This window comes from Oncorhynchus clarkii, chromosome 20 (genome assembly GCF_045791955.1).
Source record: "Oncorhynchus clarkii lewisi isolate Uvic-CL-2024 chromosome 20, UVic_Ocla_1.0, whole genome shotgun sequence".
Lineage (NCBI taxonomy): Eukaryota > Metazoa > Chordata > Actinopteri > Salmoniformes > Salmonidae > Oncorhynchus > Oncorhynchus clarkii.
The window spans coordinates 53,362,409-53,491,361 of NC_092166.1; the positions used below are offsets into that span (position 1 = coordinate 53,362,409).

Below are 128,953 nucleotides of genomic sequence, written 5' to 3' on the forward strand. Positions count from 1 at the left end.
TTCTGATCCTCAGAATTCCCACGGGAGTTAGCAACATGCCAGAGGGGGTGTCATGATAAAGCACAGACTACCCATGAGACATTTTCTCTGGCAACATCTGAACGGAAACAAACCAATGAAGAGGCGCTCGGGAGGAGCACACATAAACAGGTCAACGAGTTTCATCCGTGTACTGTTCGAGTGCCCTGGGATCTGTCTATGTACTTGCAAAAGGCTTTGTTTACACTTGGAAAATGTCCGTTATCAGAAGTCCATCTCCGTGGCAGTCAAATTAATTAATGTTTCTAGCCATTCAGGATAAGGTTGTACAGTTGTACTTCTCTCATTAAGGTACAAAATGTATCAATCATATTTTTCACTTTAAAAATCATGAATTGAAATGGCTGGAAACCTTAGACTGTGGCTTTTTACAATGGTGCCATGTGGCAGAATACAACAGAGGGTTGTAAAAGTCAAAGGGCCCATGGGCCAGAGAATTACAGTGCTGACGTGCCTCATTGTTAAAACCCCTAGAGTCGATGTCCGCTCCCTGTAGAAATCTAATTAGCATAATACAAAAAGAGCAACTGCCTTTAAAAAGCAACGAATCCGTTCGATAACGGCCTATGCCGGGATCGATATGAGTCAGAAACAGTTATTCTAGTGTCAAAATGTACTACAAAGTGTCAATAGGATGATTTTGGTCATAAAGTCAGTCTCGTCTAAAACGAAGTTTGGAACATCCGAGCGTCACAAAGGGTTGGGTTTTTATCTGAGGATGTACAGTGCCTTCAGAAAGTATTCAGACCCCTTTACTTTTCCCACATTGTTACATTACAGCTTTATTCTAAAATTGATAAAATACATACAAATCCTTAGCAATCTACACACAATACCCCATAATCACAAAATGAAAACAGGTTTAGACATTTTTGCAAATGTTTAAAAATAGAAAAATACCTCAAGCATTCAGACCCTTTGCTATGAGACTCTAAATTGAGCTCAGGTGCATCCTTTTTCCATTGATCATCCTTGCGATGTTTCTACAACTTCAATTGAGTCCACCTGTGGTAAAGTCAATTGATTGGACATGATTATATGTCTATATAAGGTCCCACAGTTGACAGTGCATGTCAGAGCAAAACAAAGCCATGAGGTCGAAGGAATTGTCCGTAGAGCTCCGAGACAGGATTGTGTTGAGGCGCAGATCTGGGGAAGGGTACCAACAAATGTCTGCAGTATTGAAGTTCCCCAAGAACATAGTACCCTCCATCACTCTTAAATGGAAGAAGTTTGGAACCATCAAGACTCTTCCTAGAGCTGGCTGCCCAGCCAAACTGAGCAATCGGGGGAGAAGGACCTTTGTCAGGGAGGTGACCAAGAACCCGATGGTCACTCTGACAGAGCTCTAGAGTTCCTCTGTAGAGATGGGAGAACCTTCCAGAAAGACAACCATCTCTGCAGCACTCCACCAATCAGGCCTTTATGGTAGTGGCCAGACGGAAGCTAATGCTCAGTAAAATGGACATGAAAGCCCATTTTGGAGTTTGCCAAAAGGCACCTAAAGACTCTCAGACCATGAGAAACAAGATTCTCTGGTCTGATGAAACCAAGATTTAACTTTCTTTGTGTCATGTCTGGAGGAAACTTGTCACCGTCCCTATGGTGGTGGCAGCATCATGCTGTCGGGATGTTTTTCAGCGGCAGGGACTGGGAGACTCGTCAGCATTGAGGCAAAGATGAAAACCTGCTCCAGAGCGCTCAGGACCTCAGACTGGGGCGACGCTTCACCTTCCAACAGGACAACGACCCTAAGCACACAGCCAAGACAATGCAGGAGTAGCTTCGGGACAAGTCTGAATATCCTTGAGTGGCCCAGCCAGAGCCCAGACTTGAACCCGATTGAACATCTCTGGCGAGACCTGAAAATAGCGGTGCAGCGACGCTTCCCATCCAACCTGACAGAGCTTGAGAGGATCTGCAGAGAAAGGAAGAAACTCCCCAAATACAGGTGTGCCAAGCTTGTAACGTCATAGCCTTGAGTCTTCTTGGGTGTAATTGCTGCCAAAGGTACCACAACAAAGTACTGAGTAAAGGGTGTGAATACTTATGTAAATGTATTTTTATAAATTAGCAAAAATACACTTTTTGCTTTGTCATTATGGGGTATTATCTGTATATTGAGGAAAATAAACATTTTACTCCATTTTAGAACAAGGCTGTAACCTAACATAATGTGGAAAAAGTCAATGGCTTTGAATACTTTGAGGGCACTGTACATATCCCCAATAATATGGGGTGAACAGCTGCAGTGATTGCTCTCTATCCAATAGCATAGACTGATAGACCTGGCCAGCAGCCTGTTTACATAAAACACGTTGCACATTTTTCACTTGCGAAATACTGCACCAAACCTGAGATTTAAAGATGTTATTAGCAAAAGAAACGCATGCCAATTGGCGGGTTCAGTGGCTCTTTAATAAGCTAGATGGTTTTTTGTTGTTGCATGGGCTGCGGCTCAATCCGCCGCACCTGCCGATTTTGGCCATCCTAATTTGCGTTGAAGGATTGCAGAGCTAAAAGTGGTGTTTGGCAGACCAAAACATCCCAAAAATCTGCCAACTTATGTCTGTAGCATCCAAACAGTTTGGGATACACACTAATATTTTAACTAGGCAAGTCAGTTAAGAACAAATTCTTATTTACAATGACGGCCTACCCCGGCCAAACCCTAACTATGCTGGGCCAATTGTGAGCCGCCCTATGGGACTCCCAATCACGTCCGGTTGTGATACAGCCTGGAATCGAGGGGGGGCAGAAGTGCATAGAAAGTTCAGCATCCTCCCCTAGGGTATATCCATAAACCATAGCCGCCCAGAGTCAGACAAAAACATGACTCATCCATTGTTTATTATTGTACTATAGTGCAGCTCAACACAAAATGGTTTTCCCTACCGAAGAACGAAAACTGAAATATTTGAAACAATTTTATTTCACCTCAGTGACACAACTCCCCTTCATAAGATAAAATATTTGATAAGGAAACTATAATTAACCAAAAAACATGTCCTTCATTTAACATGACATTCATGTAAAAAAAAACAAATCCAAAACTAGAGTACAGATACAAATTTGGGACGTTAGTCGGGAATGGGATGAGAGTTATGTGCTAACTGGTATTGTTTGCATTGACTTTCAAAGTATTACTACTGGTTACCATTACTATGGCTGGTAGAACAGAGTGCTTAGTATCAATTTTGATATCAACTAACATTGGTTAGTACAATCTTACAATTCCTATGTACTGGATTCACTTCCCCATCACCTGTTCAAGCACCACAATTCCTATACTGAAAATCAAGATGATCAACAATGGGTATTATGACATCAAGAAAAAAAATGGCTTTGACTTAAGGGGTTTGAGTGACAGTATTTTTATTTTAATGACAGAAAACTGTCAGAGGCTGGACCATTTTGATGTTCACAGAAAGTGATGAACCCAGGCCAGAGGGCAAAACATACATAAAAATCGAGCAAAAATGTCTATCAAAGTAACACTCAGTCGGCTGATCAATGGCTCTGTAGTGCTTCGAGAAAGAACGATATACTAACGCTCACTTACTAATGCCAGGTTGTGCCTGCAGCAATGAAACATGATAATAAGCTTTATTATACTATGTAGCTGTGTTCTTGAAAGAGTTTGTAATATACCACATTTTTGATACATCTTAAAGCAGGTTTATTCTGGAGAATAATAATTCTTGTTCCAAGAGACTATAATACATTCATGTTCCTCATTTGCATAGAGAAAATGGCATATGGGCAGTAGTAACTAAGCGTAAAGACATTGAGACAAACCTACAAGCTAGCTGCTTAAAAAAAACAAAAAAACTTTGTAATGGCCATTGGGTGGAGATGCTGAATTCTCTACTTCCAACCATTTCTATTTCCTGTTCTACCCCAATTGAACCAAATTAAATCACTTACAACAACAAAAAAAACATACAAAATAAATCTCCTGTCCCTTGTCCAGTTTCCATTAGGTTGTTTGTTCCTCTTATGGAATGTGCTGCAGGTTAGGTTGTGTGCTGGAGTGAGGAACATCAGATCAGTGCTGCATCCTGATTGGCTCAGAGTCCAAATCAGTGCTTCCCGATTTTAGCTCAAAGTCAAAAGGGAACAAAGTCCCTCTTTTTGTCGTGGCTGTAGAACATGTCCCAGGTCAACTCAGCCTGCTGGGAGCAGCCTCCCCGCTCCAGGTCACATGTGTATCCCACGGGGCAGCAGTGCCTGGTGTCCGCGCAGCATATGGCCTGTGAAGAGAAAGCGAGTTTAAAGGATTAGTTCAGGATTTTACAAATTGATGGATCAGTAGAAAATAATCCATGGTTATGTTCTTTAAAACAGCCACCACAAACTTCAACTAACTTTAGCCACCCCAACCTAACAATCAATGGAAGTGATGGGGTCATTTGAATATATATATATATATATATATATATATATATATATATATATATATATATATATATATATATATATATATATATATATATATATAAATACAGCATCACCAGACTGACGTCTCTTTCTGATGGCTAAACAACCTTCCGTGCATTTGCTACTTTATGCACAATTATTTTACATAGCTGCCGCTTCCCCCTCCTTTCCTGTTCTCACTAACCCCACCGTGATGATTGGACGTCTTTGTCTTGTCTAAGCAATGACTGCATACATGAATGGATAAAGCCATCGATCAAGTGACATCAGCCATTCCTATGTGAAGATTCAATAGCGTATTAAAGCCAAATAAAGTTGGTTAAGATGATGTCTCATGGAAACCTAGCATGCGCAGTTTGAGCTACTCCAGGAAGAGAAGTTGCAGGCTAGCTCAGTCCTGCCCCCTCATTGAGTAACTTAAGTTGAAGGCAGACTAGAGTACTGCAGGATGCCATGAGCAACTCAATTATCGGTATAACACCCTTGTATTCAAAGTCGGGGGAACTGCAGTGGGATCACCCAAAAAATACAACAAATGTTTTTTAACCCAAAAATTGAGTACAGATTGTATGGGAAAAATGTTGTTTGAAAAATAATAAGAGAAATACGTTAGAGTAAATGTATTTATTGGTTTCTTTTCATTTGGATAAGAGATGTAATGAATTGAAGTATTTGTTGACGTAACAATAGAAATGTAGTGATTTTAAGATTGTCATATTTGGTGTGGGGTGATGAAAAACAAATTGGGTTCTGAGCAATTCTGATGGGAAAGAAAGTATCCCTGCTGAAAAAGTTTGAATACCAAATGGTATAACACCTTTTCTGTGTGTGATTTTAAAATAATCCGTTCATGCATCTGGTGGATATTTTTTATTCATACAATTGACCACGAAGATTGACGTTTTTCCATTCACTATAACGGGGATCCTTTTTTCTGCTAACAATGTCTGCAGTACCGCAGTTGGCCTTGAACTTGTGTCTTAGGCGGGCGGGGGAGAATGACTGTTGAAACCACGTTGTACAAACTTCGTCTGTTGTAACTATAAACCACACACACATCTAATTTACTGCCCACACACAATGTACTCTGTGCGGCAGACTGATCACTTAAATTGACGGGCATGTTGTCAAACTCCGCCTACTTGCGCGGAAAGGTTCGCCCAAAGGCTAATCTGGTGAATTTCAAATGATGTGCTGACCATCAAATCGTGCAGTGTTGCATGATCATTGAGAAGCGCAGTAAGTTGAATGTTAGTTATGGTTGAAATGCCGATGGCTTTGCCTCAATGCATCGTGTAGACAGTGTAGGCTACACCTTACATGTAGACTACGTATGTTGACATATAGGCAGGAGTGTAGTGCAGCTGGAGTGTACGGAACGACGCCATGCCACTTCTCAGAATGTTACTGGTTTCAATAACTCGGAGCAAAGTTTCAATAAATTGGGAGAAAAGTTGAATCAATGTCTCACGAGATCACTTGATGACTAATTAATATCAAATACCAATATAACAGCATAGCATAACGCTTATGTTAGACAGACATCAGGCAATTCCTTATGCGATTTTAGGAGGACTGTGGTCATGTGCCGATTTCTCTTTCATGCAGCCAAAACTCAGTGCACACCACTATGTGGTTTGATTGAAACAAAGTACAGATTTGCTAGCTTATTCACACCATCGGCTCTAAGTCACTCACGAAATAGTACTTCTACATCATGAAGGGGGGGAAGCAGCTGCTATGTTAAACAAAATAATAAAAAGTGGGTAAAGTAACAAATGTACAGAACGTTTTAAGGTTGTTTATATATGGGGAAGAGGTGTCCTGGGGGACAGGGCAGTTCGATCTGGTCGCGCATCCTTACAAAAAAATAAAAGGCTACATTTCCTTTATGTACCAAATATGGAGTTGATTAAAGAACATCTCAACTTGTCAAATGTACACACATTTCTCATCTACATCGAAAGTCAAAGTTCATTATTTCAAGTTAGGATTTTCATTCCAAGTAGCCGTTTCACTACCTTTGGTGCAGGGCAGCAGGACCATTCCGTGGGTGAAGTCTTGCAGCAGGTTTCCAGTTTGGGACAGCTGTACTCTCCAGTGCTGTCACAAGTCACATCTATACTCATCTCTGCTGCCCTCTGCTGGGACTCTGCTACCTTTGTCAGGGGCACCGTACGGAGGAGTATAGCCTCTACCAGTTTCTCACAGGTCCCAGTCTGCATGTTGCAGCTGTAGCCTTGGGGGCAGCAGTGCTCATGGTCTGTACAGCAAACAGCCTGCAGATTGGGGACGATAAGGAGAGAGTCAACAAGATGTATCTGTGAGGCGAAACGGGGAAGTAGTCAGACCCCTTCCCTTTTTCCACATTTTGTTACATTACAGCCTTACTCCAAAATGGATTCCATTTTTCTTCATCAATCTACGGTACACACAATACCCCATAATGACGACAGGTTTAGATTTTTTTGCAAAAATATATATTTTTAAAACTGATAACTTATTTACGGTAAGTATTGCCTTTGCTATGAGACTCGAAATTGATCTCAGGTGCATCCGGTTTCCATTAACCATTCTTAAGATGTTTCTACAACTTCATTAGAGTCCACATGTGGTAAATTCAATTGATTGGACTGTTGTTGGGTATGTTTTTCAGCGGCAGGGACTGCGAGACTAGTCTTGATCGAGGCAAAGATGAACAGGGAGCAAAGTACAGAGAGATCCTTGATGAAAATCTGGTTCAGAGCGCTCAGGACCTCAGACTGGGGCGAAGGTTCACCTTCCAACAGGACAATGACCCTAAGCACACAGCCTAGACAACGCAGGAGTGCCTTCGGGACAAATCTATGAATGTCCTTGAGTGGCCCAGCCAGAGCCTGGACTTGAACCTGATCTAACATCTCTGGAGAGGCCGGAAAATAGCTGTGCAGCGAAACTCCCCATCCAACCTGACAGAGCTTGAAAAGATCTGCAGGGAAGAATGGGAGAAACTCTCCAAATACAGGTGTGCCAAGCTTGTAGCGTCACAACCAAAAAGACTCAAGGATTTAATCGCTGCTTCAACAAAGTACTGAGTAAAGGGTCTGAATACTTATGTAAATGTGATAAACATATTTTTTATACATTTGCTAAAAGTTCAATTTAAAAAAATAAACTTTTTGCTTTGTCACTACAGACAATAATAATAATAATAATAATAATAATAATAATAATAATAATGTCTGTAGATTGAGAGGGGGAAAAAACAATTGAATCCATTTTAGAATAAGGCTAACGTAACAATGTGGAAAAACTCAAGGGGTCCGAATACTGAACGAATGCACTGTATATAAATCCAATCCATTCTCAATGGAGACACACCTTGACCAGGGGACAGCAGCCCCATTCGCCTGTGGGCAGCTTGCAGCAGGTGGCCCCCGAGGCACAGCTGCTCTTGTCGTCACACTTTACGTCTTTCAACATGGCTCCCTCAGTCAGGGCCTTCACTTTGCGGTACCAGGGAATGGTCAGGGGGCCCTTAGTGCAGGAGGTCTTGTGGCCATCACAGCTGTAGCCGCTGGGGCAGCAGTGGTCTCCGTTGGCACAGCACACCGCCTGGGGAGGAGCAGACCATTTACATAGAGGTCATACAGAGATGACTAGTGTATAATCACTATCATTTCAGCTGCAAATTCAGTTACATTAACACTGCTTTGTTCATCATCATCATAATAATAATATCTTAAAAAGTTGCCACGGCCAAAGTCCCCAGAGTAGCCTACTTACCTTTGGCAGGGGGCAGCATCCCCACTTGCCAGCCTTGTTCATGAAGCAGCAGGTGGTATATTTGGGACAGCTGGTGTGGGGGTCACACATGTTCTTGGCTAGGGGGAAGGAGGGGGCAATGGCCTGAGGAAGCACTCTGTGCAGGAGCAGGGCTGGCACCCTGGGGATCCAGGGCAAGCTGAGGGTCCCGGCTTTGTCACAGGTCTGCTCGGCCACGTTACACGTGTAGCCTTTAGGGCAGCAGTGCTCATGGTCGTCGCAGCACACCGCCTAAGGGGCAACAATAACATTATTTCAAATCCTGAGTTAAGAGCCCTTGTTTTGCGGTCACCAAAAATCGAGGCTGGTATTCACAAAGAGGCCTGCTGAGCCCACAGGAGGTTTGTGGCACCTTAATTGGGGAGGACGGGCTCGTGGTAATGGCTGGAGCGGAATAGAATGGTATCAAATACAGCAAACACATGGAAACCATGCGTTTGATGGCATTCCATTCACTCCGGCCATTATTAGGAGCCGTCCTCCACTCAGCAGCCTCCTGAGACGGTTTATGAATATGGGCCCTTATCTACAGTATATGGTGTCTTAAATTGCAAAAACATAAGTTATGTTTCTGTAATACACACCCAGAGCCAAGTCGTAAAACAAAAGTTCCTTCAGAATTATACATAACTCTTCAATTAATCTCAGTCTACGAATAGAGTCCTTAACCAGGTTTCCAGCCAACCTTTTTGAGAGTAAAGCACATAAATGTCATGACAGGCCTGGTGGATAATGAATTTTTCAATAAACGTGTGCAAATATTGATATAATAAACATCATATCAGAGTAAACTTGGAGTCAGGAGATGACATGTGTGGTCCTCCCACTACGGCTCGTCGGGAAAGCATGCAGTTTATTAGGCTACAGATTAAGTTATGGTGAACTTCACAGGGTGGTGAAAGTGCAAGGTGATGAGCTTGATGTTCCTTTCCAATAAATATTGAGGGTGTTATTCTGGTAACATGATCGTCGATGCTTGGCTGCAGTTTGGCAAACAAAAATTATTGCGCTCTTTCGTCCATAATAAATCTCATGTGGGCTATACGTGTATCTGTGCGCTGTTGACTGGAACGGACGTGCCATTACCAGAGTGGGCACACTCGCTATATAAAACACTTTTTGTGAGAGAACCAAAATAGTTAAATGCAATGGAAACCCATTTAATACATACATACATACATACATACATACAAAGTCTGAAGTTCACATTAACTTAGGTTGGAGTCATTAAAACTCATTTTCCAACCACTCCACAAATGTCTTGTTGACAAACTATAGTTTTGGCAAGTCGGTTAGGACATCTACTTAGTGCATTTTTGCAAATAGTTTACAGACAGATTATTTCACTTATAATTCACTGTATCACAATTCCAGTGGGTCAGAAGTTTATATGCACTAAGTTGACTGTGCCTTTAAACACCCAGAAAATTCCAGAAAATGATGTCATGGCTTTAGAAGCTTCTGATGGGCTAATTGACATCATTTGAGTCAATTGGAGGTGTACCTGTGGATGTATTTCAAGGCCTACCTTCAAACTCAGGGACTCTTTGCTTGACATCATGGGAAAATCAAAAGAAATCAGCCAAGACCTCAGAAAAAAAATTGGAGACCTCCACAAGTCTGGTTCATCCTTGGGAGCAATTTCCAAACGCCTGAAGGTACCACGTTCATCTGTACAAACAATAGTACGCAAGTATAAACACCATGGGACCACGCAGCCGTCTTACCGCTCAGGAAGGAGACGCGTTCTGTCTCCTAGAGATGAACGTACTTAGGTGCGAAAAGTGCAGATCAATCCCAGAACAACAACAAAGGACCTTGTGAAGATGCTGGAGGAAACAGGTGCAAAAGTATCTATATCCAGAGTAAAACGAGTCCTATATTGACATAACCTGAAAGGCCGCTTAGCAAGGAAGAAGCCACTGCTCCAAAACCAACATAAAAAGCCAGACTACGGTTTGCAACTGCACATGGCGACAAAGATCGTACTTTTTAGAGAAATGTCCTCTGGTCTGATGAAAAAAAAACAGAACCGTTTGGCCATAATGACCATCGTTATGTTTGGAGGAAAATAGGGAGGCTTGCAAGCCAAAGAACACCATCCCAACTGTGAAGCACTGGGGTGGCAGCATCATGTTGTGGGGGTACTTTGCTGCAAGAGGTACTGGTGCACTTCACAAAATAGATGGCATCATGAGGTAGGAAAAATATGTGGATATATTGAAGCAACATCTCAAGACATCAGTCAGGAAGATTAAAGCTTGGTCGCAAATGGGTCTTCCAAATGGACCACGGCTCCAAGCATACTTCCAAAGTTGTGGCAAAATGGCTTAAGGACAACAAGGTCAAGGTATTGGAGTGGCCATCACAAAGCCCTGACCTCAACCTATAGAACATTTGTGGGCAGAACTGAAAAAGCGTGTGCGAGCAAGGAGGCCTACAAACCTGACTCAGTTACACCAGCTCTGTCAGGAGGAATGGGCCAAAATTCACCCAACTTATTGTGGGAAGCTTGTGGAAGGCTACCCGAAACATTTGACCCAAGTTAAACATTTAAAGGCAATGCTACCAAATACTAATTGAGTGTGTGTAAAACTTCTGACCCACTGGGAATGTGATGAAAGAAATAAAGCTGAAAGAAATCTCTACTATTATTCTGACATTTCACATTCTTAAAATAGTGGTGATCCTAACTGACCTAAGACAGGGAATTTTTACTAGGATTAAATGTCAGGAATGGTGAAAAACTGAGGTGTAAGGTGGCTAAGGTGTATGTAAACTTCCGACTTCAACTGTACATACATACTTTTTTATGCGGATTTGAGAATATTCGCATAAAAATCTGTCGCCAATTGAATGGTAAGATCGTTATTTAAACCACCAGATGGGGGAAAAAAATTAACTCACATGAGGTAGAGGACAGCATGCCCACTGTCCTGAGTTCTGTCTGCAGCAGGTGGTGCCCCCGGGGCACATGGTCTGTTCGTCACACTTCTCAGTGGCCAGTTGTGCCTGCGTGGTGAGTGCTGCCACCTTGGTGACCCACGGCATGTTGAAGCCTGAGGGGTCATCGCAAGTACTGGCCTCCAGGTTACACACAGTGCCGTGGGGGCAGCAGTGGAGGTGGTCATCGCAACACACAGCCTGAGGGCCACAGAGAATGCATGGAGTTGTTATTACTGATACAACAGCTAGGCTACCTTTAGGCTATAAACGTGATGCTTATTTGACTCGGATTTAATTAAAATGACTTGCCGAGATGATTGGAAACAAGGACTATTCATAAGTGTATCAAATTAGCACCACTTGGAGTGACTGTACCAGGGACAGTAGCGGTTTCCCAATTAGTCAATTCAAATCCAGTCACTTCAGGAATGTAATTTAACATGGACGTAATTTAATCAAATACAACCGGAGGTAAAGTTACCTAAAGTGAACTAAAAGGTTAGACCCTTAACAAGGACTGGACTTGGCAAATAAGTCAGTGGGGGAGAGGGGGGTAAATGTGGAAATGTTCATACATTGGGCAGGGGGCAGCATGCCCAGTTTCCTGTGGTGGTCTTGCAGCACGTGGATTTGCCCGGGCACGACGTGGATTTGTCACATATGCTGTTGGGCAGCGGCTCCTCCTGCGACACATAGCTAAAGGCGGGCACCTTGTCCAGCATGGGTACCAGGGCAGAGCCCGAAGTGGGGTCATCACACGTACTCTCTGCCAGGTTACAGATGGTCCCGTGGGGGCAGCAGTGGAGGTGGTCATCACAACACACAGCCTAGAGGGAAGTCAAGGAATTAGTGAGGGCGTAATGCTTGTAATGCTACAAGACAGATGTAACACCACTGACTGTGAAAAAAAGAGCAGCACTCACTTTCAACATTGATAAATGAACCTAATAAATCAGGTCAGGGTCTCAAGGGCTGAGCACTACTGTCAAGTGTGGCAGGAATTATGGCTGACACACACATACACAAATTGTTTACAGTACCTTGGGTAAGGGGCAGCAGGCCCAATCTCCATTTAGTAATTTACAGCACGTGGTTCCATCAGCGCAGGCCACAGAGTCGTTGCAGGGCACAGCATTGACTGAAGGGCATAGAGCGCACACATTCACATGTTAAATGTATGGACATTACACTTCTGTCGCTATGCAACTTTTCATCTTGAATATATCCCCACTGAGTCTGTTGCAAATCGATGTTAACGTCATGTGCCAATGTTTGATGTGTAACTTTGTCTCTGACCGGTGCTTTGTAGGGATGTCGTGGTCAATGTGGCGGGGAATTTGACAGCCATGGAGGTTTGGCCGTGTTTAGACACACAGGTGCTCCGTTCCAGGTCACAGGTGGTTCCCCCAGGACAGCAGTGGAGGTGGTCCGGACAACACACAGCCTGAGGAGAGGAAGAGGGGTCTTGATACAGCTGAATCCTGCAGGAGCTGATATTTCCTGGCAGCTGAATATGGATGTGTGGTGAGTTATTGGGTTGAGAACAGATGACTCACACTTGGCATAGGGCAGCAGCCATAGCTCCTATCCCCCAACAGGCAGCAAGTGGTCTCATCAGGACACGATGACACCTTGTCTGGGCAATCCACTAAAAAGAGATGCACATTAAAAATGATAAATAAATAAACAGAATTCTTATTCTTTCTTTAGAGGACTACAAGACTGCATAACCACCGATTCAGCTGGAAAATTACGGGTTTACACTACAAAATCAATTAGTAACATTCAGTAGCCAGGGATTAGGGGGAGAAGCGGTTGTTGTTAAGTTCATGTTTTAAAATGGTAAATTGGAATTATTTCACCTCCATGGCCTATTTATTGCCTTACCTCCCTACATTTGCACACACTGTACATAGATTTTTCTATTGTGTTATTGACTGTACATTTGTTAATGTGTAACTGTTGTTTTTGTCACACTGCTTTGCTTTATCTTGGCCAGGTCACAGTTGTAAATGAGAACTTGTTCTCAACTGGCCTACCTGGTTAAATAAAAGGTGAAATATATCTTTTTTAATTATCCATATATTTATGTTATCCCGGTGCTACAATGTGACACCTCGCTTCGACAAGAAGAGGTCGTATGAAAGTGTATGAACAATGTAATTGGAATCTGGACACGGGTAACTAACCTGGACGACAAAAAGAGAGTACTTGCAGTGGTATTATCGCTCGAGGGAAGAGCGAGAGACACAGAACTGGAAATATCCCTGGAGGATTTGAACAAGGATGACAGTGTGTGAACTTTGATCAGAGCACTGGGCCTGTGTTTCTTAAAGAGAAAGACAGTGCCTACATAGAATATTAAAAACTGGCAGTGTTAGAGACATTTCAGTTGCAATGACAGACTACATAATTGCTTACAATAGGATGCGCAAGACAGACATGGTTCTCTCGGAGGCAGTGTTCATTTTCAAGTTGCTAGATACTACCTGGATGTTAGGGAGAAAGAGTTGGCGCCATTGCCCGGCACAAATCCACTGGACAGACATGGAAGGAGCTCAACATTTTCTATTTGTCAAAGCACTTACCATTGGGTTAAAGACTGTCCTCATAAAAATGAAGTTAAACTAACAGAGGAAAATGTAAACAGAGAGCAGTGTAACATTACACTGTTTTCAAACAAATCTGCTTCTAATACAGAGCTCTTCATAGTTGAATCCTTAGGATCTGCTGTGATTGATACTGCATATACAAGCACAGTGTGTGGTGCAAAATGCCTTGCTAGCTATGTCAAAGAACTAAATATATAAATATATAAAGGAGTACAAAATATGATTGACACACCAAGCAACAGAGCGTTCAAGTGTGGATATGGGAGAATCGTCCATTCTACCAACAGAGTCAAGATACCAGCAAAAATGGGTCTGACCAAGAGTCACATTGAAACATAGGTGGTCCCTGCAGATATCCCCTTACTATTGCATCACTGCCTGGTATGGCAATTGCTCGGCCTGTGACCGCAAGGCACTACAGAGGGTAGTGCGTACGGCCCAGCATATCGCTGGGGATAAGCTGCCTGCCATCCAGGACCTCTACACCAGACGGTGTCAGAGAAAGGCCCTAAAAATGGTCAAAGACCCCAGCCACCCCAGTCATAGACTGTTCTCTCTACTACCGCATGGCAAGCGGTACAAAAAGGCTTCTCAACAGTTTTTACCCCCAAGCCATAAGACACTCCTGAAGAGGTAATCAAATGGCTACCCGGACTATTTGCATTGTGTGCCCCCCCAACCCCTCTTTTACACTGACGCTACTCTCTGTTTATCATACATGCATAGTGCCTTTACTATAAATTCATGTACATACTACCTCAATTGGCCCGCCAACACATTGGCTAACCGGGCTATCTGCATTGTGTTCTCGGTCACCCACCAACCCCTCTTTTACGCTACTGCTACTCTCTGTTTATCATATATGCATAGTCACTTTAACCATATCTACATGTACATACTACCTCAATCAGCCCGACTAACCAGTGCCTGTATATAACCTTGTTACTGTTATTTTTTTTTTTTTTTTTTACCCTTGTTTTTATTTCTTTACTTACCTATTGTTCATATAATACCTTGTTTTGCACTGTTGGTTAGAGCCTGTAAGTAAGCATTTCACTGTAAGGTCTACACCGGTTGCATTCGGCGCACGTGACAAACTTTGAATTGATTTAATTTATTCAGCAAAGCTTCCCTCAAGAAGGCAGGGGCTGCACTAGACATAAAAAAATGACAAGGAAGTGATGTTTAAACAACCAGTGACGCTTGAACTTACTACCTCTGCTAAAATGTTTACACAATAGTAGCCTAAGACATCACACAGAGTCCATGTAAAAATGAGATTCTGACAGACACAGAGCACATGGAGATTGACAGTCCCAGAGAACATGAACACACTGGAAAAACAAAGTATTAAAACTTCAAAACAGTTTTGACATGCTACAGTTGAGACTTCAGAAACGACTCAGCAGTTCTGGGAATAATGAGTGTATTTACATTCTACGGCAGATAGTTAAGTTGTGAGACATGTCAGAAATATACAGCAAACCTAAACTGTTAGTTTGCCACTGGCTTCCAAATACAATGAAATGGTGGCTGTAGATCTATATGAGCTTGGACCAAGTGTGTGGCACCTTCACATTGTCGACCACTTCACACACTTCAGCGTTGGAAGCATTGTGAATACAAAGAAACCCAGTGAAATCATCCAGCATTTCATTCATTCCTGGATAAGTGTGCCTGGCCCTTCCCATAAATTGTACAGTGACAATGGAGGAGAATTCAATAATAAGGAACTAAGAGAAATGGCTGAGAAATTCAACATGGAAGTAAAGACAACTGCTGCATACAGTCTATGGAGCAATGGACTTCTGGAAAGACAATCAAAACACTCACAGATATCATGTTGAAAGTGCATGGGTGGGACAACACCTTTCAGTACCACATGCAACGAGAAACGCGTTCACTGAAGCAGAGTGTTCAGAGAGAATTCGCAAAGCTCTGCGTAAACAGCTTCGACCAACCGATGAGAAGTACGACACTGGAAACAAAGTGTACTACAAACGAGTTGACTGTCATGAGTGGAAAGGACCGGGAGTAGTCATTGGCCAAGATGGTGTGGTGATATTTGTGAGACACGGAGGCACCATTGTCCGGGTGCATCACTCAAGACTGCAGAAAGTAAAGATGGTCAACAAGATGGAGGGGCTGTTGCTGAGAATCAGCCTCCTACTGAAAATGAGGACACATTAAAAAAAGACACAAACCTACCTGATATCGCATCCAATGATATGGACGCAAACTGACACAGGAAATGGAGCACAGACCTTCAACTATGACAAAGGTAATACTGTTGAGGGTTCAGAATTAGGAAAATATTCAACAGCCACATGTGTTAAGGCAACATGGTTATTCCAATCTGAAATGGCCAGAGAAAGTGGTATTCCACACAAAGCAACCGTCATTGGACAAGCAGGAAAAGCCAAAGGAAAACACCAGAACTGGTACGACCTGTAGTACTCTGAATCTGGAGGGAGTTTCAATGCACTGGCAGAACAGTGATGCTACAGAGAAGCTACGCCTGGTAAGACGAGGGGTGGGGGTGTGTGTCTTTTTGTCAATAACAGCTGGTGCCCGATGTCTAATATTAAAGAAGTCTTGAGGTTTTGCTCGACTGAGGTAGAGTATCTTATGATAAGCTGTAGACCACACTATCTACCAAGAGAGTGCTCATCTGTACTATTCATAGCCGTCTATTTACCACCACAGACTGATGCTGGCACTAAGACCGCACTCAACCAACTCTATAAAGGCTATAACAGAAAAGAAGAAAATGCTCATCCAGAAGCAGCGCTTCTAGTGGCTGGGGACTTTAATGCAGGCAAACAAATCAGTTTTACCTCATTTTTACCAGCATGTCAAATGTAACCACTGACCATAATTATATCCTCCTGATTCCTGCTTACAAGCAAAAACTAAAGCAGGAAGTACCAGTGACTTGCTCAATACGGAAGAGGTCATATGGCGTGGATGCTACGCTACAGTACTGTATTGCTAGCACAGACTGGAATATGTTCCGGGATTCATCCAATGGCATTGGAGTATACCACCTTATTGATGAAGCCAATGACTAAGTGCATCGACGACATCGTCCCCACAGAGGCCGTACGTACATATCCCAACCAGAAGCCATGGATTACAGGCAACATCCGCATCGAGCTAAAGGCTAGAGCTGCCACTTTCAAAGAGCGGGACACTAATCCAGACACCTATAAAAATAAAAAAAATAATGCTATGCACTCAGACGAACCATTAACCTGTTGAGTGTAGGGGGCAGTATTTTGATGTTTGGATGAAAAAAATACCCAAAAGAAAATGCCTATTTCTCAGGCCCAGAATATGCATATAATTGTCAGATTAGGAGATAAAACTCTAAAGTTTCCAAAACGGTCAAAATATTGTCTGTGAGTTTAACAGAACTGATATTGCAAGCGAACCCCTGAGGAAAATCCAACCCGGAAGTTGTTTTTCCTGAAAGCTCTCTGTTCCATAGCCTGCCTTCACTCCATTTAAAAGGCATATCAACCAGATTCCTTTTCCTATGGCTTCCCCATGGTGTGAACAGTCTTTAGACATAGTTTCAGGCTTTTATTTTGAAAAATGAGTGAGAAAGATCAAATCGCGTCATTGGATTCTCCAATTGAAGAAGCTACAGTCCCGGTTAAAATATTAGCGATTATATATTGCAAAAACAACCTGAGAATTGATTATAAAATACGTTTGACATGTTTCTACGAACTTTACGGATACTATTTGGAATTTGTCTGCCCGGTCTTAACCGCTCGAGCCTGTGGATTTCCGAACATAACGCGCCAACCAAATGGAGGTATTTTGGATATAAAAATAATCTTTATGGAACAAAAGGAACATTTATTGTGTAACTGGGAGTCTCGTGAGTGCAAACATCCGGAGATCATCAAAGGTAAGCAATTCATTCTATTGCTTTTCTGACTGTTTTGTCTACTGAGAGAGATGTCCTTACATAAACGCTTGGTATGCTTTCGTCTAAAAGCTTTTTTGAAATCTGACACGCCAGGTGGATTAACAACAAGCTAAACTGTGTTTTGCTATATTGCACTTGTGATTTCATGAAAATTTAATATTTTTTGTAATTTAAATTTGGCGCTCTGCAATTCAGTGGATGTTGACGAAAATTATCCTGGTAACGGGATGGGTGCATCAAGAAGTTACAAGCAAAGCGTCAATACAGGATTAAGATTGAATACTACTACACCGGCTCTGATGCTCGTCGGATGTGGCAAGGCTTAAACTGTTACGGACTACAAAGGGAAACCCAGAAGCGAGCTGCCCAGTGACGCAAGCCTAACAGACAAGCTAAATACCTTTTATGCTCTCATCGAGGCAAGCAAAACTGAAGCATGCACGAGAACACTAGCTGTTCTGGATGACTATGTGATAATGCTCTCGGTAGCCAATGTGAGCAAAACAGGTCAACATTCACAAAGCCGCGGTGCCAGATGGATTACCAGGACGTGTACTCAAAGCATACACGGACCAACTGGCAAGTGTCTTCACTGACATTTTCAACCTCTACCTGACGGAGTCTGTAATACCTACATGTTTCAAGCAGACCACCCTAGTCCCTGTGCCCAAGAAAGCGAAGGTAACCTGCCTAAATTATTACCGCCCCATAGCACTCACGTCAGTAGCCATGAAGTGCTTTGAAAGGCTGGTCATGGCTCACATCAACAGCATCCTCCCGGATTACCTAGACCCACTCCAATTCGCATACCGCCCCAACAGATCCACAGATGACGTAATCACACTCCACACTGCCCTTTCCCACCTGGACAAAAGGAACACCTATGTGAGAATGCTGTTCATTGACTACAGCTCAGCGTTCAACACTATAGTGACCACAAAGCTCATCACTAAGCTAAGGACCCTGGGACTAAACACCTCCCTCTGCAACTGGATCATGGACTTCCTGACGGGCCACCCCCAGGTGGTAAGGGTAGGCAACAACACGTCTGCCACACTGATCCTCAACACTGGGGCCCCTCAGGGGTGTATACTTAGTCCCCTCCTGTACTCCCTGTTCACCTACGACTGCGTGGCCAAACAACTCCAACACCATCATTAAGTTTGCTGACGACACAACAGGGGTAGGTAGGCCTGATCACCGACAATGATGAGACAGCCTATAGGGAGGAGGTCAGAGAACTGGCAGTGTAGTGCCAGGACAACAACCTCTCCCTCAATGTGAGCAAGACAAAGGAGCTGATCGTGGACAACAAGAAAGTGGGCCAAACAAGCCCCCATTAACATTAACGGGGCTGTAGTGAAGCGGGTCGAGAGTGTCAAGGTCCTTGATGTCCACATCACCAACGATCTATCATGGTCCAAACACACCAAGACAGTTGTGAAGAGGGAACAACAAAACCTTTTCCCCCTCAGGAGACTGAAAAGATGTGGCATGGGTCAACATATCCTCAAAAAGTTATACAACTGCACCATCAAGAGCATCCTTACCGGTTGCATCACCGCCTGTTATGGCAACTACTCGGCATCTGGCCGTAACTCGCTACAGAAGGTAGTGCTACGGACCAGTACATCACTAAGGCCAAGCTTCCTGCCATCCAGGACCTATATAATAGGAGGTGTCAGAGGAAAGCCCATAAAATGATCAGGCTCCAGTCTCTCGATGTGCAAAACTGATAGAGACATACCCCAAGCGACTTACAGCTGTAATCGCAGCAAAAGGTGGCGCTACAAAGTATTAACTTAAGGGGGCTGAATAATTTTGCACGCCCAATTTTTCAGTTTTTGATTTGTTAAAAAAGTTTGAAATATCCAATAAATGTCGTTCCACTTCATGATTGTGTCCCACTTGTTGTTGATTCTTCACAAAAAAATACAGTTTTATATCTTTATGTTTGAAGCCTGAAATGTGGCAAAAGGTCGCAAAGTTCAAGGGGGCCGAATACTTTCGCAAGGCACTGTACATAACTGGAGTACTTGCCTGTCATGTTAATGACTTCACATGGGGTGGCTCACAGACCTTTGCTACCTGAAAAACACCTCAAAGTTGTTTTTCAGGTCGGCCGTGAGGAGCATGATAGTTTTTGTTATGTTGGCATTGAGTTTATTATTGTTGATGGAAAAATACTGATGCAACAAAGTAGACATGATTTAAAATGTTTGATGGCTACAACTTGGCATCCAACACAAAACACGCCACTGTACAAATCATTCATGAGGCAAACAAAGTAGTTTGTAAACTGATATCACAACACGTGACTAAAGTTTCAGCATGTTCCAAAACATGACTCTGAAATGAGTTGTCTTCTGTGATGCTTCGCTAGGGAACCTTACAGATGGTGGCACACAAGGTGGACATCTAATCATGTTAATGGGTGAAGGAGGAAGATTCTCACCTTTCTGTTGGCAGTCAAAAAGGATCCGAAGGATTGTCTGAAGCAAACTTGCTGAAGAAACGCTTTTGCGGATGTAATTGACAATGCCATGTTTCTGGCAACTCTGTTCTCAGAGCTTACCACTGGTGAGACAAAACAGCACATTCTACCTGTAGTTTGTGTCACTGACAACTACTCCTTAGTTGATGCTGTGAAGTCAACCGAGTCTGTCACAGAGAAAAGACTTTCGTCTCGAGATTAGTAGCATTAACAAACGTATTGAAGTAGAGAATCCAGCAGATTCTGTGGTCGGCTACAACAGGAACAGCTTGCTGACTGTCTGACTAAAAAGGGAGCATCTGGTATTGTGCTCCTAAAGGCACACCGTAATGGAAAGTTGCAGCTTGAGTAATACAAAATGGTTAACCTTCTCACACAAATGTTGGTCAAAATTGTCATCCGGTGACTGTCAAGCCAATAACTGTGTCTCATGGTAATTGACCGTTAATAAACGTCAACACATTTAGCATCTCCTGGCTTCCACACACAGCATACAAGCCACTGATGCATGACGCGACTAACGATGATTTGAAAAAGGTAGCTTTAAAAAGGCATGAGCTCTGCTTATTTTTTTTGCGCAGGTTGTACACACTACAGCATTCACGGCGGCATCCCCTTTGTGTGGCTGTAATGCACCCAAAAAAAGCCATGCCTTTTGCTGCCAGTGGCCATTGGGCTCGGAATCACCTCACTCACATGGCTCTCCAGCACGTGATCGGGTCTTTCTCACAAGCTACAAATCAAGAGACACGTTGGGGACTCAACTATGCGCGTCCTTATCCAACTCCGAGGTGCATATTGAAGATATTGGAAGAACTGTCCACATTTACATGTCGTCAGCCAACAAAATGTGTAGGCCTAACGAACAACAAAAGCAATCTACTTATATCAATCTACTATCCAAGTTCACCTATTCTATTCAATAAATAAATAATCCAAACATAGTCTGGGACAGTCGTGCGATAGTTCCCAACTTAATACAACCACTAGCATCCCAAAAACTTTTTGACGCAATGTGGCTAACGCAATAGATCAGAACGTTTAGCCTAAAATGTTGATAAACTATTAGGCTATTTCTTCACATTATAAACGCAGCAATGCACACTTGGTAGGAGGCTATAAGCGCGGGGGGGGGGGGGAAACATAATTGACTGCAAATGCTATTATGCATGTAATGCTTTTATTATAAAGGTGCATTTTTTTATGGTGAAAATTATCTTCCCAAACTTCAAACTCACACTCTGCTTATGTATGTATTAGAGGTCGACTGGTTTTTCAACGCCTATACCAATACCGATTATTGGAGGACCAAAAAAGCCGATTAAATCGGCAGATTTTTTATTTTATTTATTTGTAATAATGACAATTACAACAATACTGAATAAACACTTATTTTAACTTAATATAATACATCAATAAAATCAATTTGGCCTCAAATAAATAATCAAACATGTTCAATTTGGTTTAAATAATGCAAAAACAAAGTGTTGGAGAAGAAAGTAAAAGTGTAATATGTGCCATGCAAAAAAGCTAACGGTTAAGTTCCTTGCTCAGAACATGAGAACATATGAAAGCTGGTGGTTCCTTTTAACATGAGTCTTCAATATTCCCAGGTAAGAAGTCTTAGGTTGTAGTTATTATAGGACTATTTCTCTCTATACGATTTGTATTTCATATACCTTTGACTATTGCACTTTAGTATTGCCAGTGTAACAGTATAGCATTCCGTCCCTCTCCTCGCCCCTACCTGGGCTTGAACCAGGAACACATCGACAACAGCCACCCTCAAAGCAGCGGAACAGGGGAACAACTACTCCAAGTCTCAGAGCGAGTGACGTTTGAAACGCTATTAGCGCGCACCCCGCTAACTAGCTAGCCATTTCACATCAGTTACACCAGCCTAATCTCGGGAGTTGATAGGCTTGAAGTCATAAACAGCTCAATGCTTGAAGCGCACAAAAGTGCTGTTTGAATGAATGCTTACGAGCCTGCTGGTGCCTACCATCGCTCAGTCAGACTGCTCTATCAAATAATAGACTTAATTATAACATAATAACACACAGAAATACGAGCCTTTGGTCATTAAAATGGTCGAATCCGGTAACGATCATTTCAAAAACAAAACATTTATCCTTTCAGTGAAATACGGAACCGTTCCGTATTTTATCTAAGGGATGGCATCCCTAAGTCTAAATATTGCTGTTACATTGTACAACCTTTAATATGTTATGTCATAGTTATGTACAATTCTGGCAAATTAACTACGGCCTTTGTTAGGATGAAATTGACTTGACACAGAGTTCACAATGAGCCAGGCGGCCCAAACTGCTGCATATACCCTGACTGCTTGCACGGTTTCGCAAGAGAAATGACACAATTTCCCTAGTTATAAGAAATTCATGTTAGCAGGCAATATTAACTAAATATGCAAGTTTAAAAATATATACTTGAGAAAGGCATTGATGTTTATGGTTAGGTACATTGGTGCAGTGCTTTTTTCGCAAATGTGCTTGTTAAATCGTCACCTGTTTGTCGAAGTAGGCTGTGATTCAATGAGAAATTAACAGGCACCGCATCAATTATATGCAACGCAGGACACGCTAGATAAACTAGTAATATCAACCATGTGTAGTTAACTAGTGATTATGTTAAGATCGATTGTTTTTTATAAGATAAGTTTAATGCTAGCTAGCAACTTACCTTGGCTTCTTGCTGCCCTCGCGTAACAGGTAGTCAGCCTGCCACACAGGCTCCTCGTGGAGTGCAATGTAAGGCAGGTGGTTAGAGCGTTGGACTAGTAACCAGAAGCTTGCAAAAACGAATCTCCGAGCTGACAAGGTAAAAATCTGTCGTTCTGCCCCAGAACAAGGCAGTTAACCCACCATTCCTAGGCCGTCAATGAAAATAAGAATGTGTACTTAACTGACTTGCCTAGTTAAATAAAATGTGTAAAAAATATATTTTTTTTTATAAAAAAAAATCAGTTACCAAAAATACCGATTACCGATTATTATGAAAACTTGAACTCGGCCCTAATTAATCGGCCATTGTGCACTCTTCAAACAATAGCATGGTATTTTTTCACTGTAATAGCTACTGTAAATTGGACAGTGCAGTTAAATTAACAGGAATTTAAGCTTTCTGTCCATATAAGACATGTCTATGTCCTGGGAAATGTTCTTGTTACTTACAATGTCATGCTAATCACATTAGTGCACGTTAGCTCAACCGTCCCGAGGGGGGGGTGATTCCGTAGAAAAGTTGGGAGATTATGTTAATGTTTGAAGTATCCCTATATTTCTGTTATTACGGTGCCATTACTCTGTTATTAATACCCATGCGCAGTAGTCTCACTGTATATGGACCTGCCCTGAGTGCAATGGCAACTATATACTGTGGAAATAGTGACGTAAACGTTGTTCAACTGGAACCTAGTCGCGTCATTTTGCATTAACAGTTGGTGCCTCACCATCGTTGGAGATGGCAGGGGTCTTCTTAGCCAGTGGGGTCTGTGTGTTGGGGGAAGTGCACATATCATGCTCCAGGTCACAGGTTGTATTGCCGGGGCAACAGTGGAGTTTGTCGGTACAGCACACAGCCTGTACAGAATACACATTGATTAAACATGTAGTTCATCAGTTTTGAAATGCTCAACCTCTGCATGTCCCCATCTCTCTTTAGCTACCCTTTCCTCATGTTGAAACTCAGACTAAGAACTGTCCGTCACATGTATCTTACACAGACTGTGTGCAACACATATTGTGCAATTTGTTGTGTAGGAACAAAATGCTTGAGATTATGTGATCCATGGTCCTCTGTACTGCTCCAGTTCCACTCACCTCCAGGTAGGGGCAGCAGCCATAGTCGCCACTGGTCAGCAGGCAACAGGTGGTTCCGTTTGGGCATCTGCTCGTACCACCTGGGCAGGTCACTGCTTGTCCAACCACCAGGAACAGAGACACATGGGGAAAATTAATATTAAAATGGATTAGGCCCAAAGAGAACGGTGTTGTGTTCATTAGGCACCAAAACAAAGGCAACAGACTGAAAAGTTTTTTTTCATTTGTAGAATTTAAATATTTTTTATTCCCATTGTTTGCCCTAATGGAGACAAGCCTGGAACATAAAACAACAACTTCACAATGATCTTGTTGTTTATTTCTGTCTGTTCCTTCAGTACCCGTCTGCTTCTTCATTGCAGGCCCCTTTTCCCTCATGGCAAATGTCTCCAGGGTGGGAGACACACACTTGGAGTGGGCTAGGTCACACTTGGTGCCCTCTGGACAGCAGTGCATCTTGTCCTCACAGCACACTGCCTTGAGAGAGAGAGAACAGAAAACAAAAGTTTAGAATGCTTCAGAATAGGGTAATTAAAGAGCAAATCCAACTCTGCCATTAGTTTGGTGTGTATTATGCAGAGATGGCAAAGATACATTTTAATGCATCTCATTACAAAATAAAGTCTTCAGAGCTTTGTGGCCAGCAATTACCCACCCCCCCAAAAAATTGGGGGCAGAATTGGTGTTAGAAATGAGATCCTGTGTTACCATTACGTAATCAGAGGTGCGATGGAGGCTCAAAAATGTGCGTGAAAGAAAGTTGAGGTATAGGACTCACTTCCCGAGTTCACTTCCCCCTTTTGGAACAAATTCACTGAAATATCCTCGCTCTGGAAGCGCATCCTTGTGCTTCAACTTTCTTTTCACCAACACCTCTCATGTCTTCACACAATAGTGCCATAAGAATTCTAAGATCAGGGGTGGAAGTATTAATTTATTCCCAGTATGGTACCCCCCTGTGTGTGCACCCTGCAGTACTAAACAGATTTACATATAGAATCCCTCTTCATTTAATAGGATCTCTGTGCGCCAAACAGTAAAAATGTGTTGTTTATTACCTTTTAATGTCGCAATAACATTATAACTGGCTATGTTGTCATCTGATTGTCAAACAATCACTTCAGCAGGCTCCTTCTGTAAGCCTGGCTACCTGCACATGTTCGCATACTCTAAAATAATTATTGAATCCATACAGTGCACCCGACATTTGACGAATGAAAAGAGACGTCTAACAAGACACCAAGAAGGTGTGACTGCCATTCATTTGGCCTACATTTGAAACCTGAATTGATGCGCCCACTGTCCGCGCACGCCTCTGTCACTCACCTCTGCCTTATTATTGTCGAAACACACCGCATTATGGATCGTATTTCACACGTTTTCAAGTCCATTTGGAAATGGTTCATGCAGGTGACATGCGGTAATGATAAATAGAGTACAGTTCTTGGCATCTTTGTTTAATTGTCGTCATAGGCTCAACATAACGTTGATGATGTGGTTGTTACAAGGAGCACCTGAATCAACTCTAAAAATCACCAGTCCTATTCGACTATTCATGCCTCATTGTCCAACATTTACTCATCTCCCACCCCTTCTAATTCGACTAGCCCCGATGCTCCTCCCTATTTTCCCCCTGCCCAGCTACAAAGTTCCTCCTTGCAGGTAGTCACTGAGTCGCTAAAGGAGCTCTTTAAACTTGAACCCCCCAAAAAAACATCTGGGTCAGATGGTTTAGATCCTTTCTTTTTTAAGGTTGCTGACCCTATCCTCACCAAGCATATCTCCTCTCTGGGGAGGTTTCCATTGCTTGGAAGGCAGACACAGCTCGTCCTTTATTTAAAAAGGGGAAGATCAAGCTGATCCTAACTGTTATAGCCAATTTCTATTTTGCCCTGTTTATCAAGTGTGTTGGAAAAACTTGTCAGTAATCAACTGCCTGGCTTTCTTGACGTCTATAGTATTCTCTCTGGTATGCAATCTGGTTTCCGCTCACGTTTTGGATGTGTAACTGCAACCTTGATTCTAAGCAATGTTGTGCTGTTATTTTTATTGACTTGGCCAAAGCTTTTGATAGGGTAGACCATTCCATTCTTGTGGGCACGCTAAAGAGTATTGGTGTCTCTGTGGGGGTCTTTGGCTTGGTTTACTAACTACCACTCAAAGAGTCAGAGTGCAGTGTACACTCTTCTCAATTTACATCAACATAGCTCAGGTATTAGGAAGCTTTCCTCCATTTATACGCAAATGATACAGTCTTCTAATCAGCTGCCCCCTCCCCAGATTGTGTGTTAAACACTAATTGCTATCTCTGAGGGTTTAGAGCTTGAGGTAAATCAAATCAAATTTTATTTGTCACATACACATGGTTAGCAGATGTTAATGCGGGTGTAGCGAAATGCTTGTGCTTCTAGTTCCGACAATGCAGTAATAACCAACAAGTAATCTAACTAACAATTCCAAAACTACTGTCTTATACACAGTGTAAGGGGATAAAGAATATGTACATAAGGATATATGAATGAGTGATGGTACAGAGCAGCATAGGCAGGATACAGTAGATGGTATCGAGTACAGTATATACATGAGGTGAGTATGTAAACAAAGTGGCATAGTTAAAGTGGCTAGTGATACATGTATTACATAAGGATGCAGTCGATGATATAGAGTACAGTATATACGTATGCATATGAGATGAATAATGTAGGGTAAGTAACATTATATAAGGTAGCATTGTTTAAAGTGGCTAGTGATATATTTACATCATTTCCCATCAATGGGAAGTCACCTCACACAAGTACTTGGGAGTATGGCTAGACAGTACTGTCCTTCTCTCAGCACATATAAAACCTGCAGGCTAAGGTGAAATCTAGACTTGGTTTCTTCTATAGTAATTGTTCCTCTTTCACCTCAGCTGCCAAACCAACCCTGATTCAGATGACCATCCTACCCATGTTAGATTACGGAGATGTAATTTGACTGTAAACTGGTAATCTCTGTATACCTGTAGCAAGACCCACTGGTTGATGCTTATTTATAAAACCCTCTTAGGCCTCACTCCCCCTTATCTGATATACCTACTGCAGCCCTCATCCTCTGCATACAATACCCATTCTGCCAGTCACATTCTGTTAAAGGTCCCCAAGTCTCCGCTTTTCAGTTCGCTGCAGCTAGCGACTGGAACGAGCTGCAAAAAAACCTCAAATTGGACAGTTCTCTTCATTCAAAGACTCAATCATGGACACTTGCTGTGTGATGCATGATGTATTGTTGTCTCTTGCCCTTTGTGCAGTTGTCTGTGCCCCATAATGTTTGTTCCATGTTTTGCGCTGCTGCCATGTTGTGTTGCTACCATGCGGTGGTGTCACGTGTTTCTGCCATGCTGTGTTGTCGTCTTAGGTCTCGCTCTATGTAGTGTTGTGGTGTCTCTTGTCGTGATGCGTGTTTTGTCATATATTATTATTATTAATTTTTTATCCCAGCCCCCATAGGAGGTATTTTGGTAGGCAGTCATTATAAGTAAGAATTTGTTCTTAATGGGCTTGCCTAGTAACATAAATAAAATAAACCGGTACGACGTACCACCACTATTACGTACCGGCTTACTTTCACCCCTCTTTCTGATACCAATGCAGAAAATGTGGGTGATATGGGACCACAAAATTGTGAATTGTTATAAAACTTAAGAGTACTTATAAAATACAAATTACCCTTCTCTGAAGTATCGTGTTACAAATTACATGGTGACTTATTCCAACGCCTTCAAATACAAATGTCCCAAAAAATTGCGGAATATTTACTCTATGCTATGGTAAATCATATATTCATGTTAATTCTTAATCTGAACAATAAATGAACTTTTGCTGAATAGTAAAATGCCTATGATCGGTAACTTGAGGGTAACCAGCTTTGCAGAACTACCAGAGGAACCAGGCGATAACATGATGTAGGGAGGGTAATTGGCAGAAAGCCCAGAATATTGTGTGTTTGACTGAGAACAGGTGCTGTGGGAACACAAACAGTTTCTGCAAGAAATAGACACTCCCTATAACTGTAGAGCATGAACAACGGTTTACGCAGTCCTACTTTAGATGTGTCTGGAGTGAGTCTCCCTTGCTGCAGCTTGTAATAAAGTAAATGAACAGCTCTTTCTGATATTTGCCACAACACTGTATATGCATACCCAAATCAACTACATTTGCCACCTGGAACAGGGTAAGCCGTTTCAAATGATTAATACCGTAATACAATAAGTAACATTTTGCCCCCTGAAGTGTTAAGCATTACAATCACATATTTACAATAACAATTCTGAGACAGAGCGAGTACTACACAAAGAGAGCCCACTTTTGCAAGTACTGTAGAAAAAGTCAAACCTATTCTATATTAACTGAATGTAGCCAACTCATTAACCCCTTGATTCCACTTAGTGAAAAACCCCTCCAGCAGCCACGGTGACTCACTTCATTAACTATGTTTAATCTGTTGCCTCGTAGTCAGGTCAGGTCACTTTCTACGCAAATGTACGTTCTATTAATAGCTGAAGCCAAGCATAAGGGGGCATTGAAACTTAACATGTTATTTATGACGCTCAAGAAGACGAGAGGGACTTTAATCAATTCTCTCAAAAGGGTTGCTGCCGTATTTTAGTGTGCATTGTCGACAGTTGCAGAATCATCTGAAAGATCTTTGCAACACATTACAGTGGTGGTTCCGGGTGAACATTGTACAACCATAGGCAATGGACCCGGGGCAACAGTTAAACGCAAAGATCCTCATTTTGACAGCGCTAAAATATGCAAACCTCTACTGTATTATTCACATCACCTACAGACATCTCTGCAATTTAAGACTGTCAAAATTGCACTCAAAGGACTTCCAGATAAGGAATAAGGGACAAGTGTGTAACGTACCTTGGCCAGCGGACAGCAGCCCCAGGAGCCTTCTGGGAGTTGACAGCAGGTGGTGTCGTCCGGACACTCCGACTCGCCGTCGGGACAAATGACTGCCCTCACTCCCTCCACCATCTAAATGGAGTGACAGGCAATGCATACCAACGAGGGTTGGGTTGACACATATGTCCCATTCACGCAACTAGTTAAATAACATTGTTGAAAAGGCTTAAAAATAATCATTAAGAAATATAATCTATATTAAACAAAACAGACACTATAGTTTATAATACACAGAGATACAGAGAATAATGTTGCATTCTCTTTACCAGAGGGCTGATGATGTGTTGTGCGGGGACTCTTCTGACCCACGGCAGAGAGACTGTTTTATTGAGGCACTTGGAGTGGACTAAGTCACACACTGTCCCCTCATAGCAGCAATGCAGGTGGTCGGAACAGCACTCAGCCTGGAGATGGGTTTTAAGACAGTGTGATCTTTGAAAAAGTCATGAGTTGGCAGTAAAACAGTCCATTTTATAGCTATGTTACAACATTCAAATGAATAGAACCTCCACAGAATTAGCAATACCATCAAAACACTGTGTTGCTGATGATGGAGTTGCTGGGCTATGGCCATAAAATTAGCTTTGCTCTTTCACACTATGGTGCTGAATAAGCATTTTCACACTACCAGTTCAAAGCAGGGTCAGCTGGACCGAGACTGTCCTGCATACCTCATTTAACCAAGCAGTCACTCAGATACAAACTTTAGACGACTAGGCACTAATCACTTACATTTGGTAATGGACAGCAGCCATATCCACCACTGGGGGTCTTGCAGCAGGTGTTGCCATCGTCACACATCCCACCATCGGGACAAATCAGGGCTGAGGTCAGGCCTAGGAGGGCCAAACACACCACCCCTATCTGCACAGTTTTGAGAAGAGGCGTTAAGAAAACCTAAGACCATGTGCTCGTGTTGTTGACGAAGTTGGCTATTACCCCGTGAACATAAAAAGTTTTCTTGAAGCAAGGTACAGTTTAACTCCAAAAATGTTTAATTTATTTAAATAAAAAAATACAAATGACGGGTTAAAAAAAAAATCAGACTTTGATCTAAAAGGCTAAAAACAGGGATAAGTTCAAAAAGTTAAGAGCATAAAATGTAGCAAACAAATGCCCTCCCTCATTGCTGGCCCTATAACAAATAAACAAACACAATAAGAAATGTATGAGTCTTTAGGTGAGGATGTGCCATTATCCTCACACGGGTGTATATTTGACTTATTCTGCTACGTCAATAGGTGGTGGTGATGAATAACGTTGTGCACATGGTGAACTATTGTTTCAGCAGTAGGCCTATATACAGTAGACAAATTTGCCCAGTCTAGGAATGCAGAAATCTGTTCATAACTCCATACATTTGCTCTGTGGTTCATGTACTTTCAAAGCAAATATTTATACATACTGCATCACAATGAAAATGAAATCGCCAATCTAGGTCTTTATATCTACATGGCACAAAACGTTCACATCTAGTTTGTTATCTGTGGATGTATTAACCTGAAATGGCCTACTTCACTCTGATTGAGTGTTTAATAGTCACATGTACAGTTGAAGTCAGAAGTTTACATACACCTTAGCCAAATACATTTAAACTCAGTTTCACAATTCCTGACATTTAATCCAAGTAAAAATTCCTCATCTTAGGTCAGTTAGGATCACCACTTTATTTTAAGAAGAATGTGAAATGTCAGAATAATAGTAGAGAGAATGATTTGTTTCAGCTTTTATTTATTTTGTCACATTCCCAGTGGGTCAGAAGTTTACATACACTTAATTAGTATTTGGTAGCATTGCCTTTAAATTGTTTAACTTGGGTCAAACGTTTTGGGTAACCTTCCACAAGCTTCCCACAATAAGTTGGGTGAATTTTGGCCCATTCCTCCTGACAGAGCTAGTGTACCTGACTCAGGTTTGTGATGGCCACTCCAATATCTTGACTTTGTTGTCCTTAAGCCAAAGTTGTGGCAAAATGGAAGTATGCTTGGGGTCATTGTCCATTTGGAAGACCCATTTGCAACCAAGCTTTAACTTCCTAACTGATGTCTTGAGATGTTGCTTGAATATATTCACATAATTTTCCTTCCTCACAAAGCCATCTATTTTGTGAAGTGCACCTCTCCCTCCTGCAGCAAAGCACCCCCACAACATGATGCTGCCACCCCCGTGCTTCACGGTTGGGATGGTGTTTTTTGGCTTGCAAGCCTCCCCCTTTTTCCTCCAAACATAACGATGGATATTACGGCCAAACAGTTCTATTTTTGTTTCATCAGACCAGAGGACATTTCTCACAAAATTACGATCTTTGTCCCCATGTGCAGTTGCAAACCGTAGTCTGGCATTTATTATGGCGGTTTTGGAGCAGTGGCTTCTTCCTTGCTGAGCGGCCTTTCAGGTTATGTCGATATAGGACTCGTTCTACTGTGGATATAGATAATTTTGTACCTGTTTCCTCCAGCATCTTCACAAGGTCCTTTGCTGTTGTTCTGGGATTGATCTGCACTTTTCGCACCAAATTACGCTCATCTCTAGGAGACAGAACCCGTCTCCTTCCTGAGCGGTATGACGGCTGCGTAGTGCCATGGTGTTTATACTTGCGTAACTTGCGTACTATTGTTTGTACAGATGAATGTGGTACCTTCAGGCGTTTGGAAATTGTTCCCAAGGATGAACCAGTCTTATGGAGGTCTCCAATGTTTTGGCTGATTTCTTTTGAATTTCCCATGATGTCAAGCAAAGAGGCACTGAGTTTGAAGGTAGGCCTTGAAATACATTCACAGGTACACCACCAATTGACTCCAATTATGTCAATTAGCCTATCAGAAGCTTCTAAAGCCATGGCATCATTTTCTGGAATTTTCCAAGCTGTTTAAAGGCACAGTCAACTTAGTGTATGTAAACTTCTGACCCACTGGAATTGTGATACAGTGAATTATAAGTGAAATAATCTGTAAACAATTGTTGGAAAAATTACTAGGCTTCGAGCTCCTACATGCAGGACTAAGGGAAACACAATGAAGGACCAAGGGAAATACAATGACAACAAAACAATATAAATAACACCATATACATAACTGTGGCAATGGATAATAAATAAATGGCTATTGGGGGGAGGCAGAGTAAAGACTTTACGGGATGGGGGGGATCATAGGGGAGCAACTTAACCATTGAAGGGGTGTGGGGACCTCCTATCACATACCAGAAAAATTCTATAGCTTGAATGTTATCAGTGGATTTTCAGCACATTCGTCTCATTTCAAAGTAATGCAGCTAATTTAGTTAACTAGTAAGCTAGTTACAATTATTTTAATTGTCTAAACCAACCAACATCTATTGATCCAAAGAATCTCGTACCATTGTGTTCAGAGAATCTGAGAAGAGTAAGAGGGTAGATGAGGGAATATCGTCAGATGTGTTATTCAAGTTGGGAACTGCAATGCATAGTCTTCATATAGTCTAAAGATAGAGGCAAGAAAACAAATTCATCATTATTAGCTGATCAAAACAATGAATGACAGAGCTGACAGTTGTCGCTAGCTAATTTAGCTAGCTAGCATAGCAAGTTAATAAACATAAAATAAAATGGGTTAGGCGTAACGCCAGACAAAATTAATTACATGTGTTATTTACCTTCGTTAGTGTGCGATGTAAAAGCTCAAACTAGTTAAATTATCTTTCATTCGAAGCGACGCTGGAGTATTTTGCAATCTGGAGTGATTTCAGATGTTTTTTCTCCCAACAACGGTTATCACATGATATTCGCACCTTGTGACCAATGGCCTGTTCCAGGGTCGACTTTACATCAGGCGCGCTGCACATAATGATCAGCTCTCTCAACTCTGGAGAACTAACGTCTCAGGAACATCAATAAAATAAATGATTGCTAAATATCTTTGTCAATAGTGTAGCTCAGGGTTGCCCAAACTCGGTCCTGGGCCCCTCCCTGAGTGCAACTTTTGGCTTTTGCCCTAGCAATGCACAGCTGATTCCACCCTGAACACGCTGGAGAAGATGTTTTACATGCTCCTAACCGATTGGGTTTTTATGTTCGTTTTTTTGTGTTGTTCGTAACTTATTTTTTAAAACTTATTTGATACATAATGTTGCTGCTACCGTCTCTTATGACAGAGAATAACTTCTGGACATCAGAACGGCGATTACTCATCACAGGCCAAATCCCCATCATTTGTTTGAAGAGATGACGGAGGAAAAAGAGGACAAAGGTCAGCTGCCTTCTGAGAATTCGCAGGCGATCGAATAAACTCCCACTGCCTTCAATTCTTCTAGCTAACGTGCAATCATTGGAAAATAAAATTGATGACCTACGAGGAAGATTAAACTACCAACGGGATATTAAAAACTGTAATATCTTATGGAGTCATGGCTGAATGAAGACATTATCAACATACAGCTGGCTGGTTATCCGCTGTATCTGGTAAGACAAGGGGTGGCAGACTATGCATATGTAAACAACAGCTGGTGCACGATATCTAAGGAAGTCAAGGTTTTTCTCACCTGAGGTAGAGTATCTCATGATAGGCTGTAGACCACACTATCTACCTAGAGTTTTCATCTGTATTTTTCGTAGCTGTCTACGAAACTGGCACTAAGACTGCACTCAATTAGCTTTATTTCACCATAAGCAAACAGGAAATGCTAATCCAGAGGCGGTGCTCCTACTGACCGGGGGACTGCAGGGAAACATATCTGTTTGACCAAATGTCTATCAGCATGTTAAATGTGCTACCAGAGGGGGAAAAAACTAAAGACCACCTTTACTCCACACACAGAGACGCATACATAGCTCTCCCTCGCCCTCCATTTGGCAAATCTGACCATAATTCTATCCTCCTGATTCTTGCTTACAAGCTCAAATTGAAGCAGGAAGCACCAATGACTCGGTCAATAAAAAAGTGGTCAGATGAAGCAGATGCCAAGATACAGGACTGTTTTGCTAGCACAGACTGGAATATGTTCCGCGATTCTTCCTATGGCATTGAGGAGTACACCATTGGCTTCATCAATAAGTGCATCGAGGACATCGTCCCCACAGGGATTGTACGTACACACCCCACCCAACCAGAAGCCATGGATTACAGGCAAAGTCCACACTGAGCTAAAGGCTAGAGCTGCCACTTTCAAGGAGCGGGACTCTAACCCGGATGCTTATAAGAAATCCCGCTATGCCCTCCGACGAACCATCAAACAGGAAAAGTGTCAATACAGGACTAAGATCGAATCGCACTACACTGGCTCCAACGCTCGTCGGATGTGGCAGGGCTTGTAAACCATTACAGACTATAAAGAGAAACACAGCCGAGAGCTGCCCAGTGACATGAGCCTACCGGATGAGCTAAACTACTTCTATGCTCGCTTCGAGGCAAAAAAACACTGAAACATGCATGAGCGCACCAGCTGTTCCAGATCACTGTGTGATCACGCTCTCCGCAGCCGATGTGAGTAAGACCTTTAAACAGGTCAGAATTCACAAGGCCGCAGGGCCAGACATTACCAGGACGTGTACTGCGAACATGCGCTGACCATTTGACAAGTGTCTTCACTGACATTTTCAACCTCTCCCTGTCCGAGTCTATAATACCAACATGTTTTAAGCAGGCCACCATAGTCCCTGTGCCCAAGAACACAAAGGTAACCTGCCTAAATGACTACCGATCCGTAGCACTCACGTCTGTAGCCATGAAGTGCTTTGAAAGGCTGGTCATGGCTGATATCGACACCATTATCCCAGAAACCTTAGACCCACTTCAATCTGCATACCGCCCTAACAGATCCACAGATGATCCAATCTCTATTGCACTCCACACTACTCTTTCCCACCTGGACAAAATAAACACCTATGTGAGAATGCTGTTCATTGACTACAGCTGAGCGTTCAACACCACAGTGCCCTCAAAGCTCATCACAAAGCAAAGGACCCTGGGACTAAACACCTCCTCTGCAACTGGATCCTGGACCTCCTGACAGGCTGCCCCCAGGTGGTAAGGGTAGGTAACAACACATCTGCACACTGATCCTCAACACAGGGGCCCCTTAGGGGTGCGGTGTCAGTCTCTTCCTGTACTTCCTGTTCACTCATGACTGCATGGCCAGGCACGACTCCAACACCATCATTAAGTTTGCTGATGACACAACAGTTGTTGGCCTGATTACCGACAATGACAAGACAGCCTATAGGGAGGAGGTCAGAGACCTGCCGCTGTGTGGTGCCAGGACAACAACATATCCCTCAACGTTATTAAGACAAAGAAGATGATTGGAATACAGAAAAAGGAGGCCCAGGCACACCCCCATTCTCATCGATGGGGCTGTAGTGGAGCAGGTTGAGAGTTTCAAGTTTCTTGATGTCCACATCACCAACAAACTAACATGGTCCAAGCACACCAAGACAGTCGTGAGGAGGGCACGACAAAACCTATTCTTCCTCAGGAGATTGAAAAGATTTGGCATGGGTTCTCAGATCGTCAAAAGGTTCTACATAAGACTGCTGAACCTTTGACCTTTTTCACCTGCTCCACGACGGAGGCCAGCCTGCCCAGCGCCAGGCCGCACTCGTCACCCCGGGTTACCACGGCGCTTCCCAGTTTGACCACAATCCTCTTGGCCTGGCGCAGCTCCCCACGATGAGCAAAGGAGTTACCGTTGGCACGTGCCAGGGACACTGAAAGAATACAAGTTACTACCCTGCCTTATGGTGGTGCCAATCTGAAGCATTGATCGAGCACTTTATAAAATGTATGCTTATGCCTCCCCCCCTTTACACCGCTGCTAATTCTACCTACATGTACATATTACCTCAATTACCTCGACCAGGGTACCCCTGTATATAGTCTCACTATTGTTATTTTACTGTTGCTCTTTAACTACTTGTTACTTTGATTTAAAAAATTATAAACTTAAACTGCATTGTTGGTTAGTGGCTTGTAAGTAAGATTTTCACTGTAAGGTCTACTACACCTGTTGTATTCGGCTCATGTGACTAATACAATTTGATTGGATTCAAATAATCAAAGCTTGATGATGAGTTGATTCATTGAAACGGCTGTGTTGTGCTAGGGTAAAAAAATATAACGTGTGAGATGTGAGGGGGTGGTGGTTCAAATGAAGATAACCTGGAACGCGCCCAGTCTTTGCGTACAGCTGATTTCTGACCAATCACTGCGCTAGGTGTATGGCTCTGTAACTTCCGTTTACGCCAAGCTATTCGTTCCCAATGCCTCCCCCTCAACTGTTATTGCTTCCCTCTCACCGGCCCGAAAGAGAAGAGAACACCTGTAATTTCCATCAACTAAATCACTGCGCGCATACTGTAACGTGTGAGTGTGTTGTGGCGGTTGAAGTTTAGCAAGAATTTGCAACGAATTCTGGTGGTGAGTGAGTGAATGCACACATAGCCACCTGACCTGTATAGTAAGTAACGTTAGCTAGCTAGCTAACGGTACCGATAGCTGCTTATGCTGGAACAGCCATGTGGTGGTGCCGGAGCCTCTGCTGCCTGAGCATGATACAGATCAGTCTGTCTTGGGCTACTCAGTGACAAGTTGTTGACAATGACAGCTTTGAGTGGGTGATATGTTTTGTTTGAACTATCATCTGTCATTCTTAAGAAAACACCGACATGTGTTGCTCTGCCTTTTTTTCCCCCAATAAGGGGCACATAATAAGTGACCCTGCAAGGAGCAGGGCTGGTTTCATCAGCAAAATAAAAGCACATGAAAGGGAGGAGTTTCTGTGATTTAGACCGGATTCAGCTCTCCTATTGGTTGAGGGCAGGCCTTGTTTATACTGTATGGAATGTGGAATAGAAAGGTTGGAGAGTAGTCCTTTTTTTAAACGAGATGGGCTTGATAGACGTGGCTGCATAACAGACAAACAGGACTTGGAGATTAAGCAAGTATTACTGTTAGTTTTTCTGTTCCTTATCCAAATGCAAAAAATACTGACATTATGCCGTTTTATATATATGTATGTATGTATGTATGTATGTATGTGTAAAACTATATAACCTTTTATTTAATTATGCAAGTCAGTTAAGAACAATTTCTAATTTACAATGACGGCCTACAAAAAATGTAATCCTTTTGTGACTTTTAAATGTTGAACTGTGATTTGAATTCTTCAAGTGCAAAAAATGAAAAAAAGAGAACTTGGAACATTGAACATTTTGATAGTGATTAAATGATTCTCTCTCCTCTCTAGCTGTTGGAAGTGCGGGTCAGTTGACCATGCTGCTACAGAGGCTGTCTCTGTGTGCTGGGCTCCCCTTGGGCCCTAGGACTCGAAGCACCATCATCTGCCCTCGTCTTGCTAAACCACTGACACAAGGCAAGTGGGACTGGCAAACATGCATACATTCACATACCCACACACATGCATGCATACAATACAGTAGGCTACACCAGCGATTGAGGAGCGGTATAGATATCTATGTAGGATACATTTAGAAAATAGTAGGCTATTATTCCAGTGATTTTCAATAGTTTCTGTAGCTTGAGATTTTAGTAATGGCATGATAACTGCATAGCATATGTATGGGACCACAAGCCAGTGATGTATTTGTTTGGTTTCTTCCCTCACGCAAGAAGGATAGTCTAGTTTCCTAAATGTATCAAGTCCTAATCGTTTAATGCTATCATCTTGCATACCTGTGCATACTTGTTTATCCTCCTGTTGCAGGATAAACCAGGTTGATTGCATCAAGATAATGGAGGCCTATCCCTTTCTGGCCATCCTCTCTCTTTGTTTCTGTTACCCCAGACTTTGACTCTCACACTCACTCACGCACGCGGTTGACTGCACTTTAGTGGAGAGATGTGTGCAGTCAGCGATGGCTTTGCCGGTTGCCGTGCTGATGTGGCAGTTTGCACCCTGCGTTTTTCATCTCCGTGGATACCAGGGAATTTAGGAGGGGGGTGAGGGGGTCCTGGCTGCTCTGTTTGTCAAACTCTTTATATAATCAATGATGGAACAAAACCGAACCCAGCTTACACCCACTTACCACATGATCATACTGGTAGGAGATGTACTGATGTGTGTGTGCGCTAATGCTGGTTAGGCACAGTGTTTATGAACATTGCCTCAAGTTAAACAAGGGAAGCCATAAGCATACATTTTATAAAGTGATCGACCAGTGCTTCAGATTGGCACCACCATAAGGCAGGTTAGTAACTTGTATTCTTTCAGTGTCCCTGGCGCGTGCCAACGGTAACTCCTTTGCTCATCGTGGGGAGCTGCGCCAGGCCAAGAGGATTGTGGTCAAACTGGGAAGCGCCGTGGTAACCCGGGGTGACGAGTGCGGCCTGGCGCTGGGCAGGCTGGCCTCCGTCGTGGAGCAGGTGAGGAAGGTCAAAGGTAAAAAGGCTGATGGGAGAACAGGACCTTCACTCAAGACATGGCTTAAAGCTTGTATTTTAACAGCTGTCTGCTTACTGTAGTTTATTCGTTGTTGCAAGGCTACTTGAGAGGCTTTAAATGCGGGTCACTGAGATAGTTTGTGTTTGGTTGCAGGTTGCCATGCTACAGAACCAGGGCAGAGAGATGATGATCGTCACCAGTGGGGCGGTGGCCTTCGGCAAACAGAGACTGAGGCACGAGATCCTGCTGTCCCAGAGTGTCAGACAGGCCCTGCACTCTGGACAGAACCAGCTCAAAGATATGGTGAGACCAGGGCCCATTATCCACAAAGCCTCTGAATAGGAGTGCTGATCTAGGATCAGTTTTTGCCTTTTCGATCATAATGAATAAGCTTATATGGAAAGATTAGCACTCCTTTCTGAGACCCAAGTCTTATACAAACTGCTCCAAAATATGGTGAAATCAACTTTATTATAAAACAAATCTATTCATATCATTCCTTTCTCTCTCAATCTATCTGTCGGTTTCAGTCAGTACCTGTTCTGGAGGCACGGGCCTGTGCGGCAGCCGGACAGAGTGGCCTGATGGCCTTGTATGAGGCCATGTTCACCCAGTACAGCACATGCACTGCACAGGTATGCACACTTTCTCTATGTATTTGAATTCACACTGTTACCCAGGACAATTACCTCTCAATAAAGTTGTATTGAATCGAAAAACAGGATTTGCTCTGATTTAATCCCAGGTACTGGTTACAAACTTGGACTTCCACGACGACCAGAAGCGGCAGAACCTAAACAGCACATTACAGGAGCTGCTCCGCATGAACATTGTGCCAATCATCAACACCAACGACGCCGTGGTGCCCCCGCCCGAGCCCAACAGCGACCTCCAGGGGGTAAACGTGGGTACAGAGCACAGGGGTGGTCCGGAGAGGGCAGGACAGGGGCGAGGGGTGTGTATAGCGGTGTAGTGTTAGCAGCTAGCATACTACCATACGGCTGGTACTCTTCACCGGCTCGCTCAATCGCACCTTTTCTTTTACGCTGACCTCAATTTCGACTGACAACACTCTATTACTTTACCCCGATCTTTTTCGATGTCTTTCTGTGAGACTTAGTCAGTGTTTTCCTCCACGTTAGGTCATCAGTATAAAGGACAATGACAGTCTGGCTGCACGCCTGGCTGTGGAGATGAAGGCAGACCTGCTCATTGCTCTCTCTGACGTAGAAGGTAGATTGCTAACACAGCTACACATTAACACCCATTAGGTAATGCGCCATCTGCCTGCGCTCTGGCTCAAAACAATACACGGTAATTAAGGAGCATTACTGTAAGAGGGGGAACTACAGAGGGGTATACTGCAAAGTAGGATCAAGGAGTTAGCCAGCTAACTTTCCTAAGTACTATGAAATAACTTTTTTTTTGAAAGATACAGTAAGCTTGAAATGGGCATGATCTTATTGACTCAACTAAAAACACGTATCCAAGTTTAGCTTTCTTAATGAACCAGAAATCAGTAGTTGTTTATCCTACTTCGTGGGTATACCCCCTCAGGTCCTTTTGGTTGTGTTCATTAGGCACTGAATGGAAGAAAACAGACTTAAACTGGCCGTGACTACCTGAACTTGTACAATAGGAAACACTCATTTTTGTTTTCTGTCAGAACTTTTTTTAAATGTCTTCCATTAAGTACCCTAATAAACACGACCCTGGTTGTATTTGGAAATCACTGATGGATTGGGCAGGGAGGTAATCTTTGTGCATGTTAGGCTAGCACCACAGGAAACAATCATGTAACCATAGTTACCTCCTATCTCTTGTAGGACTGTACGACAGCCCTCCTGGATCGGATGACGCCAAACTCATTGACATCTTCTACCCTGGCGACCAGCAGTCGATCACCTATGGGACAAAATCCAGGGTGGGTTTAGGAGGCATGGAGGCAAAGGTAATTACAAAGACACGAGTAGATTAGAATAGAAAACTGTGTCGTTCAATACATGTAAGAGTTGAGGACTACATGTAAGAGTTGAGGACTACACATCTGTAATCAGGTTTTAAGAAAGTCTTTGTAATTAGTTACAGACTTTGGAACTCTGTGTGTCAGAGTGATATTTGGCATCAACCCGCAGTGCAAGTCTTTCCATTTGGGGCCAAATCCTTACTTGAGAAACAAGTGGGGAATTCAAATAGCCTACGTGTATCCCACCTCTACCCTCAGGTAAAGGCTGCCCTGTGGGCCTTACAGGGGGGCACGTCAGTAGTCATCGCCAACGGCACCCACCCCAAGGTGACGGGTCACGTGATCACTGACATCGTGGAGGGCAAGAAAGTGGGCACCTTCTTCTCCGAGGTCAAACCTGCCGGTGAGTTCTTCTGGGGTCATCTCTTTGGGACGGACACCGACGATGAAGGTTATTAGAATGATGATGATTATGACAATAATGAGCATAATGGTGATAATCATGGTGAGGATCATGATGATTGTACTTCTTATGAAGACGATTAGGATTATGATCACGCATGCTCATGTCCAATAGTCCCTTTTGCTGTTTTGTATCTGTTGTCATCTCATCCGCGGTATTGTGTCCATCTCCAGGCCCCACCGTGGAGCAGCAGACTGAGATGGCCCGGAACTCCGGCAGAACCCTGGCAGCCCTGCACCCGGACCAGGTCAGACACTCATACACAGTTATATAGTATACGTGATCCCAGGTATGTCTGTGGTTAGTTGAATCTTTAATGAATCGTTCCCACCCCAGAGAGGCGCGATCATCTGTCACCTGGCAGACCTGCTGGTTGAGAAGAAGGAGGAGATCCTTGCTGCCAACAAGACGGACATGGACCTAGCAGCCAATGCGGGTAACTATTCCCGTCACGTCCATCTTCTCTCTGATTGAATCGATGGTGTTTGTCAAAACAGGTCCTACTCGTCAGGGCGTTTTACTTACCAACATCCCGTTGTGTGACTGTGATAGGATGTTGATCATTTGAGGGTGCTGTTGCATTTGAAGGTGTATAAGAGCATCACTTGAGTAGTTGAAGGGATAGTCAGGGGTTTTCAACTACATTTAATTTCTATGTGTTCTCCATCCTCCTATCAGGCCAGTTGTCGTCAGCCCTGCTCAATCGTCTGAGCCTGTCCCCGGCCAAGCTAAATAGCCTGGCTATAGGGCTGAGACAGATAGCCGTGGCCTCTCAGGACAGTGTGGGCAGAGTCCTGCGCAGGACAAGAGTAGCCCACAACTTAGAGCTGGAGCAGATCACTGTGCCCATAGGAGTACTTCTGGTCATCTTCGAGGCCCGCCCCGACTGCTTGCCGCAGGTAATGTGTTTGTGTGTGCGTTTGGGCTCGTCTATGTGTGTGAGAGTTGTGCTTGTGCATCGTGGACCATCTTTTGGTAACGTGGGGTGGTGTTCGTGCTGGTGGTTATGCAATTCTGTGGGTAAAAGGCTATTGTTCTCATTTGTGTGTAGGTATCAGCTCTAGCCATAGCCAGCGGTAATGCTCTGCTGGCGAAGGGGGGTAAGGAAGCAGCCAACACCAACCGCGTCTTACATGAGCTGACCCAGGAAGCACTGGACATCCACGGGGTCAAAGAGGCTGTACAGCTGGTAATCATAGCTGGAAAAAACATCCCATTTAAGAAAAACGGCATGGAAGATATTTAAATACAATAATTTATACTGAAATCATAGTATTCGAAATCGTGGAACACTAGGTATGAGTGAATTCTGTGTTACTCTGCCAGTAGTAAATATAGTCAGACACCATCCAAAAGAATCCTTTCATTCCTCCTTTCCTAAGGTGAGTGCTGTCCTGTACGTACTCAGCGGAGAATTGAATACAACGTAGCAGTGTATTCCCCCTATAGAAAAAAGAAATCCCAGAATGCAGTAGGGTTTATTTTGCGTGCTCCAGGTGAGTACCCGTGAGGAGGTGGAGGACCTGTGTAGACTAGATAAGATGATAGACCTGATCATCCCGCGAGGCTCGTCTGCGCTGGTCAGGAACATCCAGAGAGCAGCCAAGAGCATCCCAGTGCTGGGCCACAGTGAGGGCATCTGCCACATCTACGTCGACTCGGAGGCCGCCATCGACAAGGTCATCAAGATCGGTCAGTGGGAAAATACGCGCAGACACACACATTTTAATTTACTACCAATGAAGGAGTGATTGATTGATGTTTTCTCTCTCCAGTCAGAGACTCTAAATGTGACTACCCTGCGGCCTGCAATGCCATGGAAACGCTGTTGGTGCACAGGGATATCCTCAGGACCACTCTGTTTGACCAGATCATAGACATGCTCCGCACCGAACGGGTAAGACCACACACACATACACACGCACTCAAATACGCAGGTACAGACACATTGACATAAACAAGTGATATTATCCTCCTCTTCATCTCCTCTTAAATACAGGTTCAAATCACTTGGCTAAATAAGATACAGTAAGGACCGACTGGCTGCTTATTTGGTGGAATGTTTGGTTACATTTGACTACAACTTCAAATCAAATATGTATTTTCTTTCACTGAAGTTGGATTGAGGTGGATGGGTTTAAACATGTTGATTAAGTGCATTTTTCATGTCTCATTGTTGACGGTTTATGCTTCTAAAACCCAATTCACAAAAATGAACATTAACAATTTACAATCCAATTGATCATAATCATAACAAAAAGACTTCCAAGTATCACTAAAACTTTTGTTGTGATTCGTTATGACAGATCTATCTATGGCAATCTATGGAAACTTTGGTAATTTATATTCTTAACTTTAAAAATAAAAAAATAATCTATTCATATAAAATATTCATTTTTTTTCTTGATCTGTAAAACTGTGTTCATATTGCCTAAGAGTCTCTCTAGCAGATAGATCATATGGTTAAAGAGAAAATAGCCTGATTATTGAAAAAATAATCTCATCAACATTGACAGCATTTGCAATTATTTCTGCAACTCTTCCAACTACTGACTTTTCACAACTGCCAACGGTTTGGCGTCTAAACATTTACAAAAGACATATAGACATCGTAAAATAAATGAAAGCATGTTCAAATATAAAGGATATTCCATGCTGAAACCCTCATATTAAACACTAATGGTATTCACTAAGTTGATGGGTTACATTTAGGATAATGTTTTACAGCTTTGTCATTCTATTCTTTTTTTTAAAATTTAAAGTCATCTTATTTTATTATCTTTGTCATGTTGTGAAAATTGTGTCTAGTTTACTGGTAAACTTAAACGTTACCGGTAATATACCCTCCCTTTCCAACCCTAGATGCAAGCAAACTCCCGGATTTGATTGATTAATTGACCGATCGCCGTATGTAATGATGACCCCCCCCCCTTCCCAATGTGACCCCTTTAGGTGAAGATTCATGCTGGCCCCAGGTTCGCCTCCTACCTGACCTTTAGCCCATCTGAGGTCAAGTCTCTGAGGACAGAATACGGGGATCTGGAGTGCTGCATCGAGGTGGTGGACAGCATGCAGGAGGCTATAGACCATATCCACAGATATGGCAGCTCCCACACCGACGTCATTGTGACTGAAAACGGTAGCTATGACTGTCTGGTTATATAATAGCTGTGAGAAGTTTCTCTCTCTCTCTTTTGTCTTCACTTTGATTCACCCAGGTTAGTCTCTCTTTCAGGAGAGACCTGTCTGTCTCTCTTTTCCACCCTTGTCCCTTTCTTCCTCTCTTTCTCTAATAATTAATGACAGCATTTTTTGGCTTCGTGTAAAACCTCCCCATGAGACTACTTTGAAGAGGACAGAACTGATTTGAATGTAAAATAGGTTTTGCTAAGGGTTCTTTGTTATTAATTTATATGTAGTTAGTTATATGATTGATATTCTTCTTGAATGTTTCTTGAATGTTATTTTCCCCTCAAGTTTTATAATACATTTTGATGGAGTACTTTACTGACAATCTCTAAGATGGGTTGAATTATAGATAGATTTTGAGTTGGTTCCATACAGAGGACAGAGCATTTTCTGTCTTTGTTCTACCATCTAGTGGCCACAGATTGTATAATATGTTGATCTAAATTGAATGATCCATTGTGTGCATTAGAGGAAATATAGCTGAGAGATGATGACAGTGACAATGATGGTAGCTGTGATGATGATTCTTACAGAGGACACAGCGGAGCAGTTCCTGCAGCAGCTGGATAGTGCTTGTGTGTTTTGGAATGCCAGTTCACGTTTCGCAGATGGCTACCGCTTCGGACTGGGTATGCATCATTTTTATTTTTATTATTTTATCACTGACTTCCTGTTCAACTATCTCACTCACTCCCTGTCTCACTCCCTCTAGGTGCTGAGGTAGGCATCAGTACAGCTCGTATCCATGCCCGGGGCCCCGTGGGCCTTGAGGGTCTCCTCACCACCAAGTGGGTTCTGAGAGGAGACGGTCACACCGCAGCAGACTTTTCTGAACACGGCACCTTGAAGTACCTCCACGAGAACCTGCCAGTCACACAGCCACAGCCAAGACAGATGACTGCCCAGCGTGAGGACTGACCGAGGACCTCCGAATAAGAGACACGCTCAACCATTTCCCCGAGAGCAAAGCTATCCCCTGGTACCAAAAAAACACTCCCATTGTCTTATTCATTCAGTCTGGATCAGAGTTTACATCGATTTTTAATTCTAACTCGGCTCTCAAAAGTTTAATTGCGGTGCTTACCTCACTCAGTATTCCAGTCACTGCTTGTTCGTGGGCCCTTCCTGTGACAAAGCAGTGAATACACTCATTATTGGTAGCATTGACCCTGTTGGAATGTAGAAGGTCTCACATCCTTGGTTCAGGCCTTAATTGGTCTAGAATATATTATACGCAATAGGGATGAGTTAGGTGCGTATACGCTCTCCAGGACGCACACCTAATGGGAATTGTTGCTTAAGCTAGTTTACATCAGCGTAATTATCACTATCAAAAGGTTTCCCACTTGGTTTTAGTTCCTTTTGATTGGTCTGTCGTGCTGTACATTTATGAATGGCTGCTCAATCAGGTCAGACCCTTACCCTGAAAGTATTGATTTGGTCTCACACCAGAGACTAACGTGTACATTTACTCTAATTAGAAGTGATACAAGTGCATAACCAAACCAGTTTTTATGCTAGGTTTAAGGCTAAACCTAATTTGGGAAAGGTACTGATGTGTAATTGTATATAGTGCTGTATGAATTGCTGTTAACATTACTACTAATCCTTATTTATATGTGGTTAAATGACTAGTGATGAACCACTGGATAAACAATATTTAAGTCTTAAATGTATTTCGTCATAAAAATATGAGATTGATGAATAAGAAATTGACCCGATCTGATTTGTAAGCCTTCAAGTTAGATTTGATATATAAGACTTTATGTTCTTCTTTTGAATGCAAATGATTTATTCTCCTGCTTTTGCTTTTTTTTTTCATGCTGTCTATTAATGTGGAATTTACAGTGCCCAGAGCCTCTGTCAAACACAAGAGCAGTAATTGACAAGCTGCTTCCCATCTCATCCAAGGGACTACTGCCTTAAGATACAGTGCCGCTGTAACATTCCAGCCTATGAGCTTTTATATCTGATGTCAAGTAACGCACTCTACAGATCAGTTCAGGTTTTTTGTCATTCATAGACCGTATTGTAGAATAAAAGTTTTTGTTGAATATGAATTGGATTGATTTTGTATGGGATTTTACATGCATACCACCACTCTTTCTACTTCCACAAATAACAAATTAGCACCAAAGAAGTCATACTGATCTGAAAACAAACGTCTAAAAAGACTTTTTAATGGTTCTCATCTGGGAATAGGATTTTGCTGTAAGTGGGGCATGGAAGATTGAAGACAATACTATAGAGGTTTAATTATCCAGCTATCAGGAAAGAAAGCGGGAAAGAACTGAGACTAATAATGGAATCACAGAGTATATTCTTCTGTGGTTTTTCTACTCGCAGATAAAGAATTCATCCTCCAAAATGCACTACTTACCCTTCAATCAGCCTCCCATCACAAATACAAAGGGTTCATAGATGAAGAATAGACAGGGTCTACTCAGATCTCACTCTTTTTTTGTACTCTTTCTTTGGAAGGAGCTTGATATTTGTAATGCGAAGAATGACTTGCAGAGGTAGAGAGTCTGATACATGGATGTTGAGGAATATTTAGCTGGTCTAGAATGGCCAATTGAGGGATCATGCAGCTTTAGGCCTATTAGAGAGATCATGTAGCTTTTGGCCTAGTAGGTTCTTATACGTTTTTAATTCATTACCATAAAGAGGTAAACATACTGGAACACATACAGCACATAATGTACATGGCTGATACTAGATTGAGATCACTGCATCATCATGACCTCCAGCATGAACTTCCATTTACGACAGACGTCAAGCACCCTGTGAATCTCCTGTCATCTTTTCTCTGGCGTTTCTCCGTTTAGGCAGTGCCAAATCCCATGTTGCACCCTGTTGACACACTGACGACCGTGGGGATTGGAGTCCACATATATCAGAGGACGCAGGGCAAATGACTGGACTTTTACTGCAAAGTCGACAGTCCTTTAATTGAACATTACTCAAGGCCAAAACTCATATTTCTTATTTTGCTTGATCTTAAGAGACTCTCAAAAGTGTTCCCTGCTGAGCTTCACATTTTTTTGAATCAATAATTAACGGTCAAAGTTATTTATTCATGTGTATCTTTGCCAATTATGGGCGTCTAATTAACAATTTCAATAATTGATATTTATTTCTGAAAGGGTTTCGTATCTCTGGCTGATGAAAAATGCATGAGCAGGGATGCAAACGTGGTTTTGTTTTTTTGGTTCTGAGAGGGCTTGATGCTCGGGGCTAGTACCAGGACACTTTGACTCTTCCTCTTTGAGTTGACGCTATCCCTGTGATGTGGGTCTAATACGGGCTTCTTTCATGGACCCCAAGCGCCTGCTCTGTACCATGTGATCTCATAAAAACTCCTACAAGCCTATCCTCATATAGCCTTTTTTTTGTTCTTTAATAACCGGCTTCAAAGAATAATATCAGTTTCCATGATCATTTTGCTTTGTGTATGGGGGGGGGGGTGGAGAAAGATCTCATATCAGTCTGCAGAAACTGGTTGAGTTGGACCTTTTCCCTCTGTGGCTATCCAACTCCATGGCTAATGTTTGAAACTCCAAAGAATTACCGTTAACAAAAGTATGCATAAAAGTGTGTTCCTGTAACCTCTTTTGATAATGAGGGTAGTTAAGAAGGATCGGACCCTTTTTTAAATGTTTGCCTAAATCTAACTGCCTGTAGCTCAGGACCTGAAGCAAGGATATGCATATTCTTGATACCATTTGAAAGGAAACACTTTGAAGTTTGTGGAAATGTGAAATTAATGTAGGAGAATATAACACATTAGATCTGGTAAAAGATAATACAAACAAAAAACATGCGTTTTCTATATATTTGTTCTGTCATCTTGGAAATGCAAGAGAAAGGCCATACACTGAGATAGGATCTTAGGTGTAAAATAGATGTTGTCCACAATATGAGATCAGTGTGTGCAAAGTTTCAGTGAATAATTACATCGCTACACAATATCTGCCAGGAGTTTGCCCAAATGTGCCAAATTGGGTATGGAGCCAGAGACAGCGGTGGAGTCAAACTGTTGAACCCAGTTCCTACATTTCAATATAAAAATAGATTTTTTTCAAACAAAACTACACTACATTTTATCTCTGGCACCTTCAGGGGTGAATCTATCAAACCATTTGCATTATAAAAGTGTTTTGTTGTTGTGCACTATCCTCAAACAATAGCATGATCTTTTTTTGGCTGTAATAGCTACTGTAAATTGGACACTGCAGTTAGATGAACAAGAATTTAAGCTTTCTGCCCATATAAGACATGTCTATGTCCCGGAAAATTGGCTGTTGTTTACAATGTTTTCTAGTCACATTATTGCATATTGAGCAACAACTGCCCCGGTTTAGGGACACCAATGTCGTAGAGGTTAATAACAAAAAAAGGCCCTTTGGTTGACTTTGATCAAATTTTCATTTATTTTGCTTATAATAGGACAGGAGGTTGAGGACTGGCAAAGCACATCATTCTGCTCTGTAACAACAAAAGCCAGAGAGTCCATCACTGTTACCATACGAGCATCGCCTGAGCCCCGAGGTCTACTTTCCCAGTCTAAGCAAAGCAGCAAAGACCCAACACCAACTGGTCCAAAAACCCCAATCACGCTAATGTGATTTCAGGGTCAGAAGACCACAGTAGATACACCACAGTAGATACACAACAGTCAAACAATGCTAGCAATAAAGGGTAGGGGTACAGTACAGGATTTATAATAGGATTGCATTAGGATAGGATGAGGGGGTCTCAGTTGACCTTCAGGGGATCTCGGTGACCCGTCTCAGGGAGCCGATGGTGGGGCTGGAGCTTCCCCACTCGCTGTGCCTCCTGTACTCGCCAGGACGAAGGAAGTACTGACGACCCCTGTAGTGGGGGTGCTCGTGGAGGATCCAGTAACCCTCTATGACGTTGGCGGAGGAGATGTCTCGGCTGTGGAAGCGCTCGTGAAGGTCGGGGCAGTCCTCCATCACCTCCATGTTCTGACCACCGAAGTCAGAGCGCTCGTAGATCTTCATCCTATAGTTTCCATGATACTGGGAAAGAAGAAGACAGACAAAATGGAGAATGGATATAGTTAATGATACTGTTGACTTGACAAACAATATATAGATGGTAATGTAAATGTTCCATAATGAGAATGAAACATAACTTCAACCATGACGTTTGTGAAGAAGATGTGTTTTGAAACAAGGTGTTCAAAATAGGGTGGCATTTGTGAATCTATTTGTCATAGTCTCAGCCAAATGTCAGTAAGATTCTCGACCCAAGATGTGTCTGGTTAGACTGTAAACTCTCCTTCCAGACCCATATCAAACATCTCCAATCCAAAGTTAAATCTAGAATTGGCTTCCTATTTCGCAACAAAGCATCCTTCACTCATGCTGCCAAACATACCCTTATAAAACTGACCATCCTACCAGTCCTCGACTTTGGCGATGTCATTTACAAAATAGCCTCCAAAACCCTACTCAACAAATTGGATGCAGTCTATCACAGTGCAATCCGTTTTGTCACCAAAGCCCCATATACTACCCACCATTGCGACCTGTACGCTCTCGTTGGCTGGCCCTCGCTTCATACTCGTCGCCAAACCCTCTGGCTCCATGCCATCTACAAGACCCTGCTAGGTAAAGTCCCCCCTTATCTCAGCTCGCTGGTCACCATAGCATCTCCCACCTGTAGCACACGCTCCAGCAGGTATATCTCTCTAGTCACCCCCAAAACCAATTCTTTCTTTGGCCGCCTCTCCTTCCAGTTCTCTGCTGCCAATGACTGGAACGAACTACAAAAATCTCTAAAACTGGAAACACTTATCTCCCTCACTCGCTTTAAGCACCAACTGTCAGAGAAGCTCACAGATTACTGCACCTGTACATAGCCCACCTATAATTTAGCCCAAACAACTACCTCTTTCCCAACTGTATTTAATTTATTTATTTATTTTGCTCCTTTGCACCCCATTATTTTTATTTCTACTTTGCACATTCTTCCATTGCAAAACTACCATTCCAGTGTTTTACTTGCTATATTGTATTTACTTCGCCACCATGGCCTTTTTTGCCTTTACCTCCCTTCTCACCTCATTTGCTCACATTGTATATAGACTTGTTTATACTGTATTATTGACTGTATGTTTGTTTTACTCCATGTGTAACTCTGTGTCGTTGTATCTGTCGAACTGCTTTGCTTTATCTTGGCCAGGTCGCAATTGTAAATGAGAACTTGTTCTCAACTTGCCTACCTGGTTAAATAAAGGTGAAATAAATAAAAAATTAAAATGATGAAGTAAATGCTAAGATAGAAAAAATCTGTAGACACTGCGGCCCTCAACTCAAGGGACTGAAAACTATGTGGGACTGAGGACACCTGATGTAGTACACTCACAGGGGGCACCATACGGCAGGAGCGGATGCAGTCGTTGAAGCCAGCCCATCGCTGGTAGTCAGGGTACTCGCCCTTGTTCAGCATGTATTGGTAGCCAGTGTAGTTGGGCTTCTCGTAGGCCACCCAACAGCCACTGTCCACCTTTATGGAGTTACAGCGGCTGAAGTGGTTGTGCATCTCAGCACAGTCGCTGCTGCACTCATAGTGCCGGCCCTGGAAGTTCTTGTCCTCGTAGAAGATTATCTAGAAGAGAGAGATGGAAACTTCAAATCAAAATGATACACACATATTGAGGAAATGTTTTACAACATATCACAGAATAAAAACAGAATTCCATTTTCATTCAAATTATTTTTATCATTAACTCTATTCCAATATACACCATTTATGATGTATAATTGAAATAAAACAAGCTTATCATCATAATATATATTTTTAGTACATGTGACTAAGAAGAGAGTGTTATTGGACCAATAATAAATGATCCACTTCTCATTTTCATATCCCAAAAACCACACATCCTTGAGGCCCCAAGCCCTGCCCACAGGTGATGCTTCCTTGTTGCGTGCACTTCACCCGTCACAGGTGGTGATGCTGCTCTTTACCACGTGACCCATTTGATGTTCATTGTTTTTGATAGGCTAGAAAGTATGCCAGCAATTTAGTAAAATAATTTTTAAACGGCAACAGAAAGCAAGCAAAAGAACCCGACAAGAGGGGCAAATTACTTCCGTCTTCTGGTTTCGTTATATATCTGGAACATTTTATTGCTGACAAGCAAAACATTTGGGGACTATGTCATCAATGGACTAATGAAAAAAACAAAGTTTTCCTTTGAGTTTAACTGCAAGACTGAACAAGTGAAAAACGTTTGTAAAATGTAAAAAGATACGCTACTTACACAAGTAGGCGCCTAGCATTTATTGAAGTCCACATAGGTCTAAATGTGAATTAAATTCATCTGTTAATTTACAAAGTGTTAACATACCAAAAGTGTTCATTTTAAAATACAAGAATAATCTACATAATGTGTTGCACAATGTATTGTCGGGCCACAGTTAACCCATTCATAGATGCTGGTTGGGGGAGTTTTGTTAAGTTACCCGACGCTCATTCTGAACTTTAAAACGTGTCACTTGTGGTACGGTTTTGGAAATATAAGGAATATATCTTTCATATCAGCGAGAAATAATGATACAAAAAATATTCAATTACTACACACCTTTAAAGGGGCCATTAGGGTTAATGTTCCCACACGGCCATATCTCACGTTACATCACTTGTTTACGGAAGACCACCTATGCTAATTAGCTATCTAGCGAGCTCCGAACACCTGTATGGAAGCGCAAGGGACACGCTCTTTTCACGCCACTTTGATACAAAGTAATTTTCCTAACCTTAACTTCAGTCTCCTAACCTGCTACGTTAATCTGTTATGAAAAAGTTACTTCAGTATCGAAATATATATATATTTCACGTAAGTGTAACTTGGGAGGAATTGTAGTTTGTCAACTGGAGGCACACACATTTTGTGGCTCTGTGCTAAACTGCTACAGTGAGTGTATCTTTATTATTAGAAAATTATTTCTCGCAGATATGAAAGATAAGGGGCATTGCAGCATATATATTTCGAAAAAGGTTTGAAAGCGATGATTATTGACGTTTCTAAACAACGTCGGAACAACGTCGGAATTGAAGTTGACATGGTGCTAACGGTGGCGCGAATGTAACCGCTGAAAACCCTACTGACGGAGAAGAATGGTTTTCGAGAGCTAGGCCGCAGTGTGCAATTAGCAGAAACAGAAATCAGGTGTGCCAACTCTCACCCCAGTAACGTTATGATTCAACTAAGTAACCAACAGCAGCAAACAAACACTATTTTGCTCATATAGTTGATTATTATTAATAATAATAGGTATGTTGTCCTAGCTAAACATGCATTATGTAGGGACATCGCTGCCTTTGAGGCATTTGTGTGGCCCTCCTCTGTCCAGTCCACTCATGCTTGCACATTAGTTTTGAGCCTTTGACACATTCTATTCACCATCTCCCATCCCCCATTATCATTAATGGCTATTAATTTCTGCATTAATTGCAAGATAATTAGTTATTTATAATAGTATCCAGCAAATCTAAATATGAAACGTATTCTGATGACGGGTTTATCATAGAAAATAGTTAATTGAGCCTCATTCCTGTATTTCCCTGTGTAACGCATAGTGTGTTCATGCTTACCTTTCCCATTGTGACTGTGTTTAGTTCGGACCGGACTAGGTAGCGAGCGTTATTGGACCTCTTTATAGACCCTGCAGGGATCAGGGCTTTGAAATTGTGGCACAAAGCTTTGTTGCGTCAGCACAATGTGCTCTACAGACTACAGAATACTATAGGACTGGCCCACAGCAGCAGCTCTTTGTCTCTGTCAAAAGCGCTCTTTCTCTGTGGAAAATACTATAACTGCACTTTCCCCAAGTCCCACAATAAGAGTTGCCACATCTGCCTTTATTGGCATTGAGGTTAGCAATGTATAGACAGAAAATTACTATGGCCTCCTAAACAGCTTTTGAATAGATTTGAATGTGTTGCAATGAGTTTCTGATTTGCAGTTAATTCAGTCAATCAGTTAGTTAATCAATAATATACTTAAGAGTATATTTTGTATGTTGATTTGGTTGTGCTTATGACATGCTTGTTCACAACTGATTTGTCCAGAAAACCTTTAATGAGGGTGCAGATGACTTTTAGGGCATCTAATTTCCCTGTCTAATAACCATACAGTTTATCCAACACTTGCCAATTGCTGAAACTTAATTATTAACACACAAGGTAACTTTGCTATTGGTTTTTCCAATGATTTGAGATAGAAAGAAAATCACACAGAGAAGCCATGTTTTAAAACCAGCACGTTTAATCACTGTTACAGTCCATAGGTGAGAAGCTTACAGGCCACTCCTCATTCTCCTGAAGGAGCCCACCATGGGGTTGTGGCAGCCCCAATCGCTGCAAGCCCTGTACTCGCCGGGGCGGAGGAAATACTGACGACCCCTGTAGTTGGGGTGCTCATAGAACACCCAGTAGCCTTCCATGACATTGGAGGAGAAGATGTCACGGTGGCGGAAACGCTCGTACACGTTGGGGCAGTCGTCCATGAACTCCATCATGTGACCAGACATCTCGGGCCTGTTGTAGATCCTCATCCTGTAGGCTCCTCTGTACTGTTGGCGGAAGAGACAAAACGGCGGGCATAGAGAGGACAAGAAGGGATTTGGGGTAAAATTATCACAGCGGGTCACAGTAGAGTTTTTTACACTGGGTGAACTAAGCAGAGGTAAACATACATACATTTCTACACATCGAATAATACCAGAGACTTGCTTCCCTTAGAAACAGATTTTCAGTCAAACTGTTTAAAATAGCAGCATAATATATTTTTTCTTAACTGACAAAAACACTGAGCGATGATGAATAGAATGAAAATGAATAAAAGTCTTTTTGGGGGGGGGGGGGGGGGTGTAGCCCATTCCTTTAAAAAATGACTGGATCTCCTTGTGGACTTCGCCACGGAGACTTTCATGCTTTGACTCCTCTCCTTATCTATCAATGACATCAAGAGGCTGGTGATTGATGCTGATTTCTAAAGCACTGTTTGATGTGTGGCAGGGTTAACCCTATCAGTTTGATTGACTTACGGGGGGGAACATCTGGCAGGAACGGATGCAGTTGTTGAAGCCCATCCAGTGGTGGTAGTCTGGGTACTCGCCCTGGTTCAGGATGTACTGGTAGCCGTTGAAGTTGGACTTCTCGTAGGCCACCCAGTGACCGCCGGTCACCCTGATAGAGTTACAGGAGTTGAAGTGCCTGAAGGTGTCGGCACAATCGCTGTTGCACTCATAATGACGGCCCTGGAAGTTGTGGCCTTCGTAAAAGATAATCTATGAAGAACAGAAATGTATAAAATTGTTTATATATAGAGTTATTTAGACTGAGTCAAGGATGATGATAGTAAAAGGCGAATGGCTTGACTGAAAGCAGTACTCGTGCATGTGGTGTTGATTGGCCAATAGGGGACACATTTCACTGCACCTTTTATATATGCTGTAAACTATGTAAGTGACGCAGGAAACTTCACTTTTGAGAAAGTTAATGCAAGGCACAACAGTTCAGTTTAAATTAGAAACCAACATTACTATACTAGTACTAGTATGGTCTCCATAGGTTAGTGCCCCAAATCAGAGATTTGAGAGCAGTTTTTTCTCCATTAATATTTTAAAGATGCACTCTCAAACGTTTTTTTTTGTGTACAATGTCATACAATTGTGTACTACGTCATTCATTTTGTGTAATATATTACGAAATGCTTTCTATGATATCATACAAATTTTACAATTGCCGTGATATGTTACCAATCCAATTTCTACAATATGTTACGAATTTGTTGTGCTCCTGGACTGCATCTAAGGATCTACGGGATTGGTGTCCCTATACCGGGACGGTTGTTAATGTGACAAGAATGACGTTGTAAGTAACAGCAAACTTTCCAGGACATAGACATGTCTTATATGGGCAGAAAGCTTACATTCCTGTTAATCTAACTGTCTAATTTACAGTAGCTATTACAGTGACAAAATTGCCATGCAATCGTTTGAGGAGAGTTCACAACAACCAAAACATTCTATCACGGCAACTGGTTTGATACATTCACCTCTGACGGTAAATAATGTACTTACATTCAGTAATCTTGCTCTGATTTGTCATCCTGAAGGTCCCAGAGATAAAAGGTAGCATTGTTTTGTTTGATAAAATCAACTTTTATATTCAAATATAGGAACAGTTTGAAACCCTGCTGTCTCTGGCCACACACCCACCTCGCCCGGCCATCTAGATGTGTGAAGGTTAGTGTTTTTTTTTTCTGTAGGGAAGCTAACTATCCATCATGTATGACATTCCTGGGAGTATGTAAACTTAAACTTTGTATTACCGTATCATTTTTGTATGTTCTCTATACTTCAAAATGTATCAATTGACCAATTCAGCACATTTGGGCAAACTTGATAGAAAATATTGTGCAGTACTGCAATGCTTCACAGGACCAGTCTGAAACTTTGCACACACACTGCTGCCATCTAGTGGCGAAAATCGAAATTCCACCTAAACCCCTAACACAGAACCCAAACCGGCTGCGCGTGTGTGCCATCGTGCGTGCCATCGTGCATACGTTTATTTTGTCCCCCCATACCAAACGCGATCACGACACGCAGGTTAAAATATCAAAACAAACTCTGAACCAATTACATTAATTTGGGGACAGGTCGAAAAGCATTAAACCTTTATGGCAATTTAGCTAGATAGCTTGCACTTGCTAGCTAATTTGTCCTATTTAGCTAGTTTGCTGTTGCTAGCTAATTTGTCTTGTGATATAAACATTGAGTTGTTATTTTACCTGGAATGTACAAGGTCCTCTACTCCGACAATTAATCCACACATAAAACGGTCAACCGAATCGTTTCTAGTCATCTCTCCTCCTAGGCTTTTTCTTCTCTTGACTTTATATTGCAATTGGCAACTTTCATACAAAGGTGCATTACCGCCACCGACCTCGTTCGTCTTTCAGTCACCCACGTGGGTATAACCAATGTGGAGATGGCACGTGGGTACCTGCTTCTATAAACCAATGAGGAGATGGGAGAGGCAGGCCTTGCAGCGTGATCTGCGTCAGAAATAGAACTGACTTCTATTTTAGCCCTTGGCAACACAGACGCTTGTTGGCGTGTGCGAGCAGTGTGGGTGTGCAATAATTGAATAATATATATTTCTACATTTTGCAACGCGAGCGGTGTAGTCAGCCTGTAAGGGAAATTATGGCCTTTCTCTTGCATTTCAAAGATGACGGAACAATTATTTTTCTGAAAACGCATGTTTTTTTGTTTGTATTATCTTTTACTAGATCTAATGTGTTATATTATCCTACATTAATTTCATATTTCCACAAACTTCAGTGTTTCCTTTCAAATGGTATCAATAATATGCATATCCTTGCTTCAGGTCCTAAGCTACAGGCAGTTAGATTTGGGAATGTCATTATAGGCGAAAATTGAAAAAAAGGATCTGATCCATATTAACTACCCTCATTATCAAAAGAGGTTACCTGTTCCCTTTTTCCCGATCCTTAAGGTTAATTGACCTTTTCTTTGGATTCCTGTTTTATCCTATGGAGTATAGATGGGATTTTTTTAAATATATAATCCAAGTAATACAATTTTGTGGAAAAAAGTATCTCGCATCCTTCCATGTATTGGTATTAGTTCCACGACTGAAATCTTTGACAAATCTTTGACAGCTTCATAAACCTTATGCGTAGCTTACTTGCCAAATCGCTTCACTATACGCCTTGATAGCATTTGGTGCTCTACATAATTTTATCAGCAGTCATCAAACAAGTAACCAAAATGTGTGTTAGCTCATACCTTTCCCATGGTTGGAGGGCTTGATGGTGGCACCGTAGCCTCCAACAGGGTCATAGGGCCTTTTATACTCTTCTACTGACAAGAGTGCTCTGTTGCGTCGTAGTGACTAGATGTTACCTTTTTAAACGTCACTGACCATTCCCATTGTCTCTCAAACCATAGGCTAATCTTTTTCCCTGCAAGTGCTAGTTTACCTATACAATATATAACATCCACCCCATATAGCTGCCCCATTCTATGTTTTCTGTACACAGACCCTTGTTCAGCCATGGCCTAGTGATGCACCCATTGAAACATCACACAAAAGGCCTTTAGGTATGTAGTGTGAACAACAGAACCTTTAACGTTTACAGGAGGTGAGACGGTTCATGTACTCTCTAGTAAACAAAACAAAGCCATATCTTCTACAAATATTTGGGGTTGATGTGAAAAAGATTATTGAACGTTGGTAATAGAATGTTATGAAAATGCAAATGGTTTATCAGAGTTTATTTTGGTGTGGGTTCATGTTTTCCCTCTCCCTGATCGCAGGTCACGAAGTCTCGGTTGTGTTCTGTTCATAGACCTGTGTGTGTGTGTAAGTGATTCTGATGATATTGATTGAATCAAGCTCTTGTGTTGATGTAATCTAGAGTGATATGTTCTCTTTTTGCTTCCATAGCCTGCAGACCTACTCTGATGCCATGTACAGATAACAGTGTTCTGTGGTGTGTGTGTGTGTCAAAAGGAGGGCATAGTTGTGTGTCTGAGTCTATGTGAAAAGCAATAGTGCTTTGGACTTCTGTCTTTGGCTTGTAAAACATACCCCAGAGCGGAAGGGGAAAAGCCAGAAAGAGTTGCCCCTGTGTGTTCTGTTCCCAAAGCCCAGCTGATGCTAGAAAGGTCAGTCTCATCCTTTAACCTTTCATGAGGATAAAGAGCCCATGTCCTCTCTCTAAAATTGTATGCTTCTTTCTGCTTCAACTCTGCAGAAAGACAATGCTTTCTGAAACACAATAGCCTTTCGGTTCCCGGGCAAAAACCTGCTACTCTGGTAGTTTCTCTAACCAAATGTGACTCATGTTGATAAGCTTTTATTTTTTTAATCAATCATTGCCTTGAAATTCCCATAGGCTTCAATAGATTTAATGTTTCAAGTAGCTCTCTTTTTCCACAACTGAAGTAGCTCATTGATATCCTTTTATCACATTGTGCAGTGTAATTTATCTGATTTATCAGATGGTTTGGCTTCTTTGTGTTTTTTTTTACGTTTTTGGGCAACAGAGTAGAAAATGTGACCAAATTGAGGTATTGGGTGTATAATATATATATATATATATATATATATATATATATATATATATATATATATATATATATATATGAGAGAGAGAGAGAGAGCCACTGCCCCAGAGAAGCCAGTAAAACAGCCACCTCAGACCCGGACCACAGCCTCATCACCACAGTGGGACAGACAACACAGGACCCAGCAGATAGCCCCTCTGACAACCCCCCAACACCCAATGAAGACACACAAAAGCCAGAGATTGTGCTTAGACTCTAATGGGAAATACATTGATGAAAATAAATTATTTCCAAACACAAAGTGGATAAACTCTGGTGCCCAAACAGTTGACACCCCTACAAACAAACCCTGGCCACACCCTATATAACCCCTTCAAATCAAATGTAATTTGACACATCCGCCGACTACAACAGGTGTAGTAGACCTTACAGTGAAATGTTTACTTACAAGCCCTTAACCAACAATGCCGTTTTAAGAAAATACCTATAAAAAATAGTAAGAGATAAGAATAACAAATAATTAAAGAGCTGCATTAAATAACAATAGTGGGGCTATATAAAGGGGGTACCGGTACAGAGTCAATGTGTGGGGGCACCGGTGTTGAGGTAATTATGTACATGTAGGTAGAGTTATTAAAGTGGCTATGCATCGATAATAACAGAGAGTAGCAGCAGAAGTGGGGAGGCAATGCAAATAGTCTGAGTAGCCATTTGATTAGCTGTTCAGGAGTCTTATGGCTTGGGGGTAGAAGCTGTTTAGAAGCCTCTTGGACCTAGACTTGACGCTCCAGTACCACTTGCCGTGCGGTAGCAGAGAGAACAGCATATGACTAGAGTGGCTGGAGTCTATGACAATTGTTCAAGCCTTCCTCTGACACCGCCTAGTATAGATGTCCTGGATGGCAGGAAGATTGTCCCCGGTGATGTACTGGACCGTACGCACTACCCTCTGTAGTGCCTTGCGTCCGGAGGCCGAGCAGTTGCCATACCAAATATTTATTTTGTGCCCTCTTCATGACTGTCTTGGTGTGCTTTGACCATGTTAGTTTGTTGGTGATGTGGACGACAAGGAACTTGATGCTCTCAACCTGCTCCACTACAGCCCAGTCGATGAGAATGGGGAAGTGCTCGATCCTCTTTTTCCTGTATTCCACAATCATCTCCTTTGTCTTGATCACATTGAGGGAGAGGAAGTTGTCCTTGCACCACACAGTCAGGTCTCTGACCTCCTCCCTATAAGCCGTCTCATCGCTGTCGGTGATCAGGCCCACCACTATTGTGTCATCAGCAAACTCGTCGTGCCTGGCCGTGCAGTCATGAGTAAACAGGGAGTACAGGAAGAGACTGAGCACACACCCCTGAGGGGCCCCCGTGTTGAGGATCAGCGAGGCGGATGTGTTGTTTTACTTACCCTTACCACCTGGGGGGCGGCCCGTCAGGAAGTCCAAGATCCAGTTGCAGCTTAGTGATGAGCTTTGAGGGCACTATGGTGTTGAACGCTGAGCTGTAGTGGCTATGAATGAATAGCATTCTCACATAGGTGTTCCTTTTGTCCAGGTGGGAAAGGGCAGTGTGGAGTGCAATAGAGATTGCATCATCTGTGGATCTGTTGGGGCGGTATGCAAATTGAGTGGGTCTAAGGTTTCTGGGATAATGGTGTTGATGTGAGCCATGACCAGCCTTTCAATGCATTTCATGGCTACAGACGTGAGTGCTAAGGGTCGGTAGTCATTCAGGCAGGTTACCTTAGTGTTCTTGGGCACAGGGACTATGGTGGTCTGCTTGAAACATGTTGGTATTACAGACTCAGACAGGGAGAGGTTGAAAATGTCAGTGAAGACACTTGCCAGATGATCAGTGCATGCTCGGAGGACACGTCCTGGTAATTCGTCTGGCCCAGCGGCCTTGTGAAAGTTGACCTGTTGAAAGATCTTACTCACATTGGATGCGGAGAGCGTGATCACACAGTCGCCCGGAACAGCTGGTGCTCTTATAAATGTTTCAGTGTTACTTGCCTCAGAGTGAAGTGATTTAGCTTGTCTGGTAGGCTCGTGTCAGTGGGCAGCTCTCAGCTGTGCTTCCCTTTGTAGTCTTTAATAGTTTGCAAGCCCTGCCACATCCGACGAGCGTCGGAGCCTGTGTAGTACAATTCGATCTTAGTCCAGTATTGACGCCTTGCCTGTTTGATGGTTCTTCGGAGGGCATAGCGGGATTTATTTTTCTTACGCTTCCAGGTTAGAGTCCCGCTCCTTGAAAGTGGCAGCTCTACCCTTTAGCTCAGTGCGAATGTTGCCTGTATCCATGGCTTCTGGTTGGGGTATGTATGTATAGTCACTGCGGTGACGATGTCCTCGATGCACTTATTGATAAAGCCAGTGACTGATGTGGTGTACTCCTCAATGCCATCGGAAGAATCACAGAACATATTCCAGTCTGTGCTAGCAAAACAGTCCTGTAGTTTAGCTTCTGCTTCATCTGACCACTTCTTTATAGACAGAGTCACTGGTGCTTCCTGCTTTAATTTTGTATTGTAAGCAGGAATCAGGAGGACAGAGTTATGGTCAGATTTGCCAAATGGAGGGCGAGGGAGAGCTATGTACGCGTCTCTGTGTGGAGTAAAGGTGGTCTCAATTTTTTTTCCCTCTGGTTGCACATTTAACATGTTGATAGAAATTAGGTAAAACTGATTTAAGTTTCCCTGCACTAAAAGTCCCCGGTCAATAGGAGTGCCACCTCTGGATGAGCGTTTTCCTGTTTGCTTATGGCGGAATACAGCTCATTGAGTGCGGTTTTAATGCCAGCCTCAGTCTGTGGTGGTATGCAGACAGCTAAGAAAAATACAGATGATAAGATGATCTTGGTAGATAGTGGTCTACAGCTCATAATAAAATACTCTACCTCAGGTGAGAAAAACCTTGAGACTCCCTTAGATATCGTGCACTAGCTATTGTTTACAAATATGCATAGGCCCCCGCCCCGTGTCTTACCAGAGGCTGCTGTTCTGTCCTGCCAATAGAGGCATGTATCAGATGCTCAGCATACTCTGCTCAAACCTAATCCTCCGAACCTAAACCACAGAAACAGCAACACTGGACACTATGGAACGCAAAGCTTTTACTAAGCTGGAATATACAAGGTCTGAGGTCATCTGCCTTTGGCCTAAAGAGCAGGAGCCCAGACTTTACCAAAGGAATCAGAAATACAGACATTGTCATCCTACAGTAAACATGTAAAAGAAGAAATGGGCCCAAAGGTTGCCCTCTAGGTTACAGAGAGCTGCATCCACCAAACTACTAGGTGTGAAATCAAGGAAGAGAATCGGGGGTATGTTAACTTGGTATAGAGCAGACCTAATTTACTTTTAAATTAATCAAAACAGGAGCATTTTGCATCTGGTTAAAAATAAGGAGGGGGGGGGGGGATTACGTGACCCTTGAACGAGATGCATAAATTGAGTGCCCCACACAAGTAATTTCCAAATATTAATCTTACCTCCACTTTGAAGTTAAAACCCACTAGCTTTATTCAAAAAAAGTAATGGCAGCTACGAAAGGCGACATTACGTGACATTTTTACCCGGGCTCGAACAAAAGCCGCAGAAAATGCTAGCGCCTTTAGCCAGGAGCAGGAGGACTCACCATTTCCCGAGGCCCAACAACTGCGAATCACGTCAAATAAATGATTTCCCGAGCTGAGATCCCACCATACAGAACTCCACGACAAACTAGATGGCATTAACTCCCAGCTCAGTGAGATAGGGGGAAAAGTGACAACCCTGGAAAATGCCCTGCCTGCCATCAACAACAAGATAGCCCTCAACGCGGTTCGCCTGGTTGAGGTAGAGAGGAGAATCCTATCCTTGGAAACTCACTAATAAAGACTTAATAATCCATGCTTTCTGACAATGTTATGAAGTCCAGAATTTGTGGACACAGCTAGAGAGTTGGCTGTCAGAAGTATTACAATGTAAACTTACTTTTAATCCATCTGTCTGCATTCGAAGCATGGCATAGTGAGATACCCAACGGGCACGACGATTCTCTTCTCATCACTCATCTTGAAAAAACGTATAATAAAAACGTGGAAATCAATCTGCCATCATTATCACAATGGAAAACTTTAATGATTTATTATAGAAATATTGAAATAGCATGGGCGACTGAGAAAAACAATTGATCAAATGTAAGGCCAAGTGGCTAACAATAATGCAGGCACTAGGGATGGGGGTGTGAGCATGCCGGTCTGGGCAGATGAGATGTATAAGTTTGTATATGGAGTAAAAATAAATAAATATATATATACAGTACCAGTCAAAAGTTTGGACACGCCTACTCATTCAAGGGTTATTATTTATTTCTATGAATTTCTACATTGTAGAACAATAGTGAAGACATCAAACTATGAAATAACACCTATGGAATCATGTAGTAACCAAAAAAGTTAAACAAATCCAAATGTATTTTAGATTCTTCAAAGTAGCCACCCTTTGCCTAGATGACAGCTTTACACACTCTTGGCATTCTCTCAACCAGCTTCATGAGGAATGCTTTTCCAACAGTCTTGTTGGCTGCTTTTCCTTCAGCCTGCAGTCTGATTCATCCCAAACCTTCTCAATTGGGTTGAGGTCGGGTGATTGTGGAGGCCAGGTCATCTGATGCAGCACTCCATCACTCTCCTTCTTGGTCAAATAGTCCTTACACAGCCTGAAGGTGTGTTGGATCATTGTCCTGTTCAAAAACAAATGATAGTACCACTAAGTGCAAACACGCAGCGCAAAATTGGGAGGATATCCACTATCTAGAAAAGAGCCGTTAAATTCTACAACCAGCGATTACCAAACCTTCCATAAAGCCATAACCTATAGAGAGATATACCTAGAGAAGGGTCCTCTCAGCAAGATGGTTCTGGGAATCTGTTCACAAACAGAACCCACAGAGCCCCAGGACAGTCCTAAACAAAGAGACACCGTGTCAAAATACCTGACCAAAATATTTGACCACATTAGAGACACGTTTCCCTCCGATTACACAGTTCCACAAAGAATTAAAAAACAAATCAAATGTTCATAAATTCCCTTATCTATTAGGTTAAAGACATCCTACAGGGAGTAGGTATTACAATGTAAACTTACTTTTAATCCATCTGTCTGCATTCGAAGCATGGCATAGTGAGATACCCAACGGGCACGACGATTCTCTTCTCATCACTCATCTTGAAAAAACTTATAATAAAAACGTGGAAATCAATCTGCCATCATTATCACAATGGAAAACTTTATTGATTTATTATAGAAATATTGAAATAGCATGGGCGACTGAGAAAAACAATTGATCAAATGTAAGGCCAAGTGGCTAACAATAATGCAGGCACTAGGGATGGGGGTGTGAGCATGCCGGTCTGGGCAGATGAGATGTATAAGTTTGTATATGGAGTAAAAATAAATAAATATATATATACAGTACCAGTCAAAAGTTTGGACACGCCTACTCATTCAAGGGTTATTATTTATTTCTATGAATTTCTACATTGTAGAACAATAGTGAAGACATCAAACTATGAAATAACACCTATGGAATCATGTAGTAACCAAAAAAGTTAAACAAATCCAAATGTATTTTAGATTCTTCAAAGTAGCCACCCTTTGCCTAGATGACAGCTTTACACACTCTTGGCATTCTCTCAACCAGCTTCATGAGGAATGCTTTTCCAACAGTCTTGTTGGCTGCTTTTCCTTCACCCTGCAGTCTGATTCATCCCAAACCTTCTCAATTGGGTTGAGGTCGGGTGATTGTGGAGGCCAGGTCATCTGATGCAGCACTCCATCACTCTCCTTCTTGGTCAAATAGTCCTTACACAGCCTGAAGGTGTGTTGGATCATTGTCCTGTTCAAAAACAAATGATAGTACCACTAAGTGCAAACACGCAGCGCAAAATTGGGAGGATATCCACTATCTAGAAAAGAGCCGTTAAATTCTACAACCAGCGATTACCAAACCTTCCATAAAGCCATAACCTATAGAGAGATATACCTAGAGAAGGGTCCTCTCAGCAAGATGGTTCTGGGAATCTGTTCACAAACAGAACCCACAGAGCCCCAGGACAGTCCTAAACAAAGAGACACCGTGTCAAAATACCTGACCAAAATATTTGACCACATTAGAGACACGTTTCCCTCCGATTACACAGTTCCACAAAGAATTAAAAAACAAATCAAATGTTCATAAATTCCCTTATCTATTAGGTTAAAGACATCCTACAGGGAGTAGGTTAGGGCCCTGGAAGTGCGGTGCCAGGAAAATAAACTATCACTCAACGTCAACAAAACAAAGGAGCTGATTGTGGACTTCAGGAAACAGCAGAGGTAGCACCCCCCTATCCACATTGATAGGACCGCAGTGGAGAACAAGTTCCTCGGCGTACACAACACTGACAAAATTAAATGGTCCACCCACACAGACGGTGTGGTGAAGAAGGTGCGACAGCGCCTCTTCATCCTCAGGAGGCTGAAGAAATGTGGCTTGGAACCTAAAACCCACACAAACTTTTACCGATGCACAATTGAGAGCATCCTGTCGGGCTGTATGACCACCTGTTACGGTAACTGTACCGCCCGCAACCGCAGGGCTCTCCAGAGGGTGGTACGGTCTGCCCAACGCATCAATGGGGGTAAACTACCTGCACTCCAGGACACCAACATGCACCCGATGTCACTGGCAGGCCAAAAAGATCATCAAGGACAACAACCACCCGAACCAATGCCTGTTCACCCTGCTGTCATCCCGAAGGCGAGGTCAGTGCATCAAAGCTGGGACTGAGAGACTGAAAAACAGCTTCTATCTCAATAGCCATCACTAGCACATTAGAGACTGCTGCCCTATATACATAGACTTGAAATCACTGGCCACTTTAATAATGGAACACTAGTCACTTTAATAATGTTTACATATTTTGCATTACTCATGTCATATGTACAGTATATACTGTATTCTAAACTATTCTACTGTATCTTAGTCTATGCTGCTCATCCAAATATTAATTCCATTAATTTAATTTGGGTGTATTTTGTGTATTGTTATGAAATGTGTGGATATTCTTGTTAGATATTACTGCACTGTTGGAGCTAGAAACACAAGCATTTTGCTACACCTACAATAACATCTGCTAAACACGTGTATGTTATCAATAAAATGTTATTTAATTTTATTTGAAATACCACAGTGTGCCATCACAGCAGCAATATGTGTTACCTGTTGCCACAAGAAAAGGGCAACCAGTTAAGCACAAACACCATTGTGTATGCAATCTTTATCTGTTTATTTATTTTCCCTTTTGTAGTTCAACTAACTGCACATTGTTACAACACTGTGCATAGCCAATAATATAACATTTGAAAGTTCTCCATTGAGGAAAGGGGGGAAGGGTTGATCTGCATCTCCATCTTATCCAAGGATCACATATATATTTATTATTTAACCTTTATTTAACTAGGCAAGTCAGTTAAGAACAAATTCTTATTTACAATGACGGCCTTCCTCGGCCAAACCCTCCCCTAACCCGAAAGATGCTGGGCCAATTGTGCGCTGAACTATGTGTCATGACGTTGGCCTGGGGGTAGGTTTATGACAGTCATAAATACCTCTTTCCCCCTTTTTCCTCTCTCTACCCTACTGATGTTATATTTGCAAAACTCTTGGTTAACATAGAGATTCTGGGAACATCAGAAGGTGGGGGGGAAATGAACTATATTCTGATAATCCGACCAATGGAACATATGCGGTGGTACTTAATGAATATGTCAGTTCGGTTGTCATCTGAGACATTCTCAACAATGATAAGATGACATAAACTCTACAGTGGAAAGTCTACACATCAGAGTTATCGGATTCACATGGAATTGTTGTTCAATTTAAATGTTTGAATATGAAATTATTTGTGATGGGATGAAATGTGATTTTAGCTTCTAAAATGTGAGATTTGGGTTTTCATAAGCTAGGGCTCTGCTCAATCAGTGGCCCGCCACTGTGAAGGGACATGGGCTATAAAACTTTTCAAACACACCCTCCTCTCCCTTCCTATATAAGCCCTTGACGACAATGTAACCTCCTGTTACGAGGACGTGAGGACGATGGTCCGATGTCAGGATGGTTCAGATAATAACTACAGAATGAAGCCAACATCAGCGTGAGCTTTGGTTGCGAATGGTATGAACTTTGAACTCTTATTCACTACAGAAGTGATACCTCCTAGCCGTTGAGTTAGCAACAGCCGCTGCAAACGAGGGTTAGGAAGGAACAGACAGAGTATCCCGTCTACCACACAACAACGTTACTACAACGTATTCAATTTACCAGCAGAGACATTCTTCAAAAGAACAAAGGGCTCGGTTGGGCAACACGGCCTTCCATCTACCACCAACCTACCGAAGCGCAGCTCAGAGTAAATATTTATTGCATTTTCCTTTTCCAAATGGGAAAATAATTTAGAATGCATAAGATACTGTATTTACAATAGCACAGCTTCGCCCTTTGTTCCTCAGTCTTCCTGCTCTTTCACTCAAACCCAGCCCCTTTTCTTTTGTGTAACAAGCTGTCATATCTGTTCCGCCCGCTAGCGACGTTTTCCTTTATGACGTAATTTGTAATCAAGTTATGATTTAATTATGTGTATGTGTAATTCTGTGTGATTAGTTAGGTATTTAGTAAATAAATAACTCAACCCAATTTTGTATTGCTGGTTCAACTTGTTAGCCAGGGTTCGTGCAGATAACCAAGAATTTACAACTTTCAGATGAGACTGAATTAAGATGACGATTAATATTGACTGCTATTGATGTAAAATATTACTAGGTCTTTAAGAGTTTATTCGGAAGATAACAGCTCTATAAATATTATTTTGTGTTGCCCGACTCTCTAGTTAATTACATTTACATGATTAGCACAATCAGGTAATATTAATTACGGAGAAATTATTTTATAGAATAGCATGTCATATCACTTAATCCGGCATAGCCAAAGACACAACATATGGGACTCCCAATCACAGCCGGTTGTGATACAGGCATCTGTAGACCACTGCGCCACTCGGGAGGCCCATACATATAGTGCAATATGTTTAATCACATAGGAGATGACAACACTATTAGCCTACTGACAGTCAGAAAGGGGCCTTGGTGATTGATTTGCACCCTGCAGTTCTGAGAAATCAAAATGTTGACAGACGTCGGCCTAATGCTGGTTAACTCTTAATTTTTTTTGTTATCTTACAGGCTTGGGAAAGAAAGAGCCATACCACATAGTTGGTACCTAATTAAAGTGAGACTATAACATCCTGCAAAACAGATTAGTAAAAACAAAGAGACATTGAATTGCACACAAAAAATGAATTTGGCTTCAAATTACAAATCATGATGTATTTAACTCCCTGTCAAAAATCATCACAATAGCCTAACCACAAAATATTGCAGGCAGAGATAGGACCACTTAAGTAGGCCTCCAATGTGGCCCTTTCTAAGCAGTAATTTAAAAAAACGCTACCGTGCTGACTCTGCTGAGGTGTAAACAAGGGGTCTGTATGAATTTGATGGAGTCTTCTCTTCAGAATTCGCTAATCTGGTGTTGAAAACGCAGCGTGATCAGACAGTGCTAGCCAAAGCCGCCCACGTCGGGAAAGAGCGAAGACCTGTTTTGCTGAGAGATCATCCTTCCCATTCTTCCGTTAAAAAATCTCCAGGCGGATTCTCTCTCTCTCTGTCACTGCCAGCGCGCGCTCTCTATCGGAATTGCCAGACGCGGACGCAGGAACTGCTATGAGCTCGTGCCAGAGCCGGGATTTACCGATGCGTCTGATGTGCTCCATCTTTTTGCTTGGGGATAATTAAAAGAGGAAATGGTACTGGAAGAACAGAACAGAGGAGGAGATGGAGAGGGGGCTGAGCAAATGTATGCAGCTGTCATTTATTTTAAGTAGTTCACATGTTTTTCCCTCAGAGTGACTTTGTTTAAAACTTTTCTCACCTGAGGATTTTGTCCAAAACAACACATACATGGACATTTTAGCCAATGTGTGTGTGTGTGTGTGGGGGGGGGGGGGCTTTAGGCCTAAGCTTTATTATAGGCTTTACAATGCCATTTTCCTGAAATAACCATGTAATTACATGACTACTTGGAAAGGCCTAGTCTACAATCCAAACACATAGCTTGATCCTTGTACCATGAACTAGGCTAACTGAATAGTAAACCTACTTCTTCCTATCCAAACATTCACATCAGTTTCACCTGAAGGAATATATCCTAAATGGATCCTGGTCTCTGAAAGTGTTTCCCCATCTCTAAACTCTATAGATTTGATGTGACATGTCTCCCATGCCCCAAAGCTGACAGTAGCCTATAATGAACAATGTTTCTCCGTTTGATCCATGCACCGTTTTTTTAGGCCTAGCCTAAGACATGACCAAAAAGTTGAAATGCTCTTTATATCTCCTCTTAAAATACACCTCACACATCTCTAACTTTCACCAATCCCTAAATGTATAATCACATGTGATGCCATTTCTTTCTTCCCCAAAAGTTGTCTTCAAAGCAAATGTGTTCTGACAACAGTTAGTGACAAGTGCGTCAACGGAGAGGCGGGAAATCAGCCGTTGGCCTTGCTATCAATTATTGATCGCGTCGCCCCTGACCAGCCAGCAGACTTCTTGTGATAATGAAATACACGAATAAAAAAATACAAAATTGACAAAGGTCAGCCCCATTGTTGTGTGAAGGCTTATGAGTTTGATTGACTGCCTGCACATTTTCCTAATTCGATAGTGCGGCAGAACAAAGGAGGGCCCTTCTTATTGCCCAAGGCCACTTGCAATTTATTTAGAGGGGCTGTGCCGCTGTCCCAGCAGGTAACAATACTGAACCAAGCCACTCAAGATAATCATAGCTTTGAGGTGTCCGCCCACCCACCCCCACCCCCATAGGCCACACAAACACACACACATGCACGATTAAGGGGAACATCCATATTAGGCTGATTAGATTCAATTGGTACACAAGGGTGTATTTTGCACTCACATTCTGAATAGCCTCAAAGGAATACCCACCTTACCTAGGCCAAGTTTTTGTTTGATATCATTTATTTATAGTTCATTTCGAACCCATGTTCTGATTTCCAATAGGCCCATATCTGCTGAAAATACCACATGTCAATTCTCCCCCCTAATTAAATAAAAATGATAATTCGTTGTTTACTTTGAATACAGTAGCCCTGGCCTGATAAATTACTGGCTGCCCGATACTAAGCAGTTGAATAGCTTAACCTGCCGTTAGAAAAGAAGGACAAAACGTTCAGTGTCACAAGAAAAAAAGATTATTGGATATTAGAAATGAAAGGAAAATGCTTTCTATTGAAAAAACAGTTATTCACAACGGAATTCTTGGAATAGGTTACATCATTTAATGGGGGTAAACATATTTGAGCAGGTGCGAGACATATCTGGAAGTGGAAAACAAGTTCCATTTTCGCAGGAGCATAGTGTTTTCTTTGTAGTAGGCTACATCTGCATGGCACCTTGATACGTTATTTTAGAAAGTGTGTTTGAAAACCCGTCCTGTGTGCCGCATAAATAATACACGACAGATAGCATATTAAAAGGTGCTCATATTCTGCATCCGGATGCACTCCGGTGCTTACGAGCATGTGCCAAACACAATAGGGGTCTCAGATCTCTTCCCTATAGGAACCCGTCAAAAAACAAAAGGATGAAATACCCCACCACTTTTACTCGTATCTTTTATCTCTCAATTACCAAATTACAGTTAGGCATTTATTTCAGAACTGTTTTTAATAACCAGAACCCAAGAGAGATGAATATTTGAACATTTTTGCAAGCACTGCTTTGAGTTCAGGTAGCATGGATACACTATTGTATTGCATTTTGTTGTATTGTGTTATATGTAATATTAGTATTGTAAATGTAGTCTGCCTACATTATAAGCATAGCCTAATTGGCTGCGTTGAAATAGGCAGCTCAATGATGATTTTTTTTTCCCCCACTAATCGGTATTTTCACCAATCGCATCAGATCTTTTCAAAACAGATCTTTTTCAGAGCTGATCTGATAGGTCAAAAGACCAATTAGTGAGAAAAAAAGATCATAATTGGGCTGCCTGTCTAAGCCATATTGGTCAAAATGATAGCTCTAGGCTTACTAGGTGTCATGGTTTGAGAAGAGGTACAAACTTAACAACATTGTAAACAGTCTTCCTTTTTGCTTGCATGGTAAAACATCTGTTTGTTTTTTTATTCACTTTTTATAATTTTATGCAAATAGGCTAATTTACTATAATTTATTGGGTAATATGTTTCATAGGACAGGAGATTTAGGATTCAGTAATGTAGCCTAATATTGACTGATTGCACAGCTTGTGACACATGTTTTGCTATTAAATAGGTATATTTGGGTCAAGACTTTCCTTCTTAAAACACCGTAAAAATATAGAATGTTTTTTTTGTCTCATACTAAGAGGAAGATGGAATATGTAGGCTAGGCTACAATCAATTTATTTTAAATAGAGGTGAATTTCAGAATCATGGTTATCTTACCTTGCTGCTGTCCTCCCATAACTGTGAGCTATTCAATCTCTTTGTTTTAGAGATTGAATAGTCTCCGATTAATTCATTCAAAGTCTATGTGATGTGGGATCACTTTCCTCTCACTGTTTTTGTTTTTTTTGTCCTCTCATTTGTCGAGCAGAAACACTTGATGTGGAGGGGTGAATAATATAATAATATTGCTTTTAGGGGTTTATCTTTTTTGGTGAAAATGACAGATGAGCCAGACCATGTGTTTCACTCAGTACTCAGCGCTCAGTAAAACACTACCTACTGCATCTGTATGGAACCTCCTCTTTTAAGATTTTTTTTAAGATTTTTTTTTTTTTTAAGTACATTGGTCAACGTTTTATTGCTCATTGTAGAATTCAATGACATAATCCTTTTGGGATCTATGTGTCATTAAGACTCCAATGCTGTGTTGCAATTTATGGTTCCAACTTGTTAGAACGAGCATTCTTTACCATTAGAGGGCACTAGAACCCAAAACATAGGCCTTTCTCAGATAATCTGTCTCCTGCCTTTATACCTGAGGCAGTTTATGGAGAGAGAGTGAGACTTTGGGCACTCAGTCACAGATGTATATTTGCTGAGTTAGACATGGAGTACATATATGTGTGTCCTCCAGGGTAGATGTAGGGACCACACAGCACTGATCTGTGTTTACTTGCTCTGTGGTCCTTCTCTTTGCACAAAATCCTATCAATGTGTGCAGACACGGTTTTGCTCAGTGGAGGTGGCACCAGATCGTTTTAACCAGCCACTGAGAGAGGTGACCTGTCACAAGGAATATAACAAGCAAACTTTTGCTGTCACACTGGCTGCCACAAGACTGTTTATCTATGGTACAGTATATGTTCACCAGACCTGGGTTCGAATGCTATTTCAATTACTTTAAATACATTTGGAAGTAATTATTTAGATATTTTTTATAAAACAATTGTTGGATATTGGAATGTATTTGGAGATATACTTGGAAAATACTGAAATACCCTGTCTCAAATACACTCCCATACATTTACCCTAGGTAAAATACTTTCAAAATAGTTGGCTATATATCTGAAATGATTAGAAAATACTTCCAATAGAGCCACATTATTTGAACATTTTAAAATACACAGAAAACAAGTATTTAATAACAAATACGCAAATACACATGTATTTGCAACCAGGTCTGACTCTCACCTGATGTATACAGTCACCTCCAAATTTATTGGCACCCTTGATAAAGATTAGCAAAAAAAGACAGTATAAAATAAATAATACAAATACTGAGCTATATTGTATGCTCAAAAATGTTGTAAAATGTTATTATTTTATACTAATTCAAATGCACAGATAAAGAGATTTTGTTTAAAAATAAAAATAAATCAAAAAGGGTCAATATTTTTGGCAACCCTAAAGAGTCTTATCAATAAAATCTGACAAAATGTAATCTGCATTAAGTTAAAATTCTACTTTGTTAAGTTTATTTCAGTTTAAAGAACTGTACTGGGGTATACAAATTAGGTAACACGTGTAAAATCTATTTGTCATCCATCAACATGGGGAAAGGCAAAGACCTCACAACCGAAAATAGAACCCATTGGCAATGGGTTCAAAAAACAGCTAGACTAAAAAATAAATATACCACTTATCACTATTAGGGGAACAATTAAGAAGTTAAAAACCACTGTGGTAAACTTGGCTGTTAGAGAAACAAGTGGATGTTGTCCCCACGTTCAATGAGGAAGATCGTTCTGGAGGCCTTGAAAAATCCAGGGGACACAGTTGGAGAATTACAAATCTTGGTCGCATCTTGGGGTCACCAAGTCTCTAAATCTACAATTAGATGCCACCTCCATGTCAATAGGCTCTTAGGAAGGTTTGCCAGAAAGAAATGCCTTTAGTGAGAGCAACCAACAAATGTAAACGCCTGGAGTTTGCTAAACTGCATTGGCACTTTGATTGAACCCGAGCTCTATGGTCAGATGAGACGAAAATAGAGGTCTTTGTCCACGCAAACTAGCGGTGGGTTTGGCGTTGAAAGGATGCATATGCAGAAAATAATACCATACCTACAATATTAAATTATTTCTGGGTAACAATTAAGCACCATACTGTGATTAAAATTATGAAAATGGTTAAAAAATAAATAAATAGCTTCTTGGCAAAGAGGAATTTCTCAAGCAAAAATGTTGCTAGGACTATCTGGGAGTGGGCTGAGTAGGGAGGGGAAAACTGAAAACTAGCTGTTATTGGCATCAGTCTAGTAACTAATTTAACGCCTGGTGATGTCGTCCCACTAAAACAGGCTGTCAATTCAGGGGGCCTTTTCAAACAGCTCTTACAATAAAGGAGTATTATCATGATTTTCACAATTTCTCAGTATTATTACAACCTCAAACTATGGATACATACAGTTGAAGTCGGAACTTTACATACACCTTAGCCAAATGTATTTAAACTCAGTTTTTTCCTAGTAATAATTCCCTGTCTTAGGTCAGTTAGGATCACAACTTTATTTTAAGAATGTGAAACGTCAGAATAATAGTAGAGAGTATGATTTATTTAAGCTTTTATTTCTTTCATCACATTCTCAGTGGGTCAGAAGATTACATACACTCAATTAGTATTTGGTAGCATTGCCTTTAAATTGTTTAATTTGGGTCAAATGTTTCAGGTAGCCTTCCACAAGCTTCCCACAATAAGTTGGGTGAATTTTGGCCCATTTCCTCCTGACAGAGCTGGTGTAACTGAGTCAGGTTTGTAGGCCTCCTTGCTCGCACACGCTTTTTCAGTTCTGCTCACAAATTTTCAATGGGATTGAGGTCAGGGCTTTGTGATGGACACTCCAATACCTTGACTTTGTTGTCCTTAAGCCATTTTGCCACAACTTTGGAAGTATGCTTGGGGTCATTGTCCATTTGGAAGACCCATTTGCGACCAAGCTTTAACTTCTTGACTGATGTCTTGAGATGCTTCAATATATCCACATAATTTTCCTACCTCATGCAGCCATCTATTTTGTGAAGTGCACTAGTCCCTCTTGCAGCAAAGCACCCCCACGACATGATGCTGCCACCCCGGTTGGGATGGTATTCTTCGGCTTGCAAGACTCCCCCTTTTTCCTCCAAACATAACGATGGTCATTATGGCCAAACAGTTATATTTTGTTTAATCAGACCAGAGAACATTTCTCCAAAAAGTACGATCTTTGTCCCCATGTGCAGTTGCAAACCGTAGTCTGGCATTTTTTATGGCGGTTTTGGAGCAGTGGCTTCTTCCTTGCTGAGCGGCCTTTCAGGTTATGTCGATATAGGACTCGTTTACTGTGGATATAGATACTTTTGTACCTGTTTCCTCCAGCATCTTCACAAGGTCCTTTGCTGTTGTTCTGGGATTTATTTTCACTTTTCGCACTAAAGTACGTTCATCTCTAGGAGGCAGAATTTGCCTCCTTCCTGAGCGGTATGACGGCTGCGTGGTCCCATGGTGTTTATACTTGCGTACTATTGTTTGTACAGATGAACGTGGTACCTTCAGGCATTTGGAAATTGCTCCCAAGGATGAACCAGACTTGTGGAGGTCTTCAATGTTTTGGCTGATTTCTTTTGATTTTCCCATGATGTCAAGCAAAGAGGCACTGAGTTTGAAGGTAGGCCTTGAAATACATCCACAGGTACACCTCCAATTGACTCAAATTATGTCAATTAGCCTATCAGAAGCTTTTAAAGCCATGACATCCTTTTCTGGAATTTTCCAAGCTGTTTAAAGGCACAGTCAACTTAGTGTATGTAAACTTCTGACCCACTGGAATTGTGATACAGTGAGTTACAAGTGAAATAATCTGACTGTAAACAATTGTTGGAAAAATGACTTGTGTCATGCACAAAGTAGATGTCCTAACTGACTTGCCAAAACTATAGTTTGTTAACAAGAAATTTGTGGCGTGGTTAAAAAGCGAGTTTTAATGACTCCAACCTTCCGACCTAAACTGTATATAAAACACAGGAAACCACGTTTTTGACTGCACTGGGCCTTTAAGGTCAACAGCATCATTAACCTTTATTGTTTGTTGAGTCATTGCGTTCTAGGAATATGGGACAAATACTAAACTTCTGATTACTTTAACACACATACAGTGCATTCGGAAAATATTCAGACGCCCTAAAATGTATTAAATATTTTTTTCTCTCTCATCCATCTACACACAATAGCCCATAATGACAAAGCAAAAACAGTTGTTTTTTTTGTTTTACTTATGTAAAACAATTACATAAGTATTCAGACCCTTTACTCATTACTTTGTTGAAGCACGTTTGGCAACGATTACAGCCTTGAGTCTTCTTAGGTATGATGCTAAAAGCTTGGCACATCTGCATTTGGGGACTTTCTTCCATTCTTCTCTGCAGATCCTTTCATGCTCTGTCAAGTTGGATGGGGACTGTCGTTGCACAGCTATTTTCAGGTCTCTCCAGAGATGTTTGATCAGGTTCAAGTCCGGACTCTGGCTAGGCCACTCAAGGACATTCAGAGACTTGTCCCAAAGCCACTCCTGCATTGCCTTGGCTGTGTGCTTAGGGTCGTTGTCCTGTTGGAAGGTAAACCTTTGTCCCAGTCTGAGGTCCTAAGCACTCTGAAACAGGTTTTCATTAAGGATCTCTCTGTATTTTGCATCGTTCATCTTGCCCTCGATCCTGACTAGTCTCCCAGTCCCTGCCACTGAAAAACATCCCCACAGCATGATGCTGCCACCACCATGCTTCACCGTAGGGATGGTATTGGCCAAGTGATGAGTGGTGCCTGGTTTCCTCTAAACATGACGCATGGCATTTAGACCAAAGTGTTAAATATTGTTTCATCAGACAAGATAACCTTGTTTCTCATGGTCTGAGAGTCCTTTAGGTGCCTTTTGGCAAACTCCAAGTGGGCTGTCATGTGCCTTTTACTGAGGAGGGTTTTCTGTCTGGCCACTCTACCATAAAGGCATGATTGGTGGAGTGCTGCAGAGATGGTTGTCCTTCTGGAAGGTTCTCTCATCTCCAAAGAGGAACTCTGGAGCTCTGTCTTAATCAGCTCTAGGAAGAGTCTTGGTGGCTCCAAACTTCTTCCATTTAAGAGGCCGCTGTGTTCTTGGAGACCTTCAATGCTACACTACTTTTTTTGGTACCCTTCCTCAGATCTGTGCCTCGACACAATCCTATCTCTGAGCTCTACGGACAATTCACTCAACCTCCTGGCACTGTCAACTGTGGGACCTTATATAGACAGGTGTGTGCCTTTCCAAATCATGTCCAATCAATTGAATTTACCACAGGTGGACTCCAATCAAGTTATATAAACGAAAGCCAATAAATTTGGAGGAGACACACACACACACACACAAACACACAGTCAACCCTACAACAATGGGTGGTTGGCTTTGTACCAGTATGCAGCTCAGTGTGTTTTTGAACTGTGAATGTGGATGCTGATTGAGAGATCTGTGGAAAACCTGCAGGACTGCAGAGATGGCAGTTCTCCCACGGAGAGGGGCTCTGTCCAGGCCTTTGTGCTGTTGACCGTTTACTCCATTCATTTTGCTTCGTTTTCTCACATGTGCAAAAGCACCAGTATGGCCAATTCATCATTCAAAAGTATGTCCTCTAGCCAGTTTATCTGTGCTCATAGCATGCCATATGTACTGTGTGCCATATGCATTCAGTCAAAATTCTGGATATGGAATAGCTGGCTAGCAAGAATACTCTTGTCGTACATCATTGAGGACCACATGATGTATCTGAATTAAGTCATCCATGTTCCCTCAGGATGCTCCCTGCATTGTTGGAAAAGGACCCGTAAGTAAGCATTTGCACTGTTTACACCTGTTGTCTACAAAGCATGTGGCAAATAAAAATTGGATTTGATTAATTGCAAACTCACATACTCTCTTGTATAGTCTTTTCTGTAACAAAAAGGCACATTAAATTGGTTGTTGTATGTGTTTGCCGGTGGGAATCAATTGTCGGCTCATGCCTTAAGATGGTAAGATGGGGTAAAGCAATTGTCATTACATTAGTGTGTGCAGTTGTTTTGTGTCTGTGGATATGGTAATGAGATGCACAGGATGCCTGACTACATGCGAGAGAGAGGTCTCAGAGGAATTAAGAGCAGCGCTCCCCATCCCTGGACTAAAGCTGATAGAGGTCCTCAACACAATCCCTGGAAAACACACTGCTCCACTCACTCACTAGGGACTTTCAAACAAATTAAGAAAGCAATGGGACGACGAGGGAGAATCCAATGCCTATTCCCACCATCAAGACCCACATTCCTCTTCTTGTGCTTTTAACTTTTGTTTTCTCTCACTATCTCTCTCTCTCTCTCCCTTTATCTCTTTTTCCCTCCGCAGTGTTGTTTCCTTAGTTTGCTTTCCACTCGTACTCCTCTGGCAGTCGCAGAGCGCTGCAGCCACTTTCAAAGGCTCGGCTGTCACGCACCGGCTTTGAGTCGCGTTTGAATTTTTAACGTACATGTTGTCAGGGTGCCGTCAGGAGTGATTGACAGGTTCGTCCCAGAGCAGCACCGGGCTTGGCAGGCTGGCTGTCTTTTGTCAGAAGCAGCTGAGGAAAAGCAACAAAGGAAGGAGCATAGGAGGGAAAACACACATAGGCCTGAATAAAACACTGCTCTCACCCATTTCTCAATAAAGACCAAATTAGATTAAACTTAAGGCAGGCAGTCGTCAGGCAGACTTGATATTTTCCGTCCGTTGTTCTTGTAGTATTGTTTTGATGGTAGGCCTACTGCTCAATAGCTCTCTCAACGGGACACAAACGGAGCTCAGAAAGAGTTGCTTATCGGAATAGATGATGTTTACGCTGTTCGTTATAAGGAATGCGCTATATTGATTTACTTGACTGATTTCAGTTCAGCCTACACTCACCTTGTTTTGTAGATATGAGCTATAGCCTCAGAATGGCCTTGTTCTGAATAAGAGACTGCTTAATACTTTGATACGGGATGTAAAGCTGTTACTAGGAAACAGAAATATAAGACTAGTTCCTAGGAACATGATGGCACCCACTTTACCCATAGGCCTACTAAGAAATAATCAATGGTCAAAGAGTTTATTGAATCGAGGGCCACAACAGCAAGCATAACATGATTGCTCAATAGCCTGTATACTTGGCATCAATAAGATGGAGAAAGTCATCCAAAGACAGCCAGCCATGCATTGTAATGTTGTCAGGGGCAGAGATTAAGCAGGAGGCAGAAGGTTCAGGTGCATACGTGTCCATATTTATTTACAATGCTCAAGTACAGTAGGTGATAAAGACGATGAGAAATACACCTAGACAAAATACCTACTTGCCTTCATTACAAAACAACAAAACTAGCTGAGCCTCAAGCAGGTGAACCCCGTAGCTTCCATAGGTATTACAGGTTGGATGTGTACCTGGCTCGATCCGCACTTGAATTCAAAACCAGAACTGAATTGTCACCTAAAACAGGCTCATGCCCGAGGACACTCCCTGGAAGATATCAACAGGCACGGCAACATGTAACACCAAAACTGGCAAATTATACAAATGCAACTGGCATTCTCATAATAAGCACATTACATAATATTGCATCTCAGTAGAAACACGTTCTCTGGAGTGATGAATCACGCTTCGTCATCTGGATACCAGCAGGACACTACCTGCCCCAATGCATAGGTGGTGGAGGAGGAATAATGGTCTGGGGCTGTTTATCATGGTTCGGGCTAGGCCCCTTAGTTCCGTGAAAGGAAATCTTAACGCTACAGCATACAATGACATTCTAGAGGACTCTGTGCTTCCATCTTTGTGGCAACAGTTTGGGGAAGGCCCTTTCTTGTTTCAGCATCACAATGCCCTCATGCACAAAGCTAGGTCCATGCAGAAATGGTTTGTCGAGATCGGTGGCTGACTGGCCTGCACAGAGCCCTGAATTCATCGAACACCTTTGGGATGATTGGAACAGCGACTGCGAGCCAGGCCTTATCGCCCAACATCAGTGCCCAACCTCACTAATGCTCTTGTGGCTGAATGGACGCAAGTCCCCGCAGTAATGTTCCAACATCTAGAGGAAAGCCTTCCCAGAAGAGTGAAGGCTGTTGTGGCAGCAAAGGGCGGACCAACTCCATATTAATGCCCATGATTTTGGAATGAGATATTCGACATGCAGGTGTCCACACACTTTGTCATGTAGTGTATGATCCGTGAGCCGTATATGATACAAAAACATACAGTAATTATACTCCTTATAGTGTGCTCTAAATTATGGAGTATGTCTAGATTCTGAAATACAAATTTTCCAATTAATTTATTCAACATTAAACATATTGATATGAATATCTCAAAAGTACCCTTTTTGATTTAGCATTTTCTTTTTCATATATTCAATATACTCTTCAAAAATGTCAAATTTCCAGAGTGGTCTCTATGGTACATTTATTAACCAATCACAGCTCTCCTTTAGGATTGCATATTCAGCATATAGCCAGCAGAGGGAGTTCCCTTTTTAAATATTTTTTTCATTGGTAGTTTAAGTTATCACCATTCAATCTACTCATAACATTAGGAATAGTAGGCATGCATACATTTGGTATAAAGGTTCCTTTTTATGATGAAAAATAGCTTCCCCAAAACTTGAAACTCATGCGACACATGCTAGTTTCTAGACTACAAGCTATCTAGCTAGCAAATGTTGGCTAGCTTAGTGTTGTTGTTAACATTCACGTCTAGTTTAGCGTAAAAGCTAAACTAGACGTGAAATTGATCTGACTTGACTTACCCGTGATGAAATGATCCAGGCAGACCTGTTACTGACAGCTGTCTGGGTTCAAGTCTTGACGGGTTAAAAGGTTTCTTTGCTTTTCTGACAGTTATTATCTTGGTGTCACTAATGGTGCTTCGTGTTTGCGGAGAATCTTTAAACATCTTTTTCCCCGTTGTATTTCCTGCAGCCAAATGCTCTACAGAAAATGACCATGGTGATGAATCAGTGTTAGGCACTGTTGTCATGCAGTTTGGGGTAGCCACTTGGCTGTTGTTGTCAGAAGAATGAATGCGGTAGTCTTCCAACAGGGCCGCCAGGAGGCATCGTACGTCAACTGCTATTCACTGTGTTGGTGGTGCAGATAAAATGAATTATAACTTCAAAAGTAGCAGAAAGCCGGCTCTGGAAATGTGATGTACTTGTAAAGTATAGTGTGTCAAATGTAACTAAATCAAAAGGGGTACTTTGGAGATATGAATATGAATATTTTAAATTTTGTATACATTTATGTGAATTTTTTATTTCAGAATCTAGACATACTCCATATTTTAGAAGACACTATAGGAAGTATAATGACACCAAGATGTTGTCTGAATTATGTACGGTTCACGGATCATAGGGTCTTACAGAAGGCATGTTTTGGTCTAAACAGGCCAGAAATGGCCACTTTCATCACGATAAAAAAATAACAATTGTGATACAAATGTTAACTTCGGGATCGGTGTCCCATCCACGGGACGGTTGAGCTAACGTAGGCTAACGCGATCATTATGAGGTTGTAAGAACATTTCCCAGGACATAGATATATGTGATATTGGCAGAAAGCTTAAATTCTTGTTAATCTACCTACACTGTCCAATTTACAGTAGCTATTACAGTGAAATAATACCATGCTAATGTTTGAGGGGAGTGCACAATTTTGAACATGAAAAGTTATTAATAAACAAATTAGGCACATTTGGGCAGTCTTGATTCAACATTTTGAACAGAAATGTAATGGTTCATTAGATCGGTCTAAAACGTTGCACATACACTGCTGCCATCTAGTGGTCAAAATCGAAATTGCACCTGGACTGGAATAATTTCTCTTGCATTTCAAAGACGATGGTACAAAAACAACACAAAAGAACAGTTGTTTTTTTCTTTGTATTATATTTTATCAGATCTATTCTTTTGAGCTACATGCAGTTAGATTTTGGTATGTCATTTTAGGCGTAAATTGAAAAAAAGGGGCGGATCGTTAAAGGTTTTAAAAGCTAGTCAAACATACTTCCTCACAATTAAGTTTCTATGTGAGAATTGACAGAACAATCTGAGATAGCAAAATTATTTTCGGCCCACACTGGCATGGAATCACCCCATGGTAGCCAAGGACTGTGCCATGATTGCTGCTGTTTAGTCTTGTCAGTGCTGCTGAGCCACATCATCACATTTCCCCATGCTTTACAAGCGTTCTGTATGAGAGGAGTCCAAGCAACCTCAGCGTTTGCTGGGGATTTAGTTGTGAACAAGTTGTTCCTTTCAGCCAGTCCAGGCAGATGGGGTGTTGTACATGCAAGCATAATGTGGGAGCTACTTTGTAGTGTCAGACACGTGACGGGGGGGGGGGGGGGGCCTTGAGCCCCATCAGTGGTGAGGAGAACCATGTGACGAGAGGGGAGGAGGTGGGGCCGGGACGGCATAACTAAGACCCCTCTTTGCCAATTGTACAATGTACAGTATTTTTGTGTTTATTTCATGTTTTATTATTGGCCTATCCACCAACTCCCCTCTCAAAGTACATTTGTTTTAAATCAAATCAAATCAATTTATATAGCCCTTCGTACATCAGCTGATATTTCAAAGTGCTGTACAGAAACCCAGCCTAAAACCCCAAACAGCAAGCAATGCAGGTGTAGAAGCACGGTGGCTAGGAAAAACTCCCTAGAAAGGCCAAAACCTAGGAAGAAACCTAGAGAGGAACCAGGCTGTGTTTTACATTTGAGTTTTTTACAGGTATGTTGATACGTATACAGTACGAGTCAAAAGTTTGGACACACCTACTCATTCAAGGGTTTTTCTTTATTTTTATTATTTTCTACATTATAGAATAATATTGAAGACATCAAAACTATGAAATAACACATATGGAATAATTTAGTAACCAAAAAAGTGTTAAACAAATTGAAATACACTACTGTTCAAAATGTTAGGGTCACTTAGACATTTCCTTGTTTTTGAAAGAAAAGCAAATTTTTGTCCATTAAATTAACAACAAATTGATCAGAAATACAGTGGAGACATTGATTGACAGTTAGTCAATCCGGAAAATTTCTACCTTCAAATGTCAAAGTTTCTTCAATTGCAATTGTAAAAACGATCATTCACTATGATGAAACTGGCTCTCATGAGGGCCGCCACAGGAAAGGAAAATCCAGAGTTACCTCTGCTGCAGAGGATAAGTTCATTAGATTTAACTGCACCTTAAATTGCAGCCCAAATTAATGCTTCACGGAGTTCAAGTAACAGACACATCTCAACATCAACTGTTCAGAGGAGACTACGTGAATCAAGCCTTCATGGTTGCATTGCTGCAAAGAAACCACTACTAAAGGACACCAATAAGAAGAAGAGACTTGCTTGGGCTAAGAAACATGAGCAATGGACATTAGACCAGTGGAAATCTGTCCTTTGGTCTGATGAGTCCAAATTTGAAAGTTTTGGTTCCAACCGCCGTGTCTTTATGAGAAGCAGAATAGGTGAACGGATGATCTCTGCATGTGTGGTTCCCACCTTGAAGCCTGGCGGAGGAGCTGTGATGGTGTGGGGGTGCCTTGCTGGTGACACTGTCAGTGACTGAGTTAGAATTCACATTTAACCAACATGGCCACCACAGCATTCTGCAGCGATACGCCATCCCATCTGGTTTGCGCTTAGTGGGACAATCACTTTTTTTTCAACAGAACAATGACATAAAACACAACTCCAGGCTGTGTAAGGGATATTTGACCAAGAAGGAAAGTAATGGAGTTCTGCATCAGATGACCTGGACTCCACAATCACCTGACCTCAGCATATGTGGGAACTCCTTAAAGACTGTTGGAAAATCATTCCAGGTGAAGCTGGTTGAGAAAATGCCAAGAGTGTGCAAAGCTGTCATCAAGGAAAAGGGTGACTACTTTGAAGAATCTACAATATAAAATATATTTGATTTGTTTAACACTTTTTTTGGTTACTACTTGATTCCATATGTGTTATTTCATAGTTTTGATGTCTTCACTATTATTCTACAAAGTAGAAAATAGTAAAAGATTGGTTGGTGTGTCCTAACTTTTGACTGATACATTATTCATACATTTTACATACACATAGACTGCTGTTGTAACATTAAGAAAAGTCTGAGAACTTTCTGAGAACATACTCTGTAATAACTTACTCTTACTTGGCAATTTAAGTAAAATGTCTGGTGTATCCCTTCTATTGCAAAATGCATGCGTTTCTTTCTTTTGTGGTGAAAGTCTTTTTTTTGTGGCCAGGCAGTGAATCCAACCAGTCAAGTGTCTTTATAATTTGGAAGCATTCCATGGTGTGGATTTTTGTCCAAATGGATTTAATCATCTCAAGCGAATCATCTCAACAGTCTATGTCAACAGCCGTAGATTTCAATTAGCGGTGAAAGTGTACGCCTGGTAAAAAGGACGTGTTTTTTCTTATCTATTCTAGAGGGCCGCACATGATGGAGAAAGAGTGACTTCCACTCCCTCACTGAAAGGTTATGCTTTTCGTTCTCCCGGCATCTTTCTAAAAGAACACATTTCTGCCCGTTTGATAACTCCTTGACATTTGACAGTCTTTTCAGACCAATCAGTCAGCGCTGACAGTTTTTTTTCAATGCTACCCGTCTCGAGGAGTAGCACTTGGGGAAAAACCGTCCTGCCACTTTTCTCAAGCCTATCAAAGGCAGCCCTTCGCCACGACGATCAACATCTGATACCACCACCACTGCCATCAATGTTTTTGGACTTCTTTCATTTTTATTTATTTCATTTTTTCTCTTAAACCAGTCTTCTGAGGCTTCATCACGAACATCAGAGCTGAACCCTGATGGAATGAAGTGCCCCACTTTCCAGTGTCAAATGGTGGCAGATTATTCTCGCCGCCCTAACCTTCTCCCAGTGTTGCCAGAACATTACAGTGACGTGGTTTTCACCAGAGGCCTCACGACTCAACTAAACTCTTCCATATTGGCGCTTACTGCTTTTATTCTCAGACGATCATTTTCCCCATATATTTTCTATATAGTCATACAATTAGACCTACTGTGCATTATCTACTGTATAGCCTATTATCCCGGAGGAGAGCGAGGGCTATGGGAACGCAACAAAGCTGTCAGTCTCTGGTTACATAATTCATATCAGCCACATTCAAACAAAATTTAACATTTTCATTCATCTAGGCAGGCGTGTGTGTGAAAGCACAGATAACTCCAAAGTAATAAATTAATAACGCTCTACCATGGGAGCATGTGAATGAGCATGTTTAGTCATTCTGTTTGACAACAAAAGGAAACGGCCTATTCCGGGGAGTGGAAATCAAATTTACACTGATATTGTTGCCTCCTCCAAATGAGTCTGAGCCTGTACTGGCAGTAAAATGGCTCAAATTAACTGTATGGGAGCAATTTTTGTTTGCCCGGAAAGAGAGGAAGATATTCAAGGAAAACAGTATGCAGTCAGAGTGTCCTTGTTCTTAGAAAGCATTGTTTGTTGAAGAAAACATGAGTTTATGATTGCTTATAAAACTTGATAAAGGATTGGGAACCTTGAATCTGGAGGTAGCAGGAAGTGCATGTTTATTTGTTGATGCCTAGCATTGTAAACAACCAGCTCAATTATTTGAGAAAAGTTGCTCTGATACACTCAGGTGCAACCTCAGTATGAGCAATTTTCGGCTTAGCCAAATACATTTAAATGCAGTTTTTCACAATTCCTGACATTATATACCAGTAAAAAGTCCCCGTCTTAGGTCAGTTAGGATCACCACCTTATTTTAAGAATGTGAAATGTCAGAATAATAGTAGAGAGAATCATTTATTTCAGCTTTTATTTCTTTCATCACATTCCCAGTGGGTCAGAAGTTTACATACACTCAATTAGTATTTGGTAGCATTGCCTTTAAATTGTTTAACTTGGGTCAAATGTTTTGGGTAGCCTTCCACATGCTTCCCACAATAAGTTGGGTGAATTTTGTCCCATTCCTCCTGACAGGTCTGGTGTCAGGTTTTTGGCCTCCTTGCTCGCACACGCTTTTTCAGTTCTGCCCACAAATTATCTATGTGATTGAGGTCAGGGCTTTGTGATGGACACTCCAATACCTTGACTTTGTTGTCCTTAAGCCATTTTGTCACAACTTTGGAAGTATGCTTGGGGTCATTGTCCATTTGGAAGACCCATTTTCGACCAAGCTTTAACTTCCTGACTGATGTCTTGAGATGTTGCTTCAATATATCCACATAATTTTCCTACCTCATAATGCCATCTATTTTGTGAAGTTCACCAGTCCATCTTGCCGCAAAGCACACCCGCAACATGATACTGCCACCCCCGTGCTTCACGGCTGGGATAGTGTTCTTCGGCTTTCAAGCCTCCCCCTTTTTCCTCCAAACATAACGATGGTCATTATGGCCAAACAGTTCTATTTTTGTTTCATCAGACCAGAGGACATTTCTCCAAATAGTACAATCTTTGTCCCCATGTGCAGTTGCAAATCGTAGTCTGGCTTTTTTATTCGGAGCAGTGGCTTCTTCCTTGCTGAGCGGCCTTTCAGGTTATGTCGATATAGGACTCGTTTTACTATGGATATAGATACTTTTGTACCTGCTTCCTCCAGCATCTTCACAAGGTCCTTTGCTGTTCTTCTGGGATTGATTAGCATTTTTCGCACCAAAGTACGTTAATCTCTAGGAGACAGAACGTGTCTCCTTCCTGAGCGGTATGACGGCTGCGTGGTCCCATGGTGTTTATACTTGCGTACTATAGGATGAACCAGTCTTGTGGAGGTCTACAATTTTCTTTTGATTTTCCCATGATGTCAAGCAAAGAGGCACTGGGTTTGAAGGTAGGCCTTGAAATACATCCACAGGTACACCTCCAATTGACTCAAATTATGTCAATTAGCCTATCAGAAGCTTCTAAAGCCATGACATCATTTTCTGTAATTTTCCAAGCTGTTAAAGGCACAGTCAACTTAGTGTATGTAAACTTCTGACCCACTGGAATTGTGATACAGTGAATTATAAGTGAAATAATCTGACTGTAAACAATTGTTGGAAAAATTATTTGTGTCATGCACAAAGTAGATGTCCTAACCAACTTGCCAAAACTACAGTTTGTTAACAAGAAATTTGTGGAGTGGTTGAAAAACGAGTTTTAATGACTCCAACCTAACTCCGACTTCAACTGTATGTACTTACAAATGTGGCTTAAAAAACAGTATCTTAACTTAACTGAAGTGAACTGAATCAACTGTTTATTGGCACAGTAAATTCTCACGGAAACACATGACGCCACACATTTTTTCCGAAACTTTCCCTGGCTGACACTACCATTGCTCAACTAAAAATGTTATCTGTCTCACCTAAATTGTTTAGGTCACTCTAACAAAACCATTCTGAGGTATGTTGATAAAACATTTCTTCATTTTGAACAAGTTATGTAGATAATCTAATTAAGTCAGATCTATTCACTTTTAATAAATCTACTATAAGGGGAGCCTAAGGATACATAGATCCATAATCCACTTGTTAAGAGATTTAAATTGTAAGCAGTAAAATAAAGCAGTAAAATGTAAGTTGATTGTGTTGTGGGTAACTGCCCCCCACCCCTCGGTACTTGGGAAAAACACCCCTTTTCTAAAAACAACATTTAATTAAATAACTAAATAAGTGTCAACCGTAGACACTTATTTCCCTACATGGTTCGTTCACCTGAACATGACCATCATCCACATACCAATTTTTACTGAACTTTGCTTTTTTTGTGTCAGTAAATGGACATTGTTCTTCGGGGGGTTACTCCACCCTATACAAAAACGTTTACTCTATACACACACACACACACACACACACACACACACACACACACACACACACACACACACACACACACACACACACACACACACTCCAGACCTGGGTTCAAACACTATGTCAGATATTTCAATTACTTTTTAATACATTTCTAAACAAGTATTTAGATAACCTTTATTTGAAGAAACTAGTAGTTTAATATTGGAAAGTATTTGGAAATACACTTGGAAAGTACTTAAATACTCAAATACACTGACTCAAATACACTCTCATACATTTAACACAGGTATTTGAAAATAGTATAATACATTCAAATACAATTTGGTTGACTATTTGGTTTCTACAAATAACCATTCAAATACTCAAATTAAAGTACTTGTTTTTGGCTGTGTATTTGAAAATATTCAAATACACAGAAAAAAATATTTAAATAACAAATACTCAAATAGTCAGACACAGATACAGACACTGACACTGACACGGACACGGACACGGACACTGACACTGACACTGACACTGACACTGACACTGACACTGACACTGACACTGACACTGACACTGACACTGACACTGACACGGACGGAATTTGAAATTGTCTGAATGCTGGTTTGCACTTCATGTGAGGTGTGACTGAAGATTTGTTAAAAAAGACCGCGAGGGAGACATGCCGACTTCCACTTATCACAGACTCTGAAGTCAGCCAGGTGGCAAATGTTTCTGAGAAGTCATATGAAATCCTTGTGAGAGACCGAGTGAGAGGGAGTGGAAAAGGGAGACTGAGCTAGTGAAAGACTCTCATTCCTCCCAGACAGAACGGTTATGAGTAAGAACAATGAGCTACAGATAAACAAACCTTGCCATCTCAAACGGGAAGTCTCAAATGTGTACTGTACATTTGATATTTTATAGCATCAGCAGTGTTTTTGCTCTTATCGGCATGAAAGGCATCTTTCAGTGCGCTCCCCTACCATAGACAGCCTACCACCACATGTTCTTACATACTTCATGTGGTCTTGTTTGGATGAGTGCACTGGATAATGGAGCAATGGCCTCTTTCTAAACGGAAGAAACTCTTCCTCTCCTTTTCTTTCTTTCCCTTTTGTCTGAGGCTGCTCTGACCCGTCTTGCACCAGGTGTAGATTTCCTTGATCCCTCTCTTACCTCTCCTGATCCCCAGCCCACCACCCGCAATGAATGATTCACTTGGAAGACCCCCCCCCCGCCCCACCCCCGCCTCCTATCACAACCAACCATACACTACAGCCAAGCTTCTGCCTCTCTGATCTCATTGTGTTGTGTAACACTTGAAAAACCTTTGCTGTTCCTCACACTCTCTCTCTCTCTCGCGCGCGCGCTCTCACGCTCACTCCGAGTTACATTCAGTATTGACTGTTTATGCTTTTTAATGTTGTGGAGAGGGCCCCGGGCCTGCGGATGGGGGGGAAAGCGTTCGTCTTGACACACTTACGCCCCCGTACTGAACTCTAGCTGCCAGCGCTCTCGCAAGTGCACAGACCCTCTTTCTCTCTCTCTCTCTCTCTCTTTCTCGCTCTTTCTCTCTTTCTCCAACTGGGAGTTCTTCTCAACATCGACACCCGGCGTTCCTCCTCTCCAAAGATCACCCAACGGAAGATTAAGACGCACAAACACTAGCGCAGAATATTCACACAATAACCCCTTTTTGCTTCAAAGCGGAGGCAGTTGGGTTTTGCTGAGTTTTCTCAGGGGGGCTTGTAAAGGCTTGTCAGTGTAGAGTCACCCAAGAAAAGGCCAGGCCTCGGTCAAACCTGACTGGGAACAACAAACGTGGTCCTTCTTCTTCTTCTTCTTCCTCTTCTCCTTTTCTATCCGTCTGTCCGTCCATCTTTGTGTCAGTCTTTGAGGCATTTTCTCTTACTCTCCATACTTCATCTTATCAATCCGCTGTGGTATCTTTGGACCAAGTCTTGTGAGAAATACGCCAGACCTAGGATTAGACATTTTAACCCACACACAATCATGAAATGTGTATTAGGCTATTTGCAAACACAATTTCATTTTTTTTGGTCCGTCAACATGCATCATGCTGCATTAGAGAAAGCATCAACTTGCGTGGGCTTTCTAAGAGAATCTGAGTGTGGCGAAATGAAATGTGTAAAGATGACTTCGTTAACTTCCAGCAAAGTATGACCGAGCCATACATACAGCACTGTGGGCTGCTTGACTCTGGTTCTCTGGTTCTCGAGACTACACATTTATAATAGCAAATTCATCCTAATTTGACCCCCAACTGTTATCATATTCCTCAGCGTAATATGCACAGACAGATGGTAACTCGCTTAACGCACGGCGTTTGCTCTTGGTGTCGAATCAGTCCACCATGGCCAACATGAAAGGCAGTCTGAATACACAGCCCATGGTTGTTGTATCATTGGGTTGTCTTGTACTGTACCCGGGCGCTTTGATATCCAGTGATTGGCTCCTAACTGACATTTCAGAAAGAAAACACTTTTCAAGCCCCTGCACATATGCATAAAAAAAACAAACATTTGATAGTAAGATCTGGTGTGCGTCCTCTACGGCAGAACAGAGGACAGCCTCTAATGGAGTCGGTTTGAAGGCTACTTGGTGTGTGTCTTAATGAACGCTGGTACACAGTCAGATCCATCAGTGTGGCACTTTGCGGTGACAAGGAGATGCTGTAATGTCACTGTTCAGAGATTATGCTACAAATTAAACAAGCGCTTCTGTCCTGTCATGCCCACAAGGGAATATATGTTACAGCCCAACAACAACAAAAAAACATCTCCATCTATTATAGGACCAGATAGATTCAGTATGTTCTAACTAAGTGGGATTCTAATGTGAAAATAGCCAGGGTCTGTTTGGCTCCTTCATCATCGAGTGTGATGACAGACGAAAGACGATGCTTTCACAGACAGACAAAGGGGTCCTGTTCTGTGGTGGCCAGTGGGGTGCCACCAATGCTTCCCCACGGCCACCCCCTCTTAAATCAAAGGAAGACATCATTATGAGTCAATGACATGAGGCAGTTAATGCCCCTCCCTGCCTCCCCCCCCAGGACTCCTTGCCCTCCCAGCCCTTGTTACTGCTGGCCACCGGCCTTCTAAGCCCAGGCCTAGACTGCGACTCAAAGGGATGGCCACTCACGCGTTATCGATCTGCAGCTCGATAAAAAGGTCACGGGAGCCCTCCTCTGCTGTGGGGTCCAGCTCTGGGAGTAAGCCCTCTCTCCCTCTCTCTATACGCTCCTCCACACACACACACACACACACACACACACACACACACACACACACACACACACACACACACACACACACACACACACACACACACACACACACACACACACACACACACACACACACACACACACACACACACTGTTGTCCCCCCTAGTCCCTGCCTCTGCCTGAGCCACCTGGGGGATAAGCAAACAAGCTAATCACCTTTCTCTCCACACAAACACACACACACACACCTCATGACTAGCTGACAAATGTCAGGGTGACTTGTATGGGATTTTAATGAAAATTATTTATTAATTGAACTGGTTAATTAGGTCCCTGAGGCCTGCACGCTAATTGCGAGCCACAGAGTGGGCAAGCTAAGAAAGCCCAAACAAAAGAGGATGGCTCAAACAGACAAGCGCTCAAGAGTTAACAGACACACACATACACACACACACACACGCATAAACACATTAATCCACACATAAATTAGCACACAAATAAACACACACAATTTTTCATTTTCTACTCTTCTAGGGCTTCCCCTTCTCCTCGCATAATACTGTGACCTGCCAAATGTTCTCGCCTTCTTGATGTGCCGAGGAAGGAGAGAGACACGCAGCCACTGAAATCTGCCACATTGCACAAAGCATCTGTCTCCACACAACACCCTGCATTCATTAAGTTTGTACCAATTAGCGGCAATAACTTTGCACAAACATCAATTTGTGCTTCCCACTTTGAAAACCCTCCTAAAGTGAGAGTGTCCCTCAATGTTTCCCTTATGTCACCCAACTTTATCTTCCACAAAGTCACTTTTTAGCGCATAATTAGAGGAGAAATCTATTTCTTCTCCCATCTTCTCGCTGGCTCTGTCTTTGTCCTTTTTTTATGTAGAGCACAGGAGTGCACCTTGAGAAGCAGCGTGCTTTGTCAAAAAATCACACCAAGGTTGTCTGAAAGACTTGTGAGAAGGAGACAGAGGCGGAGGTTGATTTTAGGGACCAGAACACAGACCTGTTTCAACAATTATCCCACACTCTGATAAGGAGCTGAACTCCTTGGATCAGTGTTTGGTTGAGTTAACAGAAAAGTTTGAGTCTTTTTTTGTTTTCTCAACTTTCACGCCTCAGTAGTACAACAGTAGCTGAAGGGGTGTTGATATTGTCAGAAAAGGGGCTCCCGAGTGGCGCAGTTGTCTAAGGCACTGCATCTCAGTGCTACAGGCTTCACTACAGACCTGGGTTCAATCCTGGTCTGTATCACACTCGGCCGTGATTGGGAATCCCATAGGGTGGTGCACAATTGGCCCAGCCTTCTTTGTAAATAAGAATTTGTACTTAACCTTTTTTTAACTAGGCAAGTCAGTTAAATAAATAACTCCTTTGTTTGTTATCCTTTTAGCCACTTGGTAAGAAATATATAGAGCTATCGGTCATAGAGTAGACAAGACCTGGAATAGTGTAAACTCACTCGGTGAACTGCTGTTGCAGTTCTATGTCTCCCTTTCTGATTATGAGCAGCACCTTCCCCAGTATCTGTGCTTTAGAGATGTTGACGATGAGTATGACGTGTCTCCTCTCTAACGCCGAGGAAGCTCAGATTCAAACTCCCATTAGACAGCTCTGCGAGCATTATAATGTCAATAAGTTAATTACTCAACAAATATGAGGTTTCACTGAGCAACTATCGTCATTTAATCCCGTTACGGCTGGGACGTACCTCCAAAAAATATCTTAATAAAAATGTACAAGCAACTGAAAAAATTCCTCTTCGGCACCTCCAATGTGTTGAGCTGGGGCAGCAGGTAGCCTAGTGGTTAGAGCATTGGGCCAGTAACCGAAAGGTGGCTGTATTGAATCCCTGAGCTGACAAGGTAAAAAATGTGTTGTTCTGCTCCTGAACAAGGCAGTGAATCCACTGTTCCCAGGTAGGCTGTCATTGTAAACAAGAATTTGTATTTAACTAGGCAAGTCAGTTAAGAAAAGGTCATTTAAATAAAAAATGTCACAATTAAAAGCTGTTGAAGACACCACTGCGTGGCAGTAAGATTAGTGCTATCTGGGATCCTTGGGACGTGAGTTATTGGAGGTGCCAAATAGGCATTTTTTCGGTATCTTGTACATTCTTATTTAGACCTGTCTTAGAAGTACATACCAGCTGTAACGGGAGTATATGTACACTGTACAGTCGTGACCAAATGTTTTGAGAATGACACAAATATTAATTTTCACAAAGTCTGCTGCCTCAGTTTGTAAGATGGCAATTTGCATATACTCCAGAATGTTATGAAGAGTGATCAGATGAATTGCACTTTTTTTTTTTTATTCCCTCTTTGCCATGCAAATGAACCGAATCCCCCAAAAACATTTCCACTGCATTTCAGCACTGCCACAAAAGGACCAGCTGACCAGTGTTGACGAGGACGGGGCTGGAGATCACTCCCATGCTGATTGAGATTGAATAACAGACTGGAAGCTTCAAAAGGAGGGTGGTGCTTGGAATCCTTGTTCTTCCTCTGTCAATCATGGTTAACTGCAAGGAAACACGTGCCGCCATCATTGCTTTGCACAAAAAGGGCTTCACAGGTAAGGATATTGCTGCCGGTAAGATTGCACCTAAATCAACCATTTATCGGATCATCAAGAACTTCAAGGAGAGCGGTTCAATTGTTGTGAAGAAGGCTTCAGGGCGCCCAAGAAAGTCCTGCAAGCGCCAGGACTGTCTCCTAAAGTTGATTCAGCTGCGGGATCGGGGCACCAACAGTATAGAGCTTGCTCAGGAATGACAGCAGGCAGGTGTGAGTGCATCTGCACGCACAGTGAGGCAAATACTTTTCGTCTGGTGTCAAGAAGGGCAGCAAAGAAGCCACTTCTCTACTGGAAAAACATCAGGGACAGACTGATATTATGCAAAAGGTACAGGGATTGGACTGCTGAGGACTGGGGTAAAGTCATTTTCTCTGATGAATTCCCTTTCCGATTGTTTGAGGCATCCGGAAAATAACTTGTGAGAAGACAAGGTGAGCGCTTCTCAGTCAAGGGAGGGGGCTCACTCACAATTTTGCCTAAGAACACAGCCATGAATAAAGAATGGTACCAACACATCCTCCGTGGGCAACTTCTCCCAACCATCCAGGAACTGTTTGGTGATGAACAATTCCTTTTCCAGCATGATGGAGCACCTTGCCATAAGGCAAAAGTGATAACTAAGTGGCTCGGGGAACAAAACATCAACATTTTGGGTCCATGGCCAGGGAACTCCCCAGACCTTAATCCCATTGAGAACTTGTGGTCAACCCTCAAGAGGCGGGTGGACAAACAAAAACACACATATTCTGACAAACTCCAAGCATTGATTATGCAAGAATGGGCTGCCATCAGTCAGGATGTGGCCCAGAAGTTAATTGACACCATGCCAGGGCAGATTGCAGAGGTCTTGAAAAAGAAGACCTGCAACACTGCAAATATTGACTCTTTGCATCAACTTCATGTAATTGTCAATAAAAGCCTTTGACACGTATGAAATGCTTGTAATTATACTTCAGTATTCCATAGTAACATCTGACAAAAATATCTAAAGACACTGAAGCAGCAAACTTTGTGTAAATTAATATTTGTGTCATTCTCAAAACTTTTGGCCACGACTGTATGTATGGTGATTTAGTCTTCTTGTTCAAAAGTAAGTGAATATGTAGAGTAAATACATTGGTAGAACACTGGTTAACACTGGTTAATTAACATTGGTAGAACACTGGTTAACACTGGTCAACATTGGTAGAACACTGGTTAAAAATGTCAAGCAGCACTCAACGCAGATAATGTTAATCTCCTGAATATGAACCAGTACCACAACAAGGTCAATGTTTGATTTCAGGAGTAATTTTGGAGCCCTTTGTAACAACCCTCCTTAACATTCATAAGCATGCATGATCCCAGAAACAAGCGCTATCACAGTGTGATAGCCTGGTGAACACTTCTGCGTTATTCAAGTCGCCCCCACAGCGTTTCCACGGTGCCCTCTGCAAACTCTGTCTCTGACCCACAATCCTTTACTCTTGAGGGAGCGGCCATGCTCTATTTCTGCAAGAAGAGAAGGCTGATGGAGCAAGGGTCATGTGCCAGAGAGCCGGAGAAAGAATTTTCAAATAAACGGATGAATAAATAAATAGAAAAATTAACAGCTAAACAGAAGTCATCAGGGAAAACCAGAGATTGCATTGTAGTAAAGGAAAATGGAATAAATTACACATTTAACTGTGATGTGTAAAATTTCTCTTCCGGTGTTTTCATGAAATTTTGAGATACTTTGATTCTCATAGTAACATGCCCCAGGCACAAGAAACACATGTTTTTTTAAGTTGAGGATGAGAAAGCACAGAGAGAACCTGCGCTTAATTTCTTCTCAGTGTCTGTTTCTGTTCATCACTCTTGGGAAAGGGCCTAGCTAGAACTTTTCTCGGAAAATAATGACACATAATCTTGAAGCAATAAAAAGCTAAAAGAAACTGCCGATGGTATGTGATTGACATTTCAGTGGCGTAGTCCATCTGCAAAGCCCAGTTAATGATGTGATTTGGCTTTGAATGCGTGGCGCCTCAGAATCCTCATACAAAAAAAAAAAAAAAACTACACAAGTCCCGCTGTTCCAATCCCCCCCAGACTAGCGCATATCGATCAGGTTGTTATTGACATGACACCTGCCGAGCCAGGCTTTAGCTAATGATAATCAATGCTATTTCTGCTGCAGATCAAAAACGGCATGGCGGCTTTCATGTTTGTAAACAGTATTGATTTGCATAATGACCTCAAAAATTAGTAGCCCAGATTAGGCAAGGACAAACCTGTTTCAGCGTTTTGTTATGATGTATGCTCACAAGACTATGATTGGCATGACAAGTCAGAACATCGCAGGCGACACCTTTTGGAATGCCACTGTTAATAAAAAACATTTTCAAAATGAAATAATGAAGTGACAGCGTAAAACAAGAAAACAACCCCCAGATCTTGGAAGGCAAAGCGCTGATGCGTCCCTTTTTACACCGATGCAAATTATCGCCGTGTGTCACAATCGTGTATTCATGAGAGGGCTGCCTTCCTCTATGGTGAGTTCACCTGTATGCACGGCATTTGCTTTCTCCTTCTCTCCCATCACGCTGCTGTGAAAGAGATGTCAGCCTCCAGAAGTGATGAAGAGACCGAGTCACTAAAGAAACGGCACAGCGCCTTTCTCCGTCCACGAGACTAGTCCAGTTAAAACCACTGAATTATGCATCCTCTGCCTGTCAAGAGTCACAACATTACACGTATCACTGCATATCTACATTTTCTGTCCTAATAAACACATGACCTCGCTGGGCTCCTGTCACGGCATAGTATGAAGTAGGCAGCTTGGGTATTGTGTCTGTGCCTCACAGTAGACACCATGGTGTCTGTTCAGCATGATCACTTTATTTGAAGGAATATCAACCGGGGTCTACTGTAATGTTAGCTTTCTTTTGGCATGAATTAAACGTGGATGAATTAAGACAATTACTCTAGTCACCTGTGATTGGAGGGAAATCCTCTGGTTAATTTCAGTTTATTGTAATGCCTTTTGGACTTCATCTAGGCACTGCTAAAAAAAAAGCATCACATAAAAGATGCTTCAACAAGGGTGAGATGAAGGCATATTTCGCACCAAGTCCCAGTTGTGGACCGTTATTTTATTATACACCTCAGCATTTCAGAGTGAAGAATTCCCCAACGCAAGATACTAAATAAAAACCCTGGGTTTATGGGAAAAATAGAGGGCTTGTGGTGTCTGACAAGCTCTTAAATCTAGGACAGCCATCCCAAAGAGAGGTGCACTATACTCATTGCAGAAACATAAAAGCCCTTTTTAGTATGTTAGAGAGGGAGATGATGCACTATCAGTTGTCTGAGGTTCTTAACCACTAAAGCCTTCTTGTGCTCCCTGACACTTGTAAAGTGTAGCTCAGATGGATAGTGTTGACTTTATAGGCAAGTGAACCATACATGTTTATTCATTGTTAACATGTCATGTGACAGAAAAACATTTGGAGGGATGAGGCTGCATTTCACATCTGGGTAAATTCAGATCAACTGTATGACAGTATATATGAGCGAGTGGGGTAAGTTGAGCCAAATGGGTTAGTCCTCTTCTAGGAAACCATACACAAAAGGAATCATGTGACCAAATATTTAGGAAGAGGTCATCATTTCATGGAGCCTGTGAAGGAAGAAACCACATGGAAAAAGTGGTAAGCAAGCTATAGCCAGAAAGTAAAATGAATGTATTGTGTTATGGTATTAATGATGCTTGTATCTAAACCAAAGCAGATCGTTTTAAGATTCTTTTATACATCAGTTGGGGTCTCTGTACACTACAATATGAGACCCTAAACCTAGCATGAAAGTGCATCCTTGTAGCTGTATGGGCTAATATATTCATAATGTTTGCCTTGGGGTAAGTTGAGCCAATGGCCACCATATCCCATAAAAACTATTATTACATTTGGTTTGTTTTATACATAATATGCATAGTCTTTTTGCAATGTGTCATGCATATGAACTCAGTATTTTGTATTATTACATTATCATACCCTGTGAATACAAACATAAAACAAGCAGAGGTCTAGGTTATTGAGAGAGCAGCCTAAGAAGTCCATTCAAACAGCAGTGAGGGTTGAAGAAATAGACTGAATGACACTGAAGGGGTACGTTGACAAACCTGTGCGAAAGAGAGGCTATGATAGAGTAGCAGAGGCACACAGGGTTTAATCTGATGACATGGAGCCTGAGCTTGCTAAACAAGAATGTCAAGATACCACTTTCATGGGCTTAGTAGCCTCAAATGCAGAGAACTTGCCTCCGAATTGGCAAATCGAAGCAACATCCCCTTTCCCAGACAACTGGTCAAGAAATGGAAGGGTAAGTGATATTGAACAGAGAGAGCTATATCTGAAGATACTGTATACTATATAACATACCCCCAGTCCATGAATTAAACGTTGATCTACCAGCACCATCATCCACTGTCACAGAACACCCACTTATCCTAAAGGCGTCTCAAGACCACTTTTTTTTGGGACAAGCTTTGTTTTCAAAACTTTTTATGTTTACATTCATTCAGGTTTATTCCCAGGGATACGCAACGTCATGAAATATATGTAGATATCTTTGTTAGAAAGAATACACTATTTCCCTTGAGTGATGCTGAATGTAAAAAAAATTCTCAACTTACGCCACTCACCCCCTATGTCAAACCGTACCAGTATCTGATCAGGTCATATTACTGTTTTGAATGACCCCACCAGGCTCGTCTTCACCATAATGCTAGCGGTTTTGTAGCCAAGGGTAGCCAGTTAGCAATGGTAAAACACTGTGTCTGGAAGCATGCACGATACAGAGGGCCAGACACAGGGCCAGATGCTTGAAGGAGGGCAGAGGCCTGGAATTGGGAAGCCTGAAGAGTCGATATGAAGACATGATGGAGACAAGAGGAGATGGGGAGACTGGAGGGAGAGACAGCAAGTGATTAAGGCTGGGGAGTGGGAGGAAAGAGTTGGCGAGGTTAGAGAGGGAGGCAGAACAAGGGAGACAGAGTGTCGTAACGTCACTCAAAAAGACCATGTGTCGATACAGCAGATTGCCACAGCGAAATGGCTCTCCCAGACCTGCCTTGAGAAAACAATACCATATGTGCCTGCTTATTTACGAAGTGCTGACACGAGGGCCTGAAAGAATTAGTATTCTGTTAGGTAAATGTTTTCCTCTGGGCTCCCCTCTCTGCAACAGCTTACAGATGTTTCAGCCATGCAGAGAGCGTGAGCCTTTCCCCACTACGCTATGAATGAAAAAGCATGTAGAAAGTTCTCCCCTGGCCAAATTCTGACTGTGATCTATGACATATAGCTGCATTCACTTCTCTGTACTACCCCCAGCATCAGCATCAGAGTTTTGTCTGTCAGATACAATATTTAGTGCTGCTTCTACAGACCCCATTGCATATTTGTTTTATGCCACAAAAAGTTTTCAAGTATTATGTTTAGCTGGCATCTGTCCAACAGCAGATGTGTTGGCAGCGATGCAACAGAGGGAGAAAGAGCTGACACCCCACGGCCCTGTAAACAGAATCATGCTAGCGCAGGTGACAATGGCGTTTTGAGCTTTGTATGCAATGTAAAATGCTAGGAATGCACCCACCGTCCTGCAGGCTTAGGTGGATCTGAAGACGTCAGTAACTGGCAACATGGCTGCTAAACTCTGTTGAGGGCCAAGGGGAATTATGGAGACATAAAGCACTTTTACTATTTTTGTGTTTACACACAAAGGAATTTAGCTGATTGGTAATATTTGGCTTTTTTGTCTGTGACATTGGAGATGGAGGGTTCTTTGTAAGTAACAGACACAGGCGCACGCTCACAAACACGCACACACACACACACACACACAACACACACACACACAGAGGAAACGTAAAAGCCAACGACCCAATCTTGTTTATGAGAGTAGCGTTGGTCTTGCCAGACTGCCGGTGAAGAGGCTCGACTCCCATTATTAATAATAACTGAGGGAGTCAGGCAGGGAAAACATTCTTATCAGCAGGCCAGATAAAACCCCTCCAGAGGTACCAGGGATAGAGAGCAAGTCTGCCGCTGGCCAAATACAAAGATAATATCTCTTTGCACTGAGCTGAGCCAGTCGGCCAATCAGACCAGCAACACAAAAACGTTCTACCAGGGATATCTGGGAGGCAGAGCCAGCTGACCTAGTCTGGTTTGGAATGGTTTTGGATGGAAAGTGGATCTTGTCTGGCTTTTTGGACACTGTCGAGTGGGGCTAGACCAGGTCTGGATTTAAGAGGATATGGAGAGCACATAAACCGGACCTTGCTTTGAGAAGGTTCTAGAGGTGATAGTACTGTAGACCAAGTCTGGCTAAAGAGGTCTTCAAAGAGCATAATGTGGATTGAGTAGTGTTAGCAGGTGGAAGGTATTGATTTAAAGGGGAATAAATAGAGCTTTCTTAGTAAATAGATGTTGATAGAGCAGTTAGAAGCCACCGGGCTATAGCCGATATGGATTGGCTGTAGCCGTTTAGTGAGGAGCCACCACAGAGCAAAATCATAAGCATATTGAAATGAGAATAGGCTGTTCAGCCTAACATAGGGTACACTCTTAGAAAAAAGGGTTCCAGAGGGTTCTTCAGCTGTCCTCATAGGATAACCCTTTTTGGTTCCAGGTAGAACCCTTTTTGGTTTCAAGTAGAACCCCTTTGGAAAGGGTTTCACATGGAACCCAAAATGTTTTTTTTTACCTGGAACCAAAAAGGGTTCTCTTACAGAGACAGCCGAAGAACCCTCGTCTTATAGGACAAGATGTGGCTTTCAATTTAAGCACCAACACTCCCGATCCAGTCCATGCCTTTGGGTAGCTTGCTTGCACCATAAGTCTCACAGTATTCTGCTGCTCCAGTAGTACTTTTCAAGGAGGACTTTTTGCTTCTTGATTTTTGATAGAATTTGTAAAACGCATCTCTCTCTCTCTCTCTCTCTGTAATTGTAATTTCCATATTTCTTTTGGTTGAAGGAATTTTTTACAATTTATTTTTCATTTCTGGGAAATGACTTTTTCGGATGTTCGAGTAGTCCCAGATTTGTTTAAATTGACCTTGTCTTTTTTACGGTCCATGCTGTAATTCGGCACCAGGACTTGACGAGGTGTGATGAGTCAAATGCACACTGTACGGGATGGAGATATATATATATATATCTCCTCCTCTCAGGGTTCCTGTTGTGTTGTCTAAGTCTATCGCTGTCTGTGCTATTCCTCTTTCTACTTTCCCTCTCCAGGTTATTGTGGTTTGCTTATTTCCACTGCGCTCCACCTGTCTTTGAGGGTTTGCCAGAGATGAGGGAGGCAAGATGTTCTCTCTCTCCTCATGAAACAATGGGCTTAGTCCTCAGGGTATACCAAGGGAGAGTCAACTGAACAACAGAAAAGACCATTCCACTGCACAGATATCTATGTGTCTGCCTATGTCTCCAACATGCACCGCACAGCGTGATTCATGGTGGTGGTGAGGGGCCAAAAGCCCTCTGACAGACAGGATGCAGGTTTATACGCTGATTTGAGCGATGTGGGGTGAAGAGGCTACACCTGTCATCATTAATCACAATGGCCAGGATTAAAGAGCAGGAAATGTGGAGGCTGAGCAGTACACATGATGAAAACGCACAGTCACACAAACACTCGCGAGTACAACACGAATACGTACACGCACGCAAATAACGCACACGGGCGCGAGCGTGCGCACACAGGGCATTGCCTGTGACATATGTTGTCAGGAAGAAAGCACTTTCATTTCTTTCCATTATTTTATTTTGAAATGTCTATAGCCGTACACACTGTGGCCATGTCCCTGTATCTTCCTCTTTTTACCTCCTGATGTTACATTTTTTTTTTTTTTTAAATGTGAAATTGAAATGGAATAATTTGTGCCAACCAAGATTAGAAGGGAACCGGGAAAACGGGGGGACATTAGTAAAGATGTTGTTGTTTTTTTTCCAGTAATGAGCTTATTCTGTGTATAGCGCAGACGAGAGAGGGGGTCTAATGATAATGTTAGTACAGAGAGAAGAATGGACTCTCAGGAGTCCACAGCCAGAAAAACCGCAGCTTTAGTGATCAGCGTCACTCTGTTGCTCTATTTAATTATGCAGATTATCCCATTGGGCTCCCATCGCCTTCACTTTAATGATGACGTGGTGCGTAAACAGACATGCCGTTATTTTTCTTTAGGATTCTTTCTTTCTCTCCCATAGCCTTATTTCCTACTTGTGAGAAAGTTAATTATCTTAGTCGTTAAAAAGAGGTTTCACTGTCATGCAACTGACTAAAGGAGAAAGGGAGACTGAGGAGGATATGAAGACACAAACAAGGAGAAAGGTTTATTTTTTGCCTTCTGGGCTGAATCTCTAAAATGCAATCATCACATTTGATGAAGGATAAGAACTCAACTTGCCAAACTCTCATGTGTGCTGTGCAACATGATATCATTGAAAAGCGTCAATCTGGTTTGTTTGCAAAAAACGTACCTTAAAGAAACATGACGCTTATGTGGATACATTGCATTCATTGGGGGGAATATTAGTATCACAATTTTGATGCCGAAGTGAATACATTGCATTCAAAGAGATTTACGCATAGACATTCATAAAGTCGTTGATACATAAGTCAATTGCATTCTTGTCTGTCGGTTTTCTCTCTCGCACTCACTCTCCATTCTCTAATCCCCCTCTCTCTCTTCTCTCTCTCCCTCCCTCCCTCCTTTTCTTTCCCTCTCTTTGCCTCCCTCTGCCTCTTCCTTAACCTCCTCTTTCTCCCCTCTCCTTATCTTCTGTCCCCCGCCCCTTCTTTCACCCCTCCACCCTCTATTCCCGCTCTCTCTTCTTAACGTAACTACTTGAAATTCAGGACATTGTTAAGGAGTGTCCCCAGGAGGCGGTACATTGTGAATACAGGAAGTGACTTAATTGGGGATCATGGGGACTGTTTTGAAGGGTTGAAAAAGTTACATCTTCCCAAATAAATGATGACCCTACATAAAAATGTAAAGTAAATCGGCCCAAAATTATTATTATTATTTTTTTTTAACAGTAAATCTGTCTCTGTCAATCTGTCTGTCTGTAAATGTATCTATGTCTGTGAGTCTGCCTGTCTGTCTGTCTGTCTGAGTATTTTTCCAATTGACCCATTTCCACTTTATCACCAACTTTCTTGGCCTCGAATGCAATGTATTGACATAAGCGTCCAATCAATTGATGCGTATATTTTTGCATTGAAAGCAATCTATGGATTTATATGCATAAATATCCAGTCTGTGGAGGTGGGAGAAAAGAGGAAGAGAGAAAAGATACAGAAAGAGACAGAGTTGAGGGGATAAGGAAAGAGAAAAAGAGCAAGGGTATTAATAGGAGAGAGGGAGAGAGGGGGGAATGGCTGAAAGAAGTGGGAGGGAGAGAGAAGAAAAAGAAGGGGGGTAAAGAGGATGTAGAGAGAGAGAGAGAGAAAATAAACTGACAGACATGAATGCAACTGACTTGTGTCAACTACTTGATGCACATCTATCTATGGGTCAATCTAATTGAATGCAATGTATTCACTTAGGCATCAGGTCCTTATCTCTAGGCATCAATATTGTGACACTAATCTTGCCCCCATTGAATGGAATGTATTTACATTAGTACCATATTCCATGAGGTAGAAAACCTACCGGATTGACGCTTTTCTGCTGATACCAGGCTATGCAACAACAGACTTGAGCTATTCGGAGAATACGCGGTTTCTCCCTTGTGACCACCGGGTGGCGGTAGAGTACAAAGAACACGCACGCTTTGAAACAGAATCGGCACCAGCGCTCCATCACAAGAGACAATTTATTACTTTGTTTGCCTGGATCTAAGGCATTTACAAAAACTATGCCCGACAGGCACGGCGATTCATTGTTAACTTTTGAACGTAGGCTATAGTAATCTGATGTGATTTAAGATAATATGTTTATGGCGGTAGGTAGTACATTGCAAAGTAGGTCTGCACATTATTAGGCTATTGACCCTTTTGACAAGGACAGGAGCATATTTGGTTTTATAGGTTTATAATGGCATGTTTTTTAATATGCTGGCTAACAGTAATACATATTATAGGTCATATATTCCACTTTGTTTCAGCTTCTTGCCCTAGAGTAAAGTTTATTAGAGGATTTATTAAGGGTGCATTTGCAAATCATTGCAAAACATGCATCAGAAAATGGGTTCCTATACTACGGACCGTTTATAGCCTATAGGCCTATATGTCATAGTATACAAATGTGTTAAGAGTTTAGAGAGGATATTGGTTTGAGGACGATTGTGCCTTGTAGTCTATGTAGTGGGCACTGCATGGACGTTATGACTTTGGTCTGTTAAATCAAAATCAAATAAAAATGACAGCTTCTCATACCGAAGGTTTCCATTTCATAACTAACACAATTTAATTCGTATTGATGTCTAATAACAAGTCAATATTATAATTGTAAATATTATTGTTATGGGCTTATTATTGGGCTATTGTGGTTTTCGGTAAACTATATTGGTTTTATTATTTCATTTTATTTAAATCTTGAGTGAATTTTGAGAGCATATAAATAGGGTAGGGTGTATTTGTTACGGGATTTGCCTAATCCTGACACTTCTGAAATAGCTGTCTGTAGGCCTTATTTCCGAACTGAATAGTTATTATAGTGTTTTAGCTCTGTGTGATATAGAGTATTTTGGGCTGTAACTATTCATATTATTCAGAGAATACACTTTGTTGTGTGCCTTTTGTGCCTCTTCATGGTTCTTCTCCCTATATAATATTATTTTGCGCTCTTGTTGATGCTCGCTATTGGTGAAATAACCCAGCTCTTATTTAGGATTCAAATATGGAAGTGTAGGCCGATGCAGTAAAGGCAATAAGGACAGATCAGTAGCAGCGAGATGACTGCGTCACAGCCTAATTATTTAACTTAATGATGGAGAGAGAATTTAGGCACATTTAATTCAATGCAATGCATTAGTACCGGGGTGTGCCCATGACAGAGCATTGCAAAAATGATTAATATAGGCCTAAATAATTGCCCAGATCTTGTTTTGGCGTCATGCATTATCTCAAAGGGCATAATAACTTCCCTCCATAGCCTAATAGTTGTAATTATTTGTGTAGGCTAATTGTCTGTTGCTGAATATAATGCAGGTAGGGCCTAACACTGTAGTAAGGCTATGCGGTTTTAAAGTTTAATCTTAAAGTTGAAAACCATTCCAAATTGGTCTATAACATTGAAACATTCTAAAGTTGGCTTATTTCCATTGTATTTCAGTGTATGCTACATCAAATCTGCTTATTTCTGACATGCTGGGGAAATGCGGCTATTTCATCCTTTGGTTGTAGGATTTGTTCCAAATCCAATGCTGTCCTTCAAGTAGCCTTTTACATAATGTTTATTCAGAATTGTTACAATGTCGGCATTGTCCCTCACTGTGTCAGGTTTCCTAGACCATTAAAGCAAAATATCATCCGTCAGTTTCCGCAACCCTTCGTTTCCCCATGTGCGCTGCACGCGATGCCGGACATCGTCTCCATGGAGACCGTAGGACCTACTACAACCAGGCCTACTCATGTTAACGAAAAAATGACCCCAAGTTGCCAACATTAAGGTGAAGATAGAGGCAAGGCGTGCTGTCATGTGCGTGTCATCTCATCCAACGATAGGTCAGGTGTCCAGTAAAGTTGCGAGAGGACGCCCTCCTTCCCTCCCTTTCTCAACGTTACTGTACACCTGACCTATCGTTGGATGAGATTCTTACTCCCTTGCGTTGACGTGTGTTGATCGCGATCCATCCCTGAAGTGACAGGGGCCATAGCTCATTCGTTCCGCGCAGCTCGGTGTGCGCAGCGGGAAACGTGCTCTCCCTTCTCTCACTCCTTGCGCAATCGCTCGCGGTCTCTGCGGAGGTGGTGTGCTAATAATTTAAACAGCAAAATCAAAGGAAATAATGTTTCACACGAGGAGAAACAACAACAAAAAAAGCAGAGGAAAGTGGTTATTAGTGTTTGTGAGCCGCAGCGAGAGTGATTGAGTTGAAGGGGACTTTGATTTCGGTCTTTCTGTTTTTACGATGCCAAATGGTTCAGCTGCTAGTCTTCAGGAATCTATGGGTAGCTGTCGTCATGCAATTGGAAAGTTTTTTAAATTTTTTTTACCCACATCAAAAATCCCTTTCAGTCGTGGAGGCCTCCCTACCTGTTCAGTTCTTGAGTGGGCACGAAATTGGCTTTTTCAAACATGAGGCTTTGATGTGCGTGGTATTTTTTATTTAGGAATATCATTGTCTTTATCTTCTGTAGTCTCTAGTTTTAGAAAAAGGAGAAATAACATTTTAATACAATGTTTAATACACCTTCAGGTACGGGAGAAAAGTCAATGGGAAAATATCACATCTAAGGAGCGCCGAGTTAAAAATAGCGAGGCCTTATTCACTTCAGTTTTGTTCTTAGACTACATAAAAACACGATCTGAAACCCACATGAGCACACACTCAAACACAGCACTGAAGATGAATCACCTTGGCTCTTGGAGAGGTTAGTTAATAGACACAGTTTATGTCATGTGGCCCCACTTGTGTTGAAAGGGATTTGTTAGTGTGTTGGTATCACCTCCTGTGCATAAAGCCCCACTTTAAACAATAAACAGCAGAGAGCATATCCAAGCAGCCACAGTTTAACTGTTCCCTTTGATACCTGATACCTATTACTGTGGGGTTTATCTAATGGACTGGCTTCCCACACTATATTCTAGTGCCTTTTTAAAGCACAAACCATTAATATGACTATGTTAATGTGATCAGTGCAATAACTAATAAAGACAGTTGAATGACAGCAATCAAATAGTGAGTTGTGACCTTTGACCTTTTGAGTGATGCCCATTGAGCCTTACCGTTTTTCCTATGGCTGTAGGGCTGGGATTGGGCCGTATAAATATAGCCATTCTAAATAGATTTCAAGTGGTTGAATTTTTTGGCGTACAAAACCAAAAATGTCGTCGTAAAAAAAAGCGGTCCTTTTACACCGCCTGATATAGAGGTCCTGGATGGCAGGGAGCTCGGTCCCAGTGATGTACTGGGCTGTCCGCACCACACTCTGTAGAGCCATGTGATTGAGGGGGTGCAGTTGCCATACCAAATAGTGACACAGCCAGTCAAGATGCTCTCACTGTAGTAAAAATTCTAGTTGTTTCAACTAATTATTATTAAGTAACTGGTTCCACAGCCTTTTTAAGTTTACTCAAATTTCAGTCAACGTGTAACCTGAACTTAACATTTTTAGTTCGCCTAAACTTGGCTCCAACTTTGGAAAACATGTTCATTCAACTACACTGAATAAAAATATAAACGCAACATGTAAAATGTTGTCAATATGTCTCATGAGCTGCAATAAAAGATCCCAGAAATGTTCCATACAGTCAAAAAGAAAAAGGGAATTTCTCTCAAATGTTGTGCACAAATTTGGTTAAATCCCTGTTAGTGATAATTTCTCCTTTGCTAAGATAATCCATCCACCTGACATGTGTGGCATATCAAGAAGCTGATTAAACAGCATGATCATTACACAGGTGCACCTTGTGCGGGGGACAATAAATGCCCACTCTAAAATGTGCAGTTTTGTCACGCAACACAATGCCACAGATGTCTCAAGTTTTGATGGAGCATGCAATTGGCATTCTGACCGCAGGAATGTCCACCAGAGCCTCACAACCGCAGACCATGTGTAACCATGCCAGCCAATAACCTTCCCATCCGGCTTCAGGTAATACTTTGATTTAAAAGTTGAGTAAAATAAATAAGAACCGTTACTTAATAATAATTAGTTAAAACAACTAGAATGTTTTACAGTGTAGAACTTTTTGAGGATATGAAGTCCCATGCCAAATCATTTCATCCTCCTGAGGGGAATGAGGCGTTGTCACACTTTCTTCTCAACTGTGTGTGGGTGGACCATTTGAATACTTTGTTATTTGGACACAAATATGTTTTTGTTGAGGTGGCAACAATGCTCTATTGGGCTCTGCTGAATTCCCTCATCACAGAGCACTCCTCTCTTTCTCCCTTCACTTGTTCCCTCTGTTCTAAAACAGGAGTGGGACAAAACCTAACACACCAAGTTTAGCACCACTCAGTACCGTTGGTCAGCCTAGACTCTACGTTTTGAAGTGCCCGATAAAATAAGAAGGGAAAATTGTTAGTTGGGTTGACAGATTGTGTATTTATTTCAGCATTTCCGCCCTCTTTAAAACAGGGCCCAACCAAAATAGCCATGTCATTCAGGTCTGTAGAATGTCTCCATGCTACTGAAATTATATGTAATACAGTATGTCTGAGTCGAAGCGTTTGTATGTTTATAATGCTATTTTTAGGAGATATATCATTAGTACATATGGTAATAGCTATACTATACATGTACGGTGCCTACAGAAAGTATTCATATCCCTTGACTTATTCCACATGTTGTGTTACAGCCTGAATTCAAAATGGATGACATAGATTCTCCATAATACTCCATAACGGCAAAGAAATAATATAACAGAAATATCTCATTTACATAAACATTCACACCCCTTTGCTATTACACTCCAAATTGAGCTCAGGTGCATCCAATGTGCTTTGATCCTCCTTGAGATGTCACTACAACTTGATAGGAGTCCACCTGTGGCCAATTCAATTAAATTCTGTCAGAGCAGAAACTATACCATCAAGTCCAAGGAACTGTCCGTAGATATCCGAGAGAAAATTGGGAAGGGTATAAAACAATTTAGAGTGTTGAAAGTTTCCAAGAGCACAGTGGTCAGAAAGACCACAGAAAAAACATTGAATAACACGGACTGGCCATCCGACCAAACTAAGCAACCGGGCAAGACTTGGTCAGGGAGGTGACCAAGAACCCAATGACCACTCTGACGGAACTACAGAGTTCCTTGGCAGGGATGGGAGAACCTGCCAGAAGGACAACTGTCTCTACAGCACTTAACCAATCTGGGATTAATGGGAAAGTGGCCAGACAGAAGCCACTCCTGAGAAAAAGGCACATGACAGCACGCCTGGAGTTTGTCAAAAGGCATGTGAAAGACTCTGCCATCATAAAGCTAAAGATTCTCTGGTCTGATGCGACAAACATTTAACTCTTTGGCCTGAATGGAAGCGCCATGTCTGGAGAAAACCAGGCACAGCTCATCACCCGTCTAACACCATCTCTACCGTGAAGCATGGTGGTGGCAGCATCATGTTATGGGGATGCTTCTCAGCGGCAGTGATTGGGAGACTGATAAGGACAGAGGGAACCAATGAATCGAGCCAGATACAGGCAAATCCTTCATGAGAATCTGCTTCAGAGTGCAAACAACCTTAGATTGGGGTGAACATTTCCGTTCCAAAAGGACAATGACACCAAACATACAGCCAAAGCAACGCTGGAATGGCTTCAGAACAAAAGTCCTTGAGTGGTCCAGCCAAAGCCCAGACTTGAATCCCATTGAAAATCTGTGGAGATACTTGAAGATTGCTGTTCATTGGGCTTGAGAAAATCTGCAAGGAAGAATGGGAGAAAATCACCAAATCCAGATGTGCAAAGTTGATACAGATATACCCAAGACGACTCAAAGCTGGAATTGCCGCCAAAGGTGCTTCTACAAAGTATTGACTCAGGATTGTGAATCCGTATGTACATTTGATATTATGGGGTATTGTGTGTAGATTGGTGAGAAAAAACATGTATTTAATCCATTTGGAATTCAGGCTGTAACACAACAAAATGTGGAAAAAGTCAAGGGGTATGAACTACTTTCCGAAGGCACTGTAAGCGTGAATGGATGTAAGCTGAGCGAGTGTGTTTACAGTGTGTTTGTGCTCGTATGCCCTCCAGAACTGTAGCAGCGGGCAGCAGAATCCTCAGACGGCACAAACCAAATAGCTCCCGAAGGGCTCGGTTGGACTACAGCTGTTTGTTTATTTAACTCCAACTTGTAATTATGGCTCTGACAGACTGCCCCATGGAGAAAGCCCATATCTGTCTCGAGTTTGAACAGGTAGGCATATAACGAAAATGTCTAGCAACCCAAAGGTTGCGTGTTTGAATCTCATCACAGACAACTTTAGCATTTTCTTGCAACTACTTGCTACTTTTTAGCTACTTTGCAACTACATAACATGTTAGCTAACCCTAACCTTAACCCTACCTAGCTAACTTCTAACCTTAACCCTTCTAGTTAACTTCTAACCTTATCCCCTAACCCTAACTCCTAGAGCTAACGTCGCAAGCTAGCCACCTAGCTAACGTTAGCCACAAAAAATTGAAAGTCGTAACATATCATACATTTTGCAAATTCGTAACATATTATATGTTTGGCACATTCATAATATATTGTACAAATTACAATTCGTAACATATCATATTAATTGTAATTCGTAACATATAATGCGAAATGGATGATTGACATCCACAAATGAACACATACCATACGAAACGTAACTTATCACACTAAATGTCTATGGCAGATTTACGTACAGAATAATACAAAATCCTCTGAGACCACCTTGGTTGGAAACCAATCCTCGGAGGCTGTGGTCAATTGCTCTTGATTGCACTTCATTGTTGAACCCATGCCTGCCATGTAACAGGGTCAAGTTGTGTGTTTAACCCATTCCTTCCATGTAACAGGGTCAAGTTGTGTGTTTAACCCATGCCTGCCATGTAACAGGGTCAAGTTGTGTGTTTAACCCATTCCTTCCATGTAACAGGGTCAAGTTGTGTGTTTAACCCATCCCTGCCATGTAACAGGGTCAAGTTGTGTGTTTAACCCATCCCTGCCATGTAACAGGGTCAAGTTGTGTGTTTAACCCATTCCTTCCATGTAGCAGGGTCAAGTTGTGTGTTTAACCCATCCCTGCCATGTAACAGGGTCAAGTTGTGTGTTTAACCCATTCCTTCCATGTAGCAGGGTCAAGTTGTGTGTTTAACCCATCCCTGCCATGTAAGCAGGATCAAGTTGTGTGTTTAACCCATCCCTGCCATGTAACAGGGTCAAGTTGTGTGTTTAACCCATTCCTTCCATGTAGCAGGGTCAAGTTGTGTGTTTAACCCATCCCTGCCATGTAACAGGGTCAAGTTGTGTGTTTAACCCATTCCTTCCATGTAACAGGATCAAGTTGTGTGTTTAACCCATCCCTGCCATGTAACAGGGTCAAGTTGTGTGTTTAACCCATCCCTGCCATGTAACAGGGTCAAGTTGTGTGTTTAACCCATCCCTGCCATGTAACAGGGTCAAGTTGTGTGTTTAACCCATCCCTGCCATGTAACAGGGTCAAGTTGTGAGGCAGCAGATTTTTGTAATGTCAGTTATCAGTTATGCATCCAATATGGCACCGGACTTTATTGATGAATTGTACACTATATACACAAAGGTATGTGGACACCCCTTCAAATTAGTGTATTCGGCTATTTCAGCCATAGCCGTTGCTAACAGGTGTATAAGATCAAGCACACCGCCCTGCAATCTCCATAGACAAACATTGGCAGTAGAATGGCCTTACTGAAGAGCTCAGGGAATTTCAACTTGGCACCGTCATAGGATGCCACCCTCCTAACAAGTCAGTTCGTCAAATTTCTGCTCTGCTAGAGCTGCTCCGGTTTAACTGTAAGTGCTATTATTGTAAAGTGGAAATGTCTAAGAGCAACAACGGCTCAGCTGCGAAGCTCACAGAACAGGACCGCCGAGTGCTGAAACGTGTAGCGAGTAAAAATCATCTGTCCTTTGTTGCAACACTCACTACTGAGTTCCAAACTGCCTCTTGAAGCAACGTCAGGGAGCTTCATGAAATGAGTTTCCAATGCCAAGCATTGGCTGTAGTGGTGTAAAGCTCGCCATCAAAAGACTCTGGAGCAGTGGTAACGCTTTTTCTGGAGTGATGAATCATGCTTCACCATCTGGCAGTCCGACGAGCGAATCTGGGTTTGGCGGATGCCAGGAGATCGCTACCTGCTCCAATGCATAGTGCCAACTGTAAAGTTTGGTGGAGGAGGAATAATAGTCTGGGGCTGTTTTTCATGGTGAAGGTAAATCTTAATGCTACAGCATACAATGACATTCTAGATGATTCTGTGCTTCCAACTTTGTGGCAACAGTTTGAGAAAGACCCTTTCCTGTTTCAGCATGATAATGCCCACATGCACAAAGTGAGGTCAATACAGAAATGGTTTGTCGAGATCGGTGTGAAAGAACTCGACTGGCCTGTACAGAGCCCTGACCTCAACCCCATCAAACACATTTGGGATGAATTGGGACGCCAACCTCGAGCCAGGCCTAATCGCCCCCATGTTCGACGAGCAGGTGTCTACATAATTTTGGTCACGTAGTGTAGAATGTCTAAACTTTCAGTGTTATGAGATAGTATAATTGTATTGTGTTAAATTTTAAATGAGAGAGAGAGAGAGTAATGTTTTATACATCATTATGCAATCAATCCATACTCCATAGATGAAGGTCGATCAGGATTTTGCTTATTAGACAAACTGTGTGTAAATACCAGCTTCAACTGCTGCCGTACACATTTCCCTCATTTTCGTGAGTTGTCCTGATGATGAGTTGGCCAATCTGTTTTGCTTTCATTATTAGGCCTATCCATAAGGTGGAGTTGAGACGGAGACGTGTAGTCGACGAAACCACAGACCTCAAAAGGAGCAGGAGAGAGGGACTATTCTTCACAGCAACGACACAAACCCAACCCAATCGCTCTCTCCTTCCTCACTTTCCCTTTCTTCTCTCTCCTTTTTCCACTGGTTAAAAGTTGTCCTGGCTTTTATTTTCAGAAACATTAATTTGGTTGAGAGTGCGCCGCATCAGAACACACCAAGAAGAAGAAAAGAGATGGAGATGGAGAGCAGGGAAAAATGGGGGGGGGGGGGGGGGGGGGGGCGGGGGGCGGCTGTGTGTCTCTCTCTTGACGTTTTGCTGAAGTTTGTACGCCACTTGAGCCCGCCGTTTCCCTCGCTAATGATACCAGCGGAGCCTCTCTGGGGAATGGCGTCCGTCGCGCACCTGGCTTTCACATTTCCAGCACTGGATATTTCGGGAGGCACGAGCGAGGCCTATGAGGTGCATCATTCCAAGAGCTCATCTCGCTCTTTCTATCTCTTTCTTTCTCTCTCTCTCGCTCTCTCTCTCTCTCGCTCTCTCTCTCTCGCTCTCTCTCTCTCTCCATCTCCCTCTTCCCCCTCCAATTCATTCCCCTCCTCTCCTTCTCTTTTTTTGTTGTTGTTGTTGTTGTACTTCTGCACACGCATACATTCTCTTAGTCACTCTCTGTAGGTTTGTCCCCCTATTGCCCTCTCTCAATTTTTTTGTTGATTTTCTGATTGATGAGAATATACAGAGAAGAGGGATAAAAATATGTGCATGGTAAAAAGCCGTATTCATTGTATATAAAATCAATAGTTTTCTTCCTCTCTCCCTGCTCTCTTCTTGGTTAAGGCAAATGAATGTTTAAAGAGGTAATTTACTAGGCCTTGGCAGGATCCACATTGTGCATCATACAAACACACGGGAAACAAATGGAAAATCTAATCTAGACAGTAACACGACGGCACAGAGGATTCTCTGCGGGGGGCCAGATGAATTATACAACAATCTGTGTTCTCCCACATTTAATTTAAAGGTCTGTTTTCAAGGCTATTGCCGGTTCAACATCAGAGAGGAGGGTTCGCCCGTTGAGGTCAAGCCCATATTGACAAATATGAAGAGGCAAAAAGAGCGCCCAAAACGAAGTTATGAATAAGTAAACGCAAATATAAGCATAAAGTAACTAGGGAGAGGAGGCTGACACACACACACACACGCACACCATGTTTGTTGGCCATGAAAATGGGCTTGGGTTTGTATGGATATAGAAAGAAAAGAGATGAAAACAGTGTAAGGTCATTTCTCTTCATAAATAAAAAGAAGTGTTTGACTGTATTGCTTAGCTGTGATGGTTCTGTGCTTTTACCTGTGCCTGTAGTAGTAGTATTTACCATTTAGGAATTGGAATTTGATAATATGTACAATCAGAATTGAAAATTGATGATCCATAGCTACAGTTGAAGTCAGAAGTTTACATTAACTTAGGTTGGAGTCATTAAAACTAGTTTTCAAACACTCCACAAACTATAGTTTTGGAAAGTCAGTTAGGACATCTACTTCGTGCATGACACAAGTCATTTTTCCAAAAATTGTTTACAGACAGATTATTTCACTTATAATTTACTGTATCACAATTCCAGTGGGTCAGAAGTTTACATACACTAAGTTGACTGTGCCTTTAAACAGCTTGGAAAATTACAGAAAATGATTTCATGGCTTTAGAAGTTTCTGATAGGCTAATTGACATCATTTGAGTCAATTGGAGGTGTACCTGTGGATGTATTTCAAGACCTACCTTCAAACTCAGTGCCTCTTTGCTTGACATCATGGGAAAATCAAAAGAAATCAGCCAAGACCTCATATAAAGAATTGTCAACCTCCACAAGTCTGGTTCATCCTTGGGAGCAATTTCCAAATGCCTGAACACCACGTTCATCTGTACAAACAATAGTACGCAAGTATAAACACCATGGCACCACACAGCCGTCATACCGTTCAGGAAGGAGACGTGTTCTGTCTCCTTAAGAGATGAACGTACTTTGGTGCAAAAAGTGCAAATCAATCCCAGAACAACAGCAAAGGACCTTGTGAAGATGCCGGAAGAAACAGGTACACAAGTATCTATATTCACAGTAAAACTAGTCCTATATCGACATAACCTGAAAGGCCACTCAGCAAGGAAGAAGCCACTTTTCCAAAACCGCCATAAAAAAGCCAGACTACGGTTTGCAACTGCACATGAGGACAAAGATTGTACTTTTTGGAGAAATGTCCTCTGGTCTGATGAAACAAAAATAGAACTATTTGGCCATAATGACCACCATGGTGATCTTCGGCTTGCAAGCCTCCACATTTTTCCTCCAAACATAACGTCTTCGGCTTGCAAGCCTCCACATTTTTCCTCCAAACATAACGTTTGGAGGAAAAATGTAGAGGCTTGCAAGCCGAAGATCACCATCCCAACCGTGAAGCACGGGGGTGGCTGCATCATGGTGTGGGGGTGCTTTGCTGCAGGAGGGACTGGTGCACTTCACAAAATACATGGCATCATGAGGAATGAAAATTATGTGGATATATTGAAGCAACATATCAAGACATCAGTCAGGAAGATTAAAGCTTGGTCGCAAATGGGTCTTCCAAATGGACAATGACCCCAAGCAAACTTCCAAAATTGTGGCAAAACAAAGTCAAGGTATTAGACTGGCCATCACAAAGCCCTGACCTCAATCATATAGAAAATGTGTGGGCAGAACTGAACAAGCGTGTGCGAGCAAGGAGGCCCAAAAACCTAACACCAGCTCTGTCAGGAGGAATGGGCTACCAGAAATGTTTGACCCAAGTTAAACAATTTAAAGGCAATGCTACCAAATACTAATTGAGTGTATGTAAACTTCTGCCCCACTGGGAATGTCATGAAATAAATAAAAGCTGAAATGAATCATTCTCTCTACTATTATTCTGACATTTCACATTCTTAAAATAAGGTGGTGATCCTAACTGACCTAAGACAGGGAATTCTTACTAGGATTAAATGTCAGGAATTGTGAAAAACTGAGTTTAAATGGCTAAGGTGTGTGTAAATTTCCGACTTCAACTGTGTGTGTGATACACTGTCATTAAGAGGATTAGGATGGAACAATATCATAGACCTATATGTAAAACATTTTATATTGATATATCGTGAAAGGTTCCATGAAGGTGTCCAGATATAATTCTCAAGGCCAAGAAGTCCTCAGATGAACTCATAATTCCACAAACACGTGTATAAACACACAACGGTTGGAAATCACAAACATTCTCTGCGTCTTGAATCATTGGATAGAGCGAAACTCTTTTTGGCCACACGCCTCTCAGCTATTCACTTTCTCATCCTCCCACCACCTTGCTCTATTGTCTGGTACCTACTTCCACTATCTGTCAGGTTGTCAGCTGGCGACAGAATTACGCGGCCACCCCGAGTCGCCTCGTGTCGCCGCTGATTTCCCTCATAGCTCAATGGAGCCGTGCTCCCGAGCGTCACACTCCATCAAACCATGGTGAATCAACAGGTCTCGCCCCCTGACCACACCCCGCTGCTCGCCGCCTGTGTCATCTTGACAGGATGAGTTTGACCTCTGACCTCCCGGAGCAGACAGCTCAATTGACTCTTTTTGTGCCACTGGGAGGCTGTGGCAGAGAGCTTAGCAGGGTTTCATCACCGCGTCGGCTCTTTGACAGGAGAGAAGTCTATGTGCCTCTTCTTTTTTCCCTTGCTGTTTTATATGCCTCTTTTACACTGTTGACGATCCTTTGACCTTGACTTACTCACAATTAGAAATACTTAGTGAAAGGATGGATATGACTTTGACATATATTCAAAGTAAATTATTATACGTTATTTCCTTCCATTGAAAAACTCGGGGCAGATTTTTGCTTGTTAACTACTTTCATAAGTCCTAACCCTTGCCAATATCATGTACTTGCCTTTGGAAAAAAGCTAAATTTGCCCCAAACCTACAGCCGTGCAGCATGCTGGAGCTAAGTTGGTTGCTTATATTCAGAGTTGTACTGTACCACTGATTTAACCTCCTGGGAGAGGAGCGATCATCACACACAGAGGAAGTTTAAGGCCTCTCTCTCCAGAGGACGGCGCCTCTCTTCCCTCTTCTCGATCTGTCAAAAAAGGAAGGTAAAGATAAAAAGCACAGTTTGTGTGGGCTTCACACAAGTCTAAAACTGCGTCATCAGCACAAAGATTTAACTGCGTTTCTGTGTGTGAGTCATGTTGGGGGAAGGTGGCTGCCCCGGAGCTAGATTATGAGCAGGAAAGCAGATGGGAGATTTAACGCAGACCCAATGGGGTATTACTGTGGTAGAACTGGCACACAGAACCTGTCTCAGAACCGTTCCCAGCCCGAATGGATGCCAGCACTGAGGTTGAATGACAGCGTGTGTGTGTGTGTGTGTGTGTGTGTGTGTGTGTGTGTGTGTGTGTACGTGCCTCTCATTGCTCCCTTCCCCCTTTATTTCGCTCTTCTTTTTGTGTTTCACATGCTTCCCTTATCACACTCTCTAATCCTCCCATCCTGTTTGACTCCCTTCACTTCTGCTATCTCGTTCGGCCGTTTTCATTCTTCATAAATGTCAAATACACTCTGTGTGAAAGGGAGTCAGGCAAGCTCACCGGTAAAAAAAAACCAAAAAAACAAGTACATTTATCCAAATCTAACTGTAATGTGTCCAAATTTAGCCCCTCAAATACTGTCAAAAGAAGCATTATGAGAAATGTAGTACACTTAAAAGCAGCTCGGTATGACTGTCCTTTAACAATACATTACACTTGTGTGTATTTGTTGTATGAAGATGATTGACGCGGAAATGCTCAGTGGGACATCTTTGGAGAAGACAAGTAAGTTGTTTGTCAACCCACAACCCCCTGAAATCCTGATAAAATATACAGACAAATCATACTTATGTGTATGCACACCCACTCAGCCTAGACAAGTATGAATGGTTTAACATCAACCACTATGCAAACAGACAAATGCACAGCACTTAGTTGCTCTATACAGTAATAAAAAAATGTGACAGTACGACCTGGAAAAACCACGTGCTAATGTGAAAGATCATGTATACTTTGCAACAACAAAAAAATGATATGTAACTGAGTTTGCTGATAGCTGCTTTATCGAGGGGAAAATGTACTTGCTACAACTGCGATATGTCTCAACGAGCTATCTTAAGACGAATGCGCTAATGGCAAGTCATTCTGGATAAGTGTCTGCTAAATGACTTTTTATTTTTTTTTTATTTAATAAATCATTCAACAAAAAACACAAGTATTCCAAATATGTACCCAAACACTCATTAATCTACAGTACCAACGCTGAGTCGTAGTTCAGACTCTACATCCAAATCACTGGGGGCCAATATCTGAGTTCACTAAATCAAAATGTGCATCTCCCTGTTCTAAAACAGTTGGGGGTTTGAAGAAGCTCACAATGAATGAGAAGCACATGTTGCTGGTGGATGGGTGAGGCTGGTGGAGGAGAGGAGGGGAGGGGAGGGTTAATAATGAGGTGAGGGAGAGCTTCTCCAGTCCTGACCTGATTTACTTTCCCCCTGTTTCCCACATTATCAGAGCAATGTTAAGGTCAGGACTGATGAGGGAGAGAGTGGGGGTTTGTTTTGTCAGTAGCAGTACAGCTGGTATGTATAGTAGAGTGCATAGCATCCTTCAGAGAGCTATAGGCCTTGTAAGTGAGGCTACTGGGTACCAAACTGACCCATAAGCCCAGGGTATACAGGCCTCCTTTCTAGCTGAGCGCATTGCTGCACTTTGTTGCTGAGGCCACCCTAATGTTCAGAAGTCTGGGGATTGCTGGCGTCTCTCCGTCCATCTCTGTCTCTCTCCCGTTCCCTCTTACACACACACACACCCCTCCTCTCCATACAAACCCTCAAGTATGATTGATGAGGAAATAGCGGGCAAATTGCAGTGTCCATTCTGATGGATGACATCATTTGGCCAATGTGCTGATCACGTATGACAAACAGACCCTGGCTCTCTTCCCTCCCTCCCTTACCTCCCTCTTTTTTTTTGCTTACAATTGATCAGTTGGAGTTTGTTTTTGTGTGCACCCGTCTCCTTTGAATTAAATGCACAAGGAAGACCACACGGCAGGGCTCTCTTTCTGCCCATCTCTGGCTATCAGCCGCGGTCCCCACTATCCATCCTTATCTGGGTGGGCGCTGGCCGTGACAGACAAACAGTGGCAGGCCGTTAGTTTGCTTACATTCACTGTTAGACACAAGACTTGCGGTGTCTGTTAAATTGGTATTCTCCTCTGTTTTGGGTTGATTTTGGTTTGTGGTATAGTTTACTAAGAGAGCTGATTTAATACAGAAGCACAGATAAACAAAGTGCTTATAAGTGGTGGTTGATGTCCCTAGACATTTATTTGGAAATTTCTCTCAAGTAGCAGAGGTTCTCAAACTTTTCTTCACACAGACATGTTTTTACAAGGACACACACTACAAATGGAGCAGATGCCTTCGAACCTGAGAAAAAAACATTTGTTCACAAAAACTTCCTAAATGCATCTCACTTCTTGATAGAAATATATGCTGTGGTATCAGCATGCTATAGAAATTGTGTGTCACTCTGAATAAGATTTCTAGTTAAATGCCTAGTGCAATCAAAAACGGGCTTTTCCTGTGTTTTATATACACTGAGTACACCAAACATTAGGAACACCTTCCTAAAATATTGAGATGCCATCAGAACAGCCTCAATTCGATGGGGTGTCGAAAGTGTTCCACAGGGATGCTGGGCCCATGTTGACTCCAATGCTTCCCACAGTTATGTCAATGTAGTTTTATGTCCGTTGGGTGGTGGACCATATTCTTGACACACACGGAAACTGTTGAGTGTGAAAAACCCAGCAGCGTTGCCGTTCTTGACACAAACCGCTTTGTCTTACCCATTCACCCTCTGAATGGCACACATACACAATCCATCTCTCAATTGTCTCAAGGCTTAAAAATCCTTCTTTAACCTGTCTCCTCCCCTTCATCTACACTGATTGAAATGGATTTAACAAGTGACATCAAGAAGGGGTCATAGATTTCACCTGGATTCACTTGGTCAGTCTATGTCATGGAAGGAGCAGGTGTCCTTAATGTTTTGTATTCTCAGTGTATATTTCCACACTATGACGTTGGAATAATACTGTGATAATGTCCTTTTAAACCCCCTTAAACGTCTAAGCCGTTTTGCATTATGTTAATTAAATGTGCTTCAATCTACTCTGAAGGATTAAAGAGCGGGAAGAGCTGTTGAAAAAGACTGGCTGAAATGTCAGTCTTTTTTTGGTGGGATGGAGTTTTGGCCTTCCGTGGTGACATCACCACGGAATAATTAGGCAATTAGGCAATAGACCAATAAGAAAGAGTTCCAAACCTTTCTGCCAATAACAGCACATTTTCAGTTTTCCCCTGCCTGCTCAGACCACTCCCGGAGTCCTAGCTAAATTCTTGCTTGAGATATTGCTCTTAGCTAACAAGCTATTTTTGTTTATCTTTGACCATTTTAATTGAAGAAAAAAAATCATAGTAAGGTGAGGGAGAGCTGTTACCCAGAAATGATTTGATATTGAGATAAAAATGGTTGCATTGGCCCTTTAAGGTGAGAGAAAAAGCTGTCCCATACTTTGAGGGAAGAGGTATGCATACAATATTCCTCAATCAAAATTGCAGCCCCTAACACATGTAACTGGTTTGCAAGACCTCATTCTCCCTCCGGCTTATTTGCAGAAGCCATCCAAGCGCCACCTTATTTTCAGATGGGTTGACAGATGAGGAGGGCGGACACGAGTTGATTGATGGGCAGTGCTGTGCGGGTTTATGAGGCAGAGAAAATCTAAATATTGAGAGAGCGTCCGTCGAGTCACATTGCCATATTAATAATTATTTGACAATGCATTATCTTGGAGATCTGTCACACAAAAAGATAAGCGAGGCATCCCCTGTGGCTGAGATGATGGTTTGTGGTGTAGTGAGTAACACCCCTTTTCCAACCTCCCCCATTTCCAATCCTCTGTGGACTATTCCGACACGAGTCCCATTGGTCGGCCACCCCCACTTTCTCAGCATTAGCAACTACCAAAAAGGACATTTTATCATGTATTTCAATATATATATATGCATATATTTCAATATATATATATTTTTTAAAGGTGAGAAAATCGCTGTGCCATTTCCTGGTTGTTAAAATTCTAATAGTTTGCGTAATTTCAGTTTATCTGACAAAACAAGCAAGTATAGTGAAGGGAATCACTGTACCATCTAAACTGCTGTGAAATATATTTTCCATAACCAAAAATATTATATTTTCACCTGTTAGAAGCTGGTGTACAAAACCGGAAGTAAAAAACGCAAAAATGTAACTTGGGAATGAAATAACAGATTCTTAGATTTGCATTCAACGGGATCGACAGATCTATAAATAAGTCACATTTCCAAAAAGTTACATATTGCAGCTTTAAACCACTGCAGAGGTTTGTTTTAGGATATGAGGCAGCTTATTAGCTCTCATTAAAGAGATTGAACGGGATCTTAAGCACTTGCAAATTCGTAACATATTATACAAATTGGAATTTGTAAAAAAAAAAAATGTTTTGCAGGATTTAACATATCATATGAAATGGATGATATTGTACACAATTGTGCACAAGTTTTGAGCGTTACTTTCAAAACTGCTGGCTGAAATTATACAATGCATTTTATAACGCATTTTTAATGACAATGAACTGAAATGTCCCCCAATTAGCACAGAGGTACAATACAGATCCACTCACATTGCGCTGGAAATGTCAATTGTATTTGTAAAAAATGACTTTATGTGAGAGGAAAAAAAAAGTGAGTTAAATACAGAAAATGATGCAATAAAAGGTATTTTAAAACTAGATAAGAAGGGGATGCTATGTCTGAATCATAGATGTGACAAAGTTGAATCTTACATCATCCTGTGCAATATAACATTTACAAGTGCAGCTATGCATAATATACAGTGTCTTCAGATAAATTTACATAAGTATTCACACCCCTCAGTCACCTCAGTCACCTTGGCAAGCTGAGTCTTTTGGGGTAAGTCTCTAAGAGCTTTGCATACCTGGATTGTACAACATACAATTGTACAATATTCTTTTGAAAATTCTTCAAGCTCTGTCAAGTTGGCTTTTGATCATTGCTTCACAGCCATTTTCAGGTCTTGCCATAGATTTTCAAGACAATTTAAGTCAAAACTGTAACTAGGCCACTCAGGAACATTCAACGTGGTCTTGGCAAGCTTGAGTTATTGTTTGCTGAAAGGTGAACTTGTCTCCCAGTGTCTGTTGGAAAGCAGACTGAACCAGGTTTTCCTCTAGGATTTTGCCTGTACTTAGCTCTATTATGTTTCTTTTTATCCCCCCCCCCCAAAAAACGTCCTAGTCCTTGCCGATGACAAGCATACCCATAACATTATACAGCCACCCCCATGCTTGAAAATATGAAGAGTGGTGTTCAGTGATGTGTTGGATTTGCTGCTTAACATAAGGCTTTGTATTCAGGAAATAAAGTTAATTTCTTTACCACGTTTTTTGCAGTTTTACTTTAGTGCAGTGTTGCAAACAGGATTCGAGTTTTAGAATATTTTCATTCTGTATAGGCTTCCTTCTTTTCACTCTGTCAATTAGGTTAGTGTTGTATAGTAACAACAATGGTGTTGATTCATCCTCAGTTTTCTCCTACCACAGCCATTAAACATGGTAACTGTCTTAAAGTCACCTTTGGCCTCATGATGAAATCCCTGAGCGGGTTCCATCCTCTCCAGCAACTGAGTTAGGACGGATGCTTGTATCGCTGTAGTGACTGTGTGTATAGATACACCATCCTAAGTGTGATTAATTAACCATGCTCAAAGGGATATTCAATGTCTCCTTTATTTTCTTCTACCCGTCTACCAATAGGTGCCCTTTGTGAAGTATTGGAAAACGTCTGAGGGACCTTACATATGTGTGGGGTACAGAGATGAGGTAGTCATTCAAAGGTCATGTTAAACACTATAATTGCACACAGAGTGAGTCCATGCAACGTATTATGTGACTTGTTAAGCACATGTTTACTCCTGAACGTATTTAGGCTTGCAATAACAAAGGGGATGAATACTTAACCGATAACAACAGATAGCTCCAACAACCAGAGTGACATACTGTATGCTATCAACTGAAATTAAGAAAACATTTTCTCCACGTGCAAACACTGATGTAGATGTAAATTAGGGGATGCTGGTATAAATCTTGGCCTTGGCTCCTGGATATTGCCTTAGTCTTTGGTTTACAAACCATAGGCAACCCAATTTGAGGAAGACAGTGCTCTCTGATCATTGGCCGATCACTCCCAGCCCATAGGAATCCACACCCAGTTGATTTCTTTTAAATGGTGGAAGCACTCCAAGGCAATGTCTATACTAAAATGAGTTATTTCCATCTAGAGTCCTTTATTGCTGCATCTCTATGATTGACACTTGACACCGAAATGCCTGTTATTTTGTCAAAATAAAGACAGGTAAAGTGATAGTTTAAACAGCGAACAACATCATTGTCACACCCTGACCATAGTTTGCTTTGTATGTTTCTATGTTTTGTTTGGTCAGGGTGTGATCTGAGTGGGCATTCTACGTTGGATGTCTAGTTTGTCTGTTTCTGTGTTTGGCCTGATATGGTTCTCAATCAGAGGCAGGTGTTAGTTGTTGTCTCTGATTGGGAACCATATTTAGGTAGCCTGTTTTGTCATTGTGGGTTGTGGGTGATTGTCTATGTGTAGTGTTTGTGTCAGCACGATTGTGCATTAGCGTCACGGTTGTCACGTTGTTCTTTTGTAATGTTCAGTTGTTCCCATTAAAATGACGAACACTTACCACGGCGCATCTTGGTCCTCTCTATCTCCAGACGACATCCGTGACAATCATTAATTAAATGCATAAGTAATTCAATCAATCAACAAGTTCCAGGTTTATACAATCAACATTGAACATTTTACAGAGACCAATAGAAATTATAGTTCTCTAAATTCAATTTAAAAGTTTTGAAAATCAGGTAAAAAAAACACATTTTTTCACTATTTTGTTAATTTGGTACGTAAAAATATCTTCTAAAATGTATCTGTAGTAGAAGGTTAATCAAAAGGATCGCTACTGTTCATGGTTCTTCCTTTGCTGCAACTTTGACACTATGTTTATGTAGAGACAAATGTAGTGGTGTTAAAGAATTCAGGTAATTATTTAAAATATGCAATAAAAACAAAGTGAGTGATTAGTATATACAGTGCATTTGGAAAGTATTCAGACCCTTTGACCTTTCCCTAATCAATATTCACACAATACCCCATAATGACCAAGCTTTTTAGCAAAAAATACGAAAATATCACATTTTCATAAGTATTACTCAGTACTTTGTTGAAGGACTTTTGGCAGCGATTACAGTCTCGAGTCTTCTTGGGTATGACGCTACAAGCTTGGCGCACCTGCATTTGGGGAGTTTCTCCCATTCTTCTCTGCAGATCCTCTCAAGCTCTGTCAGGTTGGATGGGGAGCGTCGCTGCACAACTATTTTCAGGTCTCTCCAGAGATGTTTGATTGGGTTCAAGTCTGGGCTCTGGCTGGGCCACTCTAGGACCTTCAGAGACTTGTCCTGTGCGTTGCCTGGGCTGTTTGCTTAGGGTCATTGTCCTTTAGGAAGGTGAACCTTCACCTCAGTCCGATCTCCTGAATGCTCTGGAGCAGGTTTTCATCAAGCATCTGTCTGTACTTTGCTCCTCCAGACGTGACACTTGGCATATAGGCCAAAGAGTTCAATCTTGGTTTCATCAGACCAGAGAATCTTGTTTCTCATAGTCTGAGAGTCCTTTAGGTGCCTTTTGGCAAACTCCAAGTGGGCTGTCATGTGCCTTTTACTGAGGAGTGGCTTCCGCCTGGCCACTCTACCATAAATGCCTGATTGGTGGAGTGCTGCAGAGATGGTTGTCCTCCTGGAAGGTTCTCCTATCTCCACAGAGGAACTCTAGAGCTCTGTCAGAGTGACCATTGGGTTCTTGGTCACCTTCCTGACCAAGGCCCTTCTCCCCCGATTGCTCAGTTTGGCCTGGCGGCCAGCTCTATGAAGAGTCTTGGTGGTTCCAAACTTCTTCCATTGAAGAATGATGGAGGCCACTGTGTTCTTGGAGACCTTCAATGCTGCAGACATTTTGGGGTACCCTTTCCCAGATCTGTGCCTTGACACAATCCTGTCTCGGAGCTCTACAGACAATGCCTTCGACCTCATGGCTTGGTTTTTGCTGACATGCACTGTCAACTGTGGGATCTTATGTAGACAGGTCTGTGCCTTTCCAAATAATTTCCAATCAATGGAATTTATCATAGGTTGTCTCCAATCAAGTTGTAGAAACATCTCAAGGATGATCAATGGAAACACGATGTACCTGAAAAAAAAAACAGGATGTACCTAATGAATAAATAAATGTACGTTTATTAAACAGTTTTTGCTTCGTCCTTATGCGGTATTGTGTTTAGATTGCTGAGGATTTTTTATTTTATTTAATCCATTTTAGAATAAGGCTGTAACGTAACAAAATGTGGAAAAAGTCAAGGGGTCTAAATACTTTCCTGAAGGCACTGTGTTGCTATGTAAAACAGTTTTGTTATATTTCAGTCTTCAGTCATGTATATAAAGTGTAATATTGGGATGCAAACTCAAAATTGAATACATTTCAACTCTTTATCTAACATGGTATCTTCTTTTTTTTTTCTTCTTTTTTTTAAGCCCATAACCATGTGTGTGAGGTGTATACTTCTGTTTCAAAATATATATATTTTTAAGACAACCAACAATCACTCTGTGTGACCCTGATTTAGCACACTGCAGTAAAAGGTTAAACAAATGAACAAGCTAGCTAATACATTATCTTGTTAAACTGTTAAATTAGTAGCTAGAAAGCAACAAGTTATTCCAAATAACAGACACATGATGTCTTCTTCAGTGGCACTTGGTTGCGACCAAAATTCAGGGATGATTTTCTCTACACAGATGATCAGTAATACCTCTGTTGTAACTAGCTCTGCTGCAATCAATTGTGAGAGTTGATACCCAAACTTGATATTGTTACACGGGCTATGTAGAGTTAAAAATGTATGTCACTGATAAATCCCTACAAAAAGTTACATACATACCATTACACATTTGTAATAAACCAGTTATTCTCATGTTACTCCAACATTGACGCGCTAATTGCAAAGTAAAAATGCATTTAAGCCCACCTTTACTTGTAAATTAAGACATTTTCTATCCTCATGGTGCATTTTGTCCATGTTGCTAGCTAGGCACAGATTGACGTAGGCACAGATTGACGTAGGCACAGATTGACGTAGGCACAGATTGACGTAGGCACAGATTGACGTAGCCACAGATTGACGTAGGCACAGATTGACGTAGGCACAGATTGACGTAGGCACAGATTGACGTAGGCACAGATTGACGTAGCCACAGATTGACGTAGGCACAGATTGACGTAGGCACAGATTGACGTAGGCACAGATTGACGTAGGCACAGATTGACGTAGCCACAGATTGACGTAGGCACAGATTGACGTAGGCACAGATTGACGTAGGCACAGATTGACGTAGGCACAGATTGACGTAGCCACAGATTGATGTAGGCACAGATTGACGTAGGCACAGATTGACGTAGGCACAGATTGACGTAGGCACAGATTGACGTAGCCACAGATTGATGTAGGCACAGATTGACGTAGCCACAGATTGACGTAGGCACAGATTGACGTAGGCACAGATTGACGTAGGCACAGATTGACGTAGGCACAGATTGACGTAGCCACAGATTGATGTAGGCACAGATTGACGTAGGCACAGATTGACGTAGGCACAGATTGACGTAGCCACAGATTGACGTAGGCACAGATTGACAATGCAAACCCTGGCGACTCCTAAGCTTTTGATGTAGTTTTAGCAAATTTGGGGATTTTGAGCACAAAAAACACCAGAATCATTGGAAAAAAAACTATTGAGAAAATAATGGAAAATATATAGAGAATTTTACTTTGTATTTGGCTTTTCATAACAGCTATTTTAATATGATTATCACAGGTTAAGCACTGCCTAGTGCCTACCCTGCCTACCCTGACCACAGTCATTGTAATGCAGTATACATTAAAAAAAATTGTTGCCAGGCTAGACATGATTTAAAAGCCCTCACTCTGCGTTTTGTGGTTTCTGCAGAAAGGTCGGTACACTGAGACCGTCACAGACCTAATAAGGTCATGGTGTTACGTAATGGGAACCAGAAGGACCTATGACGCTGCTCTCCCCCAGCCCCTCTCAGATGATTAGTCACACATGGGCACGGCTGTTGGGGTCGACTGGGGTGAGATGTGGGGATATTATCATATAGCAAGCTCATCTGTTTGTGTCGTGTCAGCACTTTGGTGATGATTAGCTCAGGAGCTGGGTGGGCCTGGCCTGGGTGATATGATCAGCGCACAGCCATCGTCTTTGATTAGGACTTACTTGTGTGTGTGTGTCTCTGTGTCTCTCTCTGCGTGTGTGTGTGTGTGTGGGTGATCTTGGGGGGGCCAGGAACAGAGATGGACAAAGCCAGAAGTCAAACGCTTTCAAGCTGCTGAAAGGAAAGATATGTAGCTACTAGTGCACAATTTAGAGATGCCAACGCTCAAAAAATGAGCCTTCTTGTTTTTCTTCAACGTATCATCTCAAGTACCAGAAAGGATTTTCTGTGTTGATGTGACTCTTTACCACCACCAGGAGCATATATTGATAGTGGAATCTATCAAGTCTCCTGCACGGAAAACAATATGCTTCGGAAAGGTATTGGCGCCACTCGAATGGGTTGGTGTATACAGCGTTTCCCATATTTTGTTGGTGTGAGCGGTGGAGATTTATGGTTAAGTTAAGACGCAGGAGGAGAGGCGAGAGGGACTTCCACAGAGAGATTGAGGCTCAACCCCCCCACTTCAAAGCTTTGCCCACTGGCAGTGTCTTGTGATATTTATTTATTGAGATGATTTTGCCAGAAACCCACTGCCCTCCCCATGCCCTTCCACTCTTTGATATGCTGCTTCATTCTTAGCTCAGTGTCCTCCGAGAAAGAGGGGTCAGGGGTCGCCAAAGAGACCTCCTGAGTAAAACATGGCTCACACACTTGCACACAGAGATACACACACACACACACACACACCTCAGATGATGCACCGGGAGAGAGCAGGACAATGGGAAATTAGGAATTGATTGTTGTTAAAAGGCCAATCGTCTGTTTCCTCCACCATGTTGAGGCCTGCACCTCACATCTTAATAAACACCAGATTAGCACCTTGAAATCATTACCATGCAACCTCTATTACATCAGCACAGAGTGTCATACTTGAACTAGCTTAATGCTGCAACCCATAGCCACTGGATGGGGCCTTTCACCATAGTGAAACTCAGTAGTGAAACTCAGTTTAACATTATGTGGTTAGGGGTACAAAACACCTGATTCCACTCATTTAAAACCTCCATAAAACAGATTGACACCAAAGTAATAAAGTGTCATGACACACAGAAACTGTACATAGGCACACACACACACACTCAAACAGGTTTGGTAGTGTATTGAAATCTAGGAACAATGTCACAGAATGAATTTCCCTGACTGATACCAACAATACCACACATATCATCTTGGATATGCAGTAAACCCCTCCCTCTCTACACTCTCAGACCAGTAGCCTTGATTATTTGCATATGTGGTCTCTCCTCCAAGAGAATCCAGTTGCGCAACACAATGTATGCATGTTTCGTTTCCAAGGCTATGCTACATAAACAAATGTCGATTTATGCCCCGTATACTTTATCCACATAAATCTGACTAATTTTATAATGATCCAGGCAATTAACTCTGTAATCTGCTATGAGAGTTAACAATCTTGTTAGGGGAGCACCATCGGGGAACAGTTTTGTTTTTACTTTGGAAAATAATTGCCAGTGAAAAACTGAGCAATTTAGTTTCTTCAAGGGAATTTTGTGGCTATTGCTGGCTGTTGCCTCACTCTGTCACAAGGAAGCGACTGTGTGTTTGTTGGTGACCCTGGGGGGGTATGGAATGTATTTTTAAAGTGGAAGTACAATCACGCTGGAAACTGGATTTTTGCTGAGACTGATTTGTAATGGATGATAATGGTAGCGGTGGCTTACTGTGTAACAGTGCCTCTTAGAGCAGAACATTTATTTTATACAGGGTATAGTAGTTAGAATATAGTAGCTAGCATATACCTAATGGTGTGATGAGTATTGTGTAGTCTTACATGAATTAACATACAGGTATTGAATACATATCAGGAGGCTGATTAAACAGCATGATCATTACACAGGTGCACCTTGTGCTGGGGACAATAAAAAGGCCAGAGCTGTTGCCAGATAATTTAATGTTAATTTCTCTACCATAAGCCACGTCCAACTCCGTTTTAGAGAATTTGGCAGTACGTCCAACCAGCCTCACAACCGCAAACCACGTGTAACCACACCAGCCCAGGACCTCCACATCCGGCTTCTTCACCTGCGGGATCATCTCGGACCAGCAACCCGAACAGCTGATGAAACTGAGGAGTATTTCTGTCTGTAATAAAGCCCTTTTGTGGGGAAGAACTCATTCTCATTGGTTGGGCCTGGATCCCCAGTGGGTGGGCTAATCTCACAAGTGAGTGAGCCTATGCCCTCCCAGGCCCACCCATGGCTGCACCCCTGCCCAGTCATATGAAATCCATAGATTAGGGCCTAATGCATTTATTTCAATTAACTGATTTCCTTATATGAACTGTAAACTCAGTAAAACTGTTGAAATTGTTGCATGTTGTGTAACACCCTTGACACTTTATGTTGTTGTTTCCTTCATTTTGGCAGATACTGTATCTTATTTTTTATAAACTATTTATCCTCTGTGGCTAAATTGTGCTTTCTGGTGTACTTAAATATATATATATATTTTTCCCTTTTATGTCCAGTCCCTGACTCACACAATTGACCAGTCGCATTTATTTATTATGCTGTTTATTTGAATCAGTTACTCAATCAAGGCAGGGCCACCCAGTTACCCACAAGGGCCCCATACCTCCTCTTCTTCCCCTATCTGATGATGAGCAGAGCGGCAGCAGGCAGCAGCAGGTTGTCTACACTCATTGAGAGCGGGCTCCTGAGTCTTCCTGTGGTTGGCGGTTGCAGTGAAAGAATATAAAATATATACTACACGCAGTACCAGTCCTAAGTTTTGACACACCTACTCATTCCAGGGTTTTTCTTCATTGTAACAGTTGAGAGAATGCCAAGAGTGTGCAAAGCTGTCAAGGCAAAGGTCATCAAAGCTCATCAAGGCAAAGGGTGGCTACTTTGAAGAATCTTTGAAGAATATGAAATGTATTTTTTGGTTACTACATGATTCCATATGTGTTATTTCATAGTGTTGATGTCTTCACTATTATTCTACAATGTAGAAAATAGTAAAAAATAAAGAAAAACCCTTGAATGAGTAGGTGTGTCCAAAAATTTGACTGGTACTGTATATAATATATAATTGATATATAAAATATACAGTATATATATTTCCTTCATATTTTTCATGTATTTATTTAGAGCACAGTACAGTAAAGAAAAGTAGAGTCGAGTATAGGTCAGTACCGTTCTGTACAGTAGATTAGAGTTTAGTACAGTACAGTAGAGCATACTCGAGTGGAGTACAGTATAATTTACTGTATTGTA

The 128,953-nt window shown here is 41.9% G+C and overlaps 4 protein-coding genes and 1 non-coding gene across 10 annotated transcripts; 2 read left to right on the forward strand and 3 right to left on the reverse strand.

The window, feature by feature from the left end:
* Positions 1–2,435: 2,435 nt before the first annotated feature.
* LOC139376501 (progranulin-like) lies at positions 2,436–32,858 on the reverse strand. 2 transcript variants are annotated; one of them, XM_071119148.1, is made up of 17 exons: positions 32,697–32,858; positions 32,421–32,522; positions 29,799–29,930; positions 29,333–29,470; positions 29,025–29,138; positions 24,456–24,591; positions 24,115–24,206; positions 23,745–23,874; positions 12,786–12,877; positions 12,526–12,673; positions 12,270–12,367; positions 11,805–12,056; positions 11,191–11,427; positions 8,245–8,514; positions 7,840–8,073; positions 6,501–6,758; positions 2,436–4,292 (listed from the first exon to the last, which is right to left on the reverse strand). In XM_071119148.1, exons 2-17 carry the CDS (start codon positions 32,421–32,423, stop codon positions 4,149–4,151), a joined length of 2,478 nt encoding a protein of 825 aa, XP_070975249.1. In that variant the 5' UTR covers positions 32,424–32,522; positions 32,697–32,858; the 3' UTR covers positions 2,436–4,148. The 2 variants fall into 2 exon arrangements, with proteins under 2 accessions (XP_070975249.1, XP_070975248.1); XM_071119147.1 differs by having other exon boundaries at positions 2,872–4,292; positions 24,115–24,209; positions 32,697–32,846.
* Positions 32,859–36,290: 3,432 nt separating this feature from the next.
* LOC139376502 (delta-1-pyrroline-5-carboxylate synthase-like) lies at positions 36,291–46,116 on the forward strand. Of its 5 annotated transcripts, none has more exons than XM_071119152.1 (18): positions 36,291–36,454; positions 37,284–37,409; positions 38,268–38,419; positions 38,592–38,741; positions 38,969–39,073; positions 39,184–39,336; positions 39,581–39,671; positions 40,265–40,389; positions 40,663–40,807; positions 41,041–41,114; positions 41,204–41,303; positions 41,546–41,766; positions 41,919–42,056; positions 42,364–42,559; positions 42,643–42,764; positions 43,820–44,006; positions 44,590–44,685; positions 44,769–46,116. In XM_071119152.1, exons 2-18 carry the CDS (start codon positions 37,310–37,312, stop codon positions 44,972–44,974), a joined length of 2,361 nt encoding a protein of 786 aa, XP_070975253.1. In that variant the 5' UTR covers positions 36,291–36,454; positions 37,284–37,309; the 3' UTR covers positions 44,975–46,116. The 5 variants fall into 5 exon arrangements, with proteins under 5 accessions (XP_070975253.1, XP_070975250.1, XP_070975252.1 ...); XM_071119149.1 differs by having other exon boundaries at positions 36,292–36,986; positions 39,184–39,342; XM_071119151.1 differs by having other exon boundaries at positions 36,314–36,454; positions 39,184–39,342.
* On the forward strand, positions 42,164–42,294 carry LOC139377769 (small nucleolar RNA SNORA15). The gene has a single exon (XR_011628240.1). It is a non-coding gene; the product is annotated as a small nucleolar RNA SNORA15 (small nucleolar RNA).
* Positions 46,117–48,465: 2,349 nt separating the features above from the next.
* On the reverse strand, positions 48,466–52,717 carry LOC139376503 (gamma-crystallin M2-like). Its single transcript, XM_071119155.1, has 3 exons — positions 52,688–52,717; positions 50,453–50,695; positions 48,466–49,101 (listed from the first exon to the last, which is right to left on the reverse strand). Exons 1-3 carry the CDS (start codon positions 52,694–52,696, stop codon positions 48,826–48,828), a joined length of 528 nt encoding a protein of 175 aa, XP_070975256.1. The 5' UTR covers positions 52,697–52,717; the 3' UTR covers positions 48,466–48,825.
* A 621-nt stretch (positions 52,718–53,338) lies between these two features.
* On the reverse strand, positions 53,339–56,970 carry LOC139377484 (gamma-crystallin M2-like). Its single transcript, XM_071120514.1, has 3 exons — positions 56,917–56,970; positions 54,142–54,384; positions 53,339–53,667 (listed from the first exon to the last, which is right to left on the reverse strand). The coding sequence occupies exons 1-3, from the start codon at positions 56,968–56,970 to the stop codon at positions 53,392–53,394; spliced, it is 573 nt and encodes a 190-aa protein (XP_070976615.1). The 3' UTR covers positions 53,339–53,391.
* Positions 56,971–128,953: the final 71,983 nt, after the last annotated feature.

Excerpts from the sequence above, each read along its gene's own strand:
- LOC139376501 (XM_071119147.1), bottom strand. Across the intron at positions 23,875-24,114 it reads GCTGCTGCCCCTACCTGGAG|GCTGTGTGCTGTACCGACAA; the intron begins GTGAGTGGAACT and ends TATTCTGTACAG. Across the intron at positions 11,428-11,804 it reads CATGCTGCCCCCTGCCCAAT|GCTGTGTGTTGCGATGACCA; the intron begins GTATGAACATTT and ends TGTGGCCCTCAG.
- LOC139376502 (XM_071119149.1), top strand. The coding sequence starts at position 37,310 with ATGCTGCTACAGAGGCTGTCTCTGTGTGCTGGGCTCCCCTTGGGCCCT. Across the intron at positions 40,390-40,662 it reads TAGGAGGCATGGAGGCAAAG|GTAAAGGCTGCCCTGTGGGC; the intron begins GTAATTACAAAG and ends CTCTACCCTCAG. Across the intron at positions 42,560-42,642 it reads CGACAAGGTCATCAAGATCG|TCAGAGACTCTAAATGTGAC; the intron begins GTCAGTGGGAAA and ends TTCTCTCTCCAG.
- LOC139376503 (XM_071119155.1), bottom strand. Across the intron at positions 49,102-50,452 it reads CCTGCCGTATGGTGCCCCCT|TATCATGGAAACTATAGGAT; the intron begins GTGAGTGTACTA and ends CTTCTTTCCCAG.
- LOC139377484 (XM_071120514.1), bottom strand. The coding sequence starts at position 56,970 with ATGACCCTGTTGGAGGCTACGGTGCCACCATCAAGCCCTCCAACCATG. Across the intron at positions 54,385-56,916 it reads GCCCTCCAACCATGGGAAAG|ATTATCTTTTACGAAGGCCA; the intron begins GTATGAGCTAAC and ends TGTTCTTCATAG. Across the intron at positions 53,668-54,141 it reads CCTGCCAGATGTTCCCCCCC|TACAGAGGAGCCTACAGGAT; the intron begins GTAAGTCAATCA and ends TTCCGCCAACAG.